Source organism: Bidens hawaiensis, unplaced genomic scaffold, assembly GCF_021521415.1.
Source record: "Bidens hawaiensis isolate Kalapana, Puna unplaced genomic scaffold, B.hawaiensis_p1.1 tig00004658_1, whole genome shotgun sequence".
Taxonomy (NCBI): domain Eukaryota; kingdom Viridiplantae; phylum Streptophyta; class Magnoliopsida; order Asterales; family Asteraceae; genus Bidens; species Bidens hawaiensis.
The window spans coordinates 1,298,866-1,443,044 of NW_027491284.1; the positions used below are offsets into that span (position 1 = coordinate 1,298,866).

At 37.2% G+C, this 144,179-nt stretch overlaps 3 protein-coding genes and 1 pseudogene across 3 annotated transcripts; 3 read left to right on the forward strand and 1 right to left on the reverse strand.

The window, feature by feature from the left end:
* Positions 1-33,878: 33,878 nt before the first annotated feature.
* On the reverse strand, positions 33,879-68,248 carry LOC143627357 (nuclear/nucleolar GTPase 2-like; annotated as a pseudogene).
* A 3,279-nt stretch (positions 68,249-71,527) lies between these two features.
* On the forward strand, positions 71,528-72,402 carry LOC143627358 (uncharacterized). Its single transcript, XM_077097203.1, has 2 exons — positions 71,528-71,907; positions 71,958-72,402. Exons 1-2 carry the CDS (start codon positions 71,528-71,530, stop codon positions 72,400-72,402), a joined length of 825 nt encoding a protein of 274 aa, XP_076953318.1.
* LOC143627359 (uncharacterized) lies at positions 72,399-100,785 on the forward strand. Its single transcript, XM_077097204.1, has 3 exons — positions 72,399-73,263; positions 100,582-100,697; positions 100,774-100,785. Exons 1-3 carry the CDS (start codon positions 72,399-72,401, stop codon positions 100,783-100,785), a joined length of 993 nt encoding a protein of 330 aa, XP_076953319.1.
* A 1,453-nt stretch (positions 100,786-102,238) lies between these two features.
* LOC143627347 (uncharacterized) lies at positions 102,239-106,887 on the forward strand. Its single transcript, XM_077097190.1, has 11 exons — positions 102,239-102,818; positions 103,011-103,148; positions 103,339-103,497; positions 104,042-104,157; positions 104,252-104,363; positions 104,451-104,567; positions 104,685-104,776; positions 104,855-105,003; positions 105,075-105,166; positions 106,505-106,648; positions 106,741-106,887. Exons 1-11 carry the CDS (start codon positions 102,444-102,446, stop codon positions 106,885-106,887), a joined length of 1,641 nt encoding a protein of 546 aa, XP_076953305.1. The 5' UTR covers positions 102,239-102,443.
* Positions 106,888-144,179: the final 37,292 nt, after the last annotated feature.

Genomic DNA, 144,179 nt, shown 5'->3' on the forward strand with positions numbered 1-144,179 from the left:
ATATAATCTTGATGAATGAAAAGATTTAAAATGGAATTTGGTCCATTCGGGGCTGATTCGTTTAACAAATGGTTTTAAGGTTTATTTCGCGCGCATTCGACCCGATTTGATTAAAGGTTAGGCCTTGGGCCAAGTTGTTGGGCCTTGGGCCAAAGTATTGGGACTTGGGCCAAGTGGTTGGGCCTTGGGCCAAGTTGTTGGGCCTTGGGCCAAAGTGTTGGGCTTGAACGGCCCATTAGGCTAGAGTGTTCTTACAGTCTAGTTTAGTAACGCGTTGTGTATAAATTTACAGGCCCTTGCTTGTGATTGGGCACTTAGGGATTTCCTAGCTCATTGCAGGTGTTCAGTTGATTCAGGTGATATCATGATGCCCTTTTTACTCTTTTACGTTTTGGGCTAGCATACACACCGAAATACAATTTTAAACGATTTTACTCGTTACAATGATTTGAATAGTTTTACATGGTCTCACTCGTGATGGTGCATTTTGAATGCTATATTTGAATTATTTTATATGTCTTAGGATATTTTAGACTCGTTCATGGTCTTGTGTCCTTAAGGTTTCATACACTATTGATGGTCTAGACTCGAGGATGTTAGTAGACTTGGTAGTAATTGAATATGAGTAGACCTATCTACTTAGTTCCCGTATGGGATGATATATATATATATATATATATATATATATATATATATATATATGTAGGAATATATATGTATGTATATATGGAGGTATGTATGTACGTATGAGGATGTGTTACCTTATAGCCTACGATTGTGTAATGATATTTAGTTCCTCGTGGCTAAGAATGATGTATGTAGGCTTATTGATGTGTGTGTGCATGGTGATTCACGGCCGGGTCAAATATATTACTCAGGTTGTACCCGTGGTGGAGAGGCCTGTGTGACGTGATCATCATTTTGGCGGGTCAAATATATTACATGGGTTTTAAAATCCCGTGGTGAAGAGGCCCGTTGATGTTGAGCCGTGATCGGGTCAAATATATTACTTGGGGAAGACCCGGGGTGAGGAGGCCCGTATCACGTGCTTGGATGTATGAGCCGGGATCGGGTCAAATATATTACTTGGGGAAGACCCGGGGTGAGGAGGCCCGTATCTCGTGCTTGGATGTATAAGCTGTGACCGAGTCAAATATATTACTCGGGTTGGACTCGTGGTGGAGAGGCTCGTGTCACATGCTTAGGTCTTACCGCGTCCGGGTCAAATATATTACTCGAGTCTTGACTCGTGGTGGAGAGGCCCGTGTACGTGTGTTCGACGATGATTTTATTACTTGGTGAAATATATATAATTTATTTTATTTATACCTTCTCTATTGTTTATAACTATAGCTTTGAAATAAAGTATGAATTATTGTTTATGAAAACTTGAACTCACTCAGCTCAAGCTGACTTTGTGTGTATGTTAGATTGACTTTCAGGTTGAGGATTAGAGATTTCCGCTTGGACGTGCTAGAGACTACTAGGACGGTTGAAGGCACATCTAGTCGAAGAATTAATAACGCAAACTGTTTCTTTTAAATTATTACCATAAGTATTTAAATTTTAATTTTGGTCACTTTCCCTGGTTTTGGGAATTTTGATGTTATCTATTCCGCTGTTTACTACTCTGAAACGATTTTAATGAGATGAAGATTTCAAATAAAACGAATATTTTATTTACAATTGATTTTGGACACCTGTACCCGTGTTTTGGGATTTTTAATACTTAAACTTTTCCGCTGTTATTTACTCTGAACTTGTTTTAAATACAAAGAATCGTTTGGTTTTAAATTTTTGTGAATTTGTGGATGTGATTACCAACTGTAGGATTCCCAGGATTCGGGGTCTTACAGTAATTGACAACGTAAAATTTCCATAGCTTTATTGGGAGGATGATAGATATAGTTACATTCAATAAGAAAACGAATCGAGTCACAAACATGGAAAATTGACGAACGTTAAAAAAAAAGAGTAATGATAATCTTTCGTGAAAATCATAATTTTAAAACAGGCCGTGCTTTCGGGTTTGAAATTTGACGAATGTTACAGTATTCACATCTTTTTGAAAATTTCGTCTCGAAATTAGAATACAAGAAAAATTAAAATAAGAATAAACCAAAATACTAAATCATTTCCGTAATAAATGAAACAACATAGATCCTCCAGTGACCGGAAAACGCTACAAATGGGTAATATGCCAAGTCCACTTATATATAGAATGTACCAGCGGCGTATCCACCATGACCGTGTCATATTATATATCATTTATACCGTTTTCCTATAGTCCCTAGTTTCTAAGTTGTTCGCACACCAACGTACCCACCATGACTTCCATGCGAGGGTTTCGGTAATTATGCGTGCACTCATAATTACTTATTTCGTCGCATGGTACGCATGGTTTGTTCCATTGGGTGGGTTAAAAATCATACATACACGTTTAAGAAAAATCTTTTTGAAAATCAAGATAAAATTCAGAATAAAGACGAATAAAGAAAACCCTTGAAGTCAAATATCACGATAACTAGTGCAACATCAAAACGATTGAACAAGCTTAAATATCAAAATTATTAGAGTTAATGAATATCGGGTAGAACGTTTGATAGACGTAACAAGTTGTCGGGTATTAGAACCAAAAAAAAAAAAACTCTTGTTATAATAAAATGATCATCACAATAGTTAGGTTGAATATACGAAACACTGGAGGGTTATGAGAGGATAAAAAGAAATTGTGTAAACATATGATAACCATAAGAAACTAACAAAATTAGAGAAATAATGACGTAAAGTTGTTAGTCGTGATATTCTAGAGGAACTTTAGCCGTTACGGAGGAGGGTGTAAGTTTGTGACGCTCATATTGAGATAATGATCAGGTAAAGGGTTGAGTAAAAATTGGAGCAACGGTTTGAGTCATAGATGGGTTGAGTTGGGATCACATGAGTGCACGATATGGGGTGATGATATGGTCATAATGTCTAAAATGGTTAGATATTTGGAGGGTGAGACTTGTAGGTACTACACAACGGGTACAGTTCGGTGTACGGCTTCTTGTTGGGTTGAGTTTGAGGTTTATGAATTGTGGTTTGAGTTGGTTAAGGCATAGCACTTCGTTTCTTGGTGAGAGTGGCGGAAAGTGTGATGGCATCAAGGAGAGTTTAGGGATCGAGACTTAAGATGGAGTCTCAAATTTGCATTGCCGAGCCGGAGATGTGTCTATCGATGGTTCAAGTGGATTGACCAAATGAGGAACTAGAAAGCTTGGTCATTGTAGGTGGTATAGCAAGGTTTGGGATCATGGAGGATATTCCTTTGGTGATGTGGCGGACAAGCGACGGTAAAGGTTGGTAATGTGAGGAGACAAACTACGGGGACCAAAATGTTGAAATTTTATGCGATGAGGGTAAGTTGTGAGACATATAAGATTGTTGGTGAACTTAAAAATTTAATAAATCATCAAATTACAACTGAGGTTGAGATTGAAACATCAACATAATATGGTGCTAAACAAACTTAAAAAAAAAACTAGGTTTTGTGGGAAGATTAAATCATTAAACTAATAATTTGATTTTGCTTGAAAATTGAGGCATTAATGAGAATAAATGAAAATAAAAAAAAAATAGGTTTCTATTAGAAGATTTATCCTTTCATGCATAATACTACTTGAAAATTGGAATATTAAAATAATTATTGTAACATTAGTAAACCTATTAATGTAACTTGTGAGATTTCAAATAGAAATTTGAAAATACACGAACATGACCATAATGAAAAATGACTTACATGAAATAGTTTGTAAAAAAAACTTAAGGAGGTAGCTTGAAACATCAATGATATTGTAGCATTGGAATTATGAGTTTGAGATGAGATAAATTACAAAATTGAAGTATTAAAGTAAATGGTAAATAATAATTGAAGAATTAATGCGATAATTTTATTATTGGAATAAAGTAAAAGATTAAATTGGGAAACGAATATTCTCAAATCAACGGGATAGTAATATTCCAAATAAATTTTTAAAATTAGATATAATATAAGGTGGGTCACTGGAGTATCCATGAATTACGAGAGATTTTCTTAGCTCCACAAAATCATTATAAATAAGATGAAAATAAATAAACTGAATTATCAATGGTTTATCATGGAAGTTCAACTAATAAAAAAAACGAAATTCGCTTATTAGTGAAAATGAAAATGGATTATGAAATATCATATAAAATAAAAAAGAAGAGTTAGAAATGCATGAACCACCATTACTATTCCAACAAACTAGTGAAGTCATCATTAAAATTTATAAAGCGGAACATTCATAATTTGCAAGAATATCGAAATAATCTTTATAAAAGTGGAGGTAGGGTGTTGAAATATCCACTCATCACCGTGGAATATCAACTAAATAATGAAATTCGATAAAAATGAACATGGATTGTTGAGATACCCACGAATCATCGTTGGTTTTCAACAAAAATCATGAATTTTCATAAAATGAAATGAGTAATTGAGTTATCCATGGGTCACCATGTGAAATTAATTAAATAATAGAAAATTTAATTTAACGATGGCTATTAAATCGGGCAATCACAATTCAAATTGAATAATGGAAATTATATTAAATAATGGAAAATTCAATTTAATAATAGGACTTAAATTAAATATTAAAATTCCAATAATAGCATTTCAACAATAAAGATTCAAAAAAGAAAAATCAGAATGGGTTGATAAATCTTATAGCGACATCGCGAAAACCAATTTAAAAAATCGAAAACGAGTAGTTGGGATACTCAACCACGTATATAGGAGGAAGTTGAATTTGCGCATGATTCACCATGGAATCCTTCTAACAAAATGAGTGATTATAATTTATATCAATAACATAAACCGATATTAAACGGTAATTTTGAAACATCCATGTATCACCATGGCTTTATTTCAATAAATGAGTAAAATGTATATCAATAACGAAAATCAATATTAAACTCTAATTGTTGAAACATTCATGTATCATCAATTAATTTGATAGTATAACAAAAGTTTAAATAAAATTTTAGATAATAATAAAATAACTTTGAATTTGAGGATAATGTTATATAAAACGAACTTAAAAACTACAAAGAATGTGATATGAATTTCTTGAAATTTGAGGATGAGTCAGATTTTGAGAATTTGAAATATCAAGAATAATGTGAGATTAAACTAAATTAGTTGGAGGATTTAAAACATTGCGAATTATTTGGGAACTAGATCACTTGAGGTCTTTGAAATATTGCTGATAATCTCAAAATAAATTAAAGTAAATAAGTAAAATATGAATCATAAAGAAAATATTTATTTGTATTCAAAAACTAGAACTTTCCATGAATCATTGAGGCATTTTGTGTGCTAACCATTAAATAAAATAAAGTGAATAAATCAATTCAATTTGATGAGTTGGGTTTCTCATGAACATTCCATGGCATTTTAAATAGTCCAACTAATTTACGAATCGTTGAGATAAGAGAGTTGAACAGCCCATGAGCGTTCTATGACGTTTTAAATGGTTCAACTAAATAACGATCAGAATCTTAATGGGTAGTTGGATCATTTCGTGTATCACACCGGTTAATGATGCTTCGACAAATAAAATGATTAAAAACAGGTTGAAATTGAATAGTTGGAGTATTCGCGGATCCCCAACTAAACATGAAAATATAATAAAATAATTGGAAATACCAAATTTAGCCACGAAATCACGGAGAATTCGGTTATAATTTAAGGGTGTGATCGTCACATGAATTATCCTCAAGGAGAGGGGAGTAAAAAGGAGGGATTTCTTAAGGGAATACCCGATTAAAAATTGTTCTAAAGTTTTGAAAATACTTTTAAGGGTGAGACATGGCCTCGGAGTAAGTGTGTGCTTTTGTGTATAATTGTATGTGATAAGCAATTTAAATAAATTAAGCTATGTACAAGAATTTAAACAAGTAGGGTGCACGTATAGGAACATGTATAGGGACCCTAAGCATGCTACTAGGCCGTTATTTCTAACCACCTATCCTATAGCTTTCGGCTCTGATACCAATCTGTCACACCCCAACCTATAGTGGAATATGCCGGGGCGCGACATAATTGTATCAAAGCTCAAAAGACACTATGTAAATACATGTGTCAATATCTAAATTATTTATTTCATATAATCTCAAATACGCAAAGCACAAACATTGTATCACAAGAAATGTAAACGTTACAATTAAAATAATTTAAATAAGTTGATCACCATGGATCCTAAGGTCGAATCTACTCTTTAAACCTCTTTCTTCATCCAATATAGCTACCTACGCCATGCGGGAAAATACATAGTTTGTCAACATAAAGTTGAGCAAGTAATCACGGTTTTTAAATACATATAATATAAAAACGACAATTACTTACTACAACTAGCATAACAATAATATAAAAGTTGTCTTTTCACTCGAATCCCATGGATAACGAGCTATGCCGACGGCGTATGATCATACTAATGAGGATGAGGATGAATCTACCAACCACCAAAACATAAAATAAACACATAGTCACTTTTGCACGTATAACTAATTGAGCAATATCACATAACGCAAATAATGGAATTGTAGTGAAATAAAATGCTTGAGTTGTGAACGCCTAACGCCCCCATAATATAAAACGGTTGTTGATACATGTTTTGTCCGTCTCGGTCTTTATTATCAATTAATGTAATAGATTAAAGTATAGAGGTTATAATGTAAATATGGTTAAAAGGCCATTCACTCTAATTGTAAGTTACATTCGTTACCTTGTAACGAATGTAACACATTCGTATTAAATGTAAGCTCATTCGTTAACCTTGATTAACGAATGAGATAGCAAATGAGGGCTATTCGTTATGTTTTAAGTGTATTAACGAATGATGTGTTCATTTGTATATGTTATTGTAACGAATGACACATTCGTTAAGTGTTAACTTAACGAATGTAGTCATCCCCTATATATACCCTGTAATCTATTCTAATGTAAGAGTTTTGATTATTCTGTGAATCCTTTCGTTACTCTGCCAATTTGTTCTCTCAACACACTCATTACACATACTAACGTATCACGAACATAATCGTATACCTAATCAACCTAAGTATCGTCGTAATCACAAGATCTAGATCGTTATTAAGCTCTCTCAAGTGGTATCAGAGATCAGGGATCTGATCTACGATGCAATTAGTTGATATAAGTGGTATAATTGTATTCAATTGATTCGTTACATGATTAATTTAATTGAGTTTTAAGTTCAATTGGTAATTTGAGAAACAGAGACTGAGTTAAATGAAGATTTGATTGAGTCTGGTATGTATTTATGAATTCGGACTAGGCTAGTGATGTTCTGATTTGGTTTAGGCATAGTTTGATACATAGTTTGATATTGATAGTATGAACTGATGAAGATTCATTCGTTAAGATGAATATTCATTCGTTAGGTTGAAGACTGATTCGTTAAAGATCTAAACTCCTATTCGTTCAACTCTAACTGTTCATTCATTAAATTTCAACCTTATTCTCTAAACCCTATTCGCTAAACCCTATTCGTTATACCCCATTCGCTAAAACCCATTCGTTAAACCTCATTCGCTAGGAGTCATTCGTTATTCATTCGTTAAGCCTTTCATCCGTGAAGATTGGTCAACGAATATCAAAGTAATTCTCATTTAACGAATTTCAGTCATTTGTTAAAGTAATTCACATTTAACGAATATCTCATTCGTTAAAGTAATTCGTTAAGCAACTTTCTCATTCGTTACTGTGTCCATTCGTGTGAACAGTAGACGATTAAGCTTTGAAGATTTGACAAATTTAATCCTTGAAGTTTAAACAGTTGGTTCATTATGGCTTCGCAGAACGCGTCTTACTATGCATTAGCTTCTCAGAACGTATTATTGCAAAAAATGTTAACCATGGATAATGAAATCGGAAGTCATAACAAATGTTCTAAATTGTTAAAACTGTCAGATTTTGCTTGTTGGGAACCGAGGTTCCGTGCTCATTTGGGATTTGTGCATCCTAGTAGTGTCCGGTTTCTCGACGATGTTTATACAGCACCATTGATTGGTAATACCAATATGGGGTGGACTCAGAAAGAATTCAAAGATTATGAGACTCATGAGCTAAAGGATTTTGAGAGTAAAACTAAAGCATACTCAACTCTCACCATGGCATTACCAGAACATATTTTTCATCAATATAGCACCATCAAGATCTGTGCTTCTTTGTTCACAACTTTGAAGACGAGAAGTTTGGGAAACACTCTTGAAAGCAAAAAGACTCTTGTAAAATTTCAATTTAGAAATTTTATTTTGATGAAAAATGAGACGGTGGAAGAGATGGTTAACCAATTTAGTCATCTGATTGTTGAGATGTCTAGTGTCAATCTTGAGCCAACAGAACAAGATAAGATAGATACTCTAAAGAATGCTCTACCTTCTTCATATTCGACTTTCTTATTTGTGTTAATAGAAAACGGTTTCTTTCAAAACACTGAGCTTACAGCTGTGCAATTCATAAAAAAGATCGAAGAAAGGGAATTTGATATCAAATGTCAAAATTCATTGAAGGAGAATCAAAACCAGCATTCTTCAACTCAAACCCCTTTACTTTATGGAGGTGCTTTTCCATCAAATAATGCTTCAAGTTCAGTACCAATCAATGCGTTCTTTGCTCAATCCCAAGATGATCCTAATGTAAACGGTTCACCTAATGTATGTTTTATGGCTAGTGGTGTGAATGCAAACTCAAATGCTCATGCATCAAGATTGCCTAAAGTAAATCTGCAAGAAGCTGAACAACAGTTTGCATTTGTGTGTGCGTTCATGACTTCTTATGAACAGCTTGTTGGAAGCAAGATCGTTACGAGCGACCTAACAGATGAAGATTATGATCAAATCGACCCGGACGATCTTGAATTAATGGACCTAAAATGGAACATGGCTATGATCGTTCGAAAAGTCAAAAGGTTTATGCAACGAACTGGAAAATATCTTCCTACGTTGAATAAAAGGGTCGGATTTGATAAGCAGAAGGTAAAATGTTATAATTGCGGGGAGTTTGGCCATTTTGCCAAAGAATGTGATATGCCAAGAAAAGACTATTCTGGCTCACGCAATTCTGAACGTTCTTCAGGAAAGAATTCATCTGGTAGGGATAAGAGTAAATCATCTGCATCTTGTGATCAAGATAAATCTCCTGCTACTCAAGCTCTAGTGGTCAGTGAAGTTGTTGATTGGTCTCAACGTTTGTTGGGAAATCAAGAAAATGTGGCTATTGTTGAACCATTAGAGAAATTCGAAGATGCTAGTAGTGATAATGTATCGGAGGGAAGTGATTCGTCTGACTCTGAGACTGACACTGATCAAAGTCTGTCTTCTCAAACCGAATCAATCTCTGTTAAAGCTGAATCTTATGCCTGTATGGCTAAGATTGATGAGGTATGCTTCAAACCTCAAACTAATGTATCTGAACCTTCATCAAAAGTGAATGATTGTGCTGATTGTGCTATATTAAAAGCCAAACTTGAAACAGCATTAACTCAGAAAAATACACTCACAAAAGATCATTTTATGATCAATGAATGCTACAAACAGAAAACAAAATTACTAGAGCAATCAACTCTTAAAATTCAAAAACTGTCTGAAAGCAATCATGATCTTAAAGCTAAGGTTCTATGTAAGATTATTGAAGTTGATCAACATTTTAAGGGGATTCTTCGACTCCGAACCTGTAATTCCAATCTTGAAAACGAAGTAATGGAACTGAAAAATAAGCTTGGAAAATTCAGAGATTCTTCGTTTCTCTTAAATGAAATAATTGAAGTTAACCATTCACATAAGAAAAATGGAAAAGCAGGTTTGGGTTACGTCGAAATTCCACCTCCTTTTAAACATGATTATAGTAGCATTCCCGATGTGGAAAAATGTTCAAATATGTCTACTGTTAAAACTAAAAATGTTGATACAACTGAAACTGCTCGTGAACCTATTCATATCGAAAGTAAAAAAGTTTTCACCAAAAACAAATCGAATGGTTGAATCGAGGAGTTGTCTGAGCCAGATGTGCTTGTCAAAAACAAAGACATTCCAGTTGACAATCATATTCTGTGTGAACCCGAAGATTTTGAACAAGCTGTGTATGGTTCAAAGCCTTCGGATGTTTCTTCAAACACATCAAATGTTCCTAAGGAGACTCCTAAAGTAACTCCTAAGGAAATATCTAAGTATCTCAAACAGACAAGCCTTCGGTGTCTGATGAGGAGTTGATGAGATTCATTAATCCTCAACTGAAATCCTCAAATGGAAAAGTTTTTAAGTTAAAAGGTCTGTCAAAAGTGTTTTCTGACAAAGAAGTTCCTTTGAATCTTCTTAAACCTGAAATGATTGAAAGTGTATTTCAGGATGACACTTCAAAAGTGACTGAACTTGAACAGAAATTTTATCAATCAAAAAATGTTAATGTTCAAGAAAAGCAAACACTAATGTCTTTAAACCTATTACATTTATAAAATCATCAGGTTTATAAAATTCTTCAAATTTAACAAATTTTGAATTTTATAAGAAGAAAAAAGGTTTAAAACATGAAACACCGATGAAAGTCACAATTGAGAAACCCAAAGATGATATTCATAAATCTTTTCTATCAAAAACTACTTGTGCTTTACCACAAAACAATTTGGACTCTCGGTTATGTTTCAAATGTGGTGAACCGGGTCATGTTTCCAAAAAATGCAAAGCAAAGATTGATGATATCAAAGACTCATCAACTCGAAAGACTAGTTCATTACCAAACTTAAAAGAAAATCAAGTCGATGAGTGTGTGATAATGTATTCGAATATTAATCCGAGAAAAGTCGTTCGGGTTGATTCAGTTAATGTAACGAACAAATGTGTTGACCGTGCTCAACCTATTTGTTCAAACACTGATTCGGGAAGAATACGTGATGGTTATTTAAAGAAGAAAAATAAGAAATCTGTCACTTATTCCCAAGTACCGAATACAAGTGTTAAATTATCATGTTCTCCGAAAGTATCAAAGGGAGAGCCCAAGACTGAGGCTTGGGCTGCCTTTTTGAACTAATCATTTTACTTATTTGTGCAGAGTACATCTAGGTCCGTGTCTAATCACAAATGGATATTGGATTGTTGATGTTCTCAGCATATCACTGGCAACCTGGATCTTCTGAATAACATCAAAGATATTCAAGGGGGTTATGTTGCGTTTGCTGGTAACCATGGAGGAATGATTACGAAGGAGGGAGAAGTTTCCAACGGGAAAGTGAGCGTTTGAAAAGGTTAATTATTGTGAAAAGGTGGATCATAATCTGTTGAGTGTATCACAGATATGTGATAAGAAATTTACCACTATTTTTACTGACAAGGAATGTGTTATCCTTCAACCAGGATACACGATTCCTGAAGACATGGTTGTCATGCGATCACCTTGATCAAATGATATTTATGTACTTGACATGAGTTATGATGTACCAGTTTCACCCTCAGCTACTTGCTTCGTGTCCAAAGAGACTAAAAAAGATTCTATTCTTTGGCATAGACGCATGGGACACATTCACTTACGAAAGATGAATTTTCTTATGTCAAACAATTTAGTGGATGGTGTGTCCCTCAAGAATTTCAAGTTCAATGATCGTTGCGTCGCGTGGAAGAAGGGGAAACAAAAGAAGAAATTACATCCGAGCAAGTCATTAAACACGATTGTTACTCCTCTTGAACGACTTCATATGGATCTTTTTGGTCTAGTGAACCGTGCCAGTATTGCTGGAGATTTTTACTATTTAGTAGTGACGGATGATTTCTCACGTTACTCATGGGTGCTATTTATGGGATCGAATGATCAGACTCCTGTTTTAATTCAGAATCTAATCACGAAGATCGAATCTCTTTACAAGCTGAAAGTGAGACGAATTCGTAGTGACAATGGAACTGAATTCAGGAATAATGTATTGGATTTCTTCTATATTCAGAAAGGAATTCATCGAGAATTCAGTGAACCTTATGTTCCTCAACAGAACAGTATGTCTGAAAGAAAGAATCGTACGCTGATTGAAGCTGCACATACAATGCTGGCTGATTCAAAGCTACCTGTTCAATTTTGGAATGAAGCTGTGAATACTGCTGTAAGACCCCGAATCCCGGGAATCCTACAGTTGGTAATCATATCCAAAGATTCTCAAAAATTTAAAGTCAAACAATTTCATCTTATTAAAATTGTTTCAGAGTATTAAACTGTAAGGCCCCGTTCCCGGTAACCCTACTTTGGTGTTGGATTTACTCATAAACACAGTTCTAAAATCAAAGTTAATTTAAACTTTCGCGGAATAACTTAAAACTTTAAACATCACATTACAAACATTCATTTTTGTCTTAACATACAAATTGTCTTTCCATTAACATTAATTAAAATAGTCATGACACTTCTTCGTAGATGCCAGTCTCTTCCGTTCATGCCATGTGTCCCTCCTCAAGCCAGCTGCATCAATCTATTTGCCTGTGTGCATACTAAAAGTCAGCTACGCTGAGTGAGTTCTAGTTAATCATTTAACATACAATACATTCATATCCTTACTCATACGCATCCGAAGATACGTATTCATACCTTATTTACTCTTACTTCTTTCATACAAACTTTATATACATGCACACACGCTTACATACTTTCTTTCATAAGGCCTTGTAATTTACCATAGGCTATTCTATCTCTACCATCACAGATATTATTAGGGTCTGGTCCCTTCTGTCTCATATATTATTAGGGTCTGGTCCATTCTGTCTCAGATATTATCAGGGTTTGGTCCCTTCTGTCTCAGATATTGTCAGGGTCTGGTCCCTTCTGTCTCAGATATTTTTAGGGTCTGGTCCCTTTGTCTCCAATAACTATACCTGTCACGTCACTCGATCATCCATTCATTTTCATTCATGCATACTTTACATATCTTCTGGTCATGTATATACGTATATATACATATTCATTCGTATAAACATTCCATAATAAGATTCAATACTTAGTCATACATATAACATACACATATCATACACTTACCACTTAAGTTAAGTGTATTAACGACTATCACAAAGGAGTATGCACACAGCCCCAAAAACATAACGGATAAAGGGGCTAGAAACTCACCTGAAGTCGGTTTCTCTCGCCGTTAATAGTAATGCCCTTCTTTACCTGTGCACGGCAAAACTGTATAACGCATTACGAGTGTCAAATATCCATTACTACTACTTCATATATCGAAGTCAATGACACCCTCAACAAACGGGGGTCCGGGGGCAGCCCCCCGGTAGCGGGGTCTAGGGGCGGCAGCCCCTAGCAGGGTCCATGGGGAAGCACCCCTGGCTGGGGTTGAGCGGCCAGGTTGGCTTGGAAAAATTTTATTTTCATTAACAGTCCTTTAACAAAAATGCATCAGAAAAATGAATTTTATAAAATTTCGCATGGAACTGTTTCGCTTCACATGGAAGCGTTTCGCTTCGCATAAAACTGTTTCGCTTCGAATGAAACTGTTTCGCTTCGCATGGAAGCGTTTCGCTTCACATGAAACTGTTTCGCTTCGCATGGCTGAGCGAATCGAAATGCCTGTTTCACTTCTCAAGGCTGAGCGAAGCGAAATGCCTTCCTTTCTTCGTTTTTACCATTTAATGGCCATTTTACTTCGCGACTCTTCCATAGGACCCGATTTTACCCTTTTTAGGGGTTTTGGGATGTACCAACTTTGCATACTTGCGTTTTATAAGGCCCAAACATCACATTTTTACCATATAACATTTTCGTGGGGTTATAACTTATCAAGTTCATGTTTTTCTTCCATCATATACCCCGATCTATCCTTCTATCGGTTTGCATGCCGATTCTAACCATAAAACTTAACCATTTAAACCGAAACCTACCTTTTGGTTCGGGTTCGAGTTCAGATCCGGACAATGCGTAGATCTAGACGTGATTCTTGTTGTTTGATGATGTTTACACACGAGATTCTTCCTCCTTTTTACACGGATTTGGATCCGGAATGTAGAGATAAAGTGTGTGTGTTCTTTAGTGTGTGTGTGTGTAACAAAATGGTGAAAAGAATGGAGAGGTTTGGCTTATATAGGGGGCCATGGGCCCCACAACCCACTCACAATTCCAAATCTAAATATTATCCAAACACTTAACACACGACTAACTTTGCGACACACAGTTAAGTAACAAAACTTTCCGTCATTTATTATTTAACAAAAAGTTGGATGTTAAAAGTCTTTCCTCCTTAAAAGAGGTTTCGTCCCTGAAACCTAACCATTACTACTAAAAAAAAGCGGGTAAAACTTGCGCATCTCTTCTTCAACTTCCCAAGTGGCATCCGATCCCTTACGGTGCTTCCATATCAACTTTACTAGGGGAATAACCTTACGACGAAGCTGCTTCTCCTTGCGGTCGACTATTTCAATGGGCTTCTCGACATAATTCAATTGCTCGTCCACCTCGATGTCCAGCAGTGGCACATGGGATTTGTCGTCAGCTAGACATTTTCTCAAGTGAGAAACATGAAAGGTAGAGTGGATTCCTTTCAGCTCATCAGGTAGATCAAGCTTGTAAGCCACTTCACCCACTCGAGCCACGATCTTGAACGGTCCTATGTACCTTGGACTCAACTTTCCCTTTTTTCTAAAACGAATAACCCCCTTCCAAGGTGAGACTTTAAGCATCACGTGGTCTCCAACATCAAACTCAATGGGCCGTCTCCGCTTATCCACATATGACTTCTGGCGGTCTTGACCAGCTTTCATCCTGGCCTTAATCTGATCAAACTTCGAAGAGGTTTCTTGCACCACTTCCAAACTTCCAATCTCCTTTTGACCAATCTCTCCCCAACATACAGGAGTTCTACAACGTCTTCCATACAACATTTCGAAAGGAGGCATGCCGATACTCGAATGATAACTGTTGTTGTATGAGAATTCTGCCAACTGCAGATGATCATCCCAGCTTCCCCCAAAACCTAACACACAAGCACGTAGCATATCCTCAAGGGTTTGAATAGTCCTTTCAGACTGCCCATCAGTTTGAGGATGATACATCGTGCTGATGTTCAGTCTTGTTCCCATAGCTTCGTGGAACTTCTTCCAGAATCTTGAAGTAAAACGGGTATCCCTGTCTGACACAATCGACAACGGCACTCCATGCTTTGTAACCACTTCTTTTACAAACACGTTTTCCAACGTTTCTGATGAGATAGCCTCTTGTATAGGCAAAAAGTGAGCACTCTTAGTCAAACGATCCACAATCACCCATATGGTATCATGACTTCTAGCTGTACGCGGTAGCTTAGTTATGAAATCCATGGTGATGTGTTCCCACTTCCACTCTGGTATGCCCAATGGCTGCATCTTTCCATATGGTTTCTGGTGTTCGACCTTAACCTATAGGCAGGTTAAACACTTACTGACATAATCTACTACTTCATTCTTCATACCCAGCCAGCAGTAGTCTTTCTTCAAGTCTTGATACATCTTCGTGGATCCTGGATGAATCGAGTAACGGGCCTTATGGGCCTCATCTAGGATTCGACCTCTAAGTTTCCCATGTCGTGGGATCCACATTCGGTCAAACCTGGTATTTACACCATGAGTGTTATCTATCAACTCGTTATGCTGTCCAAAAATCCTTTCTTTCTTCATCAACCCTTCATCTATCAACACTTCTGACTAACCTTGTTGATCTCTTCAAAGAAATCTGAGTTGATTATCAGCTTATAAGACTTTACTATTGCGATAACTTCTGCGTTCTTCCGGTTCAATGCGTCAGCAACCACATTAGCCTTTCCCGGGTAATACTTGATATCACAGTCATAATCCTTTATCAGTTCTAACCACCTTCTCTACCTCATGTTCAGCTCTTTCTGCTCAAAGAAGTATTTCAAACTCTTGTGGTTCGTGTATATAGTACACTTGGTACCATACAAGTAGTGTCTCCAGATCTTAAGAGCATGTACTACAGCGGCTAACTCTAGGTCATGCGTCGGGTACGTACATTCGTGAACTTTCAATTGCCTAGACGCGTAAGCTATGACCTTCCCTCGTTGCATCAACACGCAACCTAACCCCTGATATGAAGCATCAGTGCAAACTACCAAATCTTTTTCCCCATCGGGCAGAACAAGGATTGGAGCTTGCGTGAGCCTCTTCTTTAGCTCTTCAAACGCCTCTTTTTGCCACCTACCCCAATCGAACACTACAGTCCCTTGGGTCATACCTGTCAACGGTGCGGCTATCTTAGAGAAGCCCGGAATCTCCTATAATAGCCAGCTAACCCTAGGAAACTGCGTATCTCAGTCGGGTTTCGCGGAGTCTTCAAATTCTTTATCGCTTCGATCTTGGTTGGGTCCACAGTAATCCCCTAGGAAACTGCGTATCTCGGTCGGGTTTCACGGAGTTTTCAAATTCTTTATCGCTTCGATCTTGGTTGGGTCCACAGTAATCCCCTCTGAATTGATTATATGACCTAGAAACTGCACCTCTCGTAACCAAAATGCGCACTTTGAGAACTTTGCATACAATTTCTCCTTCTTCAAAACTTTCAGTACTTCCCTCAGGTGCTCAGCATGGTCAGACTCGATCTTTGAATAAATTAATATATCATCAATGAAAACGATAACCATCCTGTCTAACATCGGCCGACATACCCTGTTCATCATATCCATAAATGCCGCAGGAGCGTTGGTTGGACCAAACGACATCACAAGGAACTCGTAGTGTCCGTACCGCGTCCGAAATGCTGTCTTAGAGATGTCCGCCTCTTTCACCTTCAGTTGATGGTAACCCGATCTGAGGTCTATTCGCGAGAACCAAGTAGCACCTTGCAACTGATCAAACAAATCATCAATCCGGGGCAACGGATATCTATTCTTCACGGTAAGCTTATTCAACTCCCTGTAGTCGATGCACATTCTCATACTCCCATCCTTCTTCTTAACGAATAACACCGGCGCGCCCCATGGGGAACACTCGGCCTTATGAAACCCTTGTCGAGGAGTTCTTGCAGTTAGGACATCAATTCCTTCATCTCCGACGGCGCCAAACGGTAAGGTGCTTTCGCGACGGGCTGTGCTCCTAGTATCAATTCTATCTGGAATTCCACTTCTCGCTTCGGTGGTAACCCTGGAAGGTCCTCAGGAAATACTTCCGGGTAGTCACACACTACAGGAACGTCTTTCACTTCCTTCGTCTCGGCCGTAGCTTTGACAACATACGCCAAGTAGGCACTGCACCCTCGCCTTAACAAACCCTCGGCTTTTATCATCGAAATGATGTTAAGCCCTGAACTTTCTCTATCACCATAAACCATTACTGAACCGCCATCCGAAGACTTCAATCTTACTAATTTACTCCTGCACACTCTCTGAGCTTCAAATTCAGACAGCCAATCCATCCCCAATACTACATCGAATCCCCCTAAGGTTAGCACATACAGGGTATCAGGGAATTCGTGTCCTTCCAATTCTATCTTACAATTCTTAACCAATCTCATAATTCTAACTGAGGTCTCGTTAGCGGTTTCTACCAAAAAAGTTTCAGCCACACGACAACATTTCATCTTAGCTGTCTTACAAAACTGGGTAGCTACAAAACTCCTGGTCGCACCTGAGTCAAACAATACGGAAGCTGGAATACCGTTTACTAGAAATGTACCTATCACGACATTTGGGATTTGTTTGGCTTGTTCTTGTGTCAACATGTAGGCTCTGGTCCTTGGCCTAGTCTGCTCAGCATCCTTCTTACCGCTTCCCCCAGCTTCACCTTCAGTACACTCTCTTGCCATATGACCCGTCTTGCCGCACTTGTAGCAAGCGGGCTTGGCATTACAATCTGGAGCATAATGCCCCACCTTCCCACATCTGTAACACGCATTCGATCCCAACCTACACTCACCGCCATGGACTTTCCCACACTTGCGACAAACGTCGGCACCCTTTCCCCACTTGCATTCACCACTATGCATCTTCCCACAAGTATTGCATTGCAGGCTTCTTCTCCCACACCTTCTGTTTCTTATCCTTGGGGTTCCATATTCGAGTACCAGGCCGCTTAGCAGGAGCGACCCACTTCTTCTCCTTCTGCTCTTCCACCACTACATCATCCATAGCCAGGTCATCATAAACCATTTCTGCAAGTTCGACAGCAGAATCAAAAGTAGCGGGTTTACTAGCCCGGACAAAGGTGCGGACAGTTTGTGGTAGTCCCCTCAAATAGCACTTGATCCTTTTCGTCTCAGTGTTCACCATGTCAGGGACAAGTCGGGACATGCGATTGAACTCAGTGGTGTACTCACGGTGTGACATCTTTCCTGCCTTCCGATTTAGGAACTTCATCTCCGCCCGCTCAACCTCAGCATCCGCACAGAACTTCTTCATGACCATTTCCTTCAGGTCCTCCCAATTCAAGGCCTTGATCTTAGCAAAGGTCTTCCTTTGCTCAACCGTCTCCCACCAAAACATAGCTTCTTCCCCAAATGACTGGGTAGCAAAACCCACTGCTTGGTCGGGGCTACACTCGCTAATTCGGATAACCTTGTCCATTGCGGTTAACCATTGGAGGGTAGCGATTGCATCCCCTGTACCAGAAAACTTTGGCGGGTCACAACCCTTAAACAACCTGTAGTTGCAGCCACCTTGGCCTTTCCCACCATCATTGGCCTTCACAGACCCACCTTCACTTTATCCCTCTTTCTCAGCCTCTTCGTCCCTTTTACTACCCTCTCCAATCTCCTCAACAGTTCTCGCACGAATCCCAGTTGGCTTTTCCTGTTGGAGATGCTGCAGTGCAGCAGCTACTGCTTGAATAATAGCAGCTTGAATCGCCGGGTCAAGCTGATTCCCTTCGTCTCGCACCGTCGCGCTTCTGCATTCGTCAGACTCGATAATCGGTTGCTCGGGGGCTACTTGGGTAACACGTTGCCTACCACGGCGTCTCGAACTTTCTCCTTGCCCAGCAGTCTTCTTAGTACCAGCCATTCGTATTCTATAGGAAAACACAAATGTCGTCACTACGGGAAATATTTAGTACGAGGATAGTAAGGCTAACAGGTAATAACAGTGGCCAGTTGTGATTAGCTTATCACGTTACTCTCCATGTCCTTTACACTTCCCTTTGTGAGTCCACTTGTGCTAGGTTCTACTTATAACAATTAGACAATCGTACATTTCACATTGTCGCATAACAAGCATTTCTATATCTAGTTATTATGTTAGCTTTCTTACTCATTCTCTACTATTCACAGGATCAACTTACACAAGGGGATCGCTTTTATAAGCTTGCTTGGGAGACACATGGCATTCTTGGACTGGCATCTTCTTTCTTTTCTTCCTTAGGTCCCATTCTCCATCCGAGTTTAAGCATGAAGGACGCTTATTCTCTCGAACTTATGTTCTGATACCAACTTGTAAGGCCCCATTCCCGGTAACCCTACTTTGGTGTTGGATTTACTCATAAACACAGTTCTAAATTCAGAGTTAATTTTAACTTCCGCGGAATAACTTAAAACTTCAAACATCACATTACAAACATTCATTTTTGTCTTAACAAACAAATTGTCTTTCCATTAACATTAATTAAAACAGTCATAACACTTCTTCGTAGATGCCAGTCTCTTCCTTTCATGCCATGTGTCCCTCCTCAAGCCAGCTGCCTCAATCTATTTGCCTGCGTGCATACTAAAAGTCAGCTACGATGAGTGAGTTCTAGTTAATCATATAACATACAATACATTCATATCCTTACTCATACGCATCCGAAGATACGTATTCATACATTATTTACTCTTACTTCTTTCATACAAACTTTATATACATGCACACACGCTTACTACTTTCTTTCATAAGGTCTTGTAATTTACCATCGGCTATTCTATCTCTACCATCACATATATTATTAGGGTCTGGTCCCTTCTGTCTCAGATATTATTAAGGTCTGGTCCCTCCTGTCTCAGATATTATCAGGGTCTGGTCCCTTCTGTCTCAGATATTTTTAAGGTATGGTCCCTTTGTCTCCAATAACTATACATGTCACGTCACTCGATCATCCATTCATTTTCATTCATGCATACTTTACATATCTTCTGGTCATGTATATACGTATATATACATATTCATTCGTATAAACATTCCATATTAAGATTCAATACTTAGTCAAACATATAACATACACATATCATACACTTACCACTTAAGTTAAATGTATTAACAACTATCACAAAGGAGTATGCACACAGCCCTAAAAACATAACGGATAAAGGGGCTAGAAACTCACCTGAAGTCGGTTTCTCTCGCCGTTAATAGTAATGCCCTTCTTTAGCTATGCACGGCTAACAGTATAACGCATTACGAGTGTCAAATATCCATTACTACTACTTCTTATATCTGAGTCAATGACACCCTAAACCAACGGGGGTCCGGAGGCAGCGCTCCTGGTAGCGTGGTATAGGGGCGGCAGCCCCTAGCAGGGTCCAAGGGACAGCGCCCCTGGCTGGGGTTGAGCGGCCAGCTCGGCTCGGAAAAATTTTATTTTCATTAACAGTCCTTTAACAAAAATGCATCAGAAAAATGAATTTTATAAAATTTCGCATGGAACTGTTTCTTTTCGCATGGAAGCGTTTCGCTTCGCATGAAACTGTTTCGCTTCGCATGGCTGAGCGAAGCGAAATGCCTATTTCGCTTCTCAAGGCTGAGCGAAGCGAAATGCCTTCCTTTATTCGTTTTTACCATTTAATGGCCATTTTACTTCGCGACTCTTCCTTAGGACCCTATTTTACCCTTTTTAGGGGTTTTATGTTGTACCAACTTTGCATACTTGCGTTTTATAAGGCCCGAACATCACATTTTTACCATATAATATTCTTGTGGGGTTACAACTTATCAAGTTCATGTTTTTCTTCCATCATATACCCCGATCTATCCGTCTATCGGTTTGCACGCTGATTCTAACCATAAAACTTGACCATTTAAACCGAAGCCTACCTTTTGCTTCGGGTTCGAGTTCAGATCCGGACAATGCGTAGATCTGGACGTGATTCTTGTTGTTTGATGATGTGTACACACGAGATTCTTCCTACTTTTTACACGGATTTGGATCCGGAATGTAGAGAGAAAGTGTGTGTGTTCTTGAGTGTGTGTGTTTAACAAAATGGTGAAAAGAATGGAGAGGTTTGGCCTATATAGGGGCTATGGGCCTCACAACCCACTCACAATTCCAAATCCAAATATTATCTAAACACTTAACACACGACTAACTTAACGACACACAGATAAATAACAAAACTTTCCGTCATTTATTATTTAACAAAAAGTTGGATGTTACATAAACAGCGGAAAATCACAAGTACTAAAACCAAGTTCCCAAAAATTTAAATGTTTAAAGTAATAAATGAAAAGAAAACAGTTTGCGTATTAATCTCTGACTAGTTATGCCTTCAAACGTCCAAGTAGTCTCGAGCATGTCCAAGCGGTAAGCATCCTCTTCCTAACCTGAAACTCACGCTAACATGCACACAAACTCAGCTTGAGCTGAGTGAGTTCAAGTTTTAAATAAATAATGTCAGTAATGGTAATTATGATAGTCATGCCCAAAGTTTAAAAATAAAAAGAGTACATTCATTAAGTCATCATTACCGAAGACTAAACATTCTCATACATATGTAAATATACAAAATATACATATATAACCATCCTTTAAGTACATCCCTATATATATAACAATATATATATATATATATAACATCCACGTATAACATTCATGGTCGAGCAAGCGTACAACCCAAACACGTAACATCCGATGATGATCATGCCACATGAGCCTCCCCCCCTCACGGGCTTTTCAGGGCCCGCCACAGGATTTATGAACCTGAATCGTATAGTTTGGCCCGGCCTAGATCACCATCCATCCGTATGCAAACACGAAGTAGGCATACGCAACATTCAGTAGTCGAGACGACTACAACATCGCCAAATAGAGGCCAAACAATAATGTATATATATATATAATTTAACATCCCAAGGCCTACCATATACTAGCAAGCCTACATGTATCTGTTTAAAACATTTCATCAAGTAAGAAAACACTTCGGTGTGCATGCTAGCCCAAAAGTAAAAAGAGTAAAAAGGGCATCATAAACTCACCTGAAATCAACCGAACACCTGCAACGAGCTAGGAAATCCCTAAGTGCACACTCATAAGTAAGGGCCTGTAAATTGTACACAACGCGTCACTAAACTAGACCGTAAGAACACACTTGCCTAATGGGCCGTTCAAGTCCAAATCCCTAAGTGCACACTCATAAGTAAGGGCCTGTAAATTGTACACAACGCATCACTAAACTAGACCGTAAGAACACACTTGCCTAATGGGCCGTTCAAGCCCAACACTTTGGCCCGAGGCCCAACAACTTGGCCCGAGGCCCAACCCATACCCAATTACTTTATCTCAGCCCCTAAAACCTTTCAATTAACCAAATCCACCCTACGATCATGGTCAGGGCTAACCATGATGCACAACTCACCCGTCGGTATACAAATCGAGTCGAATACGCGCGTACTAAATCTTAAAAACCAATTGTCAAACAAACCAGCCACAAATGGATCAAATTCCCATCTTAATCCTTTCAAACATCATAATTATGTCCCCCGAGTTGATAGGGTCGACGGTTCCTTTTTACAACACTCACTTTAATGTTTAAACGACAATTTGCGCACAACCGACTCGATTAACTAATCACCAACCTAATCAGCCCCGAGTACCAAAAAAATGATTTTCCCACAGCCCTTAAACCCCCCTAGGGCTGTACAAACTGATTCGGTTGGTCATTCAATCGATTAACGCATCAAACTCAACAATTGACGATTCCACACCCGATAAACCCTAGTTTTCGAACTAAAATCGATTAACCGACCTAAACACCTCCAATGGCCACGAAATTTTAATATGATGTAAGTGACATACCTAGTAAGATTTTGGTGCAAAAACCCCAATCAAAACAGCCCCGGAATTGCTCAATTGGATAGCCACCCTACAAGCCTAAAAACAACTGAATTTCAACGAATAAACGCGCCATAAGGATGAACTAAGGTGAAAAAGAGTTGTAGACATCTAATACCGACCTCGAATTGAAGTTTGGATGGCCGGGAATAGGCTGGTCTTGCACAAAAATCGAGAAGAGGGGGGGTGGGGGTCTTGGGCGCTGATCGGACCACTAGTTAGGGTTAGGTTTTATTTTTTTTATATAATATATAATAACAAATTAACATTCTGGCCCCTCCTCTTTATTAATGGGTGAACTTGCGAGAAAATTTACGTATGATAAGCTTACGAGGGTTGCAAGGAGCTCCCAGAAGGATACCGGGTCAAGCCCGAAAGGTGTACGAAATCCTACAGGATTAAGCCTTTTGTCGGAAATTTACGGACGTTACAACTGCATGTTACACACTAAATCGCGTACAAACTGTAAAGAAGCTCAAGAAGATGATTTACGGGCTTCTGAATAATCGTAAGCCAAAATTAAAGTATATGGAGCCATTCGGGTGTCCATGTACTGTTTTGAAGAGAGATGCTGGAAATTCGATAAGAAAGCTTTTGAGGGTTATTTCTTGGGATACAACTCTCCGAAGAAGCGGATTTTGAATATTTCTTCAGGTTGTGTGGAAGAATGGTATCACGTTGATTGTCAAAGTTATACTACTCCACCAACTGGTACGGGGCCCGATTGGATGTTTGATTACGATCGCTTATTTAATTCGTTTACATCAACAGTTGATGAAGTACCTGAAGATCTCACTAGATCGTATTTGGAGGATCAGTGTCTTTCGAATCCAAGGTTTTCCTCGGTTGATCTAAATGACTCTCCTAACGTATCAGAAATGACGAACGATGTTTCTGAATCTTTCGATGATGCTGATTATGTGGATTCATCATCTGTAATGGTAGATGAAGCTCCAGAGAATACAGAGCCAATTCTAATCAGTGATGATTCACCGACTGTCTCCTTAAACTCAGTGGAGGAAAATATCACCAATTTGGGTGATAACGTATCTGTTTCTATAAATCCTACTTCAAGAATTCATTCACAGCATCCACAGGATTAGATAATTGGTGATGTGAATGACGGGGTTCGTACAAGACTCCAATTAGCTAATGTATGTGATGAACAAGTTGATTATAATGTATCTCCTACTGAGGATTCGATAGTTTGTGCTTATGCGGATTTGCACTCTTCGGGTATCCTTAGTATCGCACAATACACCTGCTTCCTATCACATATCAGGTGTCGCAATGGCACTCAAGGAACCGTCATGGGTTGAAGCTATGTAGGAGGAGCTGCAACAGTTTGTACGACTGGGTGTATGGGACTTTATAGAAAAACCCGATCGCGTAAAGAAGGCGATTCCTACTAAATAGGTCTTTAAGTGCAAAAAGGACGACCGTGGGGTAATCGTGATAAACAAGGCATGATTGGTCGTACTTGGATATAATCAACAAGAAGGCATAGATTACACTGAAGTGTATGCTCCGGTAGCACGACCGGAGGCTATACGAATTTTTCTTGCCTATGCAGCCTACAAAAATTTTAAAGTTTATCAAATGGATGTGAAATCGGCGTTCTTGAAAGGAGCTATTCATGAAGAAGTGTACGTTAAGCAGCCTCCTGGTTTCGAGGATCCAGACTTTCCCGAGCGTGTTTATCGATTAAACAAGGCTCTTTATGGTTTACATCAGGCCCCGAGAGCCTAGTACAGCATGTTGGCTGACCATCTGATTGAAAGTGGGTTCAAGAGGGGAACTATGGATTGTACATTATTCTACAAGAACGTGGGTGATGATCTGCTCCTCGTCCAAATCTACGTGGACGATATAATTTTCGGTTCGACAAATGACAGCTTATGTAAAGACTTTGAGAAGACGATGCAGACTAAGTTTGAGATGAGTTCGATGGGAGAGATGAGTTTCTTTTTGGGTTTGCAAGTTCACCAGTCCGACACCGGGATCTTTATCCATCAGACAAAATATGTGAACGATGTCTTGAGCCGATTCAAGATATCCGACGGCAAAATTCCCTCAACTCCTCTTCCCGTGGGTCACAATTTATTACCGGACGAATTGGAAGATTCCGTAGATCAACCCTGTATCAAGCTATGATCGGTTCACTTATGTATTTGACTGCCTCTCGACCTGATATCATGTTTGCTGTTTGTTTATGTGCTAGGTACCAATCGAGTCCCCGAGTGACTCACCTGGCAGCAGTAAAGTGTATCTTACATTATCTGAGGGGAAATCCAGACATCGGGTTATGGTACCCCAAAGACGATAAGTTTGATCTCACCGCTTTTACTGATTCTGACTATGGAGGATGCAAGATCAACTTCAAATCTACAACAGCAGGATGTCAATTTTTAGTAAACCGGCTTATTTCCTGGCAGTGTAAGAAGCAGACAACGGTCTCAACCTCAACAGCCGAAGCGGAGTATGTGGCGGCCTCGAGTTGCTGTTCACAGGTTCTCTGGATCCAGCAACACTTGCGGGATTACGGTTTGAAGTTTCTTACTACTCTCATCTTTATTGAAAATTCTGCTGCTATTTTTATCACCAAAAATCCGGTTCACCATTCAAAAACTAAACATATTGAAATCCATTATCACTTCATACGTGATTTTTTTGAAAAGAAATTAATATCAATCGATAAAATTCATACGGATTTTCAAAAGGCTGACCTTTATACCAAGGCGTTTGACAAAACACGTTTTCAATATCTGCTAGGTATAAATGGTTTAAAAACTTTAAAAGAAATTCAAAAGCTTGGTTAAATCATTTTTTTATTTCAATTTTTGTTGTTTTTAGGGGGGGAAAATAGAAAAATACAAAAATATTGTGTTTTCGTTTGTATAGAGAAAATTAAAAACTTCAAAAACATTCAAATATTAAAAAAAATCCAAAAACATTGAAAAATGCTCCTCGAAATGAGTTTAGAAGCAAAAAGGGAAAATAATAGTACATTGGTCATTTGCTCCTAAGTCCAGTAAAAAGTAAGTAAAAGACTGTGTGCTTAATTGCATTGATGTATTGGTAGGTCTTTTGACAAACAAGTATGGACTAGTAAGTGATATAAATATAAATTTGATGAAAAGAAGGGATATTAGTTCTATAAAAGTCTTGATGATGATGGCAGAAATGTAATAATCCGGCCATACTCAAGTCTTCTAATCAGTTTGAAAACCAATTTTTAAGCAAAAGTATCTAATTGGTGGTCAACGCTTCAACGATGTATGGTCTCGTTACCTTAAATCTTGTATTGATGGGATGCCTTAATATTCCGGATTTCATTGGGTCTTTATGCAGTTTTACATCTGGTATTCATTTCGATGAATATTAAAAATGCTTATAAAAGCGAACCCGCAGTGTAACTGCTTAAGTCTCTAAACTTGATCGCAAAAAGTACTTTATGTACAAAAATGAATTACATACTTGATCAAACCACGCTGCAAGTCATACATTGTCCCATTGCTCGCGTCTTAATACCAGTAAGAAACGGACCACAAGGGACACAATGTCTGCAAACCGACAGATGAAATCGTGCATACTCATCCATAGGAACGGAACTTAGGGTATTGCTTGATAACGGGGGTATATCTTGTAGTGGGGACTACGGATTATGATTACTTAAAAATCATCATTTTTCATCAAAATGGTTCTAAGGTTTAAGTCAAGTTGGGGTGATTTGGAGAAAATCAAATTAAGTTTGAATCAAAACTAGAACTGAATATGGTTGTAAATTTTGCTTAAATGAACCAATTAATCATATCACTGAAAGTTCTGATAAAATTTTTTCGAAGATTTAAGTGGATAACAATACCAATAATCGACTTAGCACCAGTCATAATAAAAACTGAAAATAAAACTGTGATGGACGGAAATTTTGGTTCGTTTATTAGTTTAGTTCGTTTACTATTTTTTTCTTATTTGTTAATTGAAAATTTTTGAAAATCCAAAAAGATTTTTACTTTCTTTTTCATTTCTGCTTTAGTTTCGATTTACCAAGCTGGCGAATAATTCAAAAGAAAAGGAAAAAGAATTGATCCCCAAAACTTTTAAGTTAATCGTGCTTAACGTATTATCAGTTGGTATCAATTGATATTTTAACGTAAAAATCCGTTTAAGTTAAACATTACTGATCCTTGATTGATCGGGTATTTTTAATGTATGCAATTAAATCATAATTTGGATTTAATTAATTAATTAATTCATTTAAAACCCTAATTGGTTTTAATGGTTATTTAATTCCTTATTGAGAATTTGTTTCGCATTCGTTAAGGATAAATTGGTGATTCGTTAAAATGTTTAACGAATGTAAAGCCATTCGTTATTTAATCATAATAATTGAGTTTCTCATTCGTTATAAAGACATTCGTTTCCGTTGTGCATAACGAATGGAGGTCATTCGTTTAAACATTTAACGAATGGAATTTATAATGTATCATTCGCTAAGAATTAACGAATGACTTCTTTATTCGTTAAAAGGTTAACGAATAAGAGAAGATAATGTAAGATTCGTTAAAACTTTTAACGAATGAAAGTCCTATTTGTTTCAAAAATTAACGAATCAGGATATAAAATTAACGAATAAGGCCATTCGTTAGTTCAAATTTTGAACGAATGACCTCGATTCGCGTGAAATTATTGGGTTTATAATCCTAATATCAGACGAATGACTCTTCATTCTCCTTCCCACTATTTCATCGACCTCCTAACAGAAACTCTGTCAAATTTTTTTCGAATCTTATACCTGTATTCTACTGGTAAAGACGAGTTTAATGATTGAAGAATGGTGATATGTTATCGGTTGTTTAAGGTTAATTCGTTGTTTGTTAATGGATTAATGTAACAAACGGTTAACAATTTATAAAACGTATATTTTGATGAAAATTGGAAATAATGATCAGTAATTGATGGTTTAAACATGTTTTCGATTATCATCATGAGTTTTAATTGTGAAAATTGCTAGGAATTCAAAGGATTCACAGTTGAAACTCGTCGTTTTTGACCTTGAATAGTCAAAATTAATTGAATGGTTGACTTGATTTAGTCAATTGTGTCAATTGTTAAACTGATTCGTTATTAACTTAACGAATGGTCAAATCAGATTCGTTATCAAGTATGATTCGTTAATAGTTTAACGAATCATAGTCTGATTCGTTGATTAGTTAACGAATAACTATCTGATTCGTTAAGGTAACGAATAGATAGTTAATTTTATAACGAATCAGATTTGATTCGTTAAAGGATTATAACGAATCTGAGTTGACTCGTTGAACTTGATTCGTTATTTTTAACGAATAAGTTAATGATTAAGGGTAATTCGTTACTTGTAACGAATGTACCAATTTAATGTATAACGAATGTTTCATTCGTTTAAACCTTTTAACGAATGAGATTGACATTCGTTAATCAAATGATTATATTTGAATATTTTACTAATGTCTGTTTTGTTTTCAACAGAAATGGCAGGTGAAAATATTCCGAATCCTGTGATGCTTTCATGAAACAAAAGCCATAACATCTGTGCTATCTAGAGCCGAACTTTGAAGACTCTTCGATATTCGGGGGTATGATTAGTTTTCTATCACGCTTGAGAATCTACAAAGGCATTTCTACCCGTACTGTTGTTTATCAGAAGATTATACAAGCATTCTGGAATACTGCTAGATTTAATGAGGTAGAAAATCAAATAGAAGCTGTTATTCAGAATAAGCGGGTAGTGATTGATGTTGGTATTATTCGAGACTCACTGGGATTTAATGACACAATTGATGACAGATGCGAGTTTGATAGGGCATTGATTAGAGGGTTATTTGGGCGTGTTAAATATAATGGTGATTTGGGCAGATCTATGTATAATAAAGCGAACTTGTGTGAACAATACAAGTATCTGCTTCATGTATTGATTCATTGACTCGGTGGCCGTACGGGTGGATTTGATGAATGCCGGGTGATGCTTCAATCTGCGTTTATTGCCCTTGTTCTTAATAAACCATTCAATTTCTCCGAATTGGTTTATTATCATTTGAAGGAAAACATCACCAGCAGACATAAGTTCTTAATGTATCCCAGATTTTTGCAAATGATGATTAATGATCTGGTGCCGGACTTGGACAAAGATCAAGCAGACGTGATGAAGCTCGATCATATGACTGAAGACACGATGCGACGTTTGAGATCATACAGAGGTCAAAGCATAGCAGATCGACCAAAGTTTAAGCGTTTGATTGGTCATCTGGCAAATATTGATTATGTCGAGCCACCTAATGATCGTTGGACTCATGACGATTCATATTCAGAACGTGAAGGTGGTGATGGTGGAGATGATGGCGGTGATGGTGGTCCAGGACCATAAGCCGAGCTAACTTATGAGCAACAGCGAAAACGTAAGGGTAAAGAACCGATGGTTGAGAAGGGTGAGCAGCCAAAGAAGCAACGTGTTCGACGAGGTTCGGGTATTGAGATACCAAGTCAACCGTTTGTGCCTTCTACTACTGTTTCTACTCCGGTGATTCCTTCTCCTGCTTCTCTTGTTCCACAAAGTATTCCTCGATTCCAACTCCTACCACAATGCCAGAGTTTTCTCGTTCTCCAACTCCTGTGTTAATGCCTACTTCTCCGATGCCTCTGACTTTAACTTTAGCTACAACTGTGAGGTCGGATCCTTATTTTGGAGACATCTTGCAAACAGTATTGGCTCGTGTGCCCATACCACAACCAACTACACCTGTTACTCCTATTACTCCAACACCGTTGCCGAGGCCTGAGCATTCTTTTATGACATTCAGTCGACCTCAGGGCCCAACGCAACCGATACATCCTAATTTCTATCACATGGCTCCTCATGCTCAATGGTTTCATATGATGAATCTGTTGCATTTACAGCAGACTCAAATTCAAGCAGACAGAGCTGCAAACGAGCTGGTGCAACGGAATTTGCTGAGGCATCTTCAATTTGCTCAACGTGAAAATAGGGAACTTCGAGCCCTCGTTGCTGCTCAGGGGGAGAGGTTAGATAAACAGGATGAGATTATTCTTCAAATAACATGTAAAGAAGATGAATTAAAGAAGCTGAAGAATAATGAAGACGATAAGGATGGAGCAGGTGGTGGAGTTGATCAGCAACCGGGCGGTAGTTCTGCTCCGTCGGCAGGTGGTAAGACTGATTCTAGTGTTGGTGGTGAAGCTGAAGCTAGTCAGATGCAGCTAGTACCATACAAAGACCACACAAGAGCCAAACCGATTGATGTTATTCAGGCTAATATGATTTTATTCGTTGGTATGGATAGGGTGGTATACAGTATGGTGAATGCTGATGAGATCGAAGAAGGTGAATTTGTTGATCATTCATTACCAAAAGAACAAATTGCCTTGCTTCTGGATCTAAATGAAGATGAGGTTGAGGAATTGAGTAAGAGTGTGAATGTAGATGTGGAGATTGAAGAAAGTGCTAATATAGGCATTCCTCATGGGAATGTGCCTGATTTTGAAGAAGTAGAGGTTGAGGACGTTACTGCTGAAGAATATCCTGAGTTTTACACAGACAACAACAATGACTCGGGTATTCCGTTTTTCTCAACCGAACACTTTGATGCGGCAGAACGTCGTTTACAAGATGAAAAAGATAAGTTTAAAGCTGCTGAATCAAGTCGTGTATCTACTACTGATAAAAAGCGGAAACGTGCTTTGGATGGTATGTTTGAACACAATGTTGAAAAGATGAACAAGATGATCGAGACTTTCAAATATCATGAACGTGAAGAAGTTAAAATTGAGAAAGCTCGAGCATCAGCATACCAAATGAAGAAGTACAAGCCTGCAAAAGACGTGAAAGGAAACTTGGTGGCATGGCAGTACGATTCTGAGCTTAAGGTATATATCGTGAAGTGGGAGCATGGTATTTATTATTTTAAACGCCCACACAATATCTTATCTATGCCTAGATGGGATGTGAGAACCCTAGCCAATCGACCGTTTGTGAATCGTGGGGACGATAAATGGGCTAGTTGGTTTTATAAACAGTTATTGCATGAAACCCGATTTGGTTTCAAGTTCTTCAAGCCTCAGGTGCCTACTCATAAGTACATCGATGAGATTGACACTCGCACTGGCTGGAGAAAGTTAATTTTACAAGTAAAGCCGCCGAAGACTATGAAGAGGGTTACTATGAAGATATTTCCTCAGAGTCTATTCACCTCGTTCAATTATTGGTACTACGACAACATTACAGGTGAAGCAGTAATAGTATATGGTCACGGTTCAAACACAAAGACCATACGTGTAATTGATCCAATGTGGCTAGTAAACTTATCTAAGTCTGACAACGATGTGCTATTTACAAGTCAGATCAGATTTGATAATGTAAGAGATTATGAGCTTGCTATGCAGTTTCAGAAGGTTGTTAGAGTCTGTTACGCATACAAGATTCATAGTTTCGTTGACTGGAAGATGAAGATGTTCAAGAGATAAGGTATAAAGAGCTCGAGACGAGGGGGAGTTTGTTGATACATGTTTTGTCCATCTCGGTCTTTATTATCAATTAATGTAATAGATTAAAGTATAGGGGTTATAATGTAAATATGGTTAAAAGGCCATTCGCTCTAATTGTAAGTTACATTCGTTACCTTGTAACGAATGTAACACGTTCGTATTAAATGTAAGCTCATTTGTTAACCTTGATTAACGAATAAGATAACCAATGCGGGCTATTCGTTATGTTTTAAGTGTATTAACGAAAGAAGTGTTCATTCGTATATGTTAATGTAATGAATGACACATTCGTTAAGTGTTAACTTAACGAATGTAGTCTTCCCCTATATATACCATGTAATCTATTCTAATGTAGGAGTTTTGATTATTCTGTGAATCCTCTCGTTACTCTGCCTATTTGTTCTCTCAACACACACATTACACACACTAATGTATCACGAACATAATCGTATACCTAATCAACATAAGTATCGTCGTAATCACAAGATCTAGATCGTTATTAAGCTCTCTCAACGGTAAAAAGGAGGATGTGAATTACTTACCTGATAATGTGCCAGGGATTCCAGATGTTATTAAAGTCGTGCGTTACGCGGCGACGTATTTGAAGAGTAGCAAGGCCAATAAAAAGAGTACTTGTGCGAGAAGTAAAGGATGCGGAACCTATATTTTTATTTCGGTTTAGGATCTAATTCTCTTTCGACATTAAAATGTTTTGTATTTAAAATAATGTTATAACCCTTACGTTTAAATCACTTTCCAAGTAATGATGATTGTTTATGTAATCCAATTTCAAAATGTAATGAAAATAATATAATAAAAATAGAGTGGGAGGGTTCTGTGCTCTACTCATACTTGCAGACGAAGGAGAATCAAAATAATAATAATAATAATAATAATAATAATAAACTTTATCACAAGAAGAAAAGCCGAACGCTTTTGTAATCAAAAGCTTGGGGCTTTCTGTCGGAGAGTAATAAAAAAAAAAGATTCGATCAGTATGAAGCTTACCTTTGACCAGTGCTCAAAACGCTAACGGCGTATCTCGTCGGAAAAGATCTTGCGGCGGCGGCTTTAGAGAAAACTGATTGAGTGATAGAACAAAAGGGCGAGCTCGTTGTGTCCGTATACGGCGTTATTAGTCGGTATTTATTCGATTGTATACGCGGTTCATAAATTTGGAAATAACGTCTTTATCGGTCGATTAATTTGGTGCTAAAATCAGGGATTTAACTTCAAAAGTGGTGGTGAAATGTTCGGTAAAAGATTCCAAGTCCGATGGTAATTAATTTGTCAGCTTCTTTTTTTATCACTAATTTGGTTTTTAAAGCTTGCCAAAACAATGCAAAACTGACGCCGGACTGAAAATGGAAACAGGAATGAAGATGACGAGACTTAGGGGGTGTTTGGTACAGATAATGGAATTGTAAAGAAATGAAATAGAGAAATGGAATTGCAGAGAAAGAGAATTGGTCTGGAGAATGAGAATTGACTGTTCTGTTTGGTAGTACAGAGATTTAAGTAGAGAAATATAGCTGAGAATCATTTCTCTTGTTTGGTACATAGGAAATAAACAGAGAATTATATCAACTTTATCATTAGCACAAGTATTTTTTTCATAACAAATATTTATTAAAAAATAAAAAACATATAAAAAGATGCATAAATTCCAACCAAAATATGCATTGATTAATATACCAATTACCTTCTTTCATTTTCTCCATAGCAGCAAGCAGTGGTTTGCGGTTCACTTTCTTTAACCACTGGCACGCAGAAGAGCATATTAACTATTATGTCATGAAGATGCTTTCATTTGAGGATAGTGGAGCTTTTAATATAGCGAGACAACGTTGTCATATATTTATTCTATGTTTATTCTATATGTTTTTTATGGGTGAGGCTAGAAGGAACCAACTTTATTATTACCAGGACAAGCAAGGACGAACGCTCATTTACAAGGGAATCATTACGCCCATTTGCATAGAAATACTCAACTTTAAACACCCGTATACAAGTGAAACAACTTATGTGACAGGAAAAACATGTACATTAAACGCCTGTATAGCATAGTCCCTTAATTCCACAAATCCTTCTATAATAATAATTTATAATCAAACTATTTAGGAGCATTTGTTTGTTACAGTTCAATTGAATATAAACTTGTTCTAACACATAAAACAAAATTTTAGTCAAGTATCACTCTCAAAGGTGCATAAATTGGTTACAACAGCCAGTGCATAAATAGCCCAAAAAGTAAAACAGATCATTAAAACCAGATAAAATTACCAAAAAAACCTATGCAAGAAAACCGAAACCTATGATCAAACTTCATTTGAAGCATCCCCCTTTAGCTCATTCTCAGTAAACAGATCCTCTTGAAAAGGAACATCTTTTAGCTGCTGTGAGGAAACAATGTCTTCAATGCTTCTTTTTGCTGCTAAATCTTTATCTTCGTCAACCACCACATCTTCCTTCGCCACATCAGCTTCTTCTGGTCCGTCTTGCTTTGAAGGTGGAACAAAAAAGGGTATCTTACCCCTCTGCCAATCATGTAAAACCATTTTTGCTGCAGTCATCAAATCAGCCCTGTATATTCAAACATAAAACATATATCACAATACTCATTTTGAATAAAGCAAATTACTTTCACATGTTTAACCCATTGGAGAATAGAGAGAAAAAGTTACCCTTAGAAGTTTGCCTGTTAATTTGCATAACTGAACCAGAAAGTCATTCTCATCTTCCCTGTGACATAAAATCAGATAAAATTTAAATTGAATTTGCAATTCTAAAAATACTAATACTTCTTTATGAGACAAATATATCAGAAAAATAAGGCATACCACTGTTTTATCTTGTATGCTCTTTCAAGGTGTTCTTTCTTGACACGGTTCAACACTTCACCAATGTGTTCTGTGGCATCATGCAAATTCGTGACTCGAACCTGCAAATATAACACACTAAGCATAAGCAAAATCTTTGAAATGAAAGTGAATTGTTATTATGATAAAAGTTAAAATTCACATACCACGCCCTTTAAAACAATATCAGTTTCTGTATCACTGCTTCCATAAACAACACCAGGACAATCGATCAAGAATATCTTTTTTGTAAGTGTTATATATTGCCAAACTTTCGTCTCTCCAGGAATTGGAGCAACCTTACAGACCTTCATAAAAGAAAACAAAAAAATATAATCAAGTTCGGTTAAGACCTCCACATGCTTAGAAAAAAAAGAAATAATGAACTTACATTTTTCGTACGCAACGTGTTAATTACTGACGACTTTCCAACATTTGGGTACCCAACAAATCCAACCGATATAGCTTACTTGTCACTTTTAAGCGTGAAAATTGTCTCAACACCGATAGAAGGGAATTTTGTAAGCAATTTAACAAAAGATCATCAAACAGAAACTAAAATGGCAGAAATCATGCATATACATATGAGTAACTAATAACAATTAGCATACCTTGCCATAAGACTTAGTAATGCTGGCATGAAACGCGAGAGTAGGATATTCTTTAGACAGTACCCTAAGCCATCCTTTTGTGACCCATGGTGGGGTCAAATCACACTGCACAAATGCGAGTAAAAAATTTAATGATCATGGTTACCTTGTTAAAAAGACCTTAGTTACAGAAATAGATCACAGTTACCTTGTTTAACAGTAAAATCATGTGTTTGTGTTTGCAATGCTCTTTTAAATGCTTCTCAAGATGATAACATCTAGTACCTTGAGGATCCCTAGCATCCAACACCTGTAATCAGAAACATGTGTACCACTTATCAATTCATTCCCTCAAACAGCAAACAAGACCCACAGCCGTCAGTCACGGGGCTTTACATCAGAAACCCTAACCAGGCCACCACACCACCGTCACCTAGGGTTCAGAAATTGAACCCGACAACAGTAGGCAAACAGGGGCGACAAGCGACCATCACATCGCACATAGAGGGAGAGAAAAAGAGCATTTCTGATTATGATTAAGGTTTTGTGGGAAAGCGGTGGGTACACACAGATGGAAGAAAAACCAACTTGATACAGCAAGCACAGACAAACTACACAGAACTCAACATCTCAAAACCCAGTTCGTACGATTAATAATAATAAAGTGAAAAGGAAGCTGCTATATATAGATTGAATGCTTATGGATCTGTTAATCGGAAATTTGAACCATACCTTGTTTTGGGTTGCGGTGCTCTGAAGGAGGAAGCTGGTGATAGAAGTGAAAAGGAAGAGAATGGAAGTGAGAAATGAAACCCTAGAGAAATGATTTCTCCGCTTTTTTTAGAGAAAAGAAATCAGGGAAATGGAAATGGTTTATTTTCATTTCTCACCTCTTTCTTTCGTAAACAAACAAGAGAATTGTTTCCATTTCCATTTCTCACCCCCCAATTCTCTGTACCAAACACCCCCTTAATTAAAGTTTCACTAGTTGACATAAAAGGCCCTCACCTTTATTTTACAATTTAATCTATAATTCACAAAGTTGGCCAGCTTTTATAAAGGTTTTTTTTATTATTGTTATATATATATATATATAACAAATTTTAAAACAAAAGTAAACAAATCTAACAATGACGCACTTTTTTTTATTAACTTTGAAACTGAAAATGAACGTCACATCCGAAAGTAATTGACAACGTAAAATTTCCATAGCTTTATTGGGAGGATGATAAATATAGTTACATTCAATAAGAAAATGAATCGAGTCACAAACATGGAAAATTGACGAACGTTAAAAAAAAGAGTAATAATAATCTTTCGTGAAAATCATAATTTTAAAACGGGTCGTGCTTTCGAGTTTGAAATTTGACGAATGTTACAGCATTTCCATGTGATGCGATTCTGTCCTTCTACAACTCAACTGCTATTCATTTTACTCATTTCAACCCTCCTTTCACGATCGATAACCCTTCCTTATGACTTGTTTCACCATTTCAACGAGTTTTGGGCCATATCGACCCCGTCTACACGTTTTCACATGGTTCGAACGGTACCTTGTTGGTTCCTGCTCATATTCGATAACTTGTTTATCACAAAGTTTACGCCTTTCCTTTCTAGTTTAGTCTAATTCGTCTATCTACCAAAGTTTCTGGCTAACCGACGTCACATACACACTCTTTTAACTAAGACATACCTTTTTGGTTTGGTTCTTGCTTCAGATCTGATTCAACACGTGGATCTAGATGTGCTTTTTTATTGCTTGATGATGTTGGACTCGAAATCTACTCTCCTTTTGCTCGGATTTGAACCCGGAATGGAAGGAGAGTGTTTGTGTGTGTGTGTGTGTATGAGTGTGTATGGAGGCAAGATGGTGGAAATGAAGGGTTAGGGTTTTAGAGTTGTTTAAGGTGCTGATAAGTGTAAGCCCATGGCCCTTAAGGCCCATAACCATTCCCTAATCCCTCTTATTTTTTCAAGCCCTACACTCATCTTAACTTAATTAAATAATTACACACCATTAAAAAAAAAGGTCTTTCACAATTTCAAAAGTAGGATGTTACAAGTCTACTCTCCTTAAAAGAGGTTTCGTCCCTGAAACCTAACTATCACTAAACAGATTCAGGTAGAACTTGCGCATCTCCTATTAAACTTCCCAAGTTGCATCTGATCTCTTGCGGTGCTTCCATATCACTTTAACCAAGGGAATAACCTTACGACGAATATGCTTCTCTTTTCTATCAACTATCTCCACCAGTTGCTTAATGTAGTTCAAATGCTCATAAACTTTGATATCTTCTAATGGTACGAGTGATGTGTCATCAGCCAGAGTTTTCTCAAGTGTGAAACATGAAAGGTAGAGTGAATTCCTTCCGATTATTCCGGTAAATCTAGATTATAAGCCACTTCCCCCACACGATCTATAATTCTAAACGGTCTAGTGTACCTTGGACTTAACTTTCCTCTTTTCTTGAAACGGATAACTCCCGTCCAAGGCGTGACTTGAACATCACATTATCGCCAATGTTAAAATTGATCGGTCGTAGCCGCTTATTAACATATGACTTTTGACGATCTTGTGCAGCTTTCATTCTTGCTTTAATCTAATCAAACCTTGAAGAGGCTTTTGCACGACTTCTAAACTTCCAGGCTCCTTCTAACCAATATCTCCTGAACATACAGGAGTTCTACAACGTCTACCATACAACATCTCAAACGATGGCATACCAATACTCGAATGGTAGCTATTGTTCTAAAAAAATTCTGCAAGATGTAGGTGATCATCCCAACTTCGTCCAAAGTCTAGCACACAAGCACGCAGCATATCCTCAAGGATTTGGATAGTCCTTTTAGATTGCCCATCTGTTTGAGGATGATACGCTACACTAATGTTTTATCTTGTTCCCGTAGCTTCATGGAACTTCTTCAAGAATCTGGAAATAAAGCGAGTATCTCTATAAGACACGATCAACAATGTCACTCCATGCTTTGCCACAACCTTATTAATGAACACTTTAGCTAACATTTCTGACGAGATAGCCTCTCATATACGCATAAGGTGAGCACTCTTCGTTAAACGGTCCACAATCACCATATGGTATCATGGTTTCTAGATGTACACGGTAGCTTAGTTACGAAATCCATGGTGGTGTGTTCCCATTTTCATTCTAGTACCTCTAATGGCTTCATATTTCCCATATGGTTTCTAATGCTCTGCCTTGACTTGCAAGCAAGTTAAGCACTTACTTACGTAATCTACTACCACATTCTTCAAATTTGGCCACAAATAGTCTCTCTTCTAGTCTTGGTACATTTTGGTGGATCCCGAATGAATCGACTATCGAGAATAATGAACTTCATCTAGGATGTAACTCCCACAAAATTTTGGTTCAAATTTGACAAGTTTATAAAGAAAAAGGACCAAAAATATTTATGGGATAAGTAATGGGAAAAGTAAGATAAAGAAAAGAAAGAATTTTTATGTCAATGAAATAAGTAAGGAAACTTCATCCTACATGGAAAGTGGGAAAGAAATAGAAACACTTTATAAGGAATGAGTTTTCCATGGTAATGTTCTTGTATGGCTAACCACTCTCACTAGTCCTAGCGGAGGGTGCGAAGCACCTGACGCGCACGGGCATGGACGCAGACTCGGGCGATGGGCGTAATGTGGCGTTTTGATGGCGCACTTGGCACATCGCACGCTCGCATCTCCGCGAACCGCATTAGGGCCGCTTTAGTATTTTTGAACTGTGGAAGATAGACCAAGACGTGACAAGTTAACAAAGTCCAAGGGCTGAAAATAAAATTTTGGTTTCCTAGACCCATCGCGCTACGTGACGGGTAGAACATATTGATCATCGTGCTACGCGATGGTGTTTCTCAGGAATTTAGAAAAAGGGGCGCCGCACTACTCGATGGTCCAGAAGGAAGGGGGTATCGCGCTACGCGATGACCCGGTTATGTAACCGGATCAACCACGTGGCAAGATCTTGTGAATTGCGGCGTCGTGCTACGCGATGGCCTATGGAGAGGCCCATCGCGCTACGCGACGGTAGGCAAAACTTTGCCTATAAAAGGGGGCTACGGGTTTGACGCATTTTCATCCCAAATTCACATTCACTTTCACACACATAACCTTGGGAGGCGTGCTCGACCATTTTGAGATTCTGAGGCTCTGATTTCTCGTAATTCATGCAAGAACTAGAGTTTTAACAATCCGTAGATGTGTTAAGGGAGATGGAAGCGAGGTCTTGATGATTTAAGTTTCAATAAGTGATAAGGGAGTAGAAGTGTTGCCCGTGCAAAGCTTAGGCAATTAAAATACCCGCATGAGGTAGGGGTTCTGCTTAAGTTATTATTTTATTATTATAATAACTTAGACTATAGTTGGGAGTATAGCCCAAACCTTGATTACTAATAAGCATAACATACCTTTTCATAAGTAAAGGTCATAGTAAAGTATTGTTTCTTAGTGATTAAGAAACGTAAGGAATAAATTAATATTTCTTTGTGATTAAGAAATGTATGCAAAGGTTATAATTAGATTAAAGTTTCTTCTTGAAGAAGAAACCCAATGTGGATGTTTCTTCCTGAAGAAAAAACATAGTATATGATTAAAGAATAGATAAATGGACTAAAGATAGAAAGAAATGAATTGTCAAGGTTAAGCTATACAAAACAGACTATAGGTCTGAAGCAAGATTGTTGATCTAGATATTTATACAAAGGTTGTTCTCGTACTATAGGTCTGAGATAGAAAGAATGCACAAATCAGAAAGATACACTTATCAAGAATAAAGGTTAATACGTCCAACCTTTTTATATGTTTTAGGACGTGAATACACCTATGTACTGTTTTAAAGATTTACTATGGAGGGTTATCCGAAGATAAAGAGTCAGAAAAGATTTATATGAGGATTGGTACGAATCCTCTATGTTTGTGAAATGTTTACTCTTATAAACTATGGACTGTTATCCATATGTAAAGACTTATGAAAGTATTTGCATGAGGGTTGGTTCAAATCCTCTAAAAACATTTTGATACAAGGTAGAACTAAACACTCAGGCTAAAATACATGTGTTTGGATCCTTACACATCTGTAGTGGGCACACTACAGACATGACCATGAGGCAAGTGACTGTCTCTAGGGCGAGTGAAGTTCAATTATGTGGTCTATGGGTATTTTTAGTTCTGATGAGATAGGATTGAGACCCACTGAGTCGTTGAACACTATTGGTGTTGTATCATTACGAAGATGATTTGTATATGATTATGTATGATGAATTATGAAAACCTTTTTGTTGAGTTAGCGTTATTCACCAGCACATAGCTGACGTATTTTCCTCACATTTCAGAGAAACAGTAAAGGTTAGAACAGACAAGCAAGACAGATAAGAAGATTGAGGGCATAGTCATTAGAGGTGATCTGATGGCTCAGATATTTTATTTAAAATACTATGAAGAATCATATTTTAAAATGACAGGTATTTTAAAACGGGTATTAAATTCCCGAGATTTCAATATAATGATATCTTATTCAAAAGACTTTCTCTAAAAGAACATAACTCTGATATATTTACAAAACAAGTACCAACTATTGGTCATACGCCTAGGCCCCAGGGTGGGGTGTGACAGGTTGGTATCAGAGCCATCGATCTTAGCGAATTAGGTATTTTATTATACCTAGGCTTTGATCAGAAATAAGTTTATGATGAAATCATTAGATATTCAATTGAGAATATCAAAAGAGATAATCTTGGAGTGATTAAAAATGCTATGGATAAGATTCAATCTTATTATTTGGATATATTGGTACTAGTAAAATAGGTACTTGATAAAAAGTAGCTAAAATGCAATTATCAAATTGCTACGGATAAGATATAACAATACAAAGAACGGATAAGATAGGAACGTACTGTTGGGTTTCTATGGAATTTACAAGCTTAGTTAACCATTTAACTAATCACAATTAAGGCGGAAGCGTGATATTTACAAACTAAACATATCTATCCATATGTTTATATATGTATATGTTCATGAATAACCTAGTTTATTCATGTTATAAGATTACCAATAATCTATTTACTAGAAACCCGAAGCAAGGATCAAATGATACGGAAAAGCTAAACTATCAAGCTAGTAAATACTTACATTCTTAACCCTTTAAGAGTTTAGTAGATGGTTGAAGAAGATGATGATGTGAATGTTAGACTTTCAAAGGAAAACCCTCAAACGGAATATACCCCGAGCCTCCAACACACACCGAGCTATGCTAGGAAGCTTGAACACGTAAAACCCGAGCCCTTTCCTTTTCTCTTTTTGGCCGTGAACTTGAAAGAAAAATAGGAAGAGTTGTTGGTGTTTTTTGGTTACTTGAAAGTATTTATGATCATTATCTTTTATCATCATATCCATCCATCCATGATGTTTGGTATATGGTTAAGTAAAACATACTCATTATATACCAAATACATGACAAGATTTGACCAATACATTGGGGTGTGGGGCCCACCCAAAACCGGCCCCAATTATATCTTTTTTTTTTTTTTTTTTTTATTTTATTTTATATTTTATAAAATATATAAACACCCCATCTTTTATAAACCATTTTATAAAAGAATACATAGTTAAATAATTATTCCAATAATAATTATTTGAATAAATAAATTAACCAATTAATTTATTTAACACTTTCAAGTAAATATTCAGAAACCCGATTTTCTGAATGTATCGTGTCCTGTATTTGTTTTATAGATCTTATCTTAACAAATATATAATTGGTGTGTGTCTAACTCGTTATTGGGTATGACCCGACTTGGATCAAACACGGCTAGCCGCATTAACCTAATTATGTGTCTCGGGCATATGGTATTCCAACAATCTCCCACTTGCACGAGACTCATAGGAAGTTAATGCTAATGGTGAATACCGCCTAACAACAGGTCACCACCCCTAGTGTGTTTGACTAAGTGCCATTCAATAACATCATCCCCTTCAAGTCCATACTTGATATGACATAGGTAAGTCTTATCACTACATCCCTTTGTTACTAGATGTCCTGTCAAATCGAAGAGACACAGAGTGATCATTCTCTCAATGATTTAACTTAACAGGCCTTAGACATCTAAACTCTCAACACATAAGAGGAACAAATCCCATCTTGACTGCATACATCCTTGTTGACATCTCGTATGATATCTGAGCTCTTTCTTTTACGTCATCGTGTTACCGAAAAACAAAGAAGAGAGTCAAGTTATCAGACTTGATGAGGAACCAGATCCAATATGCATCTCAGGTCAAAGGACACAATGATACTCGCCTTTACTCAAGGATTACTTATGATCAGTTGCACTAACTCCATGCAGTGATCCTTGAGAGCGGATCATGTCCAATATTTGTATCCCACAAATATCTATGAACCTTGGTGGCAAACCTATGCCTTATATTCATCACATGAATATCAACCAATCCGGGTTCATAATAGTCTTACCTTCATACTTGTTCCCACAAGCATGATCGACTACGGACGTTTAGAACAACATAAGTCATTCATGGATTAAACATGCAAATATAGAACATAACTCATTGAATAATTAAACATAATTAATTTTCATGAGATACCCATTACATTCGCTCTTTTACAAACACTAAATACAGATTAAATCCACTCACTAGAATACCGAAGTCCTAATGCACAAACATGACCCTCATGCTTTGGCCTATCGAGGAGCTTCGTGAGTGGGTCCGCAATATTTTGATCGGTATGAACTTTATGAATACATATCTTTCTCTTTTCAACTTCATCCCTTATGTAGTTGAATCTGCGCTCAATGTGCCTCGTTTTCTGATGAGCACGAGGCTCCTTGATCTGTGCAATAGCACCTTCATTGTCACAGAATATTTCTAGGGGCTCCTGAATGGTAGAGATAATCCCTAGATCCATGATGAACTTTTTCATCCATGCAGCCTCTTGGGCTGCCATTGAAGCGGCGATGTACTCAGATTCTGTAGTGGATAACGCGACAACATCCTGCTTCGAACTCTTCCAAGAGACAGCGCCTCCATTCAAAATGAAGACATATCCCGACTGTGACCGAGAATCATCTCGGTCAGTTTGGAAACTCGCATCCACGTAACCCTTTACGACGAGTTCCTCCTCACCAGACCCATATATTAAAAACATATCCTTAGTCCTTCTAAGGTACTTTAATATATTCTTGACAGCCATCCAATGACTGTCACCTGGGTTGTGCTGGTATCTACTCGTTATGCTTAAAGCATACGAGACGTCCGGTCTAGTGCACATCATTGCATACATAATAGATCCTATTGCCGAAGCATAAGGAACATGCTTCATCCTATCCTGCTCTTCCTTAGAGCTAGGACTTTGGGATGAGCTCAACACGGTTCCTCTAGGAATAGGTACCAAACCTTTCTTAGAGTTTTCCATCCTGAACCTTTTCAGGATTTTATCAATGTACGCACTTTGATTGAGTCCGATCAATTTCCTTTGTCTATCCCTATAGACCTTTATTCCCAAGATATATGTCGCTTCTCCAAGATCCTTAATTGAGAAACGACTACTTAACCACGCTTTAACGTTTTCCATACTTGGTATATCATTTCCAAATAAAAGTATATCATCGACATACAGAATAAGGAAAATGATTATACTCCCACTAGCCCATTTATACACACACGCCTCATCACCGTTTTGGACGAAACCAAACGCTTTGATTTCTTCATTAAAACGATGATTCCACATCCGTGATGCTTGTTTCAACCCGTAGATTGATTTCTTTAACTTACAAACTTTATCAGGATTAGATGGATCGACAAAACCTTCAGGCTGAACCATATGGACATCTTCCTCAAGATATCCATTTAGAAAAGCGGTCTTGACATCCATTTGCCATATCTCATAATCAAAATGAGCTGCAATGGCAAATAATATCCTAATCGACTTAAGCATCGCGACCGGCGAGAAGGTTTCATCATAATCAATCCCTTGAGTTTGCGTGAAACCTTTTGCTACAAGTCGTGCTTTGTAAGTATCTAAATTTCCATGCATATCGGTCTTCCTTTTGAAGACCCACTTACATCCAACCAGTTTGGAGTTAAGTGGACGATCAACCAATTCCCAAACTTGATTATCGTGCATGGATTGCATCTCGGCGCTCATGGCTTCAAGCCACTTGTCACAATCAGGTTGTGACATAGCATCTTTGTAGGAGATCGGTTCATCCGAATCGACCAAGTAGCAATCATCCACAAGAAATCCATATTTCTTGGGAGGTCGACTAATCCTATTAGATCTGCGAGCAACGTGTGTATGATCAACCATTTGATCATCTTCAACATCCTCATGTTGAAAGCTAGTATCGACCAACTGTGTATCATCCAGTGATTCTTGAACCTCTTCAAGTTCCACTCTCTTTTCACTAGGTCCTTCCATAAGGAACCTAGTTTCTAAGAAGTATCCTTTGCGTGAAACAAACACCTTTTGTTCACTAGGATCATAGAATATATATCCTATATCATCCTTTGGGTATCCTATGAAGATACACCTGATGGATCGAGCCTCAAGCTTATTTGGGGTGTCACGTTTAACATAAACTATGCATCCCCATACCCTTAAATATGAAAAGGATGGAACCTTTCCATGCCACACTTCATAGGGTATTCGATCCACCTTTTTGGTCGGGGCCATATTCAAAATACGAGCCGCTGTGAGTAGCGCATATCCCCAAAATGATGGCGGTAGTGAGCTTCGTGCCATCATTGATCGAACCATGTCCAACAGTGTTCGATTCCTCCTCTCGGATACTCCGTTATGTTGAGGAGTTCCAGGAGGAGTGAGCTGTGAAATAATTCCACAATCTCTAAGATGACTTTGAAAAGCATCACTTAGGTATTCGCCTCCTCTATCGGAGCGGAGTACCTTGATTGTTCGGTCGAGCTGATTTTGTACTTCATTTTGAAATTCTTTGAACATTTCAAAGGCTTCATGTTTGTGTTTCATTAGATAAACATACCCATATCGACTAAAATCGTCGGTAAAGGTAATGAAGTACCTTTCACTATTCCTACTAGTTGGCTTGAAAGGTCCGCATACATCCGTATGTATTATACCTAACAAATCCTTAGCCCTTTCATTTGTACCTTTGAAAGGCTCTTTGGTCATCTTGCCTTGAATACAAGATTCACACTCATCAAACGAACCTAACTCGTTTGTTTTCAAAAGACCTTTCTTTTGGAGAGTATTTATACGATTCTTGTTTATGTGTCCAAGGCGACAATGCCAAATGTAGGAATCACTCAAATCCTTTTTGAGTCTTTTAGTAGAGGTTTGATATAATGAGCTATTTAAGGTATTATCATGAACCAATTCATAAATACCGTTGTTTGGTACAGCTTTAAAATAAAAGATACCATTAGATGATACATGCATTTCTGATCTTACAAATTTAAAATCAAAATTACATTGTCTAAGAAGGTGCACAGAAATAATGTTCCTAGTCAAACTAGGAGCATACAAAACATTTCTCAAAACAACTTCCAAACCACTTGGAAGCGATAAAGTGAAGTCTCCTTTAGCGACCACGTGCACCCTTGCACCGTTGCCCATGAAAAGATTCACTTCGCCCTTCTTTAAGTCTTCATTCTTTTTGAACCCCTGCAACCAATTGCAAATATGAGTTCCACATCCGGTATCCAATACCCATGTGTTAGAAGAAATAAGATTTAGCTCAACATTAATCATAAAGACATTACCCGAGGTATGCGCCGCATTCCTCTTGTCTTTTAGCTCTTTTAGGTAGACCGGGCAATTGCGTTTCCAGTGTCCGGTCTCCCCACAACCAAAACAAGGATCATCCTTATGACCCCTCGGTTCCATAACCTTTTGTTTCTTTGCCATAACCGGTGATTTGCCCTTACCCTTAAGATGCAAAGGAGGACCCTTTCTTTTGGCTACCTTAGCCTTAAGATTGGGTTGAGATCGATTCTTGGATCTACCTTCATTGATCGCAAACATGGGTAAAACCCTTTTGCCCATGCTCGCCTCGGCTGTTTTAAGCATTGAGTGAAGTTCTCCAATGGTTTTGTCCCACCCGTTCATGTTATAATTTAACACGAAAGTGTCGAACCTTTTCGACAAAGAGTTAAGGATCAAATCCGTTGCTAACTCTTTTGAGATGGGACAATTGAGCTTGGCGAGGCGATCAATGTAACTTTTCATCTTAAGTACATAAGTTGAAACTGGTTGATTATCATCCATTCTACATGCATGCAAGGCTCGAACCGTTTCGAACCTTTCAACTCTTGATTGCTTAAGGAACATTTCCTTAAGTTGAGTAATCATGTCGTACGCATTATGGTTTTCGAAATCCTTTTGGATTTCGGGAACCATAGTCGCCAACATGAGGCATGATACTTGAATGGAATCTTCCGTGAGTTTGACCCAATTCATGTATTCGACCTCAGTTCCCTCTTCCGGTTCTTCGGGGATAGGTGTTTCCAAAACATGATATAATTTTTCTTGTTTTAGAACTATCCTTAAATTTCGGAACCAATCCGAAAAGTTATTGTGGTTAAGACGGTCTTTAGCGAGAATAGATCGGAGAGAGACATTTTGGACGTTAGGGATTATGTTGTCGTCGACGTGTGCGGCCATCTGCAGAATTTTAATTAAGTTCATTTTAGTGTTTTACCTTTTTAATTATTAATACCCTTTTATATATATACCAAATATAATTAATAATTAAAATCTAGAATCCAACGATAAACCCGACTCCGGTTAGGTGACCTTTTTCCCATTGTCGATTTATCAAGGTAGTTATTCATAACAATTGCAAACCCTTTTGCAACTTCTAGAGTTTATGGGACCGGTTCGAAATCATATTTCGTGTCGGCATGTTTATCCCATCAACACCTATTAGACCCCATGCTTGGGTGACCCTCTTCACATGGTTCTAATTTAAGTCGTCCTACTTGTATCAACTTGTAATATTAACATACAAACGGTTAGGTGACCTTTTTCCCATTTATATGCCAATATTACCTCAACATATTAATTTACTCTACGCGGTTAGGTGACCTTTTTCCCACTAAGAGCTTACTAATATGTTAAGCGTTATACAAAAGGATGGTGTTTAACTTATTATCCTTAATTTTAAAAGGGATTTTTAGTTTTAATAATTCTAGTTGTAAAACTTTAAATCATGTTCTAACATGCATTTAGTAACATGATATTTTGAAACCATTTTTCAAAATTCTAATTTATAATAAAGCCATTTTATTATGGGCGTGAGACGGCTAGTTAATAAATCCATTTTATTAAACTATGTGTCACGTAATTACCGATAATTATTAGAACCCGTTTTATGCTTTGTTAATTAATTCTATGTGACGAAGTTGATATCCTAATATCTAACAACCACACAATCAAACAATCAATTAATTAACAAGCATACACAATTATACTAGACACGAGCCACTAAATTAGACCACACTTGTTAGCCGAAACAAGTGTGTGTCTTAGGTCCAATCCTAAGGGACACATGACACATGGATGTTGTAGCTCCCACTCGATCCCGCATCCAAATGCTTCGAGCATCTTCTTCAACCCCGTTGTGATCCATTGGGCTTGAACTTGGGCCTTAGCTTCCATAAGCTTCCATTTGGGCTCAATTGGTGGGCTTAGGTCCTTTTGGGTTTGAATCCCTTTAATGGGCTTGTGAGACCCATTATCACCATACCCGGCCCAATTAGGCCCAAACTTCCAATTTTGCAATCTTCTTTATTTTACAAAATAAATGTCCTAATACATTTTTCTATAAAATAAAGATAATACAAATAACCTATTTATTACATACCCATATGAATAAATAATTACAAAATTACAAAATTGCCCCTAATTAATTATTACAAACCGAAACTTGAATAATTAATTACAATCACAACATCAACCACAAACAAACATCCACTTGGTCTACGGCTCGGTCTAGTATTTAACAAACATAACCCTTTATGTCTTAGGAACCCGTTCCAAAACCCCTTGACTTTATCGGACCTAGCCCAACCCATTTGGGCTTGACCCAATAACTAGATTATGGGCTTCGGCCCACATGTGCACAACACATGGGCTTCGGCCCAATTAAAAAACTCACGGGCTTCGGCCCATTTAACCAAAAATGGGCTTCGGCCCATATAGCTTTTTCCCTTTTATGTCCGGTTAGCCCAATAACCATATCCAAGTGGGCTTCGGCCCAAAATCACCCGATTTGGGCTTCGGCCCATATACTCGGTTTTATTTTTTTTTATTTTTTTTTTGAACAAAGCCAAAAACAATAACAAGATTAAATACAAAGAAAAATTCATGCATGTTAATTTTTTTTTGTATAAAATCTTTCAAGGGGAAAAAATAAAACCGAGAACCCGAAGCTTAGTTTCCCGTATCCCGGCTCTTGATGCCATTTGTTGGGTTTCTATGGAATTTACAAGCTTAGTTAACCATTTAACTAATCACAATTAAGGCGGAAGCGTGATATTTACAAACTAAACATATCTATCCATATGTTTATATATGTATATGTTCATGAATAACCTAGTTTATTCATGTTATAAGATTACCAATAATCTATTTACTAGAAACCCGAAGCAAGGATCAAATGATACGGAAAAGCTAAACTATCAAGCTAGTAAATACTTACATTCTTAACCCTTTAAGAGTTTAGTAGATGGTTGAAGAAGATGATGATGTGAATGTTAGACTTTCAAAGGAAAACCCTCAAACGGAATATACCCCGAGCCTCCAACACACACCGAGCTATGCTAGGAAGCTTGAACACGTAAAACCCGAGCCCTTTCCTTTTCTCTTTTTGGCCGTGAACTTGAAAGAAAAATAGGAAGAGTTGTTGGTGTTTTTGGTTACTTGAAAGTATTTATGATCATTATCTTTTATCATCATATCCATCCATCCATGATGTTTGGTATATGGTTAAGTAAAACATACTCATTATATACCAAATACATGACAAGATTTGACCAATACATTGGGGTGTGGGGCCCACCCAAAACCGGCCCCAATTATATCTTTTTTTTTTTTTTTTTTTTATTTTATTTTATATTTTATAAAATATATAAACACCCCATCTTTTATAAACCATTTTATAAAAGAATACATAGTTAAATAATTATTCCAATAATAATTATTTGAATAAATAAATTAACCAATTAATTTATTTAACACTTTCAAGTAAATATTCAGAAACCCGATTTTCTGAATGTATCGTGTCCTGTATTTGTTTTATAGATCTTATCTTAACAAATATATAATTGGTGTGTGTCTAACTCGTTATTGGGTATGACCCGACTTGGATCAAACACGGCTAGCCGCATTAACCTAATTATGTGTCTCGGGCATATGGTATTCCAACACGTACACCTATCCTTAATATAACCTCACACGGATGCCCCATCGTCAATCTAAATCGAGGATTATTTCAACCTTCGTCAAGAAAGAAGGAAAACGATGTATGGAGGACAGTTCTACTTCAATCCCCATATATAAATGATAAAAATGCAGATAACAATGGAGGAAGAATCAGATTCCTTCGATCCTAATATCTCATTAGTTGAGGTTATTCCGAATTAAAAGATGCATGGAGCAGGATCAAATAGATCCAAGAAAAACAATGATGTTAATGACCTATTCGGAAGAAAATCCTCAGGGACAGGAAAATTTTAAATTTCCGGTAATCTAGGATTCCTACTTTGTTTGTACTCAAGACAAACGTCCAAACACAGATTATAATTCCTTAAATGGAATATATAACGTCGAAGTGATTATGAAACCAAAGTAGTGTTTAACAAAGAAACAAAGATAAAAGAAAGGAAAAAAGAAAAGGAAAGGAAAAATGAGAATACCAAGAAGGATGGTAAAAAAATTAGGAAATTGATTATTCACTAGAAGAAATAAATAAGGAGACATAGTAGTGATGTTACGCACTCATGCAACTATAATGTTCCCCGAATATTAGAATTATTTTGTAAGTATAACAAGAAAAGAAAATCCTTCCAAGTTAGAAGAGCATGGAAAACTTCTGCTCACTATAAGGAAAAGAGAATCAAGGAAGCTATGATTCTAGTTCTTGAAATAATCAAGGGCATTACCACAAGTCAAAACCAGCCAAAGAAAGACTGTTCGAAGCTTATGATAGTTTTACGTTTGATAATAATTTAGGAGACAAAACATGCAAAAGGAATGCAGCTTTAACAAATATTCAGGCTTATAATCCTAAAGAATATCATGTATAGTCACTCTAAGATGATTAGAAGAACAATAAGGAATTGTCCTCATTAGTAAGTGTATAAGTGAAGAAATTATCTAATATTCTTTACACATGTCTAAAGGGAGAAGCTCTTGAATAATAGAATATCTTGATTCAAGATAAAGATAGAGAAACAATGTACAACGTAAACAAAGAAATGTTCAAAAAGCTTATTCAAAAGAAAATTTTGTCCATTCTACGAAATGGATTAGGTTCAAACCTAGAATCATAAGAATGCTAGTACAAATCTCAAGGAATATAATACTGAATTCCTTGAATATTGTTGACTGGTTCCATATTTAGTTACCCTAGACCATAATATAGTAACTTGTTATATATATGAGTTACCAAGAGAAATAAGGACTTGATAAAGATCTAGATTGTTGAATCGGCCATGGAAGAAGTCGGATATTTAATTAATAGTAAGATTAAAATTTAGGGGTAGAAAAGATGGAAGGAAAAGGAACCAAAGAAACCGAAAGATTTCAAAGAAAATAGTTAGCAAGAAAACTTGTGGCAGGAAATGTATCGGAAAGTGCCGACTGAAATAAATAGATAAGGGTGTATATTGCAATAAAACAGATCACTTTAAAGATTGCCCGAAAGGAAAGGATAATTAAGAATGAAATATGACAAGATATTAGTGACAAAAGAAACTAGAGATATCTGACAGCAACCAAGGCAAAAGAATAAACATGATCATATAAATGGAAAGTCAGATAGATTAGTTAACTCCTATGCGTAATTGTAACTCGTGGTTAAACGAGAAAATTTTAGCATAGGGATTGTGTCAATACAAAGAATGCTCATATCTTTAAAAGAAAAATAATCGATTATCTAAATCTGACAAGATTTTCGGACACTAAGAGCAGATATCATGTTAGTGTAATTTATCGTTTTGAAGGAAATGAGAAAGGAAAAGATAAATTTCATGTCATAAGATACGGAGAAATACAAGGATAATATTGAAATAAATTTCTACCAAACCATAAGGTATGTAAGAAAATACAGCTGATAGGACATCAGCTATGGTTGATCAAAAGAAAAATAAACTCGAAAATATATGATTGATAGCATATAAAATATAATTGGTACTATCGGAATATAAGGAAAATCAATGATCGAGATCATAAATGGAAAACTGAACCCAAGAAATGATATGACTAACATCAGTAAATGTTTGGAATACAAAAAGTAAGGTAAATAATTAAACACAACCGATCACTGTGTTTAGCAGTTTACAATTACTCATGACATTCTGATCCATTGACTGATTACATCACATAAGATGTAAATTTAGCAACAGACCCGAACAATCAACCATTACGTAGTTAAATTAAAAAATCAGATTAGAAAGAATCTAATCGTAAGAACATCCACACCTAAGACAACGATGACTAGGATTTATTTTAAGGTGGGGAGAATGTAATTTGGATAGATCCCCTATTTATATGGCCGAAATATTTTTGAGATAAGTAATAGGAAGAAATGAGATAAAGAAAATAAAAGCATAGTATGGAGATGAGAAAACTCCATCCCACATAGGAAGTGGGAAAGGAACGAAAGCACTTTATAAAATGAAAGAAAAATTCAAACACTTGAAAATATACTCCGAGCTTGTGTGATTAATCTAGGAGGAAGTTTGGATGATCATTTTCCTTTGAAGGAATTCTCGTATAATAAATAGTTATCACACGAGTATTCAAACTGCACCATTTGAAACATTGTATGAACAAAAATATAGAACACTTGTGTGTTGATTTGAAGCTGGAGATAATCAAATGTCTGGACATGAAATAGTCCAAGAAACAACGGATAAGATATTACAAATCCGTGAATGAATTAAAACGGCAAGGGATCGACAAAAGAATTATGTTGATATTCGTCGTAAGCCATTAAGAATTTCAAGAAGGCGACAAAGTTTTATTGAAAATATCACCTTAGAAATGTATTGTACGATTTGGTAAGAAAGGAAAATTAAGTCCTCATTCTGTTGGACCATTCGAAGTATTAGAATGAATCGATATTGTAGCTTAACGCTTACGTTTGTCAGAAAAAAATGAAAAGTATACATGATACATTTCATATTTCTAACTTACGAAAGTGTCTGGCTGAAGAAACTTTAGCTACACCTTTAAAGGATGTTGAAATCAACGAAAATCTAAAATTTCTAGAACAACCTCTACAAGTTGAAGATTTCCAAGTTAAGAAACTTAAACGTCGAAAGCTAAAGTAAGTCAAAATAAGGTGGAACTCCCGAAGAGGACCAGAGTTTACTTGGGAGTTAGAATCGGAAATGAGAAAGAAATATCCACATCTGTTTTAGCGAATCTCGAGGATGAGATTCATTCCAATGTGGGGAGGATGTAACACCCACAAATTTTGGTTTAAATTTGACAAGTTTATAAAGAAAAAGGACCAAAAATATTTATGGGATAAGTAATGGGAAAAGTAAGATAAAGAAAAGAAAGAATTTTTATGTAATGAAATAAGTAAGGAAACTTCATCCCACATGGAAAGTGGGAAAAAAATGGAAACACTTTATTAGGATTGAGCACAAATAGGATTTCTGAGCCAAGGTCGGGGATACGATAACAATAATCGATATTTTACCAAGATCGAAACAGAGCCAATGACTATGTTCGAAAAGGTATTGAGCACAAATAGGATTTCTGAGTGAGCAGGGGTTACACGAGCATGAGGGTTTTCTAATTAGTTTGAAAAAGAAAAATGAAATGTGTGAAAAAGTTTCTAAGTTCCTCTTTTATACCTAACGTGTGGTCAGTACAGTCCTGATTTGTCGTCTAGTGCACTACAATTGTCATTTAATTCAAATTAAAGTACCTCCCTTGCTCGAGCATACAGCCAAACAAATAGATGTCTCCCACTGTACTTGAATACTTATCCCAATTCATGCTCGAGGTACTTTTAAAAGAAAATGGTAAGTAATTTGAAAAATGTTCATTTATGATTTGCTCGAAAGACCAGTATACTCAGGATATTTTGCTCGAATATACTCGTGCTCGATACCTTAGCCAAATTTCACACATGCTCGAGTATAGGATCATACTCGAGAGTGTCTTCAACTTATCCAATATAATTCAAACAGACGTCCTAGCAAGCTCTTGATGTTTAGCATACTCGAAAGTACTTAAAACAAATTTACAATCAGAACACCCAACCCTTGTGCTCGAAGTACTTAAAGAAATATTCAGTCAATCATTCATACTCGAAACACATTCAAAACATCAACTCAACTCTACCGAACATACTTAACAGATTATTCTGTGAACGCCTATGCTCGTAGACTGTATGCATGCTCGTTAACACTTAGAAAAATCTATCATGACAAAACATGTACTTGAAATGCAACCTTTTATTTCAGTAAGTGAAACTATGCTCAGATAACTTAGAACACATATCTTTGTGCTCGAAGAACATGATCTATGCTCGAAAGACTTAAAAACAAATTTCACATCACATCACTTTGCTCGATGAGCAACAAGAATAGTGTGAAGCATAGAATCATGCTCGAAAACACTTCAGCCATTTCAAAACGTAGAATTAAAATACAGAAACATTTATCTAACACTTAGACATGTTCACACAAAAACTTTGCTTAAATCACTAAGATTCATCATTTAAGACACTATCCCAGACTCAAGCATAAGTTTAAGGTGAATAAGAGATCAAAATTCAGTTGATAGGTCACTTCAAAACAATTTTATAGAGAGATCTCAACATGGGATAAGATTGTTTAATAACTTTCACAGCATTTCATGGTCGGCCTTATTATTATTTAAGTCAGGTTGACATTAGGTATGAGCACTTAGTATGATTATCATAGCTTTCTGTGATATACTTAAAGTTCAATTAATGCATAAGTTTAGAATGGTCAACACTATGGACTTTAGGTTGTCCCTAGTCTCTTCTCAAGGCTTATTTAGCTTTCTCCAAGTCACCCTAATTTGACTTCAACCCCTGATGCCTTGGTCAAGTTTTAGAATTTGAGCAGATATATTTATAGATCAGACTTCAAGGTTGAACGTTGGACTTACAAGTCATCCGAACTTATGTGGCCTTACATTCAAGGTGTTTAGGACTTATTTGTATGCCCCACCCCTATAGTTCCCTTGATGCCCTTTTTAGTCTGAATATATTTAAATTTATTATATTTACAATACATTACTTGAAGTTTTTTTTTATAAGCTAGTATGTATATTGATCTTTTATTTCTGCTCTGATATGTAGATAAACAAATCTTTTTGGGTCACCAAAACACCAACAGGCTCGTGTATGACTGGATAATTACATTTCTGCCCATCATTTGGAAAGATGTGTAAGTGAACATACCTTAATCTTCAAATGTATCACCACATCAGGCTTAGCATGATCATTATATTTGTATCATATTGGCAATTACACTCATGAGAAGATACCATACAAATTGTCAATGACTGGACAAAAACCTTTTAAGCCTATAATCCATGTGTTAGGAAACCAAACAATGTACTATCATTTCCCATAAGGTTAGATACTATCTCTAGATAAAAAGACATTTTAAGCTTCTTCAAATCTTGTAACTAAATAATCTTATCATTTCTCTATGAGTTCATCAAAAACTGTTTCTTAAGTCAAAATTCATATTACTTGTTTCAAAAATCACTTTCTTTGAAGAATTCATTTTGCACCTAATTTTGAAAAGCAATTTGTCGTTCAAGAACATATGACTTACAAACAGCACTTAAGATTTACACAATCAGCAAATTCATAAAGTCTTGAATCATCTTTCACTCGAGCACACAGGAATCCTACCGAACAAACTTAGAATTTATCTTTTCAATGCATGTGCTCGAAATACTTCATGAAAGTTCAAGACTTAACATTGTGCTCGAGCAACAGACATGTGCTCGAAATACTTAGAAAGGTTTTCAAGACATATGTCCATGCTCGAACAGCAGAAACATGTCACATGTGCTTGAAATACTTAGACAAGTCTTCAAGTAGTATTGTTTGTGCTCGAAGAACAGCAAAAGCAATATCAAGCACAGATCCATACTCGAAGCACTTAAATCACTCAACATAGATCAAGTATGCAAATATTCAAGTACTAGAGACATGAACAGCAAATATATGTTATATTTCATACAAAAAAATCACCAAGCCTGATTCATTCAATTAAAATGGTCAGTTTAACATCTAGCAACAAATCATGCATTCAATCACAATGAGCAGCTGATAGATAGTCAGTAAGCATCTCACTTAAGCACACATCATCAATCAGATCTCATCAGCATTTATCATTCCTAGGCATTTCATAGAAAATGAAACCTGGTTTGGAGAACAGGTCAGCCAAGTTATCAGTTGTATCTACCCTTTTCATATCTATTAAGCCTTTTTCACTACAGTCTCTAATGAAGTGATGCCTAATTTCAATGTGCTTAGTCTTAGAGTGGTGAACAGGATTTTTAACAATAAGCATTGCAGCAGTATTATCAATTAAAATAGGAGTGAGTAAGAAATTCAGACCATAATCCAGCAGTTGATTTTGGATCCATAAAACTTGTGCACAGCAAGCAGATGCAGCAATGTACTCAGCTTCAGCAGTTGAGATTGACATTGTAGTTTGCTTCTTGCACTGCCATGACACCAGCCTGTTTCCAAGAAACCGACATCCTCCTGAAGTTGTCTTCCTGCTCATGTTGCAACCATCATAGTCACTGTCGGTATAGGCCAACAAGTCAAATGAGGGGTTATTTGTATACCATACCCCTAAATCAGGTTTCCCTTTAAGATATCTTAATATCCTCTTTACTGCCAACATGTGGGAGACCTTGTGTACGCCCGTAAATTTCGTTAATCGGCTCGATCGTTTATAAATGTTTGTTTAAAAGTCAGGGTTTCATCTTTCTAATGTTGAGCCTTGTAATACGTTTTAAAAGTCCGTTTATCCATCCTTTTGCTCGAAACATCGCCTCTTATAACTTAAAGCGTTAGATTAGAATGTAGCACCTGACATTTTCATTTAAACGACATGCACGTTGTAGAGTTTGTATGTTTATCGGGTTTGATCCGGCATTCTTCGGGGACCTCCTTGTCATCCTCTTAAGTTAAATTATTTAACCTTTCATCCAAGTTATCACGTTTTTCAAGTTAAAGGGGCCTAAGTGTAACATTATTATAATAAACCCTAACCTCCTTCCTTCTCCCTCCTCACTACCGATCGGCAGCAGCTCCAAGTCGCCCAACTAGATTTTCATGCAGCTCCGGCCATGTCCAGCCATCCCGAGTCTAATCCAAGGTCGGTTTTATGATGCCCCATGTCTTTTACACCTTAATTGATCATATTAACGCGTTTATTGGTCGTTAAGGTTGAGTTTTGATAATAACAGTTTGCTGACAGATTCGTATACGTTTATTGTAGGGTCTGTAACGCTATGATAATCCACTGTTTTTGATCGATTCTTGATTTCATGATGTTCTAATTTGAGTCTAGTTTCCAGAAAGGTATAATACGTAATTTTTGGACGAGATTTGAATGGTTTTTATGATTTTATAAAATCGAGTGTCAAAGCTGATGCGGGATGTCGGATTCTGGTCTGTCTTCCCGACATCATAACTCTTTTTCAACCAGTTCAAATTAGTTGGTTCCACTTCTGGAACTTAATATTTTGAGTTAAGAATCAAACCCAATTGGAATTTTTCAACCAGTTCAAATTAGTTGGTTCCACTTCTGGAACTTAATATTTTGAGTTAAGAATCAAACCCAATTGGAATCGTTTAATTTGGTTTGGTAAAGAATTTTATAAAAATAAAACCATTTTGTTGCGCACTGAAATAGCTGCACATACCTTTCTGTGTTGGAGGAATTTTTATGAATTTTGTGTCCACTAGAAAAATATAATAAAAATATTTTTATAAACCTAAGACATTTACTAAAGTCTGGTAAAAATTTAATAATTTATTTCAAAGGTTATTCTACATAATTAAATCCATCTACGCATGCTAAAATCTGCATGTTTTACTTGTTATTGATCGATAAGTTCGTTTTAGGCTTAACCGGTGGATGTTCAATTGTGTTCTTGTCGGGGCTGTTTGAAGTGAGTTTTTTCACCACAATCTTCCTAGGTATGTCCCGTGTATCATACTTAAAGATCATGTTCATAGGTGTTCGTTAAGTTGATCAACTAGTTGTAGTTTGATTTTTATGTTCGATTGTCTAGAATTGTAGTTTGGGGAATCAATTAAGGTGTTAATATGATCAATAAACACCTTAACGACCAATAAATGCGTTAATATGATCAATTAAGGTGTAAAAGACATGGGGAATCATAAAACCGACCTTGGATTAGACTCGGGATGGCTGGACATGTCCGGAGCTGCACGAAAATCGAGGTGGTCGGCTTGGAGCTGCTGCCGATCGGTAGTGAGGAGGGAGAAGGAAGGAGGTTTGGGTTTATTATAATAATGTTACACTTAGGCCCCTTTAACTTGAAAAACGTGATAACTTGGATGAAAGGTTAAATAATTTAACTTAAGAGGATGACAAGGAGGTCCCCAAAGAATGCAGAATCAAACCGATAAACATACAAACTCTACAACGTGCATGTCGTTTAAATGAAAATGTCGGGTGCTACATTCTAATCTAATGTTTTAAGTTATAAGAGGCGATGTTTCGAGCAAAAGGATGGATAAATGGACTTTTGAAACGTTATACAAGGCTCAATATTAGAAAGATGAAACCCCGGCTTTTAAACGAACATTTATAAACGATCGAGCCGATTAACGAAATTTACGGGCGTTGCAAGTCTACCCCCCTTAAAATGGGATTCGTCCCCGAATCCCGTCGCAACAAGAACGAACGCGAATAGAGACGAAACCTAATCATCTAATTACACAAGAGGACGATAGGGGCAAAGCCTCTATTAGCGCCCGAGACAAACATGAACGAGGCTTAAACCTCAAGAAGTAAAAGGAAAAGAACCTAGAGTGATAGCAGGCTACGCCTCAGCTAAACAATCACGCGTTAAATGTTCAAGAGGATTAAAATGAGCGGGAGAATTTAAGGAACGAGAGGAACTTTAACGCTAAGACAAGAGCATTAGCCATATCCTATCCCTACAAAGACAGAACCCTAACACAGTTAAGCACAAGTAGTATTTAGAACATGGAAGGTAACGGTAAACTGCTAATAACGTTGATTAAGTGTTATTAATTGTTTACTTTACCCGCCCATCCTAAGCACCCCCTGCCCCTAACCATATTAGCATTCCATCTAACACTTAATAAATTATTCACGAAATGAAATCTTAAAACTTGTAAGAATGACTAAATAATTAAAATTTACCTCTTGGCGTGCAGCTACTCGCGGTTGGCATTTCTAGTCCCTTCTGTTATAGTTCAAGTCCAAGCATTCAGGAATGCTCTGATCCCTCGAACCATGGCTCTGATACCAACTTGTAAGACCCCGAATCCCGGGAATCCTACAGTTGGTAGTCACATCCATAATTTCACAAAAATTTAAAACCAAACTATTCGTTTTTATTTAAAACAAGTTCAGAGTAAATAACAGCGGAAAAGTGTAAGTATTCAAAAACCCCAAATACGGGTACAAGTGTCCAAAAATCAAACATAAATGCCTTCAACCTTACTCACAACAGTCCCCGAGGTCTCACATTCACCAAATCGACCCTTAGGTACTCCCGGGAATAAAGAATTCCCAAATTACCCCAGGACGCACTAGGTGATACCGATACGCGCGTTTAAGAGTCGTTTAGGCCATTAACATTCAACTCAGCCCCGTGTGGACCCAACATGATAAAATCACAGCCAACAAGTCCACATGATGCTACACGAGTCAAACGGGTCGGTAACTCGCAAGTACGACGCACCAACTACTCAATAAACGAAATTGCGCGTTGTACCGACCCGTTGGGGTAATCAACAACCAATTCAGCCCCATGACTTATAAAAATGAATTTTGAACAGCCCGTACGTCAAACCAAGTGTCCCCGAGCTGAATTGGTCGTTAATCACTTCAACCTTCGCGTTAAACGCGCCAAACTACAATTCTAGACAACCGAACATAACAATCAAACTACAACTAGTTGATCAACTTAACGAACACCTATGAACATGATCTTTAATTATGATATACGGAACATACCTAGGAAGATTTTGGTGCAAAAACTCACTTCAAACAGCCCCGACAAGAACACAATTGAACATCCACCGGTTAAGCCTAAAACGAACTTATCGATCAATAACAAGTAAAACGTGCAGATTTTAGCATGCGAAGATGGATTTAATTATATAGGATAACCTTGGAAATAAATTATTAAATTTTTACCAGACTTTATTAAATGTCTTAGGTTTATAAAAATATTTTTATTATATTTTTCTAGTGGACACAAAATTCATAAAAATTCCTCCAACACAGAAAGGTATGTGCAGCTATTTCATTGCGCAACAAAATGGTATTATTTTTATAAAATTCATTACCACACCAAATTAAACGATTCCAATTGGGTTTGATTCTTAACTCAAAATATTAAGTTCCAAAAGTGGAACCAACTAATTTGAACTGGTTGAAAAATTACAATTGGGTGAAAAACATTTGGCTGAAAAATTCCAAAAGTAGAACCAACTATGTTTTTATTAATTTACAAACATTTGGCTGAAAAACACTCGTTTTCACGCTGTTTGGCGCACCCGATCTATTTTTCTTGCCAAAAACTGAACATGAATTAAATTTCGACATGGGATTTCAAGGATGGCATGCAAAACAAGGCAAAATAGCCACATGAGGGGCCCATGGGACCCCCCCTAATTGTAGCTGCCATTTAGGACTTTTTCCCTTTTTATATATATTACAACCTTAGCTATTAACTCAAGATTTTTTTCACAAACTTCAACCCTTTGCAGCTGCTTTCTCTAATGTTCATAAATTTCCAGAAAAACATATCGTAAAAACACTAAATTTTGATCATTTAAGCTTGATTTTTACATGTTTATATACATATAATTATAGTTTGATTACCAAAAATCACTTCTAACCTTGCAAAAACCCTTAAAATGATCCAAAAATAGTTTTTTATCCTAAAAACATGTACTAAGCTGAATCAAATACTTTTTTGGCCAAAAGCACGGATTAGGAAGTATAAATCGCATTTTACAGTTCAAAAACTATGTTTGAAACCCTAACCGAAACCCTTTGTTTAAAGACTGGATGATTGATGTTACATTCTTGGTTTTGTGATAGATAGCCTGTAGATACACTAGCTAGGAGACCAAGAACCCGAAAATGCGAAAAAAAGGCCTAAACAATCGGAAACCGCAAAGGTATTACTGAAACACTCGTTTAGGGGCTGTTTAGGATTAGATTGTGATGTGCTTTTTGTTAGCTTGTGAAACTTTACAAGAACATCAGGGAATATATGAATGAGTCCCTGTCCAAATTTGATAATTTTTTGATAATCCGAGAATATTTGTCAAATTTATTACCGTTTGTTAGCGTTTAATTAGGAAAAATACTTAAACTGCTTGTAAAATTTTGAAATTTTGTGGAGAACTTAGGTAATGTACCAAATGATCACATATAAATTTTGGGGTGAAATGAAGAAACCTAGATATGGTCTCTGGATACGTGTTTATTCGAGTTTTAACGGTCATTTTTGGCTCAAAAAGATAATTTGGCAAAATCGTTCGATTATGGAAATTTTACAAGGTAATTTGGAAGTTATGTGGATCACTCAAAAAGTTTATAGGATTTTTTTGAAATCGTTTGCTATAAATGGACAATCTACCGGTTAAAAATAGCATATAAAATGAATTTTTATAAGTTAATAAATCAGTAAATATTTTCACAAATATTTTTATAAAAATCTGCATATATTAATTACTTAGTGTACAAATTTTCATAATTTAACTATGAACAGATAATTAGATATGTTAATTTGAAAGTAAAACAAATTCAACTCTAATAAAAACCAGCAGGTTTGTGATTAACGAACCTGGTGGATTATCATAACTTCAAGAGTGGTCAAATGTCATATTTTTGGATTATATGAATAAAACCGAACATTTTGTGAGAAATCCGGACAATTCGGATGAATTGTGCGCGTTTTTTCTCCAATCCATACCTATTTGCGAAAACGATCAACTTGTCCCAGCACGTAAAATAATGAAACTGAGCCAAGTTCGACTTTAAACATTAGAAATTAAGTAATGTCACAATCTAAGACTATTGGCATGTTCTTGGCGTGACAGCTATACCCAGACTAGATATACAGCCTGATTTAGTATAGAGACTATAATAATAATAATAAATATAAATATTAGATAACACTGATTATAGGAATCGAGTAGTAACAAGAAAAACGAACCGCGAACTGATACCATGTTGAGTACATACTATACAGTGAGTTTCATGACTCATCTTTTTAAACTGTTTCATGAACTTTTGGGGTGAAAAGCATGTTTATATATATTTATCTGTTTGGAAACGCACTATCATAGGAATTACCTAAGTGCTGACACACGAAAAATCCCTATAATAATTGATTATAAGCCAATGGGATGTGGATAGTACTATTGATTATATACAAGAATCTATATATAACAAACTAAGTTGAGTATGGCACGTATGCCAAGGTTTTGCTGCAATTGAACAAATTAAATTGAGTATGACGTGAATTCCAAGGTGCTACTACAATTTAACAAACTAAGTTGAGTATGGCATGTATGCGAAGTTTCTACTGCAACTGAACAAACTAAGTTGAGTATGGCACCTATGCCAAGGTTCTACTACAACTGAATAAACTAAATTGAGTATGACACGTATGCCAAGGTTCTATTGCAAGTAAACAAACTAAGTTGAGTTTGGCACGTATGCCAAGATTCTACTACATCCTTGTGGAGTTCATGTGATTCAATTCAACTATCAAATGACAGTATATGGTCAACATTTCACTTGCTGTCTCATTGAGTATAATGTTAAAGTTCTTGTGTTGATACTTCAACATAGTCTTTTTGCTCTCTTGATTATTTCCCAAACTTCTAGCTTGTAAAGCATTATACAGAGAAGCTGAAATGTTTATGTGACCGAATTGATTACAAATGTTCTCTGGTAATGCCATTGTCAAGGTAGACTAAGTCTAGATTTCCATATCATGCTTATTTTTCTCTGTAGAAGTCATTTGATCAATGTGTTTTTCTCTTTCACTAATAGAGATAAACGGTCACGATCAATCACTCCAAGATGGGATTTAAATATCTGGCTCTATCTTTGAAAATCATCAAGGTTGTTCAGCTTAGGAGTCTTATAGCATGAGACCCAATTTCATTGTCATAGTTTAGCATTGTTTGCAAGATTGCATTTTGTGAAGCAAGAGCATAGTAGTTTGTCATCTTGAAAAAATTATGGGTAAAACCTGTCAATAATGAGAGTATAAGGGTGGAAGTTGACAATCTGTTAAAGAACAAGGTTAACGAATGAATGAACAAAGACAGGGAATGGGTGAGTATCTTAGTGAATGAATGTTTTTGATGAATGGATGTGACACACAAATGAAATTTTATAAAGAATGGATGATTATTTCGAAAAAGGTATTGTTACAGTGAAAAGGAATTTGGCGAATGATACTGTTGCAATGAATGAGATATGCAGGGAATGAAATTGTTCAGCAAATGAGATGGAAAGTTTAGCGAATGAGGCAGTTATAACCGTTATAACAAACTCGAAGAATGGATGATAAATTTAGCGAATGATTACAAGAAATTAGCGAATATCTTCATATCTTCATATAGAAAACCCATAAACAAACCAAACCAAACCAAACCAAAACCATATCAATACCACACCAATCCTCACAATCCATAACACATACCAATCCGAACAAAAATCCACACCAATACATACCAAATTACCAATTCACAATCAAACAACACTATAATTTTGAATTCACAAAGTCAAAACCTCAACTGAAGCCACTGTCCAGTCCCGCCAAAACGTATTCAAACTGAAATCAATCACATTTGATCAATTAACAACAATTAAATCAACAAACTATCAATTAACATCTATATGACTAATCCTGAATCCATTTCATAACTAATTAGGCTATAATTGTGAATGAATTGATCAATCACAAATCCATGTAGTCCAATACCTAAACCTCGTTCAAAAACACCAATTAAACCCAATTAAGTCAACAAATTAACTAATCAAAACTTCCTTTAGCTCTGATAACACATGAAGACGCAGAATAGACCAAAACTAGTAAACAAAGCCTAGTGAATGGGCTACCGATAATTACAAACAAGTCCCCAGACTTATACAAAATAGACCAAAACTGGTAAAAAAAGACCGAGACAGATAAATATGCATCAACAAACCCTATTGAATTTTTACTCTCTATATATTCTCCATCGCCGATCTATCCAATCCATCACCTGTTAACTTCCTATTGCCACCCACGATCATCATCCTCCCCTCTCAGGCATCAACCACCATCGTCACTTACATCAACCGCCCCTTCTTTATTGGATTTCTTTAATCGCCAAATAAACAACGATTAATCGGCCACCGGTTCTGATCAGGTCGCCACTTACCTCCTCTTTTATTTATGTAACCCTATCTGGGTTAAGCCGTTTTTATGTTCATCACTCATACCACCACCATCACGCCAAGCTTGATTCTAGGCCTAGAACGGTTGTTACTAGTGGCAGATTACTGACATACCATGTTATCTTAAATTTATAAAAAGCATATCTATTGCAGGCCCGGTTGAAATGGTCGTTATTTAAACTTTAAATGATCAGTTCATGAACATAAACGAACGTAATTGAAAAAGGTAAACGAACATATATGAAAAAACGTGAACACAAACAAACATAAACGAATATAAATAAACACAGTTAAATGAACACGAACGAAGAAATATAAAGCATTAAGTAGATGATTTATTCAATGTTTCATCTAAAAATTGAACATAAACGAACATAACCAAACATAAATGGATCAAAATAGGTCAAAATATATTTAAAAGTTTCTTACATTAAATTAAATTATAATCAAAAAATATATTCACTATAATATAAACGACATATATATATATATATATATATATATATATATATATATATATATATGATTGATTGATTTTGAGAACCACTTTGAGTTTTAAGAACTCAACTTAACAATTTTTTTCTGAATTTTTTGCACATATGTAATATATGTAGGTTACATGTCGGTAGAAAAATTATATAATTTTTTGCGCACCGAGTAGACTTTCTGCATAGATGTAACGGACGTTTAAACTAGTGTAATCATCGTACATCTTTATTCCCTCTCCTACTTAATTTTTTAATCATATTTAATCTCAACCATGTAATCTAATTAATTAAATGTATGGTTCCAAATGAAGTTCTTAATTTCTTATAACTCAAAAATGTTTTCAAATTATCCCTCCCCTATATAAGATTGATTATTAGAACCACTTTGAGTTTTAAAAACTCAAAAGAACTCAACGTATCAATTTTTTTTTAATTTTTTTACATATATGTAACATATATAGGTTACATGTACGTAGAAAAATTACATAATTTTTACGCATGAGTCGACTTTTTACATAGGTGTAATGGACGTTTAAACTAGTGTAATCACTGTACATATTTATTCTCTCTCCTATTAAATTTTTTAATCACATTTAATCTCAACCATTTAATCTAATCTATTTAATGAAATGTGTGGTTAAGAAAAAAGTTCTTAAGTTCTTAAAACCTCAGCTAGTGTCACACACCAACCGACGGCGGAATACGTCGAGGCGAGACGGTGATTGTTCATAGCACATGATACTACGTGTTACAATAGTTTAATTCAATTCAATTCAATTTAATATCAAGTTATAAAGAGATACAATAAAATAAATTGTTTTATAGTAATCTAGGTCTAATCATACAATTCTTATATCATGCACCAAGTAATCTTTAACAAAACAAATTTCCAATACCTGAAAAACATGCGAGAGTGTCAATTAAAAATAGTTTGTGAGAACATAGGTTTTAATAAAAATAAGTTTTAAGTTGAAAGCAATCCATATGTGTTTAGTTACTTTGTATACTTTGTGATTACAACCAAACCTCTGACACGTTTAGCGATTCGTCTAATCCACGATAAGACTATATCACTACCAGAAAAAAGGCCCTCAATAGCACACATTGTGTGTCATTGATGGGTGCAGATAACACGCAAATGCGCGTCATTGAAGCCCCTGTCATAAACAAAATATGACATGCACCTGCGTGTCATATTATATGACACGCTTTACTGACACTCATTTGTGACACGCGTTTATGACATACAGGTATGACATGATTTCGTTATTCACATTTATGACACCAGTTTATGACAAGCATTTATGTGTGTCATCCGTATACTTTTTTTTAAAAAAAAAATATTATATAATATATTGCATATTTACTAATTTTCACATTAATTACACAAATACACAAAATTGTGTGTGTGTGTATATATATATAGGGAGAGGATCAAGAGAAAACTCACCTTTAGAGAGAAAACTTAAAAACTTCTAAAAACTCCTAAATAATTATTTTTAATTAACAATAAAAAAATATTTTCAAAATTCTGTTTTAGCCATTATTCTTATATTTTCTTATATTTCACTCGAAAAATATAAAAAAAATAAAAATAAATAAAATAAGAAATAAAAAAAAACCGCTGTAATGCACATACGTATTACTGAGCGATACAGTTGTATTACTATGTATTTTTGAGTTTAATAGTATTTTATTGCATATATTCAATATTTGTGTATTGTATATGTGTAGTAGTGTTGTATTATATGGAAAAAAATAATAATAAAATAAAAGTCGATATGGTGCACATGTGCGTTAATGTTGTATTACACATACGTACTAACGTGTATTCGATGTGTGTATTAGTCTTATATTGCATATATACAATAGTGTGTATCAAATATGTGCAATAGTGTTGTATTCTATGCAATACAAACGCTTTTGCATATACAAAATACACACTATTACACATGCGCACGACACCGACGATGTTACCGACAAGGTTTTTTTTTTTTTTTTTGAACCAATAACAACATATAAGAATAATGAAAAAAAAAAAAAAAAACTTCTAAAAAAAAAAAAATTTTAAGTTAAAAATAGTTTTTTAAAGTTTTTAAGAGTTTTCTCTTTAAAAGGAGTTTTCACTAGAACCCACCCCTATATATATATATGTATAAATATTAGACAACGTAATTCAAAATGTTACAAATATTCCAAAGTTAATTAACGAAAGTATTTGTTAATATTCAAAAGTGCTAATATTCAAAAGCTAGCATACACATATATCACTACCGGAAAATAAACTAGGAGGTATAACTTGACCATTCCTCTCGAACACCATCAATATCCGCATTCGTGTACTCGCTTTTGCCTCCCCCAACCTAAGAAAATTAAACAAAACACTTCAAAATTTGGTCGAGTTGAAACGATTTGGGTCGATATAAACATAATTAAACATCAAAATTATACTTACATTGTTATTGATGAGTGTTTGAAGTCCTTCATAAACGATCTCTTTCATGAGGTTTAAGATATAGTAACCACACTCGGTACATCCCGGCTAAGTTGGACACTACAAAATTACAAAATAGTAAATAATTAAAACATATAATAAAGCTCATTCTATTTGTTTACGGGCCTAGTTCCAAGTACCAAAGTGGACTGTTAAACTATTATTATTATTATTATTATTATTATTATTATTATAACCGTTAAACTGCTCACCTTGTTGTTGACCCAGTTGACTTTTACCCGCATGTCGGATCCCGTTTTTATAGCATTCAATGCCATTGCCCTTCAATAAATAGTGAAATATATCAATGAATATAATATATAATTTTTCAATAATTTGTATTACTTACGAATCGATAATTTTCTTCAGCACCGGACAGACATCGATAGGCCTTAACGAATCCAGATAATAGCAAGTACTAGTCTTCATGTCTAATACAGCCAACACCCAGTGTTTTCCACAAAAACCGAAAACCAATTAAAGTCAAAACAGCTTGGTCCTAATTTCTTTGCGAACAATTATTTAAATGAAAATTCAAACCAGGGATTGTAGGGTGTTGTTTCTTTTGCATAGCCAATTTGCAAGTAGTTTACTTGATTCATCAATATGTTTGGATTTTATTTTATGTTCATCTGTCATGGTTGTAGACGAGCTTGAATGGGTCCATTCTTGATTCGCTCGTACAAGTACCTGCTAAGATAAAAGAACTAAACTGCTTAAACAAATTGTGTTTCACAAACAGTTCTTTAAATTAATATTTTTTTCACTTACATCATATACGAAGTAATAACGAACGAACATGAACAATAAAACCTTGTCCATTTAATTGTTCGTGTTCAATCTTTTGATCGGTTAAAGTTAATCAGATGAACATGGTTTCAATTTCTTGCATCCTATCATACATAATAAGAATTTATCCATAACTTTACCTCCGCAGCCAATTCAAATTATATGAGGCAATGGTAAATATGCCAAGTAGACATCATTTGGCCCAATTCCTGGGATAACAGTCATAACAGCAGTTGCTACTACATTCCCATGAGTCATCATCACCCCCTAGAAAATCAGCACGGCATATAAGGTAATCAATTATCAAACCCTTTTATTTTATCACTACTCACATAATATTAACTTGTTAGTTCTTAACAACCATATAAGGCATAACGGCACAATCAAACCTTTGGTAAGCCCGTGCTGCCACTTGTATACATGGTGACTGCAACATCTTTCTTAATAGGTAGTCTAGCATTAACTGGATTATTCTGTCCCATTTTCTCAACTTTAGGAAATGAAGAAACTTCAGTGTTATCACTTTCAAAGTAAATAACATTTTTCACAGTTTCCAGACTTGAAGCAACAGTAGCCACTTTTTTCAGTAGCTTGGCATCACAGATCAAGGTCGTTACTTTCGTCTGCAAAAAAATAATATTATTATTCCATCAAAAGAATTTACAATAGATGTAGTGAAACCAAAAACGTGTTCCCACCTCGTTAAGCGAGTGAATTAGTGCATCATCACCCAAAGATGCATATATGGCCACCATAGTAATATTATGACGAAAACACCCCTGAAACCACGATTCACTTGTAATTAATATTCATATATACAAAATGATAACAATAAATTCATCATTTACCTCAAATTCAATTAACCATTCAGCACGTCTATCAGAAAAAATAGCTATTCTAGTTTCGGGGTCATGAGCAAGATGAATAAGTCTAGATGCAAAGTTGCAACCACGTTCAAACACTTGACCAAATGTCTGCCATTGATGCTCACCAAGCTCTAGTTTCTCAAACTTTCTCCCATCACTACCACTAACAAAGCTTCTATCTATCAATTTTCTGGTTCCAAGAAACCGAAGCTGTGAATGTTTCTTACAAGATTGTTCAAATAGTGCAGCCATGGTTGTAGCCCCTTCCCATGGGACATCAACTAACTTCTTTGATCTGATATTTCACATGGCAAAACCTGGTTCACCACCAACTTCAACTGGAACACCTCTTTGTTTCACCTTCTTCTTCCCCATGAACATTGAAGAAAGAACCACTGGTACTGCAATGGCTACAAGAACTGCAATTACATCACCATAAGATTTGTTTTCCATGAAGGTGGATAATGAACCCTTAACATCCATCTGCTCAACTCCCTCGGAATCAGCCATTATATGCAATCCAAATCGTCAAAAACCGTATTACCACTACAAATAAACCAATAGTTGTAGATTTTGGATCATGATTCAATCAACTTATATGTATGAAAGTTGAAAAGTAAATGAAATACAGCATCTATATGCATTCAGTAAAAGATAAAATGTAATAAACTAATATTATGAAATAAGAACCATAGATCCATCACGAATTTCAGACAATGGTCCAAGGAAAACTCTATATGCATTCATTAATGGCAAAGATGCTACCTCAATAGGTGCAGAATTAACTCATACAAGAAGCAAATAAAAAATAAGCATTTAGAAAACATTAAGATCTGTGATCTATCAAACATCATCACAGTCACAAACCAAGGATTCCAGAAGCCACGAACATTCATCTATGATATGAATAATCAATAGACAATAGTTGTAGATTTCAGTTACTGATCAAATCAACTTATATGTATGAAATTGAAAAGCAAATACAATAGAGAAACTATATGCATTCAAGTAACAGAGAAAATTGTTAACTAATATTATAAAATAAGAACCATGAATCCGTCATGATATGAGACAATAATCCAAGTAAACTCTATGCATTCATTAATGGCAAGAACTGCTACCTCAGTAAGTGCAGAATCAACTCATAAGAGAAGTAAATACAAAATAAGCATTTAGAAAGCATTTAGGCCTGTGATCACATCAAACATCATCACAATCACAAACCTAGGGTTCCAGAAACCACGAGCATTCATCTTTGATCTGAATAATCAACAGTTACATATTTCAGATACTAATAAATCAACTTATGTATAAAAGTGGAAAGGCAAACACAATAGAGAATCTATATATATTAAAGTAACCAAACGAACTGCTAATAAACTAATATTATGAAATCAATAAGTGCACAATCAACTGATATGGGAACAAAGCAATTAACAGTAGACCAAAGCAATTAACAGTAGACAAAGCAAACCCTAACCAGACAGATGAGAGGGAGAAAGAAACTAACCAGATTAGCGGCGGTGGTTGACGGAGGTTGTGGTACCGCGGTGGCAGTTGGAAGGTTGCGTTGTAGCGGCGGTGGTGGTGGCATGGTTGTGACGGTACTGATGGAGAAATAAATCGACGGTTGTATGAATCTGATAGTTGTAGCGTGGTTTTGGCAGTAGGTTTTTTAGAGAGATGTCTGGTAGTACGAGTCAGACGGGGTGGTTTTTTTCATTTGGGACTGTAGGATGAAAAACAAATATGACACGTTTCGGTTATTTTTTTCTACCCGAGGCCTGCATGCAGGGGCGGATCTGTAGAGTAATATACGGGTTCACGGGAACCCACTAAGTCTCGAAATTTATATAGAATATAGGTATATTTTGTGAGAGTGAACCCACATATAGTTTGAGAGTGGACCCATATACAATCTATAATTCTGGTCTAGTGGTAACACTCCTCCTTTCAACACAGCAAACCCAGGTTCGATTCTTGTCATCAGCGCCTTTTTTTTTCTTTTTTTTATCCAGCTATCTTAGGGCTTTTAATTATTTACCCAATTACCCCACATCTGCTAACACAAACAAACATACAGCACAACAGACACACGAACCAACATATAGCAAACCCTAACTGCCCAACATTCCACCATCAAGCACTTGAACTCCGGCAGTCCGCCTCCGTGCGCCGCCGGCTGTCACTCTTTCACCCGCCGTCCTCCTCTCCATCTCTCCTAATCTCCATCTCTCCTTCACTTCAGTCTTCAAGGTAAGGTATTTGATATATTCAATATTTTGTTGTTTTGCTTCAATTATTTTTGTTTATTTATTGAAATTACAATTAGAAAGAATGATTATGTTGAAGCTTTAAATTGAATTAGAAAATTAGTGATGTTTAAATTTGATTTGTAGGCATTATGAATATTAAAAGATATTTCTCAAGTGAACCATCAAACATTCAATCATCATCTTCAAGTAGTAAACAACCCTCAAGAATAGATTTGGATGATCTTCCATGGGATCCTTCGAAAAGGAAACAAATTTCATCTTATCATCCAAGTCAAAAAGATGAAATTAGACGAACTTATTTTCTTAGAGGTCCATGTCAACCAACAGAGCATGAGTTTCCACAAACAGATTTTAGTGGTAAAGCAAAACGTTTTAATAAGGATTGGTACACACAAAATCATGGAAATTGGTTGGAATATAGTGTCAAAACGGATAAAGTGTATTGCTTATATTGTTACTTGTTTAAGGAAATTGGACACAATGATGCTTTTGTGAGTGAAGGGGTACGGTGTTGGCATAGAATCTCAAGATTTACAACTCATGCCGGTAAATGCAATAGTTTACACGACAAAGCACGTAAAAAAAGGGGAAGACTTGCTTAACCAAGCTCAATCTGTACATGTGGCACTTGATAAAAAAAACTGATAAAAACAAAAAAGAATATAGAATTCGATTAAGTGCTTCGGTTATAGCTACTAAAGGATGGTTGAATGGTGCATTATCTTTTTGTGGGCATGATGAGTCGGAAACATCTCTTTATAGAGGACATTTCATAGAGCTTTTAAAATTATTTGGGGTAGTAAATGAAGAAATTGATAAAGTTATACTAAGCAATGCTCCGAGGAATAACCAACTGACGGCTCCATCAATCCAAAAAGAGATTTGTAATTGTTTCGCAGCAGAAGTATTAAAGAAGATATTTGATGAACTTTGTGATGATGTCTTTTCCATATTAGTTGATGAATCGAGGGATGTTTCTAAAAGGAACAAATGGCTATGGTATTGAGATATGTTGATAAATTTGGATTTGTGAAAGAGTGATTTGTTAGCCTTGTTCATGTAATGGAAACAACCGCGTTATCTCTTAAGAAGGCAATTGATGAATTATTTGCTCACTACAATTTGAGTTTGAGTAGGATTAGAGGCCAAGGATATGACGGTGCAAGCAACATGTCCGGTGAGTTTAATGGTTTGAAAGCTTTGATTTTGAAAGAAAATTCATCGGCATATTTTGTTCATTGTTTTGCTCACCAACTTCAACTTGTTGTTGTGGCTCTTGCAAACAAACATCATGAAATTTTTAATTTTTTTAATGAAGTATCAAGTTTAGTAAATGTTGTTGGTGCATCTTGCAAGCGGGTAGATTTGATAAGAGAAAGTCAAAGAGAAAGATTGGGATTGAATCCGGAAGTTGAAACTGGAAGTGGACAGAATCAAGAACTGTCACTTGCAAGAGCCGAAGATACGCGTTGGAGTTCTCATGAAAAAACATGACCCGGTTGCTTTCTTTATATCCTAGTGTTATTGACGTGCTTGAATATATGGAAAATTCGGGAGAATTTGATTCTCACAAAAGTCAAGCAAATGGACTTCAATTATACATGAGAACATTTACTTTTGTGTTTTATCTACATTTGATGAAGCACATTTTTGGTGTTACTAACACATTGTGTGAAGCTCTTCAAAGAAAAGATCAAGATATATTGAATGCAGTTAAGCTAGTCAAAACTACTAAAGAAGAATTACAAACCTATCGACTTGAAGGTTTTGACTCGCTTTTGATAGATGTCACATCCTTTTGTGACAAGTATGATATTGAAATGGTTAACATGGAAGCTGCTTATGTTGACCCGAAAAATCGAAAAAAGAAGACCGGCATCACTAATCGTCAGCATTATGTGGTTAACAATTTTAACACGGTTCTCGATATGCAAATTCAAGAGCTTGGTAACCGTTTTAACGAGGTAACCACTAACTTGCTTACTTATATGAGTTCTTTTAGCCCGTGTCTTAATTTTGGAGCCTTTGATAAACTAAATTTGCTAAAGTTGGCCGAGATGTATCCATGTGATTTTAATTTTGATGAAAAAGACAAGCTTATCTATGAAATCGACACCTACATTGCTAATGTGAAAGAAGACACACGCTTTGACAACTTGAATGGGGTAAGTGAGCTTGCCAAAAAGATGGTGGAAACAGGAAAACACATCGATTTCACGTTGGTCTATCGTTTAATAAAGTTATCGTTAGTTTTACCGGTTGCAACGGCGAGTGTTGAAAGAAGTTTTTCTTCAATGAAGCATTTGAAGACGGAATTACGTAATAGGATGGGTGATGGATTCTTGAACGATGCTTGTATTTGTTACATTGAAAGAGAGTTCCTTCAACAAGTTTCGATTGAAGATGTGATGCAACGTTTCCAAAAAATGAAAACTCGTAGAGAACAACTATAAGTAATTTTTTTTTTTTTTTAATTTTAAAAAGACAATGGTATCTTTATTATGTATGTTATCCTTTCTATGACAATGTTTGTTTTTTTTGTTAATTTATCGTATTTATGTTATGTAATGAGCCTTACCCGACCCAAACCGTTGAATCGACCTGAAATTTTTTATGACTGGTCATATAAAATTAGAGCATTTAAAAATGAGATCCCATTGGAAAAAAATCCTGGATCCGCCAATACCTGCATGTGGGGGGGGGGGGGAGTCGGGCCAATAGATCTATCATCATACTACCACGGGCTTAACAAGTAAATGGTTGTACATGTGATTAAGTATACACTTCCAATAATCACACACAATGAATATCATGAAATAAAGCTTGAATAAAATAGCATGTATAGAACATAGAATAAATAAGTTGCATGTTTTCCACCCTAAAGTATAAAACGTTTAAAAGCGTGTATAAGGGGCTATGAACTCACCTTCTTTTTTTTTTATGAACTAAGACTTGCAACACTTTGGTTTAGATCCCTAATGATCAATAAAGTTGTTATTAGGATGTTACTTTGTTTCGGTGGAATAAAATATTCGACCTCGGGTTCCCAGGAAAAGGTAAGTGGGTCCATTCATGCCCGAACACACCACTTGGTTTTTCCTTAGGCCATAGCCTTGGTGACAGAAACCTTGGTGAATATCTATAGATTTGGTGTATTTCTGGAAGTACACTGGATTTTGTGGTTTCATGTGATAACTTTATGGTTTAGGGTTTTAGATTATCTTTTCCAGAAAAGAATAGGTTGCTTGCTGTTCAAGAAACGAATTTTTAAAAATAGTAAACCTTTGATTTAGGTTACGAAAATTTAATATATAGTAACCGTATGAGTTGTTTAACTTATATATTTTTAATAAGATTTAAGTATTTAGTAAAAAATATATAAAATTCATAAACTACCAAGGGGTCTGATTCGGAGTTAGTTTAGTAGAAAAATTACTAAAAGTCGATACTTAAATGAATTATGATGATTCCAATTGGATAATTTTTCTAATTTACAGTTATATAATATATCTAAAATTTGGGTTATAATTCATAAACAAGAATGAGTTAAGACATTCATTTTTAGACCAAAGTTTTTTGTCAGGATTTTCAGCAAGACCCTTTGTTAAAGAAAAATAGTAAAAACATTTTTAAATTTTATAAAATTTTACACGAAAAACATAGATACTAGAAAAATAAAGAACCAACTTAGGCTTTTGAAATTCGTGATTTGGATACATTATGACCGAGATATAAGCATTGAAATAAAAGGTTTTTCTGCATATTTAAAGAACAAAATATTAAACGAAAATCAAGACTTTGCAAACTTGGGGCTTTGGAATTTGCAGGTTTGGAATGAAGTTTGAGGTTTCTAAGAAGTTCTATTTATAGGGGTGTTCAGAGAGAGATTAAAATGAATTAGAGATAGAATTTGAATAGGTTTTAATTGAAAATTTGAATAAGGCAAATCTTATAGATCAAGAATAGAATATTCTAGAAGATTCCTTTTTTATTTAAGTTAAATTAAAAATGATAAATTTTTAATGTTACATGTTATAAAATATTAATATAGGCATTCCCGGTTAAACATGCCACATTAATGATTAATCATGTATATGATGAAATGAACATAAAATCATGTGATTGTGCATATAATAATGTTGTTACTAACTAGAAATAAATAACATATGATTACACAATAATATAGATGGTGAACTAATACATAAACATTATTAAATAGGTGTATAAAAGACTAGCGATTTCATGCATGGAAATGCATAGATGTTACAACAAGGTTCTCATATTATCCCTCCCCTAACTATATATATATAATTGCCTACCATAAAATCTAGTATATATACATATATAATTGCCTACCGGCTACCATAAAATACTATTTGTCGCTCTCACGTCGCCCCCCAAACCCTTTAAAGCCATCAAATTGCTTGATTTATTAATGGAGGCATCGCATTAATTTAACCCGATTTTAACCCGTTTTAGCTTACATGGGTCATAACACCTCAAAAGTCTAATTAATAACCATCTCTTTACCTCACAGGTTTTCTCCACTAACTTCTTTTAACATCTGATTGTGGTAGATCGACATAGTGTTGGTGTTGTGGTGGCGGAACCCTAACCTTTGTGGGTTTCCTTAATTGTGAGGAATGTGAGGAAATGATTGTATCTTTGCCTTTCGATTATAAACCAACAGGGACAACAATTATCTATTAATTAGACGAATGTTAAGGGACAACATTTTATTGATTTTAATTTGTTAATAGTTGAAACCCTAAATTATAAGCCACGGAAATCGTATATTGAAACCTAAATCGGTTGAGTCTTCTAAGTTTCGTTTATAATTTATAAATATGAAACCCTACTGGTTTAGGTTAGTTGTTAGGGTTAGGAGATTTAAATTAGGACAAAATTAGAACTATGGCTGATATAGATTATAGGCTTGAGCCTTGGCATGGCGGAATAGGATTGTTTAAATAGATTTCATCCAACGTATTACATAACTTTGTCTTGACGCTAATATTTGCAAATAAGAAAAATAAATACTACAGTAGGAAAATGCAATATTTTGTTTATTTTGATTTTTTTAATAGGAGCTGTAAATCGAGGTTAGTTAATTATTAATTCATACATACTGAAAGAATTTGCAGATACTCTGAGTCTGAGTTTGAGGTTAGTTAATTACTTTATTCATTCAAGTCTAAGAAATACTTGACATTGTAGATAATTTGCACATGTGACATCATTTTATTGATCATCACCGGTATCTCCAGCATATGGTTTACCAGGTTCAGAAAATTAGATTATAGGTAACCACTCTAAATGTATCACGTCACTTTCTTTTGTGATGAATGCAGGTCTTCTGTGACATTCGTCAATTTCGAGTCTTGTTTGTATTCGTTTTTGTATTTGTTTATTATGTAAACCGACCCGATTTGTAAACCGAAGCTTATGTTATAATCAAAATGATGGATTTATGTTACAATATTGTTTCACACTTGTTGGATCTTGAAAACATCCTATTTTTATGTTTATTTATTTATTATTTATTTATTTATTTATTTTTTTGTTGTTTTGTGTTTTTGTCTTGATCCATTTTGCATGAAAACTCTTGTGTCTTACACCCATATTTGACCACCAACATTACCCTATATATACACCACCTTTCCTCTTCATTTTCCCTTGCTACAACTCAAAAAAAAAATACTCTCTCAAACATCAAAGATTCAAGGTTATCTTCTTAAGTGTTCTTAAAGGATTTTGGTCTTTCATCTTAATTAGTTTATGTAGCCTTATTAATACTTGTTTATGGTTGTGCAACATATATATAATAATACACCCCTTGTTTAACTTTGGTAGTTACTTCTCCGATTCCGGTCGGTGAGGTTTCGGACCCCACAAGGCAAAGCTTCATGGAGGACTTCGTGTCCTTGATATATATACATCTATATAACTTGTTCATACATATTAATCTTGCTTATTTTAGTTTGTTGGTCATGTTTACAAGTTCCATGGTTATGGGTTTTTAAAAGTCTATGCTTCGGTTTAACCGTAAATAGCTCTAAACCGTAAACCGAACTTTGTTACTAGTTTTGTTTGTTTAAACATACTTAGTGTTAGATCTAAGTTTCTAAAATCATTTTTACAAATTCTATGGTTATGGGTTTGTAGAATCTTACCTCGGTCTTAACCCGAAACACGATCCGAACCGAAAACCGAACTTTTGTTTAAAGACTTTATTGTTAACTTTTGGTATTTTTTTATTTGTACATTATTATACAAGTTCTTTAGTGTTTGGACATGTGGAAACCATCTATGAACTTGTTGTGAGATGGAAACCGAACCAAACCGATTCTTGCTCGCTTAAGACACACAAGTGTGTTTTTTTAGCCATCAAGACTTGTATATTTCTTTAAAAATAGTTACAAATTGATTTTTAAATATTTTCTTAAGTACTTGGAAATGTTGGATCCAACTTGATCTCATAACAAATTTTGGACCGACAAAACCGAACACTCGCTTAACGAGCGTTGTTAGTTCTAAAACAATGGAACTACATACTTGGTTAAGTCTTATTAAATTTTATTGAGTTATCTCATAACATTCAATATTTTGGAAAGTTGACTTTGGGTTTGACCAATTATCAAGACCCGAACCGACAACCCGAACACTCGATAAAAAAAACCCGTTTTAGTATCTTTATTCCAAAGGGATTTGCATTCTTGCATTTTACCCACCTTATTACTTAACATAGGTTGAGTAAATATTAAGGTTAGATACTTAAACCCGGTTCGAGCAAACTTACATTTTTAAAGGGTTATTATTATAAATTCTTAAATAGTCACATTTTAAACCTTAAACTTTAATTATTTACATTTCTCAACATTTATTTTGTTTAAAGACCTTCAAGACAACCTTTCTAAATTCAAGACTTCTTTTCTTTTTAGGCATTGTGCGTTAAACTCGTCTTTCCGACAAATCTCCAAATTATCATCTTTCAAGTTTACTACTTGAAGGTGAGTACTTCATACCCCATTTTCCATCTTTTATTTTGGGGGTGACATTTCATACCTATTCAACAAAATGCTTTATATTTGAATCTTAAGCCACAAACGTAGTTGTATATTTTACCTAAATAATTGCTCGATTTGGTGTTTTATGCTTATATGCCTATGTGTTTATCGCTTTTGGTTGGTGGAACTATAAAATCCTAGACTATTTGGCATCCCCTTATAGCAAGGTGTCGTTAACGTAATGCAATTAACGATAACTATAAAATCCTAGACTATTTGGCATCCCCTTATAGCTAGGTGTCGCTAATGTGTTTAGCGATATCTATTTATCCAAATTACCACTTTTATTTATCGTTTCGTATGCAAGTTTTGTGGCTATCTTTATTATATGCTAATATGATTAAACTTATGAATTGCTCACCGACCTTTGTGTTGACAAACTTTATTTTTTTTGAAATGTTGCAGGTTTGCATCTTGGTTGATTTATGATTGTGAAGAAAACGACATCAAAGACCTTAGGATATTAGTAAAAATGAACAATATCAATTTGCCATATTTTGTGATATCTTGTTTATGGTTATTTTATGGATAATTGTTATGTGACATTTTCGATGTTGTGAAATGAAATGAGTTTATTAAATACTGTCACTTTAATTAGTGTCATGTGCTTATGGACAATCGTTACACCTCGGCATGTTCCGCCGCCTTTGGTCGGGGTGTGACAGATTGGTATCAGAGCCATGACAATAGGATAGGTGGTTAGACGTAACGACCTAGTATTGTTATGCTTAGGGTCCTATACGTGTGCTCATACGTGTTTACTCTATTTTGATTGTTCATATCGTATATTCTTTATAAACTTGTTTAAAATTCACCAATATCCCAAATGTTCACATACACACACTTTCATAGTATTTCCAAGGTATCCTTACCTTAAAACGCAAAAAGTAGATTTTCATTGTGTTTTATGGATTACAAGATTAACTTGGATCCCATTGTTTATAATCTCTTAAAGGTTGCATTTATATCGGGTTTGTAGCCCTCATAGGAAGCGAGACATTATAAAACGACCATTTGACAAAAAGATTCCAAGAATCGAAGGTGATTTACTTACCTGGAATGGTGGGATTATAGTGCTCGTTTTCTAGGCCACAAACCATGTTATACATGTGAATACTTTAAGTAGTCGAATGCGAGCGTTCCGGTTGCCATCCTAATTTTTCGGTGTCAAAACAATAGAACTACGGTGATTCGTGGACTAGTGCTTTGACATGACGTTGTATCCTGATTTATGGTGTTATTATCGTTATTTGAGTCGAAAACATGAAAAAAATTGCGGTGATTCGTGCACATGTTTAGACTCCAACGTTGTGTTTTATAAATTTTTTTTTTTGAGTTGGAATATCAAATCATGGTGGTTCATGTGCGATTTTCCGACTCTATAAACCTCAAAATCTCTAAATTTTAAGCTTTAACCCCTCAAAATCTCAAAATCATTTACGATTGTTTCCAGTTTGTTGTTTATATACAAAGATTTATATTTTATCTAACATTAACATCTACTCCTCACTAACTCTAGGATTCACAATCAAAAAGAAAATTTAACTTCACCTTATTCTTATTTTATACACTCTCATATCCATTTCTTTTTTTACCTAAAACTTATTCCATTTCTTTATAATCTTTTAGCATGCCTCCACTAAGACCGCGCAAGAGCACCAACCGACGTATGACTGCTTTTATCATCAAGCAAATGGCCACTGTGATTCCCGAACTTGTAACTCAAATCCAAGCTACCCAACCTCCTCCACCCGTTGTTGCACCCGTTGAACCCAAACCCGTATCCTACCCATATAAGCAATTTATTAGTGCCAACCCAACCGAATTCTGGGGTACGAACTGTGCGACTACCTTGTTGCAATGGTTCGAGTCTATGGAGAATGTGTTTAGATATAACGAGTGCCCCGAAGCGAAAAAGACAAATTTCGCTTCAAGCATGTTTAGAAAAACCGCTCTAACATGGTAGGGTAGTGTCATGCATCTCCAAGGGTCGGAAGCGGCTATGGCTCTTCCATGGTCCGACCTCAAGGCACTCATGATGAAGAAGTCTTGTCCCAAACACGAACTTCAAAAGCTTGAGGAGGAATTTTAGAACCTCAAGCAAGATAGTGGTGATAACGCCGCTTACTCACTCCGTTTCCACGAGTTGAGCATTCTCGTCCCTCATTTGGTTACCCCGGCTGAGCGTGAGCTTGCCAAATACATTGGGGGTTTACCTATGCAAATCCAGGACTCAGTCATGAGTAGCAAACCCGTGAATCTTGAGGATGCCATTACTCTAGCGGGTGCGCTATCGGAGAATCATGTGAAAGCAGGTACCCTAACCCTCAAGAAACCAAACGAAAAAGCCAAACCCGAGCCCGCACCACAAGCCAAGGTTGAACCCGCACCACAAGCCATTAACTACTCCAACTCTTCCCGTCACAACAATAACAACAACAAGAAGAAACCCAAAACCAACTACCGAAACTATGCCATTACCCAACCCAACCTCAACAACAAACCCAAATTCCACCCAAACCCGAAAACCCTATACCGGTACCGCCCCACTATGCAACATTTGCCAACTCCATCACCCACCAAACATGCCTTGTCGCCATTGTACCATTTGTAACCGACTTGGTCATCTCAACACCACATGCCGATCCGCACAACGAACCCAACCTAACCAACCAAACCAACCAAGAACTTTTCCCCAAAATACTCAACACCGATATGCACCTTACCCACCAAACCAACCTCAACAACCCCGAGCTTGCTACAATTGCGGTGACCCTAACCATTTCCGCAACAATTGTCCTCGCCTCATCCTTACTAACCAAACCATGACCGCACCTTAGTACCAAACTCAAGCTTACCAAGTTCAAACCTACCAACCTCAACTTTCCCAACACAATGCACCACTCATCCAACCCATCCAAGCCATACAAGCAGCACCTCCCCCACCACCGCAAGCACCTCAAGTCAACCAAGGCAATCAAGGACGAGCTTTCATGATGAATGTTAATCAAGCTCAAGCGGCAAACGATGTTGTGAACAGTATGTTTTTAGTGAACCAACATTTGGCTTCCATTTTATTTGATACGGGTGCCGATAGAAGTTTCATTTCTTTGAAATTTGAGTCGAAAATTGCTGTGTCTCGAACCAAGCTTTCCCGGTAGTTTTCTGTTGAAGTCGCCAATGGGAACTCCATCACCATAAATTCTGTCGTCTGCGATTGTACTCTCGTTCTTGCTAACCATAAATTCTCCATCGATCTCATCCCGATGCAAATGGGAAGTTTCGATGTCATAGTAGGCATAGATTGGTTATCTTTGCACCGTGCCGAAGTCGTTTGCTTCGATAAATTCATTCGCATTCCGCTTGTTAACGGTAAAATCCTTAAGGTCTTCGGAAAAGCTACTTCGAGAAGGCTTAATCTCATGTCGTGCTCTTAATCGCAAAAATACTTACGCCAAAAGTATGCTCCGCTCCTGGCTCTCTTGGCGACAAAAGACAAAAAGGAAAGGAAAATCCAAGATATTTCTATTGTTCGTGATTTCCTCGATGTCTTTCCCGACGATGTCACCGGCCTTCCACCTGTTCGTCCGATTGAATTTCGAATCGAACTTGTGCCCGGCGCGATGCCTGTGGCCAAGGCTCCTTACCGTTTAGCCCCGTCAGAAATGCAAGAATTATCGAACCAACTCGAAGAACTTTCCAATAAAGGTTTTATTCGTCCTAGCTCTTCTCCTTGGGGCGCTCCTGTTCTCTTCGTGAAAAAGAAGGATGGTTCGTTTCGTATGTGCATCGATTATAGGGAACTTAACAAACTCACCATTAAAAATCGTTATCCCTTGCCACGAATCGACGACCTATTCGACCAACTTCAAGGTGCAACTTGCTTCTCCAAAATCGATCTTCGATCAGGTTATCATCAATTGCGTGTTCGCGAAGAAGACATTCCAAAAACCGCTTTCCGTACTCGATATGGACATTTCGAATTTTTGGTTATGCCCTTAGGGTTAACAAATGCACCTGCGGTATTTATGGACCTCATGAACCGCGTTTGCAAACCATTCCTCGATAAATTCGTTATTGTCTTTATTGATGACATTCTAATCTTTTCCAAATCCAAAGCCGAACATGAGCATCATTTGCGTTCCATTCTCGAACTTCTTAGAAACGAACGACTTTATGCCAAGTTCTCCAAATGCGAATTTTGGCTGGAACAAGTTCAATTTTTGGGACATATCATAAACAACAAAGGTATTCATGTTGATCCCGCTAAAATTGAGGCCGTTAAGGATTGGAAAACTTCAACGACTCCCACGGAAATTCGATCCTTCCTCGGTTTAGCCGGATATTATCGACGTTTCATTCGAAACTTTTCCAAGATCTCTTTGCCTCTTACCTCCCTCACTCATAAAGGAAAACAATTTGATTGGGGTTCGAAGCAAGAAAAAGCCTTTTGTACTCTCAAGGACATGCTTTGCAATGCTCCCATTTTAACCCTTCCCGATGGAAACGACGATTTCGTGATATTTTGCGATGCCTCTCATCAAGGTCTTGGTTGTGTCCTCATGCAACGAGGTCAAGTCATCGCTTATGCATCAAAGCAACTTAAGGTCAACGAGAAGAACTACACGACTCATGATCTCGAACTTGGTGCCGTTGTTTTCGCTCTCAAAATCTGGAGACATTACCTTTATGGTACGAAATGTGTGGTTTTTACCGATCATAAAAGCCTTCAACACATTTTTGACCAAAAAGATCTCAATATGAGACAACGACGATGGGCCGAATTACTTAGTGATTACGATTGCGAAATTCGTTACCATCCCGGTAAAGCGAATGTTGTCGCCGACGCCCTAAGTCGAAAGGTTAATGTTAAATCCGTTTTGCTTCTAAGCGTTGTCATTCAAACCGATCTTCAAATTCGAATCTTCCAAGCTCAACGTACCTCCATTGAAGAAGGTAACATGTATGACGAAATGTCATGTGGAGCCGAACTTCAACTCGAAACCAAACCCGATGGTCTTTTGTACTTTCTCAATCATTTGTGGGTTCCAAATCGCGATGACCTTCGTACTTGTATACTCGACGAAGCTCACAATTCGCGGTATTCCGTTCATCCCGGTGCGGATAAGATGTATTTCGATCTTCGTGCTACCTTTTGGTGGCCGGGTATGAAAAAGGACGTAGCGTTATTCGTATCTAAATGTCTTACTTGCTCAAAATTTAAAGTCGAACATCAAAGAACTTTTGGTCTACTTGAGCAACCACCGAATCCCGTTTGGAAATGGGAAGACATTGCTATGGACTTTATCACTAAATTACCCAACACCCAAAAGGGCAACGATAGCATTTGGGTGATCATCGATCGTTTGACCAAATCTGCTCATTTCATTCCGATCCGCGAGAAGTACTCTGTCGAGCAGCTTGCTCAAATCTATGTTCGAGAAATCGTGTGCCGACACGGTTTACCATTGACTATTATCTCTGACCGTGATGCTCGTTATACCTCTCATTTTTGGCGTTCACTTCAAGAAGTTTTGGGAACACGTCTCGATCTTAACACCGCTTATCATCCTCAAACGGACGGTCAATCCGAACGTACAATACAAACTCTCGAGGATATGCTACGAGCATGTGTTCTTGATTTCGGTGGGAATTGGGATTCTCACATTCCGTTCATTGAGTTTTCTTATAACAATAGCTACCATTCGAGCATTGAGATGGCTCCTTTCGAAGCTCTTTACGGTCGTAAATGTCGTTCTCCGATAAGTTGGAACGAAGTCGGTGAAGCTCAAATCACGGGACCCGAAATGGTTCAAGAAGCCACCGACGTTATTGATCGAATCCGTAAGAACCTCCTAGCCGCTAGAAGTCGTCAAAAGAGTTACGCCGACAAACGGCGAAAACCGATCGAATTTAATGTTGGCGATCTTGTCCTTCTAAAAGTATCTCCTTGGAAGGGGGTAGCCCGTTTCGGAAAGAAGGGTAAACTAGCTCCTCGTTTCGTTGGTCCTTTTAAAATCCTTGAGCGTGTTGGAAAAGTAGCTTATCGACTCGAACTACCGGAAGAACTTACCGGTGTTCATCCGACCTTTCATGTTTCAAATCTTAAAAAGTGCTTAGCCGAGGGTAATCTCCATATACCTCTCGACGAAGTACATGTCGATGAGTCGATGGTCTTGGTTGAACGACCCGTTGAGATCATGGATCGCAACGAGAAGAGAACCAAGCGTAGTCGTATTCGGTTAGTCAAAGTTCGATGGGAATCACGGCGCGGCGCAGAATTCACTTGGGAACGAGAAGACAAAATGAAAGAGAAGTATCCACATTTGTTCGCAGCATTGTCTTCGTCTTAATTTCGGGACGAAGTTTCCTAAAGTAGGGGATACTGTGACATTCGTCAATTTTGGGTCTTGTTTGTATTCGTTTTTGTATTTGTTTATTATGTAAACCGACCCGATTTGTAAACCGAAGCTTATGTTATAATCAAAATGATGGATTTATGTTACAATATTGTTTCACACTTGTTGGATCTTGAAAACATCCTATTTTTATATTTATTTATTTATTATTTATTTATTTATTATTTATTTATTTATTTATTTTTTTGTTGTTTTGTGTTTTTGTCTTGATCCATTTTGCATGAAAACTCTTGTGTATCACACCCATATTTGACCACCAACATTACCCTATATATACACCACCTTTCCTCTTCATTTTCCCTTGCTACAACTCAAAAAAAAAAAAAAAAAAAATCTCTCAAACATCAAAGATTCAAGGTTATCTTCTTAAGTGTTCTTGAAGGATTTTGGTCTTTCATCTTAATTAGTTTATGTAGCCTTATTAATACTTGTTTATGGTTGTGCAACATATATATAATAATACACCCCTTGTTTACCTTTGGTAGTTACTTCTCCGATTCCGGTCGGTGAGGTTTCGGACACCACAAGGCAAGGCTTCATGGAGGTCTTTGTGTCCTTGATATATATACATCTATATAACTTGTTCATACATATTAATCTTGCTTATTTTAGTTTGTTGGTCATGTTTACAAGTTCCATGGTTATGGGTTTTTAAAAGTCTATGCTTCGGTTTAACCGTAAATAGCTCTAAACCGTAAACCGAACTTTGTTACTAGTTTTGTTTGTTTAAACATACTTAGTGTTAGATCTAAGTTTCTAAAATCATTTTTACAAATTCTATGGTTATGGGTTTGTAGAATCTTACCTCGGTCTTAACCCGAAACACGATCCGAACCGAAAACCGAACTTTTGTTTAAAGACTTTATTGTTAACTTTTGGTATTTTTTTATTTGTACATTATTATACAAGTTCTTTAGTGTTTGGACATGTGGAAACCATCTATGAACTTGTTGTGAGATGGAAACCGAACCAAACCGATTCTTGCTCGCTTAAGACACACAAGTGTGTTTTTTTTAGCCATCAAGACTTGTATATTTCTTTAAAAATAGTTACAAATTGATTTTTAAATATTTTCTTAAGTACTTGGAAATGTTGAATCCAACTTGATCTCATAACAAAGTTTGGACCGACAAAACCGAACACTCGCTTAACGTGCGTTGTTAGTTCTAAAACAATGGAACTACATACTTGGTCAAGTCTTATTAAATTTTATTGAGTTATCTCATAACATTCAATATTTTGGAAAGTTGACTTTGGGTTTGACCAATTATCAAGACCCGAACCGACAACCCGAACACTCGATAAAAAAACCCGTTTTAGTATCTTTATTCCAAAGGGATTTGCATTCTTGCATTTTACCCACCTTATTACTTAACATAGGTTGAGTAAATATTAAGGTTAGATACTTAAACCCGGTTTCGAGCAAACTTACATTTTTAAAGGGTTATTATTATAAATTCTTAAATAGTCACATTTTAAACCTTAAACTTTAATTATTTACATTTCTCAACATTTATTTTATTTAAAGACCTTCAAGACAACCTTTCTAAATTCAAGACTTCTTTTCTTTTTAGGCATTGTGCGTTAAACTCGTCGTTCCGACAAATCTCCAAATTATCATCTTTCAAGTTTACTACTTGAAGGTGAGTACTTCATACCCCATTTTCCATCTTTTATTTTGGGGGTGACATTTCATACCTATTCAACAAAATGCTTTATATTTGAATCTTAAGCCACAAACGTAGTTGTATACTTTACCTAAATAATTGCTCGATTTGGTGTTCTATGCTTATATGCCTATGTGTTTATCGCTTTTGGTTGGTGGAACTATAAAATCCTAGACTATTTGGCATCCCCTTATAGCAAGGTGTCGTTAACGTAATGCAATTAACGATAACTATAAAATCCTAGACTATTTGGCATCCCCTTATAGCTAGGTGTCGCTAATGTGTTTAGCGATATCTATTTATCCAAATTACCACTTTTATTTATCGTTTCGTATGCAAGTTTTGTGGCTATCTTTTTTATATGCTAATATGATTAAACTTATGAATTGCTCACTGACCTTTGTGTTGACAAACTTTATTTTATGAAATGTTGCAGGTTTGCATCTTGGTTGATTTATGATTGTGAAGAAAACGACATCAAAAACCTTAGGATATTAGTAAAAATGAACAATATCAATTTGCCATATTTTGTGATATCTTGTTTATGGTTATTTTGTGGATAATTGTTATGTGACATTTTCGATGTTGTGAAATGAAATGAGTTTATTAAATACTGTCACTTTAATTAGTGTCATGTGCTTATGGACAATCGTTACACCTCGGCATGTTCCGCCGCCTTTGGTCGAGGTGTGACATCACTTTAAATATATTCAAAATGTATCACATCACTTTCTTTTGTGATGAATGCAGGTCTTCATACTACATAATCACTATATAAATATATTCAAGTTACGTTTTCTCCAAGAACATATCCCACTTCCTTTAAAGTGCTGAGCTTTCTTCTAGCCTTTTTTATCCCTATATACCTGTAATGGTCATAATAATAACCAAAAAGAATGCTTTATTAGTTGATATTTTGATTTATCTTTTTTCTAGAGTATTATAATATATAAAGAATAATAGTATATTATACTATATAGAACCTATCACTAAAATACCCCTAGAGAGATAAGGCCAAGCGGAGCGAAATGCCTAAGAACACGATCTAATAGATCGTTGTATCGAGTAGTTGGATCATAGTCTCTTACCATAAAAATGGCTGCATGCGCTATGAGAAATCCGTTTACGGCTAGAACTACTAGGGTATCTAATCCCATTCGCTCCCCTAGCTTTCGTCTCTCAGTGTCAGTGTCGGCCCAGCAAAGTGCTTTCCGAAGGAACTGGAGTTCCATCTCTTTTCCATTTCCATTCAAGAGTTCTTATGTGTTTTCACGGTCCAGAGTATGATTAACCTCTGGATTTGAAATCACTGCTTATATACTCGGTATTGGCCATAATTCACAAGAACATTCTGTAGTAACACTTTTGTTTTTCATTTATCTTTGTGAAATTTCAGACATATTTTAATAAAAACGTGGCAAGGAAATTTATGTATACCTGATACATATTCTCTCTACAGGGTTGGAAACGGATAAATGGCTAAAGAAGTTCGTCGCAGAAAAAAACCGCACTGAAGAGGGTAGCCGTGGCAGTATATCTTGTCTTACATGCAGATCTATAGGGTTCGATGAGGGCCCTTGGTATGCTAATCATATTTGTTAAGTTTTACTGTACTTAAAAAGTTGGCCCAAAAATCTATTTGTTCCACCTTTGTAGTAAATTAAATAAACCTGCAGTTGATCCTATTGTGTTCTTCAACAATTGTTTTTATTTCCAATTTGGGTTGCCGCTTAGTAACGGAGATACCCTTGATGTAAGAGCCTTAACAGATTCGATCTATTAACACAGAACCTCTTAATCTTGAAATTATGAAATTTCCAAGTATGCCCCTATGTTAATGAACCCAATCTGTGTCATACGATAGAACCCGAAAATCGAATTTATGAAATAGGGGATAGTTGGTCTGATTCGAGAGAGGGTAGACCTCCAAAACAAAATTATATTTTATTCATAATAATTGATAAAACATGGATATCAAAAACAAAGGAATATGTAGCTGTTTATTATACTAAGTAAGAAAGTTACAAAACTACTACTAGCTTCCCATTAATCTGGCATTTAGGTCATATTTTGATCAAGTGGGTCAAGGGCTTAAATCATGGAAACACTTTGACCAAGTGGGTCAAGGTGAGATCCAAAAACCAATTGAATCTGCTCCATGGATCCTCCCACTTTAGTTGGGCACGTATCATCATATTTCTTGAAATCACTATTTGAAAGTTTAACTTCATATGATATTCAAGAAAAAAATCAAAATCGGACCATGAACACATCTGTTAACTAAGATAAACCAATATTTTTGGGTTTGATTTATTTATTATTATTTTTAGCTACCTGGATACTAGCCTTTGAATCAAGCCCCGTGCACCAACATAAGCAGTTCAAAGCGATTGGTCTTCAATCTAGCAGGCAAAACCAGCAAAAGCCTGTAGATACATCCGTTTGGTAATCATCCACAAGATCCATTCTTAATTATATTCAAATTTGTTTTTAAAGCCCTAACAATGTTGTCTCCTTTGATTACATGCCGCCGCATTGTGTAACTCTGGGATTCAACCTCTAAGAGCATTCTCATCCAACCCCTTGTATTATGTGAGGGGTGTTTTTATAATTTAGATAGTGATTTAGGGTGTTGTGAGTGAAAAGTTTTTATATTTTAAAAAAAGTAGTATTTTTCTGTATATTTGAAAAGTTACTGTTAATCCTCTAAAATTTTTTAATATATTTTGAAAATGGTTGTGAGTGAAGGAAAGAGAAAAGATAATGATTAAAGATATAAAAAGTATTATTTAATTGAAATGGAGAGAGAAAATAAAATGAGTTTTAATGTAATTTTTGGTTTGGAGATAGAGGGTGAGATGAGAATGCTCTAATAAACTGGTATGATGGTACTTTTGTAAAACTTTTGTAATTTAAATATTTTTTATGATTGTTTTCTAAACTTTATTACATTTTTAAACAAACAGTTAGAGAACTTTGTGGGGATGCCATCAGTCTTTGGTCGAATCAATGGACTGGAACAGCCACATACTTACATGGGAGGAATGGATGGTCAAATCGTAAACAACGACGTTATAATAAGATCACCTACACATGGTGGAAAAATATTCGGGTCACCACCACTGAAGAGGTAGGTCCCAGCAGAGCCCAGTTGGACCCGCAGGACTCACCTTGAAGAGAGACGTCTGCGCAGAAACCAACTGGATCCGTAGGACCCACCATGCTCAGAGACGTGACGTCCTTACTCGCAGCACGCAAGCTGTTCCCGCAGGAAATGCCTCCCACTGGTGAAGTACTCTGCCTGTTCCCGCAGCTGCGGATACAAGCCATCAGGGAAGGCCACCCGCGCAGCAAGGCTACACGCACAAGGCACTTAGCTCTCAATAATTCAGTTGTCACCTGAAGGAATGAGCAAAGCCGGGAACAATCCCGCACAAAGGCGGGAGGGGGAATACTCCCGCCCAAATAAGCCAGTCCGTACGATACGGGAAGATCTTTTGTACTGTACCTGACGAGGTATGGGCAAAAGATCTGACCAAAGATACGACAGCTCATTGACAACAGTATGGCGAGCAGCATGCTCTTGTACTGTATGTCACTATTAGCCGCTGCCTACTCACCAACTCCTGTCATACCACGTGCATAGCCGGCAGTTGGTGGAAAAGGAATAGTACACAGCAGGCCTGGTCACTGTCAGCCGCTGCCTACCCACCAACTACCAGCATGGCACGTGCGTAGGCCACAGTTGGTAGAACAGGAATACTATTCAGCCGGCTACACCTTCTTGGAAACCTACCTTCGGCTATAAATACCCCAAATGGTATGATCATCTCATCTTATCATCATATACTATCTCGTATTACATATTATACCTGATATCTGCTCTAGCAATCTCTTAATATACATTTATATTCAAGAGCAATCTAGTCTGATTCTCACGCCGGAGGGTGGTCACAAGGAGGAACCCCCCCCCTTCTCAGTGACGAGCTCACGGTGTCTGTTTTGCAGGTTATCAGAAGAACCATCTTTGCCGGGTCTAACCCCTCGTGGGAAACATCTATCTAACCCCCAGGTTATCCGTAATCTGCCCGGGTTCGATTAGTGTTTCTTCATTGGCGCCATCCGTGCATAAAAGCTAGAACTTCATTTCTTTTCAGTTTTTTCAAACTTCTGGAAAGATGGTTAAAGAAACTCCGGTAACCACAACCCCAGCTACTGGGGGGAATACCGGCGACTACACAGTTTTTACGAACACAACCCAGTTATCCAAGCCGGGGCAAGTGCAGTAAATTTTACGAACACTACCCCAGTTACCCAAGCTGGGGCAAGTGCAGTAAATAATCGCTCACTGGGATTCACCAATACCCGGTTAGGGAGATAAAGAACAAGGCTCCCCCGCCAAACACTCGATGAAGTCAAAGCGTGGGCGGAAGCACGTCAAAAAGAATTCCAAGCTGAGTTGGATGAACGCTTACGTTCACTCCAACAACCTGAGGAATTCGAAGAATACTTAGACGATGATTCGGAGGAATCCGATAGTGACGCAAACCCTCGTCATAGGGCGAAAGAGAAGCGTAAGGAAACTGACTCCCAACCGAGAAGGCATTTTGGAGAAACCTTCAAACCAAAAAACGCGGGTGGAAACCCACGTGACTTCTCCAAAACATTCACACCAAATGCTGCAAAGGCGGGAACGTCCAAATTTGCAAAGGACATTGCGGAAGCAATCGTCCCTAAAAGTGCCAAACAGATGTCCAACATCGGCACTTACGATGGTATATCTGATCCAGACGATCATTTGAACAGGTTCATAGCGGGGGCAATCGTCAGTAGTTGGACGGAACCTACGTGGTGTTACATGTTCCAAATGACGCTTGTTGGGGCAGCTAGAGCGTGGTTCGATCGTCTACCGGTCCACCACATCTACGATTGGGAAGACTTCCAGCAAAAGTTTAGCCAACACTTCAGCCAACAAAGAAAGTATACCGAAGAGCAATGGACAATCCTCAAATGCATTCGAGAAAAAGATGAATCTTTGCCAGACTTCATCACTCGCTTCAACTCAAAGAAGCTAAGTCTGGGTAATATTAGCGAAGATCTTGTTCGCGCTGCTTTCATCCAGGGCGCGAACGACCCAGAACTCATCCGCACCTTAACGGGTAAAGATGGCATGCCATCCACTTGGGATACCATCATGACAGCAGCTAAACGCTTAGCGGAAACGGAGAAGCAACTGGGTAGAGATCTCCCCCAGAGCACAAACCTCTACACTCAGAAAACAAGAGAAGACAACGTCCTTACCGCCCGATTAAACAAAAAGCGGAAGCTAGGCATTTGGCAGTCAAGGGTAAACTTTGACACCTCATCCGGCTTGCAACATCGGTTAGGCGGAAGGGATAACGTACAGTCAAACCAGAACTCCAGATGGACGCCGCTCACCAAAAGCGTCACCGAGATATTCGCCACTGAGGAGCTCCCATGGCCAAAGGCTCTAATAATCCGACATCGTCACAATGCTGATCGGAGAAAATACTGTGACTTTCACAGGACAAAAGGCCACAACACTGAAGAATGCACAGACGTAAAGGACATGGTCGAAGCATTTGTCAGAGATGGGACGCTCGCGCACCTCGTGGCGCAATGAACGCTGAACAGGCTGACGCGTGTAGAACCCCAGTTGGGGAAAACACGAATAAAATTGCAGCTTCAATGTTGGAGACTACATACTGCGTAAACAACGAGATCCCGAACCAGGTGCATATCGGCTCGATGGCACTCCCATCCCAACAACATGGAAGGGAGCTCAATTACACAGTTTGCATGTAGATCAATTCCAAATTTGTAAAGGCCCAGAGCCACTTCTAATGGAAATGATTCTCCTTAGAACATCGACGCTGATGATTTTACATTTATACTTTATGAACTTTCAACACTGATATGCCGGTTTTCACCGCATAATTACGTGGAAAGTCGTTGCGTGGGGAAGGCGGCAAAACCCGCATAAACCCAAAAAACGGCAAACCTTCACGCAGGTCAGTTAAAGGTAAAGTTCAGTCATCCCACTAAATGAAAGTGCCGGTATATCCGCACGAATCATGATAGAGGAAATTGAACACTAACCTATTAACAACCGCGCGTCGAACGGTTAATTTATTCAACACTAATGCCGGTTTTCACCGCATAATTACGGAGAAAGTCGTTGCATGGGGAAGGCGGCAAAACCCGCATAAACCCAAAAGACGGTAAACCTTCACGCAGGTCAGTTAAAGGTAAAGTTCAGTCATCCCACTAAATGAAAGTGCCGGTATATCCGCACGAATCATGATAGAGGAAATTGAACACTAACCTATTAACAACCGCGCGTCGAACGGTTAATTTATTCAACACTAATGCCGGTTTTCACCGCATAATTACGGGGAAAGTCGTTGCGTGGGGAAGGCGGCAAAACCCGCATAAACCCAAAAGACGGTAAACCTTCATGCAGGTCAGTCATAGGTAAACTTTGGTCATCCAACTAAATGAAAGTGCCGGTCCTAACCGCACAAATCATGAGAGGAAACCGAACCTATTGACAACCACGCGTCGAACGGTTAAACTTATTCTAAACACTTAGAAAATTTCAAAGGAAAAGATGAGGAAAACTTCCACGCAGGTAAGATATAGGTAAAGTTTAGTCATCCTGCTAAGTGCAAGTGACGGTCTTATCCGCACAATCATGAAAGAGGACGCAAAACTTTAACTTATTATCTACCACGTTGAAAAGTTAAATTATCTAAGTACTAAAAGAAATTGCTAAGTTAAATCAGAATATGCGTGAAACAAACAAGGCAAAGGATTGGCAAATAATCTTTATTCCATCGAAATTCAATTATTACAAAGATTGCTGGGTACATACCCGCATACAAAAGAAGCTATACAAAAACAAAAATCTATAATGGTGGAAAGGGATCTTCAGGATCATGCTTCAGGACCACTGCCACTTGGACCCGCACCATCAGTAGAGCGTGGCGGTTTAAGGAAAGCTTTAAGGATAGCTAGCCCATCATCAGCAGCGGCAACTTCGTTTACCTTCTCCACCACCGGATGCGGGAAGGCGGCATACTGATTCACTGCTTGGTCGTATACAGCTTCAGTATCTACATCAAATAAAGGGAAGTTGGAAGGCGGGATGCCTTTCTCAACGAACCCTAGACCAAGTAGGAAGCCGGCCTTTTCCCCATCCTCATGAGAAGCGTTGAGGGCTGCGCTCATAGCATCGTCATAAGACGTCTCCGTGAAGACCCGATGCACAACCTACAAAAAGAAAAAAAATACAAGTATCAAAACCTTTTCTATTTACAAAGAAAAGCGTAAAGACATGAAAAGCTTACCTGAGACAACGCTTCTCGAAGAAGCCATTCCTTGGCAACCAGAGCTTCTTGGAGGGCGGCTTGAGCTTGGTTACAGGCGCGTTCGGCTTCACTTTTATTGAGGTTGGCAAGCAACACTTCCTTTGCAGCAGCCTCTTCAACGCCCTTTAGCTTCCGCTCAGTGTGGTCAAGCACGCCCCTCTGGTCCCGGATCTCTTGGAGCTTCTTCGCGTCCTCCATCGCCAAGGCATCATGAGCCTGTTGGAGCGCCTCTAATTTAGCTTTAAGTTCCTCATTCTCGAGGCGTAGAGGCTCAGCAACAGCTTCAGCCTTGGTGGCCCTTTCAGTTGCGTTCCTAGCAGTTTCCTTAGCCAGCCGAAGCTGTTCGTTAACAGCTTGGGCAGCCTTGGAACGGGCCTCGAGACGGGCCTGAACTTCAACTTCAAGGGCCTTGAACGCCTTCTCCTTCTCCGCAGCAGCCGCGGAGAGCCTCCTATTCTCCTCCCGGACAGCCCGCGCCTGAGCTACTTCTTGAATGCGAGCTGCTTTTAACTTGTCGTTTTCACGACAAAGCAGCTCGACGCGCGGCTGCATCCGGGCCAGGAGAACCCGAAGCTCATTGGTTAGCCTACCCTCCTGGTAGCTAGCCATGGCTTCCCCCAACGCACCACTGGGAGCTGCGTGACGAGCCCACTCCACGCACTCCACAGGTGTGCGAAGGGTTGTTCCTCGGCGGATGTTCCATCGTGGAACATACACTTCATTGGAATCCGACACTGCAAAAAACAAAAAGCAGTTAGGAAAAGATGATATATAAAAAAAAAAAAAAAAAAAAAAGGCCAAAAGAGCCCTACGCACCTGTAGGGTCAATAACAGGCCGATAGCCGCCAAACCCATCACCTGAACCCAAGGGAAATCCGTCCAAGAGGTCAGGTACATGGGAAAGAGGCAGAGGTTGGCGAGAAGCCCCATGCATACCTGAAGGATCGGCCGTCGTTGCCGATGACGGAGGAGGCATGGTAAAAGCCGCCGCGGCCGCCGCTGCGGAATCCGCAGCAAAAGTAACCGCCGGCTCAGTGAAAGATGCGGTAAAAATGGCACTGACAGCCGGCGGTGATGTCATCACAGCTGGAACAGTTGGCTCAATGGAGTGAGCAACTGAACCAGCGGAAGCAGGCGCAGCCGCCTGGGTCGTCGCCTCAGGTAGGCTGACCAAGCCTACCGTCATGGGCGGGGGGGTACTCCTCCCCGCTCCACCCTGGAATGCGTCAACATCCACGCCTGCACAAAGAAGATACGTATTAATGATGGAAAGCTATGAAGTTAAAAATAAAGTTTGTACTTACGGGTTTTCTTGAGCCTAAAAGTGCGGACAGGCGGGGATGAACCCGATGGAGCCGGCCTCTTCACGCCGCTCACCGTTGTCATCCTGGGCTCTCCGGAGGTGACAATCGTCGCAGCCTCCGGAGCAGTGGTCTTATCACCACCGGGGTTCCCCGCCACCTCTTCGCTCTCGGTCTCTGAATCGGACCGAGGCACCGGATCGGCAGTGGAGGCCACCTTCGCCTTCCCCTTCCCGCCGGCAGCCTTCTTCTTCCGCACCAACGGAGGACCATCTGCGGATTCCTCATCAGAACATAAGATTAGAGGAATTCCAGCAGAGGTTTCAGCATTGAGGGGTCGAGGGTTGAATAACGCCTTACCTGGCCGCCTGGCGCTCAGGATCTCGTGGCCTAGCGGGTAGACCTCCACGAACCGATCCGCCGTTTGTTCAAGGATGGGCAACTCGTTCTCATCTAGAGCACGAGTAACCATCCGAGCGGGACTGTCAGCCTCCCGCGGATGCAGGAGCGACTGCAAGTCGTTGCCCTCTGAAATAAAAGAAAAGCAGTTAGAAGACAAACCTATATAAACAAAGTAAACAGAGCATACCGTAAGGAACAGAGTTCAAACCGTATTCGAGGACGATCGGGATCTTTTGCGCATCCGCATCCTTCCATACCCGGCTCATCCCGAGCATCACCATCCCGGACCCCGCAAAGCGGTAAACCGGAGATTGGACTCGGGATATCTTTGAGAACCATTCCGCCTCCTGGTAGTTGGAGGCGTGAAGGCTGGGAAGTGCTTGCCCATTCTTGAACTTCATGGCAAGGGGGATGGCGCGAGCGGAGATGAAAAAGAACTCCCGCTTCCATGAACGAAGACTGCGCTCGGTTGCGCAAATCTTCAAACCCTTGATCCGGGTTATCAGGGTATACCACCCCTGGATGCACCTCCAATAGTAGAAGGTCATCAGGCGGTCGACGAAGGGCTCAATGCCCAGAATCCGGCACACCCACTCGAAGTGGCGAATCTTCGCGATCGCCATCGGGTGCACCTCGGTCAGGTGTACACCGTGCCTCTCTAGGACACGGTACACAAACTTTGTCAACGGGAACCTAAGATTCCCATAGACAAAGAATGCAGCATATACCCCGATCTTGCCTCTGGGGGCATCATACACCGTCTGATGGGGTTCAGGAAACTCAGGTTCGAGAGACTCGAGCATGAACTTCCTGACGATGTACTGATATAGATCGACAGGCAGAGCACACTGGCACTCGCCAGCAGTACTCTTGTCATCGGAGTACACCCCAGCCTCCTGGGCTGTAGCCTCAAGATCGTGAGAAGACATCTTGCAGATATGAAAGAAGAAAACGATTTCAAGAGAATGCTCGACTAAAAAGGTGAGTATTCGCCGGAAATCGTTTTGAAGATGAAGAGAAAAGTGAAAGTGTGGATTACAAAGAACCCTCTCCCCCTTTATATACTAATCGCAATTCATGCGATGAATTTAATGCGGAAGAGAGAGAAATCGCAGGTGCAATGAAACTATGACACGTGGCAAAAAGCAAGCTGGCAACAGCTGTTGAAAGGACGCGTACCATTAATTTCGTGACCACGCGCCCGAAAAATCGCGCCCACGCGCCTGAAAAAGCGTCTGGAATGACCAGGTACTGTCACGTCACCATAACTTCCTGCACGTCTTGACACAGTCAGAAGAAACCGTCGCACGACGTTTCAATAGTTTGGACTGTTCTTATCCTTTCACCAACTCTTCGAATTTCAAAATTTCAAAAAGATTCAAAAGCGGGAAAATACCCCTTACCTCGGCAACCAAGTAACTATAAGACGGGTGCGGGTACAGTGTTAAGGAAAAACCCTTCACATAGTTAGCACCCGCAGGGAATTGACGCCAGGAATACCTTGGAAGTAAAGTAACCGTAAGACGAGTGCGGGTACAGTGTTAAGGCAAAACCCTTCACATACCTAGCGCTCCGCAGGGAATTGAAACCAAGAAGGATCCTCTGGGCAATGCTTGCGGAAACGGGAATAACATCCCCGCATAGCGGGAACATCGAGAACTACATTGTTTGAAGCTTCAAGATGGAATTGGTGGTTTTAACATAATTGATCACTATGTTCAAAACTACCAAAACCTCATGGAGAATCCACACAAGTGGGACTCAACGCTCCTGACTTGCGAGGAGGTTACAGACCTACCCGCATCATACCCAAAGATCAAGCAGAAAAGTCGGGAATTTCTGCAAGTGACATAAGGACTTCCGCGGGAAGAATCCCCATGGAAAACCTTAAAACTAAACCATTTTCAAAACCCTTTGCTTAAGTCCAAAAGTTCACCTCACTTTATTAAACATTCATGAGAAGAACATTGGACTGGGGGGACTTGAAGAGGTAGGTCCCAGCAGAGCCCAGTTGGACCCGCAGGACTCACCTTGAAGAGAGACGTCTGCGCAGAAACCAACTGGATCCGCAGGACCCACCATGCTCAGAGACGTGACGTCCTTACGCGCAGTACGCAAGCTGTTCCCGCAGGAAATGCCTCCCAATGGTGAAGTACTCTGCCTGTTCCCGCAGCTGCGGATACAAGCCATCAGGGAAGGCCACCCGCGCAGCAAGGCTACACGAACAAGGCACTTAGCTCTCAATAATTCAGTTGTCACCTGAAGGAATGAGCAAAGCCGGGAACAATCTCGCACAAAGGCGGGAGGGGGAATACTCCGCCCAAATAAGCCAGTCCGTACGATACGGGAAGATCTTTTGTACTGTACCAGACGAGGTATGGGCAAAAGATCTGACCAAAGATACGACAGCTCATTGACAACAGTATGGCGAGCAGCATGCTCTTGTACTGTATGTCACTATTAGCCGCTGCCTACTCACCAACTCTTGTCATACCACGTGCATAGCCGGCAGTTGGTGGAAAAGGAATAGTACACAGCAGGCCTGGTCACTGTCAGCCGCTGCCTACCCACCAACTACCAGCATGGCACGTGCGTAGGCCACAGTTGGTAGAACAGGAATACTATTCAGCCGGCTACACCTTCTTGGAAACCTACCTTCGGCTATAAATACCCCAAATGGTATGATCATCTAATCTTATCATCATATACTATCTCGTATTACATATTATACCTGATATCTGCTCTAGCAATCTCTTAATATACATTTATATTCAAGAGCAATCTAGTCTGATTCTCACGCCGGAGGGTGGTCACAAGGAGGAACCCCCCCCTTCTCAGTGACGAGCTCACGGTGTCTGTTTTGCAGGTTATCAGAAGAACCATCTTTGCCGGGTCTAACCCCTCGTGGGAAACATCTATCTAACCCCCAGGTTATCCGTAATCTGCCCGGGTTCGATTAGTGTTTCTTCAACCACATAGACATCAAGGCACCTGCAATCCATGTGTCCTGCTTGCATAGCTAAACTCAAGTTATTTTATTGAATTTTCGTTTATATGGTTAACAGTTATCGACTTATCGTTGCCGTTTGTTATAAACTATAAAGCCATTGTCTCACTATAGCTTAAAGGTACATTAAATAAACAAGCAATGTCGACCATGTCAAGATGCTTTGCTTATAAACAAACAGGTAAAATTTAGCAAATGATATTAGATGGGTCCAACTGTCCAACAATATGAATGTATGATAATATTTAATTTAAATTTGAGTCTGTATGATTACAAGGCATTAGATAATAAGTATGGCTGTATGGTTATTTATGAATTTTAAATTTTTAATACAGTATTCAGATTGCATCGAAACAGAAGGTAAATGGGCAACAAGCTACGCCGCTATCCCAACAATGCAGTGCATGAATCACCTAATTATGGTTGGGATATCTAGTTATTATTTAAGCAATATCTAAATGTTATTCCAATTTTGAATGAAGTGTTAGAAGAATTAAATCGCACCATATATGTCAGTGGGATAACATGCATAAAAGAACATAGCAAAGTTAAACCTATTAAATACTAAAAGTGAATACAAAGTCAAAGCTTCATATTAAATTATCTAAATCCTGAATATTTTGTGAAGTTTTATGTTTCGGGCTCTATGAGATTTGTCGGCTTATTTGACAATTGACCATTTGATACGGGTTATTAAGTGTTGTTCAGGAACTAACTCATTTGACCCGCTTGATTGAGTTGGTCTAGGTTCACCGAGCAGACCTTTTGTTTTAATTTGTTGAACACTTTCTTAAATAAGTTAGTTTTTGGAATATCATTAGTTATTAAAAAGTTAATACGGTTATGAGAGAAATGCGGTTTTTGTTTTTGTGGTTTGACCAAACCTGCGATTTTGTTCCAATAGATCCAAGTTTGTGGTTTTCGTCCAATAGTTTTGTTTTTACTTTCAATTAAACCTGACCTCATTAACCCCGTTAACTTTGGTTGTTAAATCCATTAGCAAGCCCCTTATGTGTGAGGAAATTTTGTCCTTTTCTATATTCCCTTTTATGTTATAGCGGTTATACAGTGTTCGTTTATACCTATAGACGTGTTCGTGTGGGGGCGGGTTTGGTTCCGAGTATATATACCCAACCGAGCACGTAATGAACCCAAACACGACCTATTTATTCGCGGGCTGACATGGACAGGACCTGCTTGACATGCCGAGTTTTTCTTTGAGGTGTTAATAGTTGGGGTGCTAAACAGGTCACGCTTGCAGGTTGGCAGGACCTGACATAAACTCGAAAACCTGTAACGAATCCGAGCACAACCTGCGTGTTCTGGTCGGGGTGGGTTCGTGTTGGACTGGCTTAAGTTTTGTAAATGCAAACATGTCGATCTGGGTTATTATTATTTATGACCTGAACAAACTAATGTCTCGTTAACAAAATTCAAAATTTCAAAATTTAATAAAAATTTATGTTCGGGTCAGAACAAACTAATTACATGTCTTAAAAGGCTAATTAAGTGAATCCCAATTCTAAACAATTCGAATCTTGCTTCAGTTTTTGACTTTTATAAGAGATTTGATAATTAGATTTTCATAGCTATATAAGGTATTGACTTATTTTGCTCAGAAAGGAGTGTATATAGCTCATATTAAATTCTATTTTTGCTTTGAAGTGAAATTCTGATTAATTTTATCAATCAATTATTAGTTACCAATAGCTCATTGTGAATTCTGTTTTAGGAGATGAATTATTATCTGTGAGCATTTGATGATTTGTTAATATAACAAGGCATATCCGTAAACATCGTGATATGATAATAAATATTTTTTTATTATCCACATTTGATTTCATTACCAAACATTTGTGTTAATTTTCCTGATCATCACAAGTGTTTAGATTTCAGTGATGTGTTGGCTCGAATTACTGACGATTTTTTTAATGTCACAATTTATGTGTAAATACTTGAGTTTATTATTTTTTTAATTTGTTTATGGATTTTTTTGTAACCCTGAATAGATCTGATGTTCTTTCGTTCCTGCTTCAAGAATGGGTTGCAATTGCACTTTAACATGATTTTGTTGAGAAATATATTCTTATATTGAGTAATTGATGAAAGAACAAATAATCTTTTTTTGGATAATAATATTTTACATGTTTGTTTTCTTATGGCTGTAGATGAAATTTCAGAGATAGTGGAAACTAGAAACCTTGACCCTAATTCAACATGACCCTGCCTATACTCCATTTCAATAATTTTCATATCTTTCTTGAATCAACATATTTTTAGTACAATAACATTGTTATTACAGTATTAGCTAAATTTTCTTTAATTCATTTTGAACCACAAGTTAAAATCGGATGTGACTTTTGTGAAGTGTAACAGGTATCTATGATTTATGTAGTTTGATGATGTTGGTGATCATTAGGCAGCTGCAACGAAAAAGACAACAGTGAATATTTGAATGTTGGCCAACATTTGATATTCTACGCAGCTTGGCGTGACGGTCGGAAGATGGCAACTGTCACACGCTTCTTAAAAAGAGTGAGTATCCAACACGCTTTGTTTACTGGCCGTGTTATATGATATAAAATTATGATTAATGAGATGATTTTTGCAGCCAAGCAATTGAAGAAATAATCACAAAAGTAACATTTGTGGGACAAGGTTTTACCACGAAACCTCCCAAATTTGTTCGTCTTTATTTGTTCTAGTGAAGACTAATTACCAGCCAAGATTTGGGTAACGAGTAATGAAAAGTTGCGCTTTAACAATTTTGATATGACATAATGATCATTAACATTTATCAACATTGAAACTTTTACTTTGTGACATATATTCAAGTGATATGAAGTTTTGTTTATTTACTTTGTGGTTAATAATGCTTTTAGTTGGTATGTGGTCATATATTCGTTTTAACTTATGAACAATAAGTCCATACAAACAACTCACAAACTGAATTTAAACTCCAACTATACTCATCTCAATCCAAATACCTCAGCTATAAACTTCAACTCCAACCAATTATAAACCTATTAATTTCAATTGAAACAATCCAAACGTTAAAAAATATAATTAATGTAACAAACAAATATATACATATTAAATCAAAACAAATATTCGTTGAAAAATAAAACAATAGATTTGCAAATAAAACCTGAATAAACTCGCTTGACACGCGGGTTAAAAGCTAGTATGTATGTATATGGGGCTAAAGGTTATTAATATAAAAATTATTAATATTAATATATAAACATAAGTTTAGATTAATAAAATCAAGGGTATAGCAAAAGATAGGAATTAAATTAATTAATTGCTCGAGTTAATTTTTTTAACTTTTTGAAGGGCAAATTAGGTCGAAGTTAATTGACGGGAGGCGTTATTATATCTTTTTTATGCCATGCCATGCCAACATTATTAATTTTTCTTCCTCTTTGTCCTTTTTCCCAGTAGTTTCTTTCATGCATGATTAACAAACATTAACTATGAATCTTGATTTTGATCCATGTTTAGTTATTTTAAAAAAAGTATATCAATGCATAGACGGCAAGTATGAAGTATTCATTTATTAAAAACATTTTTTGCACAAAGAGGTTATCCCTGTTAATCTAACATAAAGTTCTATTGAAATGTTAAATTTATTGCATTATTAACAAACATTAATTAACTATGAATCTTGGTTTTGATCCATGTTTAGTTATTTTAAATATATCAATGCATAGACGGCAAGTATGAAGTATTCATTTTTTAAAACATTTTTTGCACAAAGAGGTTATCCCCTGTTAATCTAACATAAATCTATTGAAATGTTAATTTAGATGGTTACATACACTAATCTTTAAAGGTTTTATAAAGCCATATGTGTCCATAAATGACTATGCACTGATCCGAGCATTATGAATGCCCGAATCCGAAATTTCTATGAATCTTGGTTTTGATCCATGTTTAGTTATTTTAAATATATCAATGCATAGACGGCAAGTATGAAGTATTCATTTTTTAAAACATTTTTTGCACAAAGAGGTTATCCCCTGTTTATCTAACATAAATCTATTGAAATGTTAATTTAGATGGTTACATACACTAATCTTTAAAGGTTTTATAAAGCCATATGTGTCCATAAATGACTATGCACTGATCCGAGCATTATGAATGCCCGAATCCGAAATTTCTATCCAACTAATGATCAACTAGCATTACCTGTCCAATATTACTTGTTAACAATGGAACAAGAATTTGGAAGTTTTCTTTGTTTCTTATCTAAGAATCTAACATTATAAAATATTCACCATGAAAACGGCCGGCTTTCCCTTCCCCTTACTAAACTCACTATTATTCAATATATATGAATGTATCTATGTATGCATATATACATATATTTGCCTATGCTTGTGCTATGTAGCTAGGAAAGTTTTATTAGAAGATAGAAAGGAGAGAGGTTATAATATTATGGAGGGTCCAAAGAGACTAGAAGAAGGGTTCGGTCATGCTCCAATATTCGTGACCAACGAGAAACCCAAAACTACAATGGTGGAGCTAACAGAAGACCAAATCGAAACGAAAACAAAAGAATATGAAGAACCAAATGTTGGTGAAAAACCAATGCCAAAGCAAAAGACTAAGAGGGTTGCGACTTTGGATGCATTTCGAGGTCTAACCATTGTCGTAAGTTGAACCTGTTAATTAATTAGTATTTAGTAAGACTTTATAAATTCTTTTTAGTTAACGGCATTTTAATTTTTTATCATCGTCACTTAACGTAACTTGATCACTTACTATTTGGAAAGACAAAGTCATAACTAAATTCTGAAAAATTTAAGTGCAAAATAAAATAACTTCTTTTCTTCACTCTTACAGCTAATGATATTAGTAGACGACGCTGGAGGAGAATATGAGCGTATCGATCATTCACCATGGAACGGGTGCACCTTGGCAGATTTTGTTCTGCCGTTCTTTCTCTTCATTGTCGGTGTGGCAATTGCCCTTGCTCTTAAGGTATACAAATCTCATCGAGAAGGGGTTACCAACAAATGTATTAAAACATCTACTTTTTTTCTGAGTGATCCCTTGATTAAACATTGGTCCAGTTGATTCACTAAAATTGTCACCGATGAAAATATGTTTTCTAGTAGCTCACATCATGTTAATTAACTTTTTTAACAACATGAAGTTGTATCCTTTGTAGAGGGTTCCAAATGTGAAGTACGCAGTTAGAAAGATTATCATAAGAACATTAAAGATGTTGTTTTGGGGAATTATTTTACAAGGAGGGTACTCACATGCACCATATGATTTAACTTATGGAGTAGACATGAGGAATATTAGATGGTGTGGCATCCTTCAGGTATTGTTAACATCTTATTGTTGATTTCAGTTCTTTGCGTTGGTGACGGAAAACGTGAATAATATGATAAACCTATAACTAAAACATATCTATTACAGCAGAGAGAGTCGTCACGGCTGATGAGAATGATTCAGATGACATGATCGTCAGCTTGGTTGAGTTTCCCTTTAGGATGTATATTAATTATTTAGGATCTATATTAATTATGAGGATTAGGGTTCGTGAGAAAACCGAATATGTGGAGAGAGAGAGAGAGAGGAATTTTTGTTTGTGTGTGTTTAGGGTTGTGCTATGTTATGATGTTAATAAGCTCTCCATATATTTATATACACACAAGGAGAAACCCTTGATTAGCAAGAAAGGCTAATATGGTCCATCAACAATTATCTAGCTAATATAATAATATGATATAATTTAATTCTTTTGATCTATTATTATTTAAATGATAATGATGGTCATATATAAATACATATATTTATTCTTACAATTATTTCCAAAATCGGATGCAACGATGATGTTCTAAGTATTATCATCTTTCTCGTAGAGAATAGCATTGGTATACATGATTGTAGCTCTAACTGAAACTTTCACCACAAGGCTCCGACCGACAGTCATAGAGCCCGGTTATTTCTCCATTTTTTCAGCATATAGATGGCAATGGTAAATCTTAACTTATACACTTGACATTCATGATATGTATCTAAGTTTTGTTTTAAAATGGTAATTTTTGCTTGTATTTCACATTTGAGATTAGGCTTGGAGGGTTTGTTGCATTTCTTATTTACATTATCACAACATTCACTCTATATGTTCCGGATTGGAGTTTTACAATACAGGATGATGATGGTAGATCACAGACATACACCGTAAGATAGAATTCACATATATGATAAAAAAGAAAAAGAAGTTTTTATTCAAAGGTTAATTTAATTCTTGTGTAATTCGTTCATTAGGTTGAATGTGGTATGAGAGGGCATTTTGGTCCTGCTTGTAACGCGGTTGGTTATGTCGACAGAGAAGTTTGGGGTATCAATCATCTTTATACGCAGCCCGTATGGATTCGGTTAAAGGTCTGTTCATCATATATTAATGAACATAAACACCTAAAAGCAAATCTCTTCTCTCTTATATAAAAATAATCACAACAAACACAAGGTGATTTTTGTGGTTGTATCTTTAAATCATAGGCTTGCACTCTTGGTTCACCAGAATCTGGCCCTCTTCGTCCAGACGCTCCTACCTGGTGTCGTGCTCCCTTTGAACCCGAAGGCTTATTAAGGTACGCATCGAAATAAGCAAAATATAAGATAACTGATGATTTCAAAACGTATATGCAATTTGAGATTTTGTTTTACAGTTCAATATCAGCAATTCTATCGGGTGTCATTGGCATCCACTATGGGCATGTCTTGATTCACTTCAAGGGACATGCAGAGAGGCTGAAGCAATGGATCACAATGGGTGTTGGCTTGTTAATTATAGCAATTGTTCTCCATTTTACTGATGGTATATTTTTAAATTTTAACAACGTTAATTCTTTTAACTATGTAGTCTTTAAAACATCTATATTTATGTAGCGATCCCGATAAACAAGCAACTCTATAGTATCAGCTACGTTTGTTTTACTGCTGGAGCTGCAGTAGTAGTATTTTCTGTTCTTTACATTCTGGTAAGGAAAACATTCTCTTTTTAAATCTTGCAAAATATCCCTAAAAAGAAAAACTTATCATGGAACATATGAGTTATCTTTGAAAATAGGAAAAAGAAGGGGGTAAATGGTTTTTAGGAGTAAAATTAATGATTTTTGTTTTCAGGTGAGACGCTATTTGAAATGGTGGACTCTAAAAATTGTATAGGTGTTGTCAGCTCTTGTCTGGTGATATTAAAGTTTCGCCGGTGTTCCGCCATTTGAAATGGCGAAACTAATTTGAATATTTTAGGATATGTAATTTGAAATGACATACTCCAAAATAAATAAATAACTATATGATGAGGTTAAACAAAGTATTTTTTTTGTTTTGATTTTAGATGATCGACAGCTAGTTGAACAAGTAGATATGAATAGTGCTTATGTTGAAACGCAAATAGATGTTAGTTAACTCATCATGAACTCCGAGAACCATACCGCATCCATTAGTTCAATTAGCAAAACCTCATAAACACTATTCACATCCACCAGTTCAACTAGCGGATCGTCTAAAAGTAAAACAAGCGTCAAAACTTGACTAGAAACCATGAAACTCCAAACCACCTAAAGATATAGATTCAATTATTTTTATCGTAGTGATATTTGTTTGTTAAGAGATTAAGTGTGTTCTTTATTTATTTAATAAGGTAGACGTGTGCGCGCGTGTGTATACACACACACACGAACTTAAAATACCTAAAACTATTATTTAAAATCATTACAATATTTTCTTTTTGTAAGTTTATGCATAATTACTCTACTAATATTCAAAAATTATAACAAACAAAACTACGTACTATAAGGTCATGTGCGTAATAAATCAATGAAACATAGGTACAATCCATGTATGTTCGTTTAAAATGATTCAAAAGGTTGCATAATTCAACCTAAACTTTAGGTGATTTTCGACCCTTTACATTGAACTATTTTATACGTTCCACTTTTAACACATTTCAACTTTTAGAGATTCAGCATATCCAAATGAACACATTCATTAGTAAATGATTTAAGATCGTCACGTTCGGGTCTAATGCAAAGTATAACTGTAAAACTAGTTGGACTCTTTTTTTCAAATTCCATGACCATAAGCATTTTCTCCTTTATCCGTAGCAAATCTCGCCATACAATGAATTTGTTAACATTGGAATTTCACATGACGAACAATGAATTCGTATTGTTATTCAACTGCATATAGTGTTAGACTACATAGAAGCTATGTGATAATTTGTAGATCTATAACCATGTGTTTACTTGGTTTAGCTTACTTGCAGCGTGGATTATGTAACTCCAACTTTTGGGTTTGCTTGATAATTTGAACAGATTGATGTTTGGGGAAAACGAACTCCTTTTTTGCTCTTTGAGTGGATTGGAATGAACGCGATGTTGGTTTTTGTACTTGGGGCACAAGGAATTTTAGCAGGGTTCATAAACGGATGGTACTACAAGAGTGTCGATAACAATCTGGTAACATAACCAACCAATACCAAATTAAGCTTTATTTATTTCATAATGAACACTTTAATGGTTTCCACACGTATACGATCGATGTGTTTCAGGTAAATTGGATAGTCAATCATGTTTTTATCGACGTTTGGAACTCCAAAAGATTTGGGACGCTTTTATACGTCATATTTGTTGAGATTATCTTCTGGGGAGTGATTTCGGGGATTTTACACAAACTTGGTATATATTGGAAGCTTTAAAAACCTAGATATGCCATGTTGTACTTCAAAACCTAGGCATGCTTCTAACTTCTAAGATTTTATAAATCATGCAATTTATTATGAACTTCATCTAAAATTCAGAAAAATATTTAATTGTATCATTATATAGGATAAAAAAAAGTTATATTTAATCCCTTATTTCATGCTCATAGTTAAGAGAAGAAGAAAACTCGATCAATGATCTATGGTTGTAGTTTTCATTTTTATTTTCGCTTTCTCAATTTCAATTTATTTTGTAATTGTCTAACCATTATCATTAAGCAAGGTAGTGATTACATCGAAACAGAAGGTAATCATATTGATAAGTAACTTAGATTGAGAACTGAAAAAGATATTGAAGTAGAATTAGAACAAGGAACAGAGCTCGTATATGAACTATAATAAAAACCAAAATTAGGAAGCAATGAAAATAACAAAGGAACAAATCTGCGTAGTTAATGTGTTTGAATTCATATTTATGGATTATTATGATACTTCTTTCCTTGAATAATAATTATGTTAATTTTGATACTTATGTAAACCTTATTTGAATCAAATTGGGAGAAAAATTAACTTAAAAACCCCTATATTTGTATGTGTAACAATTAACCTTATGTACCTACATAAGATTACTCTAACAATCACCTCATAATCTTACGACTCCAACGAATCCTTTCATCTTGATGAACTTCAGTCTTGATAAAACCTTCGTGAGAATCTTGGCCCTTTGATGATCTCCACTTATATGTTCTGCCTTAACTTCTCGCTCGATGCATTCTCCAATTAATAAAGTGGTATCTTCAGTGAATATACTTGCTCCTTCAATGTAAAACCGGATTCTTCATTAGAGATATTATAGATGTGGTGCCTAACATAAAGTGTCACAACCACTTTATATAAAGAAGATAAAATGCTAAGAACCTAAGCAACTTTTATTTGCATATAAGAGCATTTAGAGCATTCAAATCCTTTCTACTATCTCCAAACCTATAATTACACAAAAAATCAACAATTTTTTTCTATTTTTTAATTAGATAATATTTTGTATACCTTTAAGATTACTTTCTTCTCTTTCTGTCACTCACAACCACTTTAAAAAAAATATTAAAAAACTAATAAAGTGAACAGAAAATTTTTAAATATATGGATGAGTAGTAACATGTTTTCTTATTCACTTATAGCATTTCAAACCCATTCTTATCATCATCATCTCTATAAGTGCACAAAAAATCATTATATTTCTCTCTAATGTTTAATTATATATATATATATATATATATATATATATCATTATCTTTTCTTTCTACTCTACTCGCAACCACTTTTAACAAATATTAAAATAATTAACAAATAAATTGGGGCAGACAAATTTTCCCAAATTTACAAAAAAAAAAAAAAATTCACTACATTTCATCTTTCTTCCACTCATAACTTTATCTATAATTTGCAAAATCATATCACAAATTTTTATGTAGTGGAATAAGAATGCTCTCACAATTACACCCTAAATTACAAAAACCACGCTCATAATAACTAGGGGAAGATTTGTGAATGCTCTCACATCTAAGCTTCTATGTGCTCTATCTCTAGATTTTAGAGAATAATCTAACAAAAACTATTCAAAACACCACTTAATCCCATTCTCTATAATAGTGAACAATTAAGACAAAACAAAAGCAAGCCTATAGAGGTTCAAGTCCAAGCCTCTATAATTTATATACAAGTAGAAAAAATAAAATAATAATAAAATACGTATATGTGAGTAAGATAAAGGTAGAGATTGAAAAGGGATGTGTAAGGTATTTACAAAGTACTCAAAAAATTTATTAGAAAAAATATGTTTTTAGTTTAATTATATAAATAGATAAGAAACATAAGATGTGCATGCTCTAAACTATGATATACTGAATTTGTATCTCTATCTCTAAAATTTAGAGATCTTCTATTTTGTATCTTTATCTGAATCTATATTTCTAAAATTTAGAGTTTTATCAATAGTGATTTGCAAATATTTAGAGATTCACTATTCATCATTCTCTATAAATATTACGAGTGCATAAAAAAAGTATTTTCGAGCATGTTATAAATAAAAATAGAGAATGAGATGTGATAACTTAAACAAAATTTAGATAAACACAGAGCTCGCCCAAACGAAGGACAAGGAAGGCGACAGATCCAAGCCCAGTCTTTCGAAATGTCCATAATTGTTGAAAAAATATTATATATATTTTGTATATAATTTTGTTTTAAAACAAAAATACACAAAATAACTCTTTTATGCATGGGAAAAGTGTTACTGAATGAAACAAAATGTCACAAGTTCAATGTCACACCCCGACCAAAGGCGATGGAACATGCCGAGGCTAGACATTTGATAGGACATGATCACAACATTGTTAAGTGACAATAATTAATCAACTCATTTCATTTATTCACCGTCAAGTACAAATTGTTCAAAAGATCAAATACAATAATCAAAACAAAAACAACACAATGTTTAGTTCATTATAATAGCTTAAAGGTATAACTAAACGTGTTTTCAATTCTTCAAAATTAACCTATAATAATTCATGTAATACGCATAAAAATAACTTTGATCAACACAAATGTTGGTGAGCAATACACTAGTTTTGATATGTGTATATAATGAGCAAAGTCACAATTTATATGTGTAAATAGGCCATCGCAACAACCATTATAAAATATGTTTTGTAGTTGGTAAAATATTTATGAGATAAATCTTGGTTGGTTTGGATGGAAAAGACTCGAGTTCGGGTGCTTAAACGATTGAAAACGAAAACAAATGCTGCTGCAGCTACCTGGCGGTGTCACATGGCCAACAAAGGGGTACCTGGTGGTGTGACGTGACGAGAGTTATTTCCACAAGGTTTATTTTTTTGACGATTTAGTCCCTGGACTTGTTTAAAACCGTTTTGTTATCGTAAATTAAACGAGTTAAGTACCGTTAAGGACATTAGATCAAAATGAAAAGTATGAAATAATATTATAACATAAAATATAGTATTTTATTATTGAAGATGAATTTGTAAATAAATCCTGGTTGGTTATATAATACAATTACGAGGAATAACGTAATGTGACATCTTTTATTAAAGACGAGAGGTTTGTTTTCAAAACAAGATTTTTAAAACGGGTCAGGTTTTTGGGTTTGGAAAATGACGAATGTCACAATATCTACAACTTTTAGGAAATTTCGTCCCGAAATTATAGAAAACCATGGCACCAAAGAAAACAAACTAACTAATGATTTTTTTTTTGCAATAACATAAATACAATAAAAAAATAACCCAAATCTTTGAGTGGTTCGAAAAAACGTTAGAAATGAAATATGACAAGGTCACTTATGTATAGGAAGTACCAGCAACGTATCTACCATGCCCTTTATCATATTGCATTTATACCGTTTAACCTGGATCACTTTATCACATATGTATAGGTCCTAGAACCACTCTAGTTTCCAAGTTATGGCACACAGCCATTCTCATCATGGCTTCCATAAAAGGATTTTGATAATTAAGCGTGCACCCATAATTATCTAGATCATTGTATGGTTCACATGGTTCGTTCCGTTTATGTGGTTCACGGCAAAATTAAAAAAAATAAAATTTTGAATTCATTAGTGTCGGGATCGACACACGAAAAGTGTTCGAAGTTTACGAGAATTATATATATATATATATATATATATATATATATATATATATATATATATATATATATACTATATATAATATATGAGTGAGGGACCTCTTAAAACTTAAGAGGTGCCACTTTTGTAGCATATTATGCAAGTAACAATGCATAAAATTTTAAGAATGTAGGTACAATATAGTCTTTACACATTCAGAAATAATTTACAATAATGGTCCTTTAACTTCAACCAAGTTATGTTAATTTATTAAATAGTTACACATTTTACCCTCATTCGAAACTAACTACCCCACGACTTTTTAACGGGCATAACTTTTTCGCACGTTAACATTTTTTCTAAAAAAATACACTATAAAAACGAGCATTTTATTCTCTTTAATTTGAGTATGGTATTGCTATAATTTATTAATTTTTAAAAAACTAACATGTTACATGATTACCAGTTATTACTAGCAACGGGTCAGACATGTTTGGCTAATGGTGTCAAAACGAGTTAGGGTTGGAATAGGTTAATACAAAAAAGGGTTAATTTAGTTCATGTTGGGATGGGTTTAGATCGAAAGGGGTAATGTCAAAACGGGCTTCGGGTCGGAGCATGTCCGTCAAAATGAATTGGGTTAAAAAGTAGTTTATTTGAAATATTATACATTTCATCTTTGCTTTCAAGTTATGGCACACAGCCATTCTCATCATGGCTTCCATAAAAGGATTTTGATAATTAAGTGTGCACCCATAATTATCTAGATCGTTGTATGGTTCACATGGTTCGTTCCGTTTATGTGGTTTCACGCCAAAATTCAAAAAAATAAAATTTTGAATTCATTAGTGTCGGGATCGACACACGAAAAGTGTTCGAAGTTTACGGGAATTATATATATATATATATCCATACTATATATAATATATGAGTGAGGGACCTCTTAAAATTTAAGACGTACCACTCTTATAGCATATTATGCAAGTAACAATGCATAAAATTTTAAGAATGTTGGTACAATATAGTCTTTACACATTCAAAAATAATTTACAATAATGGTCCTTCAACTTCAACCAAGTTATGTTAATTTATTAAATAGTTACACATTTTCCCCTCATTCACAACTAACTACCCCCACGACTTTTTAATGGGCATAACTTTTTTGCACGTTAACATTTTTTGTAAAAAAATACACTATAAAAACGAGCATTTTATTCTCTTTAATTTGAGTATGGTATTGCTATAATTTATTAATTTTTAAAAAACTAACATATTACATGATTACCAGTTATTACTAGCAACGGGTCAGACATGTTTGGCTAATGGTGTCAAAACGAGTTAGGGTTGGAACATGTTAATACCAAAAAGGGTTAATTTAGTTCATGTCGGGATGGGTTTTGATCGAAAGGGGTCATGTCAAAACGGAATTCGGGTCTGAGCATGTCCGTCAAAACGAATTGGGTTAAAAAGTAGTTTATTTGAAATATTATACATTTCATCTTTGCTTCTTGATTGTCACCACTGGTTGCCCGCGTTCAAGCATCATTTACGCGGGCGGATGACATTGTTTATACATATCGGATTGCTCACGCATAAGCGTTATGTGGCGCGCTTACTAGAACCGGTTACACGCCTGATGCCACGTTAAATGCATACCAATGTCAGGTCATGCACGTACCGTTGCGAGGTTACAAACGTATTAACACCGGTTGCGTTTGCTCGTGCACCACTGCATCGTGCGGCAACTGGCTAGTATATATTAAAACACAACTTTCTTGAGCATTGGATGTTGTACCCTTTGCTTCCTATGTAGTACACCATCTCAAGTCCTTACTCTCCTTATCTGTTATACGCCTGCGTTCGATCCATGTTCTCCCTGTCTTTTGTTTTTCTTTCACATGACACCTGTATGGACACGTGTTGTCGCCTGGCCATATCTTGCTGATTGTAAGGCCCCAATCCCGGAAACCCTACCTTGGCGTTGGATTTACTCATACACACAGTTCTAAAATCAGAGTTAATTAAAACTTTCGCGGAATAATTAAAAACTTCATGCATTACATTACAAAACATCGAATCTTGACTTAACATACAAATTATCCATTCATAAACATAACATAGAACAGTCATGACGCTTCTTCATAGATACCCGTCTCTTTAGCTCATGCCATGTGTCCCTCCTCAAGCCAGCTGCCTCAACCTATTTGCCTGCGTGCATACTAAAAGTCAGCTACGCTGAGTGAGTTCTAGTTAAGCAGGTACATACATTTCATTCTCATTCTTTACATTCTTACTTCCATACATTCCTACTTTTACTTACCTTCATTATTTTATACATACATAACCTTCCTACGTTTTTAAAGAGCCTTTCGCTCTATAACCTTCGCATACATTATTAGGGTATGCAACCTTTCATTCTTCGCCTATATTATTAGGGTAGGCAACCCTTAATTCTTCTCCTATATTATTAGGATAGGTAACCCTTTATTATTCGCCTATATTATTAGGGTAGGCAACCCTTAATTCTTCACCTATATTATTAGGGTAGGCAACCCTCTACTCTTCGCCTATATTATTAGGGTAGGCAACCCTTTATTCTTCAGCTCTACATATCATACATACCATTCATACACTACACATATCGTACATATCTTTCTTTCATTAGCTATATCTGTTCTCATATACCTCTTCACACATACGTTTAACTCTTTCTACACTAATTAGGTATATTTATAAACATTCATACGGCATACACATACCACTTAAGGTAAGTGTATTAACTAATCACATTGAGTATGCACACAGCCCCAAAACATAACACAGAAATGGGGCTAGAAACTCACCTGGAGTCGATTTCTCTCGCCGTTAATGGTAATTCCCTTCGTTAGTTGAGCATGGATAACTGTACAATACATTATGCGTGTCAATTATCTATTACCACTATTTTCTACATCTAAATTTATGAAACTCTCAACTAACGGGGGTCCGGGGGCAGCGCCCCTGGTAGCGGGGTCTAGGGGCGGCAGCCCCTAGCAGGGTCCAAGGGGCAACGCCCCTGGCTGGGGTTGAGCTGTCCTTTAACAAAAATGCATGACTTTTTCGCTTCGCATGGTCATGGGGCTGGGGTTGAGCTGTCCTTTAGCAGGGTCCAAGGGGCAGCTCCTCTGTTTTTATTTTCAAAAACAGTCCTTTAACAAAAATGCATCAGAAAATGAATTTTATAAAATTTCGTATGGAAGAATTTCGCTTCGCATGCATGGATTTCGCTTCGCATGACTTTTTCACTTCGCATGCTGTTTCGCTTTGTATGAAATTGTTTCGCTTCACACGAAACTGTTTCGCTTTGCATGGAACTGTTTCGCTTCACATGAAACAGTTTCGCTTCGCATGACTATGCGATGCGAAATTACCTTTTTCGCTTCGTATGGTCATGCGATGCGAAATAGCCTTTTTCGCTTCGCAGGGCTTATGCGATGTGAAATTCTTCTTTTTCTTCGTTTTTACCATTTAATGGTCATTTTACTCCGTGACTCTTCCTTAGGACCCAATTTTACCCTTTTTAAGAGTTTTGGGTTGTACCAACTTTGTATACTTGTTTTTTATAAGGCCCGAACATCACATTTTTACCATATAACATTCTCGTGGGGTTATAACTTATCAACTTCATGTTTTTCTTCCATCATATACCCCGATCTATCCTTCTATCGGTTTGCATGTCGAATCCGACTTAAAACTTAACCTTTAAAACCAAAACTCACCTTTTGTTGGTCTCAGGTTCGGATCTGGACAGATCCGTGGAGCTTGGTGGTGTTTCTTGTTGTTTTATGGTGTTTATAGCTAAGATTCTTCCTTCCTTTTGCTTGGACCCGAATTCGAATTGCTAGAGAGAAAGTGTGTGTGTTGTGTAAAGAAATGGTGAAAGGATGGGGAATGGCCTTACATAGGGAGCCATGGGCCTCACCATCCATCTCCATTCCAATCTTATTCAAATATAAACACGCACACAACCAAACTAACGACACACCGATAAAAATAAAACTTTCCGTCATTTATTAATTCTCAAAATACGGATGTTACACTGGTATTGTAGGCCCCCCTACGTTGGTATATTGGGGTATTTTGAGGTTTAACTGCATGTAATTGGGGTTTTTGAGTTTTTCATCGCAGCCGTCATTTGCTCTGATTTCGTCGCTCATTGATGTAACTAGGTAACATTCTTATTTATGTTTCTTTATTGTTGTATGTGTTTGATTAATTTGATTCATAGTTGTTACTGTTTAGCTGCAATTTATGAATTAGGTTGTTTATTTGGGTGTTGCTTTTGTGATCGAACAATTGGTATTATTCGTTTAATCATTTGTCTTAATTGAATTCGGGTGACGTTTAACGGTTTAATTATGTGACTGATTTCGTACAATTAGTGTTAAATGTTAATTTTATTTGAAGGCTATATTCGTTGGCTGATTTTCATTTATTTGATATGTGGAGGTTTACTCTGCAATTGTTTTAGTGGATTACTTTTTCATGTTTCATATGTACTGAACCTAGTGTTTACTCCAAATCTGAGCCACATTTGCGCTACTCGGGTGTGGGGAAATCTGCCATCATCGTCGACTGTTACTGGTTTTGATTTTCAAACCCTAGGCAGCGGACATGCGGTGTTGGCAGTGTGGAGAAATGATGGCTGTTAAATATAGGGTTTCTGAGGTTTGAATTTCATCTTTTTGCAAAGTAGTTGATAGTGAATCGATTGACCCCTTCACTTTCATCGAATCTAACCGTTGTGGTTCGGCAATTCAGATTACAGGTTCGTTTTTATATTATTGTTCAACTTTGATTCAGTTCAGTGTTTCTTGAATGAGAAATAAATTTTTATTTCACGTGGTGTTGTTTTCAGAAATTACTTTGATAGGATGGCTATTGGTACATTCTTTGCAAACTATATTTCGAGGAAATTAACAATATGGCTATAATTCATCAGATAAGTGGCTTTGGAGGTTACATTATTCACATAAAACTTTAGGCTATGATGAATAAAAGTTATTCGACTAACAATCGCGTTTAAGCTTGGCTTGGCATATACGTAGGATGGCAATTGGGCACTCAATTTGCAACCTATCTTGCAGCCATGTTTGTGTAACCGTGTTGCTTTGATGGTATACAAATCTGAGCCTTAAAACGATATTCTAATCACTATCATTATATATTAATTAGCATGTGCTTAGTCCTTCACAAAATGGTATTGTTCTGCCTCGACCGGTTCTTATGAATGTCTTAACATTTTACCTGTATGGACGCATGTTGTCATCCAGCAGTATGTTTCTTGTGTTGTAGGCCCATCTATATTAGTTAGCAAGTTCGTGGTCACTCTCAATCTAGTACTCTTGTGGTTTACAAGTACTTATAGCGTATTAATGTTGCCACGAGGATTACGCGCGTCATTCCGTTGCCGTTTGTTACATGCAGATAGGCTACTTTCGGGTCATTGTTTCTGGTTTTTACAAATCAAACTTTAGGGTGTGATGAATACACGCTATTTGACTAGCAAATGTGTGACATTCATTACTTTTAAAACCCGAAAACCCGACCTGTTTCGAATTTTCGGTTTTTTTTCAAGTATATATATATATATAAAGATATATTATTAAATTCCCAAGATTCGTTTGGCATTCGTTAATGTTTTCGACTCGGTTTCTCATTCAATCTATTTTGTTCATCGTTTGTATTACCGACGTTTGATGTTCGATGTGCGTTCGGATATTATTTCATTGATTCGTTAACAAAATCTAGAGCTTTATCGTTAATCAACTTTCAGGTTAAATACGTAATTATCCAAAACTCTTAATGTTAAATAATAAATCATATTATCCTCAAAGTTCATGGGTTAAAAACGAAAATATAGATATTAAATCTGTTTGAATAAAAGTTAATAATTTAGGGGCTGATCTTGTAACATTTTAAAAATATATTATCATATCACAACCCAGCCCCCCACCCTAACTCCTGTCTTTCCGGCAGACACCGGCGGCGGCGTGAGGACCTCCGGCGTCCTTTAAAACCTGTCAATCTCGTATCTATCACAATTAATATCTTGGATTAGCAATAGACCATTGATTTATGCGATAATCAATATTTGAATTGGGTTATAACAGCCATTAACTGTCAATAGACCCATGACCCTCGTCGGAAAATCGGCCAAAACTAATTAACACTAATCAACAAACGTACATTGCTATTTCTTGTATAAATAGGACCCTAACCCCAATCCAAACTGGCTCATCACCTCCAATCTCACTAATACATCTTCTGTAATCCGTAATCCTCACTCAAATCTTGGATTTCCGGCGACCGTTGTTTCCCTTGAAGCCACCACCATACCGGGTAATCTTTATATGGTTATTATTAGTTTGAATGCGAATAACAAAACCCCCAAATCAATTTTTACAAACATGGAACAAATTAACGTTTTCAAAATCTAGGGTTAGGAGGTTGAAGATGAACTTAGTTAATAATATAAATAAATATATTTCTATTCCTGAAACAACAAATAAACTTGGTTCAATTGTTAAGCTGTATGTGTGTAACCTGGAGGACCCGGGTTCGAACCTCGGTTATAGCACTTCTCATTTTTTATTTTTTATTTTTAACCATCTTTCTAAATTGTATTAAATTAGTAAATATCATTAAAATAATAAAATTATTTTTAAATTAAATAAAGTTAAGTATAATTTATATCTTATTCTTGCAATCCAAAAACCAACGTTTTTATATTCGTTAAGTTTGTGAACCCGTTAATATTATATTATATTTATTTCGTTCACTTTATAATGCTTTTTCATTAATATTTATAAACGCTAAAATAGTCGTTTTAAGATAAAATCCGAGCTTCGTAAATAATTAAATTCTCATATTAATAAAAATTTATTAGTTGAAATGATATTTATATAAGATAATTCGTTGCAACTTTAATATTAGTTCGTTAGCTTTGATTCCGATAAACTTTAATCCGGTAATATTAATTTGTTAAACCATTTAAGATAACTTTATTCGATTTCGTTAATCATTATAATTCTAATTAAGAGTATCATTAAAATCCATAATTCGCAAACATTATATTTTCCTGTTTATTTTGTTAAATTATTAATCAAAAATAAGTTAAAGTAATATTTAGTTCATTAAAAATGCCGTTAAAGTTAAACATCATATTTTCTCTAAAAATACTATTAAAATATTCTAAAACCAAAATACCTAACTTTTACAATCCCGTTAGCTAGTCTTTAAATTTTCATACTTATTTCATTTATAGTTCGAGATGTTGGTTGCTTCGGTTTCGTTATCTTGTTTTCGGTTTATATTACAAGTGTAGCTTCGATTTCAAGGTTAGTTTTCTCACACCCCGTTTTTTAATGTTTTCATATTTTGGGGGTAGTATATGTATCATATCAAACCTCAAGAATTAAAATTTTGCTTATAAACTACAGTTCATATCATGGACTTGTGTGCTTACTTGCTTATTTGTTATATACGTGGATTTCAAGTGGTTGCCTCAATAAGTATGATCATACGCCCCCCCCCCCCCCCCCGTTTGCACTCAGGTCCATTTGTATCGAGTGAAAAAGGGACCTCATATCCAAGTACATTGGTAGCCCCAACTTGAAAGGACCTTCATTTGTTCTTTACATTTAGGTCCATTGCATCGAGTATAAAGAACTCTTATGTGTTCATTTCACAAGTTTCATGGAATTGTATGATTTTTACGTATTATATTAAACTGTGGGAATCTCACAGCCATGTTCATAGCTGACTTTATTTTTACATATGTTACAGATGTAAAGATACGAGGATGAAAGTTAGAAGACACATAGCATGCTTATAGGATATTCAAGGAACAACTTATCATTTCGTTCATTTATTTGTTTACAATTTGCATTATTTGATAAACTTGTGTTACATGAAGATTTAAATGAAATTATGTTATTATGGTCACCTAATAGTGTCACATGTGTTTGAGCAATCTATACGTCATACTTATGCGTTTCCGCTTTAGCTGGGGTGTTACAAAATGGATTTAAACTTGGCTTGGCATATCGTATGATGGCAATTGGGTACTCCATTTGCAACCTATCTTGCTGCCATGTTTGTGTAACCGTGTTGCTATGACGCTCAAGCGGGTCTGAATCTTAAGTGGTCTTCTAATATCTTTTAGTTATCAACATTATTGCATTTCACAAATTGTATATCTTTTTAAAAATACACTAAAGTTATGTAATCGAATTTAGTTGTATGTGTTTTCTCTCTTAACAAGGAAAAATAGGTTAATTTTGTGTGTGTGTGTGTGGGGGGGGGGGGGGGGGGGGGGGTGGGGGGGATAGAATGCATTTGTATTTTTATTACTTATTTTAATTTTTGTTTCAATTTTTGGAAAATCAGTTTTTGTCTTTGCCTCCATATGTAGATATGGCATAGCCTTTTGTTTTTTTTTTTTTTTACTTTTTGTATACATTAATAATCATACACCATATTGCTAATGTCATAACCGGCCCTCTAGAGAACATGATCAATCATAATATTATTAAAGGCTTTCAAGAGCATGAATCGTAGCAATTGGCGAAGCTGACACAAGAGGTTTCGCTAGAGCTTGAACCGGTTGAACAGTAGCCATTACATTATAAGATCAAATACATCTCAAGGGAGAGTATAATCAAGCATGCTGAAGATACTGCAAAACCAATTATGTATCAATGTTTGTCTTAGTTTTGCTTTCTATTTATGTGTTTGCTATTGTAAGTGCATGGATGATTGATGGTGATTATTAGTATGGATACAATGGGCTCATGTAATTGAAATGGGAGTTTAGTAAGTGTTCACAGATACTTTTGCTAACAATGGGCCCGCACGCTGGTGTATTATCCTAAATTACTAGAATGCCCGTCTATTAATAAACTTTATACTGAGTGTTCACCAAACAAAAAAGAGAATGCACACTACACAGTTTACAAAGTGCTCTTAAATGTTGATTTGTAAAGTACTAATGTTTAAAACTTGTTTTAAAAACATGACATTAATTTGCGACTTACATTTCAGCCTAGATGAATAATAAAGTTAACTTACGCTTCAGCCTAGATGAATAATAAAGTTAACATAACTACTTCTTTAACACCATCTTTACAAAGGTTAACGACCCCGCCGAAATGCGGCAGCGTCTGAAAACTAGTTGATAACCAAAAAACAAAGTAGTTAAAATTTTGGAGGCTTGCGTTTAAATAAGTGGGGAAGCATGAGGTAAGTAATTAAATAATAGCAAAAATGGTGAAATTTGATAGGACTTGAGGTTGGAATAAATGAGTCGGTAAAAAAATAAACATATATAGTTGAGCACATGAGGTTATTGAGTAATCAACACCAAATGGGGTTGGAGGTCTAAAATTGAGGCACCAACTGAGGCATGATAAAAAAAACCAAGACGTATGACAAATTAATGAGTAACCTGATAAATGAGAATTGTGGTCGAGATAAACAATGATGACATTAAGCGTGCATGAATAAGAAATAAAACGAAAATGGTATAATAAGTGTTACGTATAAAACAATCGTGAGGGCGTGAAAGCTTGAGATAAGTGAACATTTACGGGAATGATTACGTATAATTTAAATATCGTGAGGATGAGGTGACCATTAAGGAGGTGGAGAAATTATGTATCAAACGTGATGGAGCATGCGGTTATACTACTAAGTCATAAGGGAAAAACGATAAAATGTGCATGTAGTATTCACTAGCTTTTGAATCCGTGTATTACACGAGATTTGTCAAATAATCGAAATTTAGGTATTTCATCATACGTAATTTAGGGATTTTCTCTTCGAATTTATAGATTAAATTTAATATAATCACACACACTTCAAATTTTACATATTTAAATTTTACATTTTCTTAAGATTGAAATAATGTTTTAAGATGACATAAAATCAATTATTGGTACCTAAACATATTAAGGATGCTTTATATAATCAATACGAATGTAAGTTAAATAGTGTTTTACAAATTGTACAATTATAAATATTATTTTTATTCAACAAAATTTGAAGTACACACATAATTAAATATCTATTATAAACATAGGTCATTAATTATTATACGATAATGGTTCAGAAATCATTATTTAACTGATTTAATAATTCACTGTTTGATTTTAAACTTATTATAGATATTCAATGGTTCATATGTTTTTTAGAACTTATGGTCAAAATTTCTATATCTAATAGTAAAATTAGATGTATTGGGTTAGTTAAAGTTATTGTTATTTAAATTTTACATTGAATATCTTTTTTTTTTCATGTGCATTACAACTAATGAATGGGCCATACCAATTAAACACATGATCCATGGTAGCATGAATTACGAAAAGTGGAGATTAGAAAATAGGTGGAGTTAAGATTGAATGTGGTTATAACACATCATCACCATTTTTGTTTATTAGTATAGATAGATTTGGTGAAAGTTCACATAACTTGTTTATGGTCTCGTTTTTCCAATATTGTGAAATTACTAGGAAGACATTCATAGGCCGTGAAATTAATGAGAGTTTTGCTATTATTGGCACACAATTGGTATTATTCATTTTCTGGTAATTATTCATAGAAAATAAGACCCTCATATACATAAAAGGGTCAAAGATAAAAAAAGGAAAGGCTAAATCAATGCCTACAATCAGGGAATGTTAAAAGAAAATATTGTAAATAAAGACACGATATATTTTGGTCCATAACTCCCCCTTAAGTTGGTGCATGAAGGTTGATAATGCCCAACTTGTCGAGTAGGTTGTGAAAGCGTTGTGTCCCTAACGGTTTGGTGAAAATGTCCGCGACTTGTGCCTTTGTACTAATTTCCATTGGTTGAATTTCCTTTGATTCGACCCTTTCTTGGACGAAACAACAATCCATTTCTACATGTTTAGTTCTTTCATGGAAAACAGGATTGTTAGCAATGTGTCTTGCGTCTTGGTTGTCACAAAATAGTTTAGTAGGACCCGTACATGGTATCTCTAGTTCACTTAGTAACCACCGTATCCACAAGATTTCACTTACTGTGAATGCCATAGCCCGGTACTCAGCTTCTGCAGATGACCGTGAAACAACTGCTTGTTTCTTAGACTTCCATGATATAGGAGCTCCCCTAGAAGCAACAAGTACCCTGTTCTTGACCTTCTTGTAATGGGACATCCAAGCCAATCAGAGTCACAATAGGCTGTGAGGTTCGTTCCCCCCATTTTTGGTGAGAAAGATACCTTGTCCCGGTGTTGCTTTAAGGTACCGGAGGACACGATTAGCGGCTTCGAGGTGACTTTCTCTAGGGTCGCTAACAAATTGGCTTAAAACATTGAAAGAATAAGTGATGTCGGGTCTTGTTGCTTGTAGATAAAGGAGCCTTCCAACAAGTCTTTTATATTGGTTAGCGTCTACCCGACTTTCTCTCTCTCTCGTTTGTCCAACTTTAAATTTTGTTCCATGGGAAATAAACTTGGTCGACAACCTAACATAACCGTGTCTTCCAAAATATCCAACGTGTATTTTCTTTGACTAAGAACCATGCCATCTTTGGTTCGAGCAACTTCAATTCCAAGGAAGAATTTTAAAGGACCGAGATCTTTAATGCTAAATTCCTTGTCAAGGAAGTCTTTGATCTCTTTTATTTTGTTCATATCATTTCTAGTGATGATTACATCATCCACATAAATGAGAACGGCAACAAAAACACCTTCTTTCTTGAACATTAAAAGTGAGTGGTCCGTTTTGATTGTTTGAAACCAATTCTTTGCAAAGAAACGGTAAATTTTTTATACCAATTTCTCGATGCTTGTTTAAGGCCGTAAAGAGATTTCTTGAGCTTGTAAACACGATTGTCATTTTGTTTTCCAAACCCTTGAGGTATCTTCATATAAATACCTTCATGCAAGTCACCATGTAGAAAAGCATTGTTCACATCGATTTGATGAACATGCCATTCCCTTTTTACAGCAATGGCTAAGAGGCTTCGAACAGTAACCAACTTTGCAACAGGTGCAAAGGTGTCATGATAATCAACACCTTCCATTTGAGTGAACCCATTTGCAACGAGGCGTGTTTTGTAGCGTTCTATGTCTCCACTTGGTTTATACTTTATTCTGTACACCCACTTTGAATCGATGGCACGCTTCCCTTTAGGCAATTCTTCCAACGTCCAAGTCCCGTTTTGTACAAGAGCTCGAATTTCAGTTTTCATGGCTTCGACCCACTTAGGGTTGCAAACTGCTTGGCAGAAATATCTAGGCTCATTATTGGAAGTAATGGCCGCCAAAAAAGCTTTATGAGAATTAGTAAATTTATCATAAGAAACAAAATGTGCAAAAGGGTATATCGTTGAGGGTTCTTGATCAGAGATAGTGGATGAACACTCTAAGTCTAAAGATGGTGCAAGCTTCACGTCATAATCTTTTAGGTAGGCTGGTTTACTTCGGTTTCTCTTAGGCCGTTCAGATAGGTTGGTATGTCTTCAAGTCCTTCTGCTGTTGGGACATAGTTTAGCTTTGTTTATTTGGGCTTAGTTGGGTTTTTGTATGTAAACTGAGATCATTTGATCTCGGTGGGCTTTAGTTTGTTTTGGGCCTAGTTGGTAGTCTATATATAGGGTAGGTGTTTACCATTTTAGGGTTGTTCGTTCAAGTTTGTCTTTCACCCGTGTAAGTTGTTAAGGGCTTAAGCACCCGACGTATCAATATATGTGTGTTTTGAAGCTTATTCATCGTGTTTGTTTGTGTTTGTTGCATAGATTTGGCTTGGTGATTAGTTTCCGCCTAATCATTGAGTTACTTGATATCACATTGAAAGATCCTTTCTCGGGACTTACAATTGGTATCAGAGCCTATAGACCTATTCTAGGCTTGGTTGAAGGTCATATCAAGGATTCTGCTGGTGATTTTCTGTGGTGCTTTTGGTTGAAGATTTCTAGAGATTGAAGAACTATTCTTCGTGTTCTTCAGTTGGTGAGGAACCATGTTTAGAACAAATTTTGGTTAATCTTGTGTTTGATTTGAATTCCATCTTTCTCGGGATTTAGTTAAACTTTCTAAGATTACCATATCTTGAACTAGTCTTAGTTCTCGGTAAATCTGCTTCGGTTTCCGGGTTGATTTCAAGGTTTTCGGGAAGATCTCAAGGTTTTCGAGTAAACTTTAGGATTTTCGGGAAGATGTTGAGGCTTTCGGGAAGATTTCAAGGTTCTCGGCAGAATTTTAAGTTCTCGGGTTGATTTCGATGTTCTCGGTCAACTTTCTGCTGTTTTCGGAAGACCTCTGCTGTTTTCGGTTTCTCTTCACAGTTTTCGGTCAAGGCTATTATGGATCAATTTGCTGTTAACACGTCTTCCAATGCTACTCTACATCAAGCGCTTAACTCCATCATGGGGACTACCACTCGTGTGCCCCGATTACTGTCTTCTGAAGGGTTTGCTGAGTGGAATTTCAGGTTTGAAAAGTATGTGAAGGCAAAGGATGCGAAAATGTGGAGGAGCATGGTTCGAAGTCCTTAGGTTATCACGTATCAAAGAGAGGATTCTGATGAAGTGGAGACGAAGCCAATTGAGCTGTATAAGGATGCTGACTTTGATAAGGTTGAGCAGGATGAGAAAGCTCTGGCTACTTTGACCATGACACTGTCGCCTGAGATTGCCTTGGGGTTTAGAGAGTTGGATTCAGCTAAAGCTCTTTGGGAGGCTCTTATTGAAGTGTTTGAGGGAAATCAAGACATGAGGAGAAGTAGGCAGGATCTCCTAAGATAACAATTCAACATGTTTAACTATGTTTTGGGAGAATCCATTGAGAAACAGCTACGCCGGTTTATCTTGTTGGTTACTGAGATGAGATCGGCTAACATAAGCCTTACGTCTACTGAGATTAACATGAAGATAGTCAACTCACTGCCACATAGCTGGGATCTAAATGTGGTTGCTATTAAAAAGACCAAGGATCTGGCTAGAGTGACACTCTCTAAGGTGATGGCGATTATCAAGGCTTGTGATATGGACGACAAGTAGCGTGCAATCAATCATGTGAATACCTATAATACTGCTGGTTATAGCATTGCATCCAACAATGCTCTAGTTTCACAAGACAATTTCTCATTGTTCAAGTCGTCTCAGAGTCAGCCAGCTCAATCGCAGCAGTCTCAGCAGACCTTCTCCATGTTCAAGTCTCCACAAAGTCAACCCACCCCACAACCTACACCAGCTGCTCCTGTTTTCTTTCCACAACCGACTCTTGCACCGAAATCACAAACTTCTATGGCCACCTCCAGCCATTCTCCCATTCAAACTCCTGGTATTTCCAAGGAGACTCAAGAGAACATCGCTTTAATGGCAGGTTTTATGAACTGCTATAACGCCTTTCTTGCTGGAGACCTGGTACAACTCGTTGTGGCTGCTGAGCTGGATCAGATACATCCTGATGACGTGGAGGAGATGGATATTTCTTGGTAAATCGCCATGGCATTTTTAGAGCCAAGAAGTTCACTAAGAGGACAGGCAGGAACAAATGGAATGTACCTACAAATCAGAAAGTGAGATTTAACAAGAGCTCTTTGAGGTTCTACAACTGTCACGAGCTAGGTCACTTCGCTCGTGAATGCATAAATCCGGTGAAGGAAGGGAATAGAGAAAGGGCAATGGTTCTGGTGAATGGTGGAAAAGAAGAGAATGTGGCTAGTTCGAGTGTGGGCGAGCGTGGTTTGGTGGTTCAAAACTTCTCTTCGGAGGATCAGATTGCAGCACTGAACTTAAGTGATGAAGTTGCAAATTTTTCTGAGGTGGATGTTGAAGAAGAGGAGAACGAAGCTGAGGAGCAGGTCAGGGATCTTCAGCATGCTTTCTGGTCTTCACATCCACCAAATCCTTTGAGGTAAGTTCTGTGTTATGTTCTCAATCATGTATTGATAAAGTAGGTCTGTATAAAATTCACAATAGCAACCTAGTTAGAGAAATGGAGGGTGTTAAATATGAAAATTCCACACTTAAGAAACTTGAAAAAGCTTTGAAAGACAAAATAGAGGCACAGCAACAAGATTTTTCTAAAATTCAATCGGATTTTAGCACTAAGTGCTGTCATCATCTAGATGCTAAAAGGAAAATTGTTGAACAATCCACCGAGTTAGATGCATCGAAGGTGGAGATAGCCAAATTAACAAATAAATTCGAAAATGCTGAGTTCAATGTTAAAAAATTTGATGTCTCTAGTGCTGTTGTTGAGTTGATGATAGAAAAAAAATTAAAATGGAAAGAAAATAAGGGTGTGGGTATTGGATATAGCATGGTTCCCTCTCTATATAATAACAATTACAATAGACTTCCTCTTACCAAAGAAGAAGAAGACAGGGAAAAATGTTTGCAGTATGGTAAGTCACCTGCAACTGACAAGGGTACGGTTGGTTCAGATACGGCATCTGAGTCAACTTCCGGGGTGAACGATTCTAATGTGTCTACTTCATGTGCTGATGAAGTAATTGTTGAGGATTGGACCGATCAGGATGATGAATGACCCATAAACTCTACTGCTTCTTTCAGCTTACCTGTTTTGCCTGTTTTAAACAATAATCTTACTGATGTGTGTGTGGGCTCTGCTTTTAAGAGCAAAGACAATTGTTTGACTACTTTTTCTAAAAACTTCTAAAGGCAGTGATTTGTTTCTTAATAAATCTGGTGAACTTAAAAGTAATAATAAACATTTGTCGCATAAGTTTGAGAGAGAAACGGGTTTTTGTAATGATAAATGTGGAAGCTCAAATGCTAAGTCCAAAGATGGAAAAATAGGTTCACACAACAGAGCAAGACACGGGAATCGGCCACAACGATTTTTATGTTAAAAGGCAAACTTGTTTCAACTGTGGCATTCCCGGTCACATTGCTAGAAATTGATCTCGTCTCCCGTATGTTCCTTATTATAAACGCCATCTGAGGACCGTGCCTTAAAATGACTACAAAAACTTTTATTCTAATAAAACAAGGCATTATGAAGCAAGGCTCTCTGACGGCAATTGGTGAAGAGACAAGGCTAACAGGTCAAGATTTCATCAGACCAAGCCCATTGTGACTTAGAGGCAGAATGGAAACTCGTTTACGGTTCCAAGACTGAAGAGGGCCTCAGAATCGAAAACGTTAAAAAGGTTAAAGTTGACCGAGTTTTCTATCCGCACTTATGTAAATCACAAAGCTTTCAAACCAAAATACAAATGGTTGCCTAAATCTCCGGCAACAAAGTCCTTAACGTCTTCTAACTCGATTTTTGATAATCATGATGATATGTCAAGGCAACCCGTAACACGGTTGACCAAGTCAGGCTTACCCATAACTACAATGGACTGGGTACCCAAAATTAATTGATCTCGCACATCATGCAGGAACAGCTATGGAGGAATATTATCAGACCTTGGTTTGTTGATAGTGGCTGTTCCAGGCACATGACGGGGGACTTTCTCAGCTGAGTGATATTCAAATCTTTATTGGTGGATATGTTTCCTTTGCGGGAGGAAAGAAAGGGAAGATTACTCAAAAGGGTACCGTGAGTAATAGGGTTTTAAAGTTCGAAATTGTTAACTATGTTCCGGAATTAAAGCACAGTCTGCTTAGCGTGTCACAGATTTGTGATAAGGGTTTTTCTGCTCACTTTACCAACAACGAATGTTTGATTTGAAGCCTGGCATCATCATACTAGAGGAGTGAGTTTTGGATAGACCTCAGAGAAAAGATAATGCCTACCTGATCGACATGAACAAGAACATTCCTGACGATACTACATGTCTGTTTTCTAAAGTGTTAGAACATAACGCCATGCTCTGGCATTGTCGTCTTGGTCATGCAAATGTCAAAACTCTGAACCGTCTTGCAAAAAATAGTATTGTTTGTAGCCTGCCAGTTAAAGATTTTGTGACTATCGAGAAGTGTGTGGCTTGTGCGCTAGGCAAGCATCATCGAAAAGCACAGAAGCCGAAGCTGATTAATACAATTTCCAACGTCTTTCAGTTGCTTCACATGGACCTGTTCGGTCCAGTTCATATCTTGAGTCTATCTCGTAGTATTCATTGTCTGGTCTTCACTGACGACTACTCTCGTTTCACTTGGGTATTTTTCTTATCGAATAAAGGTGAGACAGCTGAATTGATCAGGAAGTTCGTGGTGCTTATGGAAAATCAATTAAACTTGAAGCTCAAGGGAATTCGTTGTGACAAGGGCACGATTTTTAAGAACTCTACACTGAATCATTTTTGTGCCGAAAAGGGAATTCTTCATCAATACAGCTCAGCTCGTACTCCGCAACAAAATGGTGTTGCTGAAAAACGAAACCGTACTTTGATCGAAGCTGCAAGAACGATGTTATGTGATTCAAAGTTACCATTATTCTTCTGAGCTGAAGCGGTCAACGCCTGCTTGTTACGTTCAAAATCGAGTGTTGATAAACAAATCTCTGATGAATACGCCCTATGAAATCGTTTATAGTCACAATCCCACAGTCGCATATTTTCGAGCCTTCGGTTGTCTGTGCACCTTGTTAAATCTTGAGCAGACTCCGAAGTTTGAAGCCAAGGTAGATGATTGTTATTTTGTTGGTTATACTAGTCGAAATGCATACAGAGTCTACAATAAGGCATCAAAACAGATCGTCGAATCATATGATGTGCGCTGGCTAGAAGAAAATGAGACAGATACTCGTGTGGGACCTAACTGGTTATTTGACTATGACAAACTATTCAAGCCATTCAATGTGTTTCCAGTAGTCGACTTAGATGACTCAGGGGAGGAATTTCTTCTGTTGTTGGTTATGAAAAAGATGTCCCTGTTGACACTCAAGAGTCTCCTATGCTGAGTGTGGACCTGTTTGAATCTTTAGACACCACTCAGCCGTTATCAGAGAATCTGGAAGAGACTGTCACCAAGACTGTATCCCCACAAGAGCCCTCTACAATAGAGATTTTACCAGTTGAGGGGGAGAGTGTCATTCGTCAGATTTTTGGTAGCACTCTATTCCCTGATGCCATTCCAAACGAACCTGTTGCCAGTACCTCGTACTCGCACAGTACAGCAGCATCGGGATGGAGAAACCCTCGAAGATCCAACCAATTTACCAGCAAACTGTTGAAGCTGGCGTCTCAACCAGAAGTCAGACTGGAGCAAGCAACCACTGCTTGTATTCTTGCTTCATTTCACAAATCGAGCCCAAGACAGTTGACATGGCTCTGCAAGAACCAAGCTGGGTTGACTCCATGCATGAGGAACTAAATCAGTTTGAACAACTAAAGGTTTGGAGGTTGGTCGAGCTACCTTCTGGGAAAAAGTCGATGTATACAAGATGGGTCTTTCGTAACAAGCAGGATGATACTGGGGGCATTGTTAGAAACAAGGCAAGACTTGTGGTTCGTGGTTTTCGTCAGGTTGAGGGTTTGGACTATACTAAGGCGTACACTCCAGTGGCTCGTATTGAGGCTATTCGGATCTTCTTGGCATATGCATCATACATGGGTTTCACAGTCTATCAGATGGATGTCAAGACAACGTTCCTATATTGTGAAGTGAAGGAAGAAATTTATGTGGATCAGCGACCGGGTTTTGTGGATTCCAAGCATCCGTTGCATGTCTATAAGTTGGACAAGTCTCTCTACGGACTTCATCAGGCTCCTCGAGCATGGTATGCGACGTTGACAGCTCATCTTTTGGAGCACTGGTATAAGCGTGGAACCATTGATCAGACACTGTTCATAAAGATTGTTGGAAAGGATTTGATCTTGGTTCAGATTTATGTGGATGCCATCATCTTCGGCTCTACCAGCACTGCTCTCTGTTCTGAGTTTGAGGAAGTGATGAAGAAAAGGTTTGAGATGAGCTCGTTGAGGGAGATACAACGTTTCTGGGTCTGTAAGTTTGTCAAAGCTCGATAGGCATTTTGCTACATCTGGGAAAATATGTCGAGGATATGTTGGAAAAATTTGAGTTTCAAGATTCCAAAAGTGCGGCGACTCCTATGGCTGAAATACCTTTTCTTTCTTCAGATCCAGACGGGAAACCCGTAGATCAAACGTACTATCGGTCGATGATTGGGTCCCTAATGTATCTTACAGCCAGTTACCCTGACATCATGTTCGTAGTCTGTCAGTGTGCCCGTTTCCAGGCTAATCCTAAACTCTCTCATTTAATTTCTGTTAAACGTATTTTTAGTTATCTGAAAGGGCAACCGAAGCTCGGTCTATGGTATCCCAAGAATTCAGAATTTGATCTGTGTGCTTTTGCTGATAGCAATTATGGAGGTGATGATATTGACAGGAAATCGACGTCTGCTGGATGTCAATTTTTGGGGGATCGGCTCATCTCGTGGCAATGCAAGAAACAACAAACGGTGTTTACAAGCACTGCTGAGGCTGAATATGTTGCTTCTTCTTCCTGTTGTTCTCAGGTCATATGGATGCAACATCAACTGCTGGACTACGGTTTGAAATTTCTTGATACTCCTATTTTCTGTGATAATGATGTTGCAATTGCCATTGTTAAAAACCCGTTTCAGCATTCTAAAACCAAGCACATCGATATCAAAATTCATTTTATTCGTGACTGTTACGACCGGAAGTTAATTCATCATGAACAGGTCCACACTGATAATAATGTGGCGGACCTATTTACGAAAACGGTCGGAACAGCCAGATTCAATGTGCTTATAGGGTTTCTTTAGATGTTACGTTTTGAAGACTGAGTATTTTTTTCTAGGTTTAAATTTTGTACAAAAATTTTTTTCTTGCCATAATTTCTGTACAAATTTAGGAGGAGAAAAGGAAAAATACAAAAAGAGTGTGTGTGCGTGTGTGTTCTAATTAAAAAAATCTCTGTTTTGTTCTTTCGCTTAAAATTATGCTGGTGACTTAAGTTCAAAGGACATATTTCTATGTTTGGTCTCGTTGTCAACCTTTGACAGACGAGATAGCCATTAACTGTAAGGCCCCCGAACCCCGGGAACCTCACAGTTGCTAACCATTCAAAACACTCGTAAAAATAATTAAACTTAAAACAATTCTTTTCATTAAAATGAGCATCACAGAGTATAATTCGGCGGAAAACGTAAATAACAAAATAAGTTCCCAAAACTCGGGAATTTTGCCTAAAACCAACATAATTATCTTTAAATAAATTTTTTTTTTAAAAATAAATGTTTTAATAATAAAGTCTTCAGATCCCGTATGCCCTTAACCGTCCAAATAACTTCGTGCACGTCCAAGCGATAAGACATCCTCTTCCTAACCTGAAACTGACACTAACATGCACACAAAGTCAGCTTAAGCTGAGTGAGTTCAAGTTTTAAATAAGTAACAAAAGTCTTAATAATCATTCAAACGGTTTTAAAACGGTAAATCGAAATACATCGGTTAGGTCACCACATTCAATAAATAATCATCCTTACGTATGAGCATCTCTATATGTGCATTCCTATATATATCAATATATATATATATATATATATATATATATATATATATATATATATATATATATATACATTCAATAATAACATTCAGGGCCGGGAAAACGTACAACCCAAACACATAACATTCAGCGCATGCAAACACAAAGTAGGCATACGCAACATTCAGTAGTCGAGACGACTACAACATTTGCTAAATGTTGGCCATTCTAATATATATATATATATATATATATATATATATATATATATACATACACGCATTCTTTAACATTCCAAGGCCTACCAATACTAGCAAGCCTATGTAAAATCGTTTAAAACATTTTATCCAGTAAGAAAACACTTAGGTGTGCATGCTAGCCCAAAACTTAAAAAGAGTTAAACGGGGCATCAAGAACTCACCTGAAATCGATCGAACACCTGCAACGAGCTAGGAAATCCCTAAGTGCACACTCACAAGTAAGGGCCTGTAAATAGTACACAACGCGTTACTAAACTAGACCGTAAGAACACTCTTGCCTAATGGGCCGTTCAAGCCCAACACTTTTGCCCAAGGCCCAACACGTTGGCCCAAGGCCCAACACTTTGGCCCAAGGCCCAACAACTTGGGCCCAAGGCCCAACCCAAACCCAATTACTTTACCTCAGCCCCTAAAACCTTTCAACTAACCAAATCCACCCTACGATTATGGTCGGGGCTAACCATGATGCACAACTCACCCGCCGGTAATCAAATCGAGTCGAATACGCGCGTAATAAATCTTAAAACCAATTGTCAAACGAATCAGCCCCAAATGGACCAAATTCTCATCTTAAGCTTTTCTTACATCATAATTATGTCACCCGAGTTGATAGGGTTGACGGTTCCTTTTTACAACTTTCAATTTAACATTTAAACGAAAATTCGCGCACCGCCGACTCGATTGACCAATCACCAACCAAAACAGCCCCGAGTATCAAAAATTTAATTTTCCCACAGCCCTTAAACCCCCCTAGGGTTGTACAAACTGATTCGGTTGGTCATCCGATCGATTAACGCATCAAACTCAACAATTGACAATCCTACACCCGGTAAACCCTAGTTTCGAACTAAAATCGATTGACCGACCTAAACACCTTCAATGAATACGGTTTTTAAGTATGATGTACCACACATACCTAGGAGGATTTTTGTGCAACAACCTCACTCAAAACAGCCCCGGAAACGCTCAATTGGGCAGCCACCCGGCTAGCATACAACAAGCCATAAATTGATCAATACGCGCGTTATAACGATCAACTATGGTGTAAAAGACTTGGGGAATCGTAGTACATACCTTGAATTGAAGTTCTAATGCTTAGAATTAGCTGCAAAAAAGAAAAATTGAGAGTCTTGGGTTTTTGCTTCCTGCCGATCGCAACAAGGGGGAGGGGGGTTGTGCTAGGGTTAGTTTTTGTTATAACATAATATATTACACTCTAGTCCCTCCAGATTGAAGTGTATGGCAAAATGGAAGGAAAAGTTAGGTTCTTTAACGTACCGGGATGACATGAAGGCTCCTGAGAAACGTTGGATAAGTCCCGAGAATTATACATACTCTACACACTTTAATACTTGAAACAGGAATTAACGGGCGTTACAAGTCCACCCCCTTACAATGGGATTCATCCCTGAATCCCGATGCGACAGGAACAACTGCGGATAGAGTTTCATTAGCTCGTCTTCAGACTCCCAAGTAGACTCGGAACCCCTACGGTGCCTCCACTGCACCGTCACCTGTCTAACCACCTTATTCCTCAAACGCCTCTCCTGACGGTCAAGAATAGCAATCGGTTGCTCAACGTAGTTCAGCTTACTGTCGAGCTCAATTTCATCAAGAGGCACACAGGCCTCATCATCCGCTAAGCATTTCCTCAGGTGGGACACATGGAAGGTAGGATGAATCCCCGCGAGCTCATCAGGCAATTCCAGCCTATACGCTACCTCGCCAACACGGGACAATATATGAAACGGACCAATGAACCTCGGACTAAGCTTCCCCTTCTTATGAAAACGAATAATGCCCTTCCAGGGAGAAACTTTTAACATAACCCCCAGCCTCAAACACAATAGGCCTTCGCCTTTTATCTGCATAAGACTTCTGACGATCCTGCACGGCCTTCATAAAAGCCTTAATCTTATCGAGCTTCTCAGTCGTAGCCTCAACCACTTCCAAACTACCCAACTGTTTGTGTCCAATGGAACCTCAACAGACTGGAGTCCTACACCTCTTACCATGCATCATATTAAACGGTGGCATCCCAATCGTGGCGTGATAGCTGTTATTATACGAGAACTCTACCAACGGTAAGTGACGATCCCAACTGTCACACCCCGACTAGCACAATGCGGAAGCGTAAAACGGGAATGTAACAGACACCTCTGGTATCAACACATTGTTTATAAAGAAACATTACAAACTAATTTACAATATATTACATTTCTTTGTTCTATCATTGTTTTACAGTCTAGGTGGTACAAACAAAACTAATTCGTTAGCTAAACGTTCTTACTACTAACACCCTTGCTTCTATTCACATAGCATCGATCACACATTTCAGGCAAGTAACAGATCACCAAATTACTCCGATTTAGGTACAACTGAAAAGCAGTTTAAAACGGGTCAACTACTAGAGTTGGTGAGTTTCACGAGTTTCAAGAAAATAGTAATGAGTATTCACAAGTCAACACTTGTAATCATGAAATAAGTATGTATGTATGTAAATGATGTATGTGATGTAATTATGCTAAGCTACAGTGAAGCCTTGACCGTATGTGCTGCGTGCATCCATTTCCCACGCTCAATCAACCACTGTGGCCCCTTTCCGCCCACAACATGCCCCGGTAGCTATGTCTAACACTACATAGCCTGTTTGTATAAATATGGTCATGTGCAAACGGCGCTATGTGACATGGCAACCAGGCCGATTCCGTTTGGGTTTGTCAAACCAATAGTACTATTCACAAGCCACCGGCTCGAAGTTAATCACTGTGATCGTGGGGACTTTCGTGTGTTAGCACTTAGATAATTCAAATCAGTACATGTTTCAGGTATGTATATGTAATCAAACATGCTTTTCACCCCAAAAGTTCGTAAAACAGTTTAAAAGTGGGGTCATGAAACTCACGGTTTAGTAGATATTCAGTAATGTATCAACTCGCGTTTTGTTCAGTCCGCTATCAATAGTTCCTATAATCAATATTATAATAATATTAATATTTTAATATTATTATAATCTCAATACTAAACTGGGCTGTGTAACTAATCTGGGTGTAGCTGGAATGCCCAGAAAGTGGCAATAGGCTTAGGTTGTGATGTTGTTCAATGTCTAATACTTAAAACCGAACTTGGCTCAGACTCCCGTTTTCCCAGCTGGGCCAAGTTGCTTGTTTATGCGTTCAGAAAGCAGTTATGGGAAAATAGGCTTGGGTAAATGTATAGGTTAATAACATGATTAAGTTATAAAGAAAGATCACATACTAGGGTCCCGGATTAGCCACGGGGCCCGTTTCCGTTTATTCAGTTTGATTTGAGAAGAAACGCGCACAATCCACCCGAATTGTCCAGGTTTCTCATAGAGAAGTTCATTTTTACTTAATTAGCCCAAAAATATGATTTTTGATCACTCTTGGTGTTTTGATATTCCCGCAGATTCACTAGCCGCAAACTTGCCGGTTTTTATAAAAACTGAATTTGTTTAATATTCAGATTAGCATAATTAATTAACCGTTAATCATTAAATTATGAAAATTTAACCACTTATCAATTAAAATATGTAGATTTTTATAAAAATATTTCTGGAATTTATTTACTGATTTATTAATTTATAAAAATTCATTTTATCAGCTATATTTCGCCTGAAAATCATCCGTTTACCCCAAACAATTTCCAAAAATTCCACAAAAATTCCTGAATACTCAAATCATGTCCCAAAACAACTTGTATCAATTCCAGAATGTAAAAAGCTCGTGGAATATTCTTTTCGGCCCAAATTCCGCTGTAAAAATTCACACGAACGCAAATAAACAAAACACCTTTAAAATTCTCCAAATGATCCCAAAATTCATATGTGATCAAAATACATCAAATATGAGTTCCCAAAAAACTTTCATAATTTTTGAAGTATTTTAGCTATTTTTCCCAAATAAACGTCCCAATTCGGTAATAAATTCGCCAAATATTCTCGAATGGTTGAAAAATTACCATATTTGAACAGGAACTTATTGACATGGTCCCTGATGTCCCTGCAAAATTTCAAGTCCTAACAATATACACATCACAACCTTAACCTAAATAGCCCATAAGCGAGTGTTTCGGCATCACCTTAGCGGGTTTGGCTCGTTTCCGACCTTTTAATCAAGTTTTCAGGTTCTTGTGCTTATAAGAAAGCTAGGTATAACTCCTATATCACAAATCAAGCAATATTTCATCAAAATAACAGCCCTTAACTTAGGGTTTCGGCTAGTGCACAAAAACGAACTTTTGAACCGTAAAAACGCCATTTCAACCCTTTAATCCGTGTTAATAGCCAAAAAAACTATCAAAACAGGTTCCTTACCATGTGTATGATCAAAACATGTTTGTGGACCATTTTTAGGATTTTTACACGGTTAGGAATGATTTTTAGTAACCAAGACATGTTTTTATGGTATTAAACAAGTTTAAACAAGTTCAAAAGCTACTTATTTAAGCCCTTTACCTTAGGGTTTGGAGGTTTTCTGGAATTTTAGGATGCAGCTGCTTGGACCTCAGATTTTATAAACCAAATTGGATAAACAAGCTTCCTAAACAAGTTATATAAAAAAAAATGGGGGGTGGGGTGGTCCGATCGGAAGGATGGTTTGGGCCCCCTTTGGCCCATTTTGGCCCAACAATCTATTTTCTCAAGCCCAATACGAAAAGCCCGGTCCAAATTTAGTTCGGGTTCGGTTTTTGTCGCGAAAAACTTATCGGGTGCGACAAACAGCGCGAAAACAAGTGTTTTTCGGCTAGTTTTGTGTAAAATTATAAAAGCATACTATATGTTTGTAAAAATCAAAAATATTTTCACGGATCGCTTAAAACATTTCAAATAAGTGTTTGGTAAGTCGTTTTAGGCTTAACGGATGATACAATACTTGGTTTGTAACTATCTTTCGCGTTTAAATCTATAGCGGGTGGTTAAACGAGCATGTTTTCGTTTAACTTGTTTGCTATCAAACTAAGACCATATTTCTAATATTTTAGCTTGTATAGATCGTATATCACTTATAGATGCCCCCCCGAGATATCTGGGTCATAACCCGACCCGTTCGGTTAATTGTTCATTTGTTACGCAAAAGGCGTTTATTTGCTTAATCGGTAAATACGTACTGAGGTGTACCTTGTTTTGGCTCAAATGTCACACCAACTGCCTGGAGGTAAAACACGTATCCCTATCTGAAACAATAGATACCGGCACCCCGTGCCTAGAAACGATCTCTTGAATAAACACATCGGCTAACTGCACGGAATTAAAAGTCTCTCGGATCGGCAAGAAATGTGCGCTCTTGGTCAACCTATCGACAATTACCCAAATGGTGTCATAACTACCCTTAGGTGTACGAGGCAATTTAGTCACAAAATCCATAGTAAGATGCTCCCACTTCCACTCGGGTATTTCTAAAGGTTGAAGATTCCCAAACAGCTTCTGATGCTCGGCCTTAACTTGTAGACACGTCAAACACTTGCTCACATACTTAAGCCACCTCAAACTTCATCGCAGGCCACCAATAATTTTTCTTCAAGTCTTGGTACATCTTGGTCGCGCACGGGTGAATAGAATAGCGCGACTTGTGTGCCTCATCCAAAATTTTATCTCTGAATCCCCTAAACTTCGGTACCCATAAACGACCATCCTTATATTTCACCCCATCACCGACGTCTTCCAACAATTTCTCCTGACCCAAACACGTTCTGACATAATCCATTCCACCTCCAAAGCCTCATTCTGAACGCCGGCTATTTGCTTCAAAATATCGGGTTTTAGGATAAGCTGGTAAGATTTTACACGAATCGGCTTCGGTCTCTCCTTCCGGCTCAACGCGTCAGCCACCACGTTAGCCTTACCTGGGTGGTACATAATATCCAAATCATAATCCTTAATTAACTCCAACCATCGACGCTGGCACATATTTAGTTCCTTTTGTTCGAAGAAATACTTTAAACTCTTATGATCGGTATAGATAACGCAGGGAACACCGTATAAATAATGCCGCCACAACTTAAGCGCAAACACAAAGGCCACGAGCTCCAAATCGTGAGTAGGATAATTCGCCTCATGAGGCTTTAATTGCCGCGAGGCATACGCGATGACTCGACCACGCTGCATCAGAACACACCCAAGCCCCTGGTAAGAAGCATCAGAATAAACCACCAGATCGTCAGTGCCATCAGGTAGAGCTAAAATCGGGGCATGCGTCAACCGGTTCTTCAACTCAAGAAAAGCCTCCTCCTGCTCAGTACCCCAAACGAACTTAACACTCTTCTTAGTCAACCTGGTCAGCGAAGAAGCAATTTTCGAAAAATCGGGAATAAAGCGGCGGTAATACCCCGCCAAACCCAGAAAGCTAAGGATTTTAGATGGAGACTTTGGAGACTCCCATTTATTCTCGGCTTCCACCTTTGCAGGGTCAACCATAATACCACTCGGGTTAATAACATGACCCAAGAATTGAACCTCACGTAACCAGAAGGAACACTTAAAAAATTTCGCATACAGTTTGTTCTTCCACAAAGCCTCCAACACTTCCACGAGATGACTGGCGTCATCGGATTCACTTTTAGAGTACACAAGAATGTCGTCGATGAACACAATAACCGAACGATCGAGCATCGGTCTACACACCCGGTTCATAAGATCCATGAACGCAGCCGGTGCGTTGGTCAAACCGAAAGACATCACCAGAAATTCAAAATGTCCATAACGAGTGCGGAAGGCAGTCTTAGGAATATCTTCCTCCCGAATCTTCAACTGATGATATCTGGACCTAAGGTCGATCTTCAAGAACCAACTAGCTCCTTGGGCTGATCAAATAAGTCGTCGATTCTCGGGAGCGGGTACCGATTTTTAACAGTGAGCTTATTCAACTCACGGTAGTCAATGCACATTCGCATGCTACCGTCCTTCTTCTTAACGAACAAGACCGGGGCCCCCCAAGGCTAAATGCTAGGTCGAATAAAGCCCTTATCGGGCAAGTCTTCCAACTGAGCCATAAGTTCCTTCATTTCATTCGGCGCTAGGCGGTAGGGAGCTCGGGCAATGGATTTGGCGCGTGGTACAAGGTCTATCTGGAACTCGACCTCGCGATCCGGCGGCACGTCTGACAAATCATCTGGAAATACAACCGGGAAACCCCAAACAATAGGAACATCACCGACGGTAGCCACCTTGGTATTCACATTCATAGCATACGCCAGATACGCCCCGCACCCCCGCTGCATAAACTTTCCCGCTTTATGCATGGATATAATATGTGGCGTCGCAACATTCCGATCGCCCAACATCGTAATTTGAGTCCCACCCGGGGCCCTTAGACGAACGAGTTTCTGACCACAAATGATCTGAGCATCAACATTCGCGAGCCAATCCATCCCGAGCACCACATCGAAACAACCAAGCGGCATCAAATATAATCGCACCGGAAATCTATACCCAGACAACTCAATGGAACAACCGTGAATAGCCCTAGACACGGACACGGATTTTCCTACGGCGATCTCAACCTCAAACACATCGACTATGCGCTCGGGTGATTTATTCAACGAGGAACAGAAAGCGGTAGACACAAAACTCCTACTGGCGCCCGAATCAAATAAAACTGACGCCTGTAACTCATCAAGCAGAAAAGTACCAGGGACGATATTATACTACTACTTAGCTACATGGTCAACACATACGATTTCAAAGGAACAAGAAATTATAACGGTGGAATGAAAACTAAATAAGGAAAAGTACCTGAAACGACATCCGCATCCTATTTTGCTTCCTTCTTGGAGATGTTGAAGGCCCTTGCCCTGGCCTTAGGCTTCTCTTCTATCTTCCCTCTTGAGGAAGTCCCCTGACCGGACCCCCCCACCTTACTGGTAGGACAGTTTGATGATAAGTGACCGGAACCCCTACAGCAGAAACAAGTCAGAGTCGGACACCCGAAATGGGGGTGCCCAATTTATCGCAACGAAAACAGGTGCCGGACCCATTCTTACACTTCCCCTTGTGTAGTTTGCCGCACTTCTTGCAATTACTGAATGCTGCATCCCTCCTAACTCAGAAGTCTCAGTCTTCACCCTTTTCCCAGATGAACTAAAATTGTTTTCCCCGGGCCGCTTACCATACGTATTAGTGTTCCAAGTCTTCGTAGCCTCGGTTGGCAGTAACTTCTCCCTCTGATCATACAATGTACCTACCAAGGTAACCACCAAGTGAAAGGAGTTCATGTCGGTGGTCACCACACCCCTACGAATATCCACCGGAAGGCCCTTCACATACTTCTTAATCCTTTTTGCCTCAGGGGTAACCAGATCGGGACATAAACGAGGCATTTTGTTGAACTTGGTAGTGTATTCCCGATGTGTCATACTGCCCGCCTCCAAGGTCAAGAATTCCTATTCAATTTTATCCAATTCGTGCGGAGGACAGAACTGATCAAGAACCAACTTCTTCAATCCATCTCATGTCATCCTCCTAATCGATCGATCACCCATAGCCTGCACCAGATTATCCCACCAACATAATGCCTCGGAACGAAACGAGGCGGCAGCATAAGTGACCGTGTCATCTCCCTTGCACTTACTAACCCTCAGAACGGCCTCCATCTCTCTCACCCACCGACGAGCTGCCAAAGCATCCATAGTACCATCGAAAGAAGGAGGGTCACACTTTTTGAAGTCCCCATACAAACAACCCCGAGTAGATACACTAATAGTCCGAACCTCGTCCTCATCCCCACTCGGTACATACACCTCTTCCTCTTCCTCGACCAGTGTCTCCTTACCCTTCTTCCCATTATTCGAACCTTTACCAACCAATGACTCTTCCATGGCCCAAAACGGCCTCAGCAACGATCTCGGGAATGGCGCTATGGAGCACATGGTAAACCTCGTCGGCGATAGCCGTGCGCATAGCAGGATCTAAGGCGGGGTTATCCCCCTCCTCAAGAATCGGGGTCTCCTCCCGCTGGGGAGTAGGAATCTCTCTCTCGGCTTCGGCACGTGGCTTACGACCACGTCCGCGAACACTAGGACCACCTCTCTTAGCAGCTCGAGTATTAACCATGACTTATCCCTACAAAGACATAATTTTAACACGGTCAAGTACAAGTGGAAATTAGAACATGTAAGGTAAGGGTAAACTGCTAATGACATTGATCAAGTGTAATTAGTCGTTTACTTTACCCGCCCGTCCTAACCACCCCATGCCCCTAACCACGTTAGCCTTCTATCAAACACTTAAATAGTTAATCACATACCGGAAACTATTAAATTTAAAGCAATGACTAATTAATTAAAAGTTACCTCTTGGTGTGCAGCTACTCGCGGTGGGCATACTGGTCTCTTTCCTTACAGCTCGAGTCCAAGCATTCGGGGATGCTCGGATCCCTCGAACCATGGCTCTAATACCAACTTGTAAGGCCCCCGAAGCCGGGAACCTAACAGTTGGTAACCATTCAAAACACTCGTAAAAATAATTAAACTTAAAACAATTCTTTACATTAAAATGAGCATCAGAGAGTATAATTCGGCGGAAAACGTAAATAACAAAATAAGTTCCCAAAACTCGGGAATTTTGCCCAAAACCAACATAATTATCTTTAAATAATTTTTTTTAAAATAAATGTTTTAATAATAAAGTCTTCAGATCCCGCATGCCCTTCACCATCCAAGTAACTTCGTGCACATCCAAACGATAAGGCATCCTCTTCTTAACCTGAAACTCACACTAACATGCACACAAAGTCAGCTTAAGCTGAGTGAGTTCAAGTTTTAAATAAGTAACAAAAGTCTTAATAATCATTCCAACGGTTTTAAAACGGTAAACGGAAATACATCAGTTAGGTCACCACATTCAATAAATAATCATCCTTACATATGAGCATCTCTATACGTGCATTCCTATATATATCAATATATATATATATATACATACATATATATATAACATTCAATAATAACATTCAGGGCCGAGAAAACGTACAACCCAAACACGTAACATTCAGCGCATGCAAACACAAAGTAGGCATACGCAACATTCAGTAGTGGAGACGACTATAACATTCGCCAAATATTGGCCATTCTAATATATATTAATATATATGTATATTTATATATATACATATACATACACGCATTCTTTAACATTCCAAGGCCTACCAATACTAGCAAGCCTATGTAAAATCGTTTAAAACATTTCATCCAGTAAGAAAACACTTAGGTGTGCATGCTAGCCCAAAACTTAAAAAGAGTTAAACGGGGCGTCAAGAACTCACCTGAAATTGATCGAACACCTGCAATGAGCTTGGAAATCCCTAAGTGCACACTCACAAGTAAGGGCCTGTAAATAGTACACAACGCGTTACTAAACTAGACCGTAAAAACACTCTTGCCTAATGGGCCGTTAAAGCCCAACACGTTGGCCCAAGGCCCAAAAACATGGCCCAAGGCCCAACACTTGGCCCAAGGCCCAACACTTTGGCCCAAGGCCCAACAACTTGGGCTGAGGCCCAACCCAAACCCAATTACTTTACCTCAGCCCCTAAAACCTTTCAACTAACCAAATCCACCCTACGATTATGGTCGGGGCTAACCATGATGCACAACTCACCCACCGGTAATCAAATCGAGTCGAATACGCGCGTAATAAATCTTAAAACCAATTGTCAAACGAATCAGCCCCAAATGGACCAAATTCCCATCTTAACCTTTTCTTACATCATAATTATGTCACCCGAGTTGATAGGGTTGACGGTTCCTTTTTACAACTTTCAATTTAACATTTAACGAAAATTCGCTCACCGCCGACTCGATTGACCAATCACCAACCAAAACAGCCCCGACAATCAAAAATTTAATTTTCCCACAGCCCTTAAATCCCCCTAGGGCTGTAAAAACTGATTCGGTCGGTCATCCGATCGATTAACGCATCAAACTCAACAATTGCCAATCCTACACCCGGTAAACCCTAGTTTTCGAACTAAAATCGATTGACCGACCTAAACACCTTCAATGAATACGGTTTTTAAGTATGATGTACCGCACATACCTAGGAGGATTTTGGTGCAAAAACCTCACTCAAAACAGCCCCGGAAACGCTCAATTGGACAGCCACCCGGCTAGCCTACAACAAGCCATAAATCAATCAATACACACGTTATAACGATCAACTATGGTGTAAAATACTTGGGGAATCGTAGTACATACCTTGAATTGAAGTTCTAATGCTTAGAATTGGCTGCAAAAAAGAAAAATCGAGGGTCTTGGGTCTTTGCTTCCTGCCGATCGCAACAAGGGGGGGGGGGGCTAGGATTTGTTTATGTAATAACATAATATATTACACTCTAGTCCCTCCAGATTGAAGTGTAAGGCAAAATGGAAGGAAAAGTTAGGTTCTTTAACGTACCCGGGATGACGTAAAGGCTCCTGAGAAACGTCGGATAAGTCCCGAGAATTATACATAATCTACACGCTTTAATACTTGAAACCGGAATTAACGGGCGTTACATTAACCCAAGGACTAAAAGTGACTGGGGCGACTGAATATATAATCAAAAAATTATAAATTGTTTTTGGTTTAACTATCTGTTTAAGTTCTTTCACTGAAAATTTTGTCGGCTACCTAAGTTTGAGGGACATATATTATTATGTGTTTGGTCCTATCATCTATCTGTAGACACATGGGATAGCCATTCACCCGAAAACTGAAAGTGACTGGGGTGATTGAATTTAAAATTGTCTTCGAAGTTATCATCTGGGAAGTGATATTATTATTTAGCTAAAGCTTACTAGAAGCTTAAAATATTTTCAAATGAAAATTAATTCAACCTTTGAGAAATGATAGATAAATTGATTATGTGTGCCTAACGTGTGAAGTGATTAGGTTAAAAAGGCTCTTGATTAGTCATTGGTGTGTATGGTAGCTTCCAATGAAAAGTAAAAGTTTGAAGTGATATAAACTAAATCTGCTAAACTTTTTGTGGAGAGTCATTTTGAAGATGTTTGCATGTCCCTAGATACATTTCTCCGAATGATATGTAGAAAAGTAATTACCCAGTCATACACGAGTCTATTAGTGTCTTGATCGCCAAAAGTATATATATATTAAATTATGAGTGTTCAAATATTTTTCTATAAGCTTAAAGGGGCACCAGGTAACTACAGGGGTGGGGCATATAAGTAAGTCCTAAACACCCTGAATGTAAGGCTTGTAAGTCCGGATGGCATGTAAGTCCAATGTTCAACCTTAGAGCTTAAAATTTATTTTGTATAAAGAAAATTCTTTGATCAAGCACTAGGGGGGTTGGAGTCAAATTGGGGTGATCTGGGGAAGGCCAAATACGATTTGAGAAGAGATAAGGGGTATCATAAGTCCATAAGTGATGTCCATATTAGCTATATGCCTAATTGAATCTAATTATACCACTGGCGCAATGAAAATCATGATAATTACCTACCATCAACCTTTTCACTATGTCACAATAATGCTGAAAATGGATCATTGTGAAAGTATCTTAATCAATATGATTTCATGTTCGGATCTTTTCTTGAAAAGGGTTGGTTATTTTTAAACAGCTGAAATTTGATCCCAATATAAGATAAATATGTTAGATAGGTAAATTATTTTTGTTTTAATTTAGTTTTTATTCTAATTTTATTTTATTTTTAAATTTTTACCTCATGTGTACTTGTGTCAAAATAAATGTCTTTGAGAAATCAATTTTTCATGACTCGGGATTATTTTAGATCATATAACTTTGACAACTACTGATCTTGATTTGTGGGCCAGTCTGTATGGCCCAACGGGCTCCTTTGTTGTCTGTTCTCGGCCTGGTCAAATTGGCCTAAGGTGTTTCTTCTAGGCCCATCTGGTCACTAAACCTGGATGATTATTTTTTCAGAAGTTTAAAAGGCG

Bases quoted from the DNA above. Each gene is read 5' to 3' on its own strand.
- LOC143627358 (XM_077097203.1), top strand. From the start codon at position 71,528: ATGTGGCACTTGATAAAAAAAACTGATAAAAACAAAAAAGAATATAGA. The intron at 71,908-71,957 runs GTATTGAGATAT...GTGATTTGTTAG, and splicing joins AAAAGGAACAAATGGCTATG to CCTTGTTCATGTAATGGAAA.
- LOC143627359 (XM_077097204.1), top strand. From the start codon at position 72,399: ATGACCCGGTTGCTTTCTTTATATCCTAGTGTTATTGACGTGCTTGAA. The intron at 73,264-100,581 runs GTATTTGTTACA...GGTGATCATTAG, and splicing joins TGGATTCTTGAACGATGCTT to GCAGCTGCAACGAAAAAGAC.
- LOC143627347 (XM_077097190.1), top strand. From the start codon at position 102,444: ATGAAAACGGCCGGCTTTCCCTTCCCCTTACTAAACTCACTATTATTC. The intron at 103,498-104,041 runs GTATTGTTAACA...TCTTTCTCGTAG, and splicing joins GATGGTGTGGCATCCTTCAG to AGAATAGCATTGGTATACAT. The intron at 104,568-104,684 runs GTCTGTTCATCA...TTTAAATCATAG, and splicing joins CCGTATGGATTCGGTTAAAG to GCTTGCACTCTTGGTTCACC.